The following is a 144179-nucleotide window of genomic DNA, read 5'->3' on the forward strand; positions in this document are numbered from 1 at the left end:
TGGGACATCCCACTGACTTTCAGCACAGGAAGTCACTCAACAGCCTGTGCACCCATTCTGTAAATTTCTGGGTTCAGTCATTAGCAGCAAAGTACTGACTGTGGAAATTACACATCAGAATGTTATTCGGGACTCAGAGCCCAGCAGCACTTCGGCCCTTCTAGTCAATGCCGACTTCTTTGTGTTTTTACTGACTAGTTCCATTCACCTTACTATATCCTTCACACACTCTCAGCCACGTCCTCATCCAAATTTCTCTTTAGTGTCCCAAATCAAACCCACATCCTCTACTTCCACTGCAGCTCAATCTACACTCTCACCAACCTCTGAGTGAAGAATTCCCCTTCAGATGTCCCCAAGAATATTTCACCTTCGCTCCGTGGGTGTGAGAGGGAAGACGGAGCGGAGAGAGATTGCGTTAAGGGGAGGGGGAGGCCAATTACAGAGAAGGAAACACAGAAGTCATCGAACAGAGAAGCAAAGATACAAACCCTGCGGCTCAACTTGTCCGTGCCAAACGGATATTTCTTCCTAGACCCACCTACCTGCATATTATCCTCTCCCCGTACATCTCCCGTTCTGTACTTCTCCAACTTTCTTTCAAATGTCAAAAGCGAACCCACATCCACCACTTCCACAGGCAGCTCGTTCCACGCCCCCAACAACCTCTGAGTGAAGAAATTCACCCTCAGGTTCCCCTAAAACTTTCACTTTTCAACCTTGAACTATGACTCCTGGGGGATTTGGGTGAATAGCGGGTAGGTGCGGGAGGAGGGCGAAGATGGTGGACTGGGAGAAGCTGAGCGGGAGAGTGAATTAGAGAGGTGTTTATACTTACTGTTGCTCAGAGAAAAGGTAATTGTTTGAACTTACTTGCTGTAAACTTACCTACCCATACCCTGCACATTCTCAACCAAATTATTGATACAGGTGACAGGTAACACGAAGCTCACACCTGTGAGCTGCCTTAATGACTATCGTCCAGTGACACTCGCATCTCTGGTGATGAATACTTCGAGAATTTGGTCATGGCTAGAATCAATTTCTGCCTCAGCAAGGAACTGGACCCACTGCAATTTGCCTATCACCAAAATAGCTCTACAGCAGATGCGATCTCAATGGACTTCACACGGCTTTAGATCACCTGGACAGTATAATCATGAAAACAGTTCTGCTAAACAACGGAAAATTGCATCTCCACAAAGTCCTTACTTGAGGCGACTTACCTATAGCCGTGACACAGGAAATCACATCATCACTCTCCTAATACCGTGTATGATAATCTAAAACAACAGCGAAAATGGACTATTCCATAGCTCCTGTTTCCTACACACCTGAGACCATGCTTCCTAGGTAAAACCTTCTCTCCCCTCACCCCTTCCCTGCCCCTTTGTCACGTTCCGATTGGCCACTACATACGATTGCACTCTCCCATTATATCCTCCCACGAGGCTGTACAAACCCGTTTCCATCTCTGATGCAGAGGTCACATCGACAACCCCCCCCCCCCCCCCCCCACCTTCCCAATGTGCACTCGCAGCCTATGACGGTGACAGCCTCCCCAGATTCTGGGGCTTTGTAGCAAACACAATGTTAGCAGCAAGATTAGACAGTAACTAATATGAACAGAGAATTGTTGCTTTCTGAAAGAACACACGAGCTGAACTGTGTGATGCATTGGACAGGTTCCTCCTTTGTTATGCAAATTAATTTGTCCCGTGTCCATCCTTCCCGGGTCACGGAATGTCCAATCATCCTCCATCAGCATCTGCACCGCTGCCCTCCTCGGACTGCGGCTCCAAACCTTTGCCACCACTCACCCCACATATATACGCCCACCAATCACCTCTTACCACAAACACAAACCGATCCCCTTCACCCACACCCTTTTCCAGCTTTGGGAACCACAACTAACTCATCACACAGACGAGGCTCGGGCCTAAAGCTAAACGTGCGCCGCGGGGACCGGAGAGCCCGGGCACTCCAAGCGTCCGGCAGAACTCGGTTCCCAGGCTTTTCCAACTGCAAACGCCCCCGGATTTACAGAACCAGGATTAGCCCCTTCTTCACCGTCGCCCAACAGGAGAACCGCCAGCAAATCCTGAGCTCGGCACTGCGCTTGCAGTGGTCGGAGGACCCCGCTGCACCCCTATGCGTTGGAGGAGGTTACCGCAAAAACCATCAGTGCCTCGAGGTTCTCGCAGCGCCCCTGCGCGTCGCAGGAGTTGACAGCGCCACCAGCGTCTGAGATTCCAGCAGCGTCCCAGCCCGTCGCCGAAGGTACTACAGCACCAACAGTGGCTGGAGGCGGACACGCGAAGTGTACAGCTATCGGTCGGTCCTGTCACTGGGAGACGACCAGCCTCTGCATCAAATCCATCCAAACGAATCAGGGCGAAATTTGATGACAAACAAACATAATTCCTCTCAGCAATTAGCAGTCTGAACAATTCTTTGAATTTTAATGGAAGGGGTACCTATGGTTTACATTGTCAGACTGACCAGTTTACCAGTGACAAAGATTGTAGCAACGAGAGATCTGTTGACTAATACACTCAGTGTAGAGCCCACTGAGAATTCTGGGTTTGCACGAGTAAAACAGTTGTTTTATCAAATACGAGATAGTTCACTGACGGAAGCCTCCCCAAACCACATCATCCTGAGAAGGTCCTCCCCACTAGATTTGGGGTTTTATAACCTAAGTTGAGAGGAACACCACGCTGCCCGCTCCAACAACAACACCTGCAACAGCCGGACACATAACAGGGGACTTTACATCCCACAACAGTGGATTCAGTGATGAAACCCGTGATTAATGTTGTTGTCCCACTGAAATCATGAGAAACGTCCATTAAGGTGTTTTAAATACAAGCGCTTCCCACAGTTGACGTCACACTAGCGGCCCCACGCGCCTGGCGTCATGCTTGGGTCTCCTCTTCGGGATCTGGCGTCACGCGCACGGTGCCTTACGTCACACACGCGCTGCTGTGCTCGCGCTTGCTCGGTGTAACGGCTGAGTAAAAAATCACGCCTCCTCAGTCGCAAACAAACAGTCAACAGAGGATTCAGAGGGTCCGCTATTCTCGTTGGTGTGAAGCGGTGTCATTCACTGGTTACGTCCAAAAGCAGAGGTGAACCTGTCGAGAAGGCGTTACCTCCGCTGATTCCGCCTTCCGCTCCGTCGCTGAACTCCCCGTCAAAGCAGAATAAATCCCAAAGTAAATGTCCTGCTTTTTCCTACGAGGGAAGTTGGGGGCGTTGGTGAAGCTTTTCTTGCGGCTGAAGTCTAATGTATCACTGAGAGGTAGAAGGAGAGCGCTCAGCGTTTCGGCCTGATGCCCTCTCTCTGGGGAGGAACAAATCCCGGCAGAAGAAAGGAGGAAATTTTATTGAGAGGGTAAAGATGATGTGAGAGGGGGCCGGACAGGTTGTTCATGGTAGCCACGTCAGAGGAATCATCCTACCTACCTAAATACACTCTCGTCCTTACAACATTCGATATCTTTCAATGCGACCCCCACACATTTCTCTGAATTCCAGTGAGTACAAGCCCAGACTCACCAAACGCTCATCATATGTTAAGCCCTGCATTCCCGGAATCATCCTCGTGAACCTCCTCTGGATTTTCTCCAATGACGGCACATCCTTTCTGCGATATGGGGTCCACAACTGTAGACAATACTCCAAATGCAGCCTGACTAGCGTCTTAGAAAGGCGCAACAATACCTCTTTGCATTTATATTCAATTCCCTATGAAGTAAACACTAACATTGCACTTTGCTTCTTAACCATAGAAACAACCTGTAAATTAACCTTCTGGAAGACTTGCACGAGCACTCCTGTGTCATCTGCACCTCTGTTGTTTGGACCTTCTCGCCATTTAGATAATAGTCCGCTATTGTTCCTTCTACCAAAATGCATTTTCTTACATTTCCCAACAGTGTATTCCATCTGCCACTTTTTTGCCCAATCTTCCAATTGGTCCTAGTCCTGCAGCAATTTCATTGCTTCCCCAGCACTGCCGACCCCTTCACCTATTCGTAGCATCCGCAGACTTTGCCACAAAGCCATCAACTCCACTATCTGAATCATCGACAAACACTGTGAAAAGAAGCGGTCCCAATACTGACCGCTGAGGATCACTAATAGTCACACCAGACCACCAGAAAAGACCCGTCTATTCCCACTGGCTGCCTACTACCTACAAGACGTTCCGCTATCTATGCCAGTATCGTTCCTGTAACGCCATAGGATTTTATCTTGTTGAGCAGTGTCACGTGTGGCACCTTATCAAATGTCTTCTGACAAGTAAATGAACTCACTGCATCTCCTTTGTCCGCCCTGCTTGTTACTTTAAAGAACTCGAACAGATCTGTCAGGGAAAATTTTGACTTTGCTGACTTTGACTTATTTTATCAGTCGTGCACATACACCCCGAAACCTCATCCATAATAATAGATTCCAAGACTTTCCCAGCCACTGGGGTTAAACTAACTGGCCTATAATTTCCTTTCTTTTGCCTTTCTCCCTTCCTAAAGAGTGGAGAGACATTTTTTCAATCTTTCAGTCCTCCTGGACCATGCCAGAATGAAGTGATTCTTGGAAGATCATGAACCAGTTAACTTTTCAGCAACAGCTCTCAGGATGTAGTCCATCTGGCCCAGGTGACATGGCCCCAGGATTATGTGATGGGACGGCCTGAAGGGAGATGTACGCTGTGTCTGAGCCCATGTCTGTATAACGGGAAGGTGCGGAGGGGGATTCACTCTGTCTGACCCTGGTAGTGTTTCAAGGGACGGTGAGGAACGAGCTTAACTCTGTGTCTGACCCACAGAACGTGTGGTGTTGTGTGCCGGAGTGACGGGAGCTGTACTCTGTGTCTGAGCCCATGTTTGTATAACGGGAAGGTGCGGAGGGAGATTCACTCTGTCTGACCCTGGTAGTGTTTGAAGGGACGATGAGGAACGAGCTTAACTCTGTGTCTGACCCACAGAACATGTGATGTGCCGGAGTGACGGGAGCAGTACCCTGTGTCTGAGCCCATGTCTGTATAACGGGAAGGTGCGGAGGGGGATTCACTCTGTCTGACCCTGGTAGTGTTTCAAGGGACGGTGAAGAACGAGCTTAACTCTGTGTCTGACCCACAGAACGTGTGGTGTGGTGTGCGGTGTGACGGGAGCAGTACCCTGTGTCTGAGCCCATGTCTGTATAACGGGAAGGTGCGGAGGGAGATTCACTCTGTCTGACCCTGGTAGTGTTTGAAGGGACGGTGAGGAACGAGCTTAACTCTGTGTCTGACCCACAGAACGTGTGGTGTGCCGGAGTGACGGGAGCAGTACTCTGTGTCTGAGCCCATGTCTGTATAACGGGAAGGTGCGGAGGGAGATTCACTCTGCCTGACCCTGGTAGTGTTTGAAAGGACGGTGAGGAACGAGCTTAACTGTGTGTCTGACCCACAGAACGTGTGGTGTTGTGTGCCGGAGTGACGGCAGCTGTACTCTGTGTCTGAACCCATGTCTGTATAGCGGGAAGGTGCGGAGGGAGATTCACTCTGTCTGACCCTGGTAGTGTTCGAAGGGACGGTGAGGAACGAGCTTAACTCTGTGTCTGACCCACAGAACGTGTGGTGTGCCGGAGTGACGGCAGCTGTACTCTGTGTCTGAACCCATGTCTGTATAACGGGAAGGTGCGGAGGGGGATTCACTCTGTCTGACCCTGGTAGTGTTTCAAGGGACGGTGAAGAACGAGCTTAACTCTGTGTCTGACCCACAGAACGTGTGGTGTTGTGTGCCGGGAGCAGTACCCTGTGTCTGAGCCCATGTCTGTATAACGGGAGGGTGCGGAGGGAGATTCACTCTGTCTGACCCTGGTAGTGTTTGAAGGGACGGTGAGGAACGAGCTTAACTCTGTGTCTGACCCACAGAACGTGTGGTGTGCCGGAGTGACGGGAGCAGTACTCTTGTGTCTGAGCCCATGTCTGTATAACGGGAAGGTGCGGAGGGAGATTCACTCTGCCTGACCCTGGTAGTGTTTGAAAGGACGGTGAGGAACGAGCTTAACTGTGTGTCTGACCCACAGAACGTGTGGTGTTGTGTGCCGGAGTGACGGGAGCTGTACTCTGTGTCTGAGCCCATGTCTGTATAACGGGAAGGTGCGGAGGGAGATTCACTCTGTCTGACCCTGGTAGTGTTCGAAGGGACGGTGAGGAACGAGCTTAACTCTGTGTCTGACCCACAGAACGTGTGGTGTGCCGGAGTGACGGGAGCAGTACCCTCTGTCTGAGCCCATGTCTGTATAACGGGAAGGTGCGGAGGGGGATTCACTCTGTCTGACCCTGGTAGTGTTTGAAAGGACGGTGAGGAACGAGCTTAACTGTGTGTCTGACCCACAGAACGTGTGGTGTTGTGTGCCGGAGTGACGGGAGCTGTACTCTGTGTCTGAGCCCATGTCTGTATAACGGGAAGGTGCGGAGGGAGATTCACTCTGTCTGACCCTGGTAGTGTTCGAAGGGACGGTGAGGAACGAGCTTAACTCTGTGTCTGACCCACAGAACGTGTGGTGTGCCGGAGTGACGGGAGCAGTACCCTCTGTCTGAGCCCATGTCTGTATAACGGGAAGGTGCGGAGGGGGATTCACTCTGTCTGACCCTGGTAGTGTTTCAAGGGACGGTGAGGAACGAGCTTAACTCTGTGTCTGACCCACAGAACGTGTGGTGTGCCGGAGTGACGGGAGCAGTATCTGTGTCTGAGCCCATGTCTGTATAACGGGAAGGTGCGGAGGGAGATTCACTCTGTCTGACCCTGGTAGTGTTCGAAGGGACGGTGAGGAACGAGCTTAACTCTATGTCTGACCCACAGAACGTGTGATGTGGTGTGCCGGAGTGACGGGAGCTGTACTCTGTGTCTGAGCCCATGTCTGTATAACGGGAAGGTGCGGAGGGAGATTCACTCTGTCTGACCCTGGTAGTGTTTGAAGGGACGGTGAGGAACGAGCTTAACTCTGTGTCTGACCCACAGAACGTGTGATGTGCCGGAGTGACGGGAGCGGTACTCCGTGTCTGAGCCGAGCAGTACAATTTGTTTTCGGACGGTACGGAGGGACCTTCACTCTTGGTGTGACCTCGGGGGTCTGTGATGGGAGGGTGTTGGGGAGCTTCACTCTGTGTCTCATCCGGGGAGTGTGATGGGGCGGTGTGGTTAGAGCTTCACCGCATGCCTGACACCCGCAGTGTGTGAAGGAATGTTGGCGAGGGACCTTCACAGCATGTCTGACTGCTGAACCTTGCAAAGGGACGGTGAATGTCGCAAGGAGCTTCACCCAGTTTCCGACACTTCTTTTCATACAAAATATCTTTATTACAAATTCAGGACAAATAGACAAAACACGTTAAACCAAAATGTTCCCACCTCTATCAATAATGGCAATTGCACCCCGCGGAGCCCAACGGCCCCGGAACGCCTCCATGCTCGCCGCGGAATGCGCTTGTTCCTTCTCAATATTTACCCTGGCAAGAACCCCTAAATATTGCCAGGCCGTCTACCCGGGCAGATCCACCCGCAACACTTTTCCAAGACCCACCGATGACTGTTGTCGCCAGCCCAAGCAGCAAATTGACAAGGAAATCCTCATCCCTCCATGCCCCCTTCCTTACTGGATGACCATATATAAACAGGCTGGGGCTAAAATGCAACTAGAAGGCGAGAAGCAGCCCACGCAAATACGCAAAAAGCGGCTACAGCCTCGCACACTCCGGGTTCATGTGGTACACTGTCTCATCCAGCCCGCAGAAATGACACGCGGGTGGGTGATCCGTGTACAAACTAAAAAACGTATTGCAGCGCACCGTTCTATGCAGCATCCTCCAGCCGAGATCCCCCAGGTGCATGGGAAGAACCCCTTCGTAATGTGGCTTCCAGTGGGGACCCTCCTCACCTCCAGTTGGAAAGACCGACCGCCATGGTGTGTCAGGACGGTGGACAAGGGCAAGGAAGTGGAGGGTGTGGAACAGCAGCCCATACAAATACCTCCTACTTGCATTCCTGAATGGGATTGTGGGTGTCGATGCGAGACGGCTCAAGTTGTGTGGACACGGGTCCCGGAGAAGATTGAGAGGCCTGGGCCCGACTAGCAGATCGGCCTGAGTCGGTCCACACACCTGCGCCTCACCAACATCCACTGAGGTAGGACAAGGGTCGGTCTGGACTCCGCCCTCCGCCAGAGGAGGAGATACCCGGCCTGAGGTGACCATGTTCCAGACTCTCAGTAAGTCCTGATAGAAGCCGAGCAGACTCCGCAAAGCAGTACGGCTGACGCCCACTGGTAGTAGCCGCACGTCTTCGTGAAGACAGCAGCCCCTCCGGAGGAAGAAAGTCGCCAATGCGTGCCACCTGGGAGGGTGCTCGGCGTCCAGGAATCTCTGCAGAGTCCTGAGGCGGAGAGCCGCCAGTCGCGTTCGAACGCACACCAGCGACTGTCCGCCCTCTCCCACTGGGAGACTCAAGACCGCTGCAGAGACCCAGTGTTTCCTGTTGCCCCAGAAGAGGTCCACTAACCTCCTCTGCATTCTCGCAACCAGCGGGGCAGGAGGGGCCAAGGTGACCATCCGATACCACACCATGGCCACCAGCTGGTTTATGACCACCACCCTGTCTCGATAGGAAAGCACCCTGAGAAGGCCTGACCAGCGCCCCAGCCGGCCATAACTTTCGTCTCCAGGTCCTGCCAGTTCGCCAGCCAGGTCTCCCCAGAAGGACTCAGGTAGACTCCCAGATAGAGGAGACGTCTAGTGCTCCACTCAAAAGCTCTCATCTCCTCCGGCAGGGAGTCCACCAGCCACAAACCCACGAAAATTTCGCCCAGTTGATCCTAGCGGAGGATGCTGCCGAGAAAACTTCCTGGCACTCGCGCATCCTCCGCAGGTCATTGGGATCTGTCATCATGAGGAGTACATCATCGGCGTAGGCCGACAGGACGACCTCCATGTCCGGTTCACGCAGAACCAGACCTGTCAGCCTTCGCCGTAGGAGGCTCAGGAATGGCTCGACACAGATCGCGTACAATTGACCAGACATGGGGCATCCCTGACGTACTCCTCTCCTGAAGGGAATGGGCGCTGCCAGTGATCCATTGACCTTAACAAGGCACACCGCGGCAGAGTATAGGAGACGAACTCGGGCTACAGAATGTGGTCCGAGCCCAAAGGCCTGCAGAGTGCCCACCAGGAAACTGTGGTCTACCCGGTCAAACGCCTTCTTCTGGTCAAGAGAGAGAAACGCTACCCGGGACCCAGTCTCCTGCTGCAGGTGGATCAGGTCCCGTACTAGGTGGACATTGTCGTGAATGGAGCCACCCGGGACCGTGTAAGATTGGTCAGGGTGAATCACCTGTCTCAGTACTGAACCAAGACGGTTGGCCATTGCCCGGGCGAAGATCTTGTAGTCCGCGCACAAGAGGGAGACCGGGCGCCAGTTCCTTAGCAGGCGAAGGTCTCCCTTCTTGGGCAGCAAGACCACAACAGCTCTCCGCCTTGAGAGGAGCATTCCCCCGGTGGCTAGGCTCTCCCCTAGAACAAGGCTGTAATCGACCCCCAGGACATCCCAAAAAGCCTGATAAAACTCTACACTCAGACCATCTAAGCCAGGGGATTTACCCCTCCGGAGTTGCCGAAGGGCAGTAGACAGCTCCTCCCGAGTTAGGGGAGCGTCCAGACGCGCTGCGTCTTCTGGGCTGACCTTTGCTAAATCTTCCCAGACCTTACTGCACGCCCCCGCATTTGACGGATCTGGTGAGAATAAGGACCCATAGAAAGTGCGGACTTCTTTGATAATTTCGTCAGGATCCATGATGGAGGAGCCATCAGCAGCCAGTAGCTCCACCAGTCCGCTTTTGAACTCCCCGCCACTTCTCCAACGAGTAGAAGAAGGGTGAGTCGCGGTCCAAATCTTGCAGCATTTGGATCCGCGACCTCACATATGCACCTCGGGACTGCTGAAGCTGCAGATTCCTTAGTGCGTCCTTCTTCTCCTGGTATTCCACATTTGTTGGTCTCCACCGGTCGGACCAAGACGGGACTCTAGATCAAGCAACGCTCTCTCAAGCCGCTCAATCTCAGAGCCCCGCCTCTTTGTCGACCCCCTAATGTACTCCCGACATAAAAACCGGATGTGGGCCTTGCTCACATCCCACCACAGCCGTAAGGAGCAGAACTCTCTCCGTCTCTCTCTCCAGGTGGCCCAGAACGCTCGGAATGAATCCCGGAATCGGCTGTCCTCCAGCAGCCTGTTGTTAAACTGCCAATACCCGGATCCCACCCGAAGGTGCAGAGGAATAAATTCCATCCACACAAGGTGATGATCCGAGCACGACACCGGCCGCATGGAGGACGCCGACACGCGGGAGACATAAGCCCGAGAGATCGAGAGATATACAGCCGGTCTATCCGGGAACCCCCCTCTCTAGATCTTCTGGAGAAGGCGCTAGAGTCGGGGTAAAGATTCCGCCAGCTGTCCACCAAGTCAAAGGAGCCGACTAGCTCCTTTAACTTTTTCGCCGATGCCGGGTCCCGTTGGAGGCAGTTGAAGTCTCCCCCGAGGATGACGCAGTCCCCAGGATCGATGGAACTCAGCAAGGTGGACCGCTGACAGAATAGGCTCGTCTGCATCACCCCGCGCCTCAGAGCATACACGTTGACAAAATGCAGCGGTACTCCATCGAGGCGCACAGCCAGGTGGAGCAGACGGCCGGGCACATCTTGGACTCCTACGATTTCTGGCCGGAAGGTTGGGGCCAACAGGATCGCCACCCCGCTAGAGTTGGAGCTAAGGTGACTCATGTAGACCCCGCCCTGCCACTCCAGGAGCCAAGCGGACTCGTCTCCCGGGGTGGTATGGGTTTCCTGCAGGAAACTCACCGCGTATCTCCCATCCCTGAGGACTGAGAGATTGTTATATCTGCGGAGAGAGCCCCTGCTACCGTATACATTCAAACTAGCTATGGTAAGTTTCATGTCGGGAGCACACTAGGCCTCAGCACCAGTCCCCTTCCCACTGAGAGCGGTGGCGCCCTCAGCCGCACTATCCCGAAGAAAACCAAGAACATTCTTTGCTTTCCGGGCCCGACTGCTACCATCGCTACCCTGTGACCCACCATCTCCCGAAGGAGCGAGGCTCCTTTCCACCCTGATGTCCCTCACCAGGTCATCCAGGAAGGATTTCAGCTGCCGTCTGTCATTCCCTGACACAACATTCCCCTTCCCCTTTCCCTTCCGTCCGAGGATGACTCGCAGGGACTTCACCAGCCTCGGCATGCTAGGCCAGAGAAGCGAGGCTAGTTTAGGCCGATGCTTTGCACCCTCAGAGGACTGAATGAACTCTCTGATCTCCTCCACAGGTATCAATGGGAATTTCTCAGGAGGGGTGAGGATGTCCATTGTCTCACTATCAATAGAATCTCCCTCCAACCCCTCACTGCAGACAGATCCCCCATCTTCCTCCTCATGTGGTGTATAAGTTGGCTGCACTTGTGACCCACACTGCACAGCGGGTACCTCCCTCATACCTTCCCGCTCCACCGTCGCATCAGTCTTATCCACAGTTGCGACGATGGAGGGAAAGTCCCCAGGGACTCCCTGCAGGCCATTAGTTGATGGGGTCGGCATGCAGGGTATATCACCCTCCCCAGGAGACAGACATGAAGGGGACCCCAGCAGCTCTGGTCCAATGGATTCACCGGCTGCCTGATGCTGACAGTGAGAGAGCTTGGTCTCCTCTCCGCTTGTCCTACTTAATACATTTGCCTCCAGGGAGGCGCATACTGCTAAGTCCTGGGTGGATTGCTCCAGGTCTGTTTTAGTTGTGCAAACAGGCCCAGCACTAGCTTCCTGCACAACCACACCACCCACCACAGGACTGGTGGCTACATCCGGGGATTCAGGGTTAGACACAACTTCCACCCGGATTCCCACCCCTTTCTGGGATTCCCCCTCATCTACACTCTCTGCCCTCTTGGGGGAAAATTCCCTTCTCCTCTTTAAGCCGGAGGAGCACACAGGTGCGGGATTCACCGATGGAGCGTTACTCTCCGCTTCCATCACCCCGTCCGACTGTGCACTTCCCCGAGCCTCCCGCTCCAGGTTAGGGCAAATGGGCGTGAGCTCTGCGGTCTCGGGGGCCGACTTCTTCATGTGTTTCGATTTCTTCCTCACTTTCCTTCCCCGCACAGGCTCCACCCCGTCCCTCGCCTGAACCTCCCTGCACGTAGCCTCAGGAACTCTCGCCTGAACCATAGGGGTAGGAGCAGAGACTGGTACAGACGTAGGAACAGGGACAGAGTTAGAGACAGGGTCAGGGGCAGGAGCAGGGACCGGCACAGGTGTAGGAGCAGGAATGGGATCAGGGGCAGAGGTAGCTGGGGCACTAGTTCCCAAAGTGGACTCCCTGGGTTTTCGGGTGTTCGGACAATCCCTCCGAAAGTGCCCCACCTCCCCGCACGCATGGCACCGTGGGCGCTCAGAGCTCCAATACACCTGATAATCTACCCCCTCGTGCCGGACAGTAAACCGACCCTCAGCTTCGTCCTCCCTTTCCACCTGTCGTCGGAAAGAGATTACGGTACGGAGGGTGCGTCTCCTGAATTTGTGCCTGATGGCAGTTATTTCTGACCGTACATGCCCCAAGCGTGCTAGTGCGGGAAGCAGGTCCTCGTTGGGGATGAAAGGCTTTACGTGACCGAGGACGATGCGTTGTGTGGGAGCTGTCACTAGCTCCATCTGTAAAAAGATGTTCTCCACCGTGATCCCTCTACTGAGGGCCCGATGCACCAACTCATCATTCCTCAGATAAAACACTGCCTTCCCGAACTCTTTCTCAGTGGCCAAAACACCATCTCTCCCCAACAAGTCCTCCATAGCCTCCGCGCAGTTTTCCAGGGTAGTTCCAGTTCGCAAAATACATTGCACCCCGCGTTCAACTTTCACCGACCGAAACAGGGTGTTGTCCGAGGCTGGAGAGGCAGCTGCCTTTGCATAACTCCCCGAAGGCCTGCGACTCCCTGTAGACCGGTCCGGCATCTTGCTTCTGTGTCCGAATCGAGAAAGATACGGTGGTGGTGCAGCTTATAAAGTGCTGGAGCGAGTTGATTAACTGGCCGGAAAAGTTTGTACTCGACAGTACCTTACTGGCTCACTGCCAGAAATTCCAACGCCAGGAAAGGCTCCGTTAGTCCTGCAGAACTTCCAGGCCGTGAGAGGTCGAGACGTCTCAAACGACGATAGAGATGGAAGGAGGTTGTCCCGATGTCAGTGGGGGAACAACGACGTTTGTCTCCGGTTTTTGCAGCGACCCGGCTTCCTGGCAAGTTGCCAGCGGCCACAGCAGGGAGCTACGCAGTTCGCAGCCGTCAACGAACCCCGTCCAAACTGGCAGAAAAACTCCAAACGAAGCTTCCACACTAAACCAGCCGCTCACTTAGATGTCCAAGAGACATTTCAAACCAATTCCAAGTAACTTACGACCTTCATACAGCAGTTTTTCATCGATTTCTCCCAGCGCATTCACTCTGTGTCTGACCCCGGGAGTGTGTGACGGGACAGTGTGGAGGGAGATGTACTTTGTGACTGACCCCAGGAGTGTGTGATGGGACAGTGTGGAGGGAGATTCACTCTATGTCTCACCCCGGGAGTGTGTGATGGGACAGTGTGGAGGGAGATGTACTTTGTGACTGACCCCAGGAGTGTGTGATGGGACAGTGTGGAGGGAGATTCACTCTATGTCTCACCCCGGGAGTGTGTGATGGGACAGTGTGGAGGGAGATGTACTTTGTGACTGACCCCAGGAGTGTGTGATGGGACAGTGTGGAGGGAGATTCACTCTATGTCTCACCCCGGGAGTGTGTGTTGGGACGGTGTGGAGGGAGATTCAATCTGTGTGTGACCCCGGGAGTGTGTGATGTGACGGTGCGGAGGGAGTTTCACCATGTGCTAGCGTCAGTTTTCCATACCCCGTCCCTCTCGCACACAGGACCTGGGTGGAATCACGTCTGATATTAACCATTTGCTGTGTGGAATCACATCGATATTTACCGTTTGCAGGGGGCAGGAGGGGGACAGTTAGCTGGGAAGGGATTTGCGGGGAGATGAGATACTGGGCACCCAGACTCTGCCAGTCCGACCTCCCTCAGCCTGGAGCTGAGACGCTACTGTGTCAGTGTGAGGAGCTCCGACCCACTGTTGCAGTGCACAGGGTGCGGGGGACAGCAGAAACCTCAAATAAAACTCGAGTCCGGCACCAGGACAGGAAGTTACAACGGTTTATTGATTTCATCATGACAAATGTAAATGAAACAATGTGTGAGCTGCTGACGTGCGGGAATAAATAAGCTGCTCCCGACTCACTCACAGTCACACACAATGAACTGACCGGCGACAACGAGTGACCGGTTGAATAATCAGTCCCGTTTCTCACCGTCACTCTGCATCGGGGAACTGATGATTATAAAATCACACTTCAGGGCCGTGTCCGGGATCGCTGCAGATCCAGGGTCACTGCCGAGGGATTTGTCAATTTAACATCATTATATCGGCCAGACTGCGGAATGCACCGCCCGCAGTAAAGGAATAAAAGGATTCTGTACCGGGATAATCCGTTGTCTCAGACTGCGCCTCAGCCCCAGGGCTCTTCCTATCTGTGTAGCGCCGGGTCTCATGTGGGGGAGTGTTCATGTCTCGAACACGCAGATCCGGCGGAAATTGCACCGCTGGTCAACAGGCGAAATGTGTCACTGCGGGACCGCTTCCGATGTCACAGAGCGCGAGACTGGAGCTGGTTCCGTTAGAACAGTTGGGAATTAAACCTGGCGCGCGGCCATTAAAGATAAGGGCGGGGAATCGAGCAAAATGTTCTCATCCTGCAGGAGGGGTTGTTCACACTTTCCGATGTTCACGATCACTCTCAGTCCGGGTCTGGGTTCCTGCAGAGATCTCAGTTCTTTCTCCCCAGTCTCACTGAAGTGATTTCCCACCAGCCTGAAACAGATGGGAGAATAAAGATGAAATAAACAGATTACACAACACTGTCAGTAACAGGGGACTGGGGTTAATGTTTCAACAATACTCACAGACAAATGTCACCAGAAAACCCACGGATCCGCCGATATTTTATCACATTGAACATTAACACAAACACTCACCTGATCAGCTTCAGACTCGGGATTGTCAGTATGAGGCGGCGGAGAGCGGAGACAGATCGGTCTGTCAGCGAATTGTGACCCAGGTCCAGCACCACCAGTGATGGGTTTGTACTGAGTGCGGAGGCGAGATCCTCGGCACCAGAATCTGTGAGACCGACGTCCCTCAGCCTTGAGATGAGAGAGCGTGAGGGTAAAGGACACAGAGAGACAGGAGATGGTACAATCCCCAGTGTTTATCAGTAACACAATTACAGATCACATTAATGTTCAGTGTCAGACACTCAGTTACTATAAACACAATCTCCCACAGTCTTGTACTTACTCCAGTTTCCGTATTTTACACTCCGGGTTCCTCAGAGCCGCAGACACCAGCTTTACTCCTGAATCTCCCAGTTTGTTAAAACCCAGGATCAGCTCCGTCAGTGATGGGTTTGTACTGAGAGCGGAAGCGAGATCCTCGGCACCAGAATCCGTGACCGACATCCCACAGCCTGGAGATGAGAGTGAGTGAGGGTGAAGGACACAGACAGACAGGAGACGATACAAATCCCCAGTGTTTATTAGTAACACAATTACTGATCACATTAATGTTCAGTGTCAGACACCCAGTGACTGTAAACACAATCTCCCACAGTCTCGTACTTACCACAGTTCTTGTATTTTACACTCCGGGTTCCTCAGAGCCGCAGACACCAGTTTCACTCCTGATTCTCCCAGTTCATTCCCCCCAAGTCTAAACACAAACAGACAAATTGATGAACAAAGTGATTCAAACCGTGGGTCTGGGGGAATTTCTCTCACTCGGATATTTCAGGAAACATTAAACCCTTCAGTAAATCACTGATCGGAGTTCCCATCACTGTCAATGTCCCTCACTGCCCAGCTCCAGGGTATTCACCGAATGTCAGTAATTTCGCCTGTCGGTGTGACCCTGTAAGCTCCACATATTCTGTCCCATTCCCGAATGGCTAGAAAAGTGTTCCTGATGTGAGAGGGTCGGGAGGAGCAGGGATGAAGGATGGGAGAAAGTCCCACAGTGAGGAAAATTTGTGAAATGGGAGGTGTCGATAGGAGATAGTGGAAGAGACCCCACCTGAGGAAGGGGGAAGGGGACGACAACACCCCTTCACAGGGAACCACAGAACCATCCCATCCTTGGGGATTTACTGACCGAACCCTTGGCCATTTGACAGAGTTCTTCACAATCTGATGTACTGCAGTTTTACCCAAATTTCTTTACAATGAAACAACACAACGGAACAGTTTCACAGTTCAGAGTGAGAGATAAGTCGTTACCTCAACTCCTGGCACTTGTGTAGCCTGGGTCCCAGCCGCTGGATTTCTTCACACTGAATGTGGCAGCTCTCCAGGTCGAGGTGTTCTATTGTATCACAGAGTCCGATGACATGAGACAGGACCACGCAGTCAATCGGGGTCAGTGTCATTCCACTGAATGAAAGAGTTCCCATTGATCCCAGTGCGGCCTGAGCCAGTCCACGATTCTGAGACTCAAACAGGTAGTTCAATGTGTTCAGGAGGCTCCTTTTACCAGCTTCACTCCATGTGTTTCCACTCTGGCGTTTAACCTCCTCCTTCACCCAGTCAATAACCAGGCAGGTTGTTTCATGTGCAAATGGACCCAGAAACTCCTCCAGGCCCCGAGCTGTCATTGGGGAGGAAAGACCAGCAACAAAACGGAGAAATACCTCAAATCGCCCATCTGTCGTGTTGTGGGCTTCAGTGAGGAATTTCAGGATATCCCTGGGATGTGGATTCAGGAATTGTGCGACTGCAGCTACAAACTCTTGGATGGTGAGGTGCGGGAATGTGTACACCACATACCGGACAGAATCCTCTCTCTCCAAAAGCTCCATCAGGAACCCGGACAGGAACTGGGAAGGCTGCAGATTGTACTTGATCAAATCTCCATCTGTAAACACAATCTTCCTCTCGTACACTCCTCTGAAGGCCATCTGACCAACCCTGAGTAACACATCACGGGGGTTCTCAATCTCACGGCCGTGATTTTTCAGGGTGTTGTAAACGTAGTAGGAATAGAGATGGGTGATGGTCTTGGGAACTCGCTGTGGGTCCGTGACTCTTTGTGTGAAGAAGGGGCCCAGTGCCAGAGCGAGGATCCAGCAGTAGGAGGGGTTGTAGCTCATGGTGTACAGGATCTCGTTCTCCTTCACGTGTTTGAAAACAGCTTCCGCCACTGTCTGATCTTCAAAATGTCTGCTGAAATATTCCTTCCGTTCCTCACCAACAAATCCCAGGATTTCAGCCCAGACACTGATCTCTGCCTTTTGCAATAAATGTAACGCAGTTGGACGGGTGGTCACCAGCACTGAACACCCTGGGAGCAGCTTGCCCTGGATTAAACTGTACACAATGTCAGACACCTTGCACCGGAATTCCGGATCTATGCACGTGTTTCTCCGACTGTCAGAAAAATCAATTTTGTCATTGAATTCATCCAAACCATCGAATATAAATAGCAGCCCCTCTGGGTTTTTCCACAGTGATTCCAGAACACTCCTCAGGTAAGGAAAGAAAAACAGCACCAGGTTCGAGAAGTTTATTAAACAATTAATGGTGTTTAGATCTCGGAATTTGAAACTGAATAGAATCTGGAACTGTTGGTATATTTTCCCTGTGGCCCAGTCATAAACAATCTTTTGTACCATTGTTGTTTTCCCGATCCCCGGGACACCAGCAACTGCTGCCGAACTCCCAGATTTGGATTTACTCCGGGAAAAGCTGCTCTGGAACAATTGTTCAGTCCGGATTTTTTCTAGCTCTCCACCGATTTGCTTCTCTCTCCACTCCTCATGGTCTCTGCCTCTTGCCAGCAGCTCATGTTCCACCAGTCTCCGATCTCGAACAGTAGAAATGACCGTGAGCTCAGCGTATCGATCAACCAGCTGGAAAACCTTCTCCTTCTCCCTCATCAGGATCGTGTTCACTCTCAGTGTTTCAGTTTGTGCCCGCAGAGTCTCCTTGTGTTTCTGTTGAACATCTTCCATGGGAACAGACAGTGGACAAACTGTTAGATGCCTCAACTCAGAACTCAGTATTTAAGTACACAAGAGTTGGCTCAAAGCTACTGCATTAATTGAACTTGTCTACCGATGTTCGTACAGTGAAGTAAATTCGATTAACAGACCCCAAACGGGACAGCAGGCATGGTCTAGATAAACATCAGTTGATTACATTTCCACATTAATTGTGCTGTGAAGGTGAGTATTTCCCTGGTCGTTTACTGACCCCCAACTGTCCCGTACTGGGCAGCCTCCCACTACACCACAGCCTTTCTGTATTTACGTCCCTGATGGAAGGTAGGTTGGGGGTGCCGGTGATGCGTTGGGCAGTTTTGACTACCGTTGTAGAGCTTTCCAGTCCACCACAGCTATGCAGCATGTTGGCCTGCGCTCTGCAGCACAGCTGTAGAGGGACGGGAGGGTAGAAGTGAGTACAGGTCAGACAACGTCTGTGGAAAGGGGAGAAAGGGGATATACAACTGGTCTCTAACTTGCAATACAAGTTAGAAAACCATGCTGATTTCACTTCGGGTGGTGAAGAAGAGAGCAGAGACCGATGAATTTCAGTGGCAGGTGGATCAGGATTTCAGTGGTCACAGGACCTGCATAGGACACAGAACAGCACAGGAATAGGCCCTTCGGCCCATAACGGTGGTGCCAGTATGATGCCACATTAACTTCGGATATTTAAACATTGTCCCTATTTAGATAACAGTCCACACCATTGTTTCTTTTACCAAAGTGCATTACCATACATTTTCTAACACTGTATTCCATCTGCCACATTTCTAATTTCTCTAAGACATTCTTCAATCACATTGCTTCTTCAGCACGACCTACCGCAATCTTTGGCACAAAGCCATCAATTCCATTTTCTAAATCATTGACAAACAATGTGAAAAGTAGCGGTCCCAATACTGACCCTGTCACCTGTCACCAGCAGCCAAACAGAAAAGGTACCTTTTATTCTCACTCCTGCCTGTCGGCCATTCCGCTATCAATGCCAATATTGTTCCCTGTAATGCCATCGGATTTTATCTTGTTAAGCAGCCTGATGTGTAGCAACTTATCAAATACCTTGTGAAAATCCATGTAAATAACATCCACTGCATCTCCTATGTCCACACTGCTTAGTGATTCCTCAGAAAACTCGATCAGATACATCAGGTAAGATTTCCCCTCACAGAACCCATGCTGACTTTGACATATTTTATTATTTGGTTCCAAATATCACGATACCTCATCTTTAATAATAAACTCCAACATTTTCCCAACCACTGAGGTTAGATTAACTGGCCTATAATTTCATTTGCTTTGCCTTCTTCCCTTCTTTAAGATTCGTCATTGCCTTTTGTTAGATTTTTAAAGCTTCCCAATCAACCAAATTCACACTCACTTTTGTTACCGTATATTGTGTTTCCTTGGTTTTTATGTGGTCCCTAATTTCCCCTTAAGTGTTCCTTTACATTAAGCTCCCTAATATGGGTTCCGGTGACGTCATCATCGAGAATAGCAGCTTAAGTCAGTAGCTCCTCCGGAAAAACGCGTATTAAGCCCCGCTATCCCATCAAATATAATAATTTTCGAAAAATATTTGAACTGAAAAAGAGGGGCAAGAATGGGGAAAAGGAATGGAAATTTAAAAAAGTGACACTGCAGAGCCTGAGGCTGAGAGGAGTGCAGCGAGCGGCTGTCCTATCCGACCACGTGCGAACGAGGCAGCTGCTGGGCCTCGCTCAGGCGAAGCGGCGAATATGTTCGAAATCCTGAAAGAAATAATGGAGGTCCAGAAAGAAATAAAGCAGCAGCTCTGTGATATTAAGACAGAGCTCGCCAGCGTCAATCAAAAAATAGAGGTGGCAGAGACTCGAATAGAGAAGGTGGAAGACCGCGTTCAAAACGTGGAACGGATACTGAGTAAGACAATAAAAATATTACATCACCAAGAAGGTAAACTGTTTGACCTGGAGGGAAGATCACGGCGGAAAAGTATCAGAATCTACAACGTTCCCGAAGGAGCGGAGGGCTCGTCTATGATGGAGTTTGTCGGAAAGTTATTGCGGGACGCGCTGGATCTTCCCTCGGCTATGAAGCTGGAAGTCGAAAGAGCCCACTGCGTGCTCGTCCCGAAACCTACCCGGGATAGAAAGCCACGGTCAATAATAATTAAATTCCTTCAGTACAGCACCAAGGCGGTGATTCTGCGAAGGGCCTGGGGTAAGAAGAGAGTGTTTTTCGACGATAAATTAATATATTTCGACCAAGATTATGCCCCCGCAGTCCTGCAGTAATGCAAGGAATACTCTGAAGTAAAGCGAGTACTAAAACAAAAAAAAAGATAAGGTTTCAAACTCTGTACCCTGCTAAACTTCAAGTGTTTTATGACAACGGGACGCGGTTGTACCAGACAGTGGAAGAGGCCACTACAGACATGAATGCCAGAGGGTTGCCTGTCAGCATGACCAAAACGAAAGAAAGCCTGACTGAGGAATTATCCCACTCTGCTTGGGAAACAGTGCGAGAATTGAGAAGGCAGGAGAGGGGAGGAGGCTGAGAGAAATATATCAGGAAGAGACCAGGAGTTTCCCAAAGACAGTCCTCACCCCATTCAGAAGAGCCATAAGGTTTGGCTAACTTTAAAAATGTTGAGAAGCTAAACGGAAGCAAAAGTACACGGTCATATACCTAGCTTGAGAAATACTTATTATAATATGGATTTTATATTACTTAGTTGTTATTCTTTATTCGCTCACTTACTCCTTTTTCCCCACCAAAATGAGAAAAAAATATATATATATGTATGTATGTAATATATATATATATATATATTTGTGTGTGTGTTTTTATACACACACACACACACACACACACACACACACACACACACACACACACACACACACACACACACACACACACACACATATATATAGGAGTACAAAGGGAAATCTTTTCTGTGTAATGGATTTGTTCACTGAATTTTATGAATAATGCAATGGGGGCCCTCAACTCACAAGTAGGAGGGGTTATCCCCCACATCTAGACATTTCCTCTAGCTCAACGCAGGGTCATCTACTAGAGACCTCAGCCTTGGAATCACACGTTCGTTGTCATTTTTGTTATTATTTGCGTTTCTTGGTTCTTATTTGTTCAGGGAGTAGATCGATTAAATTTTATTCTAATTTCAATGATACATTGACAGATAAATACAGATGGCTAAGGACAGGGTAAAATTCATTGCTTTTAATGTCAATGGGCTATTAAATCCAATCAAACGTAAGAGAATGTTATCCAATTTTGAACAATTTGATTCATACTGGGAAAAATGGTTTAACTACATAATGCATCATAGGCCTGATTTTATTCTCACAAATCAATGAATCTGTTGTTAAAAAAAGATCACTCCCTACTTGTATATAGTTCTTTCCTTTTGCTTCTTTTTTTTCTTTTCACTCATTTCTATAAGTGTATACCTCAGATAAATTGTGGAGATTTGTGATATATATATGATTATATGATATATATGTACAATGTCTGAAATACATCTTATGGAAATGTTTGGTTGATGATGAACTTCAATTAAAAAAATAAATTTCAAAAAAAAGCTCCCTGATATGATCTGGATCTCACAGTGCATCAGGACCCTGACAAGGATCTGTGGGCTCTCAGAGTATGTACGAATCCTGTCATGGGTGTGCTGGATCTCACAGTGTGTCTGGAATCTGCATGCGGTGTGTGGGGTATCACAATGTGTCTGGACCTTGCCAGGGATGTGTGGAGATCGCACAGTGTGTCAGAACACTGCCAGGAGTGTGTGGGGTCACACAGTGTGTCAGGATGCTGTCGGAGTGTCTGGATTCTCACAGATGTCTGGACCATGGTAGATATGTGTAGGGTCTCATAGTAAGTCAGAATCCTTTTGGGGTGTGTGGGATCTCACAGTGTATCAGGACCCGGCCAGGGGTATGTGGATTTTCATAGTGTGTCAGGAACCGTCCTGGGTTGTGTGGGGTCTCATTGTGTGTCAGGATGCTGCCAGGGGTGTGTGGGATCTCCCAGTATGTCAGCATCCTGTCTGGGGTGTGTGGTGTCTCACAGTCTGTTTGGAACCTGCCAGGTTTGTGTGGGGGTCTCACAAAGTGTCGAGACCCTGTCCGGGGCGTGCGGCGCTCTCGCAGTGTCGGGACCTTGTTAGGGACATGTTGGATCTCACAGTGTGTCAGGACACTCCCAGAGGTGTATGGGTCTCACAATGTGTCAGGACCCTTTCAGGGAGTGTGTGGTTCTCCAATCAACATATCAAACACCTTCTGAAAATCCAAATAAATGACTTCCACTGCCTCTCGTTTCCCATCATCAAAACTATACTGACTCTGACTTATTTTATCATTAGTCTCCAAATATCTCAAAACTTCAACCTTAATAATAGACTCCAACACTTTCCAGCCACTGAGTTTAGGGGAACTGGCCTATAATTTTACAAAGAAGAGAAAATCTGTAAATGCTGGAAATCCGAACAACACGCACAAAATGCTGGAGTGAGGCAATGGACAGTCAAGGAGATAACATAAGAGAGGAAGTAGGGCATGGGGAAAGATGAAGGGTGAGGGAAAGCTTTACTGGAAGTTTGAGAAATCGATGTTCATGCCATCAGGTTGGAGGCTACTCAAACAGAATACAAGGTGTTGTTCCTCCAACCTGAGTGTGGCCTTATCCCGACATTGCAGAAACCCATGGATGAACATATCAGAATGGGAATTAGAAATAAACTGGGTGGCCACTGGGAGATTCCACTTGTTCTGGCAAACGGAGTGTGGATGCTCAGCAAAACTGTATCCCAATCTATGTTGGATCTTACTGATATACCAGTGGTCACACTGGCTGCATCTGCGCCTCCCCCTGGTACCCGTTTTTCATTCTTCCATGGCCTTCTGTCTCTTTCACCAATCAACTTCCTAGCTCTTTGCTTCATACCCCCACCGCGCCCCTGTCTCACCCTCCGCTTGAGATTCTTTACAACCCCTCCCCCACCTTTCAAATTTACTCCTCAGGGTTTTTTTCTGCAGTCCTTTCGAAGCATTTTGGCTCGGAACGTCGACTCTACTTTCTCCATTGATGCTACCTGGCCTGCTGAGTTCCTCCAGCATTTTGTGCGTGTTAGCTTATAAATTCCATTTCTATTGGCTTCCCCTTTTTTATGCTTTATTTAATGTCTTTTGTTAGATTTTAAAAGCTTCCCAATCAACCAACTTCCCAGGTACTTCTGTTTACTCTCAGGGGTGTGTGGGGTCTCACAGTGTGTTAGGACCCTGTCAGGGGTGTGTGGGGTCTCACAGTGTGTCAGTACCCTGTCAGGGCTGTGTGGTGTCTCACAGTGTGTCAGGACCCTGTCAGGGGTGTGTGGGGTCTCACAGTGTGTCGGGATCCTGTCAGGGGTGTGTGGGGTCTCACAGTGTGTCAGGACCCTGTCAGGGGTGTGTGGGGTCTCACAGTGTGTCAGGACCCTGTCAGGGGTGTGTGGGGTCTCTCAGTGTGTCAGGACCCTGTCAGGGGTGTGTGGGATCTCACAGTGTGTCAGGACCTTGTCAGGGGTGTGTGGGGTCTCACAGTGTGTCAGGATGCTGCCGGGAAGTGTATGGGGTCTTCAATGAACGTATTCAGGTTAGATAGGGAGTGTAGGAAAATATTGATTGTGGAAATATTTAAGTTAGAGAACGTGACAGTGGTAGAAATAATGTTCTTCAATAATCAGGGAGAGAATCTGTTTTGTATTCAGAAATTGTTGTGGGAATTTCACTGCTGTGTCGGTTCCCTTGGCAAACAGCACAAAGAAAAGTGAAGAACGAGTTTGCAGGCAAATTGTACAGAATTACCAAATCCTTAGTGCAAAGAAACGGAGGGGTATTATTGTCTGAATGTGGGCTATAAAAGCATTAACAGAGGTGACAGAAATATGAGCAGTTCAAAAACTTCCTCTGGTACCATGTGAAAATTAACATCTTTGGAATTTGTTCTTGGAAACGAGAAAGGCCGAATGAGGTTTGTAGCTGAGATTCGTTATGCTTCTGTTCAAGAGCAGCGATTAGTCATGGGCAACTGTAAGATTAAGGAACACACACAAAATGCTGATGGAACGCAGCAGGCCAGGCAGCTTCTATAGAGAGAAGCGCTGTCGACGTTTCGGGCTTGAATTTCCAGCATCTGCAGATTTCCTCGTGTTTGCCGACTGTAAGTTTAATAATTTTTATGATATCAGTCTTTCCTTCGCTCTCTCTTCTGTTAAATGTAGAGTTGAATAATCAAACTCAGTCTGCGATGATGAAGCCTTACAATCGCTTGAGTCCATGCGCTGCCAGGGGCTCCATTTTCACAGACACAATGTGCTTACAGATGTAGTGAGCTTCCTATCCAGATGATCACAAATTAATTAATTACAATATTATTTATAGACATTTTCAATCCTTTCCACCTGTCTTGCTGCAATCCCACAAAACTCGGTTTCCCTGACCTGATTCCCATCTCTCACCCTTCCACAGTGTCCATCACACAACACCGGCAGACAGGAATTTCAGCTTCTGTGGACTGAGCTGAGGATTTTGTCCCGAATCTCACACTCACTAGTCAAGTCAAGTCAAGTAAAGTCAAGTAACTTTAATTGTCATTTCGACCATAACTGCTGGTACAATGCATAGTAAAAGTGAGACAATGTTTTTCAGGACCATGGTTTACATGACACAGTACAAAAAACTAGACTGAACTACTTAATAAAAAAAAAAACAGAGAAAGCTATTATAGACCAGAGACCTACATTGGACTGCATAAAGTGCACAAAAACAGTACCGGCATTACAATAAATAATAAACAGGACAATAGGGCAAGGTGTCAGTCCAGGCTTTGGGTATTGAGGAGTCTGATAGCTTGGGGGTAGAAACTGTTACATAGTCTGGTCGTGAGAGCCCGAATGCTTCGGAGCCTTTTCCCAGAAGGCAGGAGGGAGAAGAGATTGTATGAGGGGTGCATGGGGTCCTTCATAATGGTTTCCTTTGCGGATGCAGCATGTAGTGTAAATGACCGTGTTGGCGGGAGGAGAGACCCCGCTGATCTTCCCAGCTGACCTCACTATCCGCTGCAGGATCTTGCGATCCGAGATGGTGCAATTTCCGAACCAGGCAGTGATGCAGCTGCTCAGGATGCTCTCAATACAGCCCCTGTAGAAGGTGATGATGGGGGATTGGAGATGGACTTTCCTCAGCCTTCGCAAAAAGTAGAGATGCTGCTGGGCTTTCTTTGCTATGGAGCTGGTGTTGAGGGACCAGGTGAGATTCTCCATCAGGTGAACACCAAGAAATTTGGTGCTCTTTACGATCTCTGCCGAGGATCCGTTGATGTTCAGCGGGGAGTGATTGCTCCGTGCCCTCCTGACGTCAACTAATGCTGTCGCCTGATGGAATTCCCAGGATTATTGAGTGGGAAATTAAACTGGATAACTGTAGCAGTGTTTGCACTAAGGGAGTGCAGATATGAACAGAATGTGGTTCATATGCTGCATTGGGGTTGAACAGACTAGTTGGAGTGTTACCTGCTTTTCTCATTAAATAGTTGCTGTCATTGTTGTTCTGTGACGAGAACTTCAATGGACTCCTGGTTCTAAAAATGATGACCTGTATATTCTGAGGAAATTTAGAAAAGTGATCTTGGATGAGTGCTATGCCGGGGGTTGGGTGGTTGTAGGAAAATAATTTCACCTTTCGCTCCTCAGATCGCTCTCTTCTCCATTCTGATCCCTGGTGGAGGGATCTGTAGTTGCATGACCCGTGAAAGAGTGATCCCTTTCAGCAAACTACCCAACTCTCTGCGTTTTATTTTATTTTCTAATTATGATTTATAATTTAAATTTTTCTTATTTTTACTTCGATTTATACTTCAGGGAGTGCGAAACGCAGAAACAAATATCACTGTGATGATTGTATGCTCTAGTATCAATTGTTTGGTGGGAATTGTACTGTCTTGTATTGTTCCTCATGCTGTCCTGTAAAAACTCTTCCTCTAGCAAACATTTTTCCATGTGTCTCACTGTGCGCTGTGTCACGGTGGAACATTTACCTGATCAAATCCCCATGGCTCAACAACGACATGACCCTACATAATATCAACCTTCGGTGGAAACAGCGGTTTCTTCACTTACCTTTCAGCTCACTGGGAATCTCCGGTACGGGTCGATGGATCGGAACACAACCTGTTCAGATTTAAAATAATGTGACACGTTTCAGTTCCTCAAATTTTAGGTATCATCTGTTTGAATCCAAAATTAAATTAATCTCTGATGCTATCTCACCATGTTCCTGTATTTCTTTCAGTATTTTGTCAAACTTTGGGACTCCAATCCTCATTTTCACAAAGGTTTCCCACATCACCCTCCGGGCGCGGGAGCCTTTCTCCATCACCAGGCTCAGGAGGAGTTTAGAACTGTCCGCCCGCTCTCCCTTATCAGCGATATCAGAGATTTTCTGTGAAGAGTAACAGTGAACATATTGGGGACTGACAGATTCACACAGAGAATGAGAAGTAAATGATGTGCTCTGTAACGGGATCACACTGAGCAGTCACCCGGACGGGTGCTGATCCTGTCTGGACATGAACTGTACATTCTGAGTGCAGAGCACACAGAGGGACATTCACCGTGAACCTGGTCCACCAGTCAATGAGATCCTGGCTGGTCTGTGACCGCTTCAATGACGTGGCTCCAAATCCATAAATAATTCCTCACTGGATTTGATGGTGTAAAACAGAAATCAGAAAATAACGATCACAGATGAAGAAATAAGTCAGGAGGGTTTTTATAACAGAGTGAGCAGTCTCGGAGAAGTTGCAGAAAAGATGATTCATCTCCTCAGTCCGCCAGTGTCCAACATGACAGAGGATTACCGGCTGACACCTGATGCCTTTCCTTTGCCTTTTCCAGTGGAGGTTTATTCCGTGATTACACATTACAACACGGCAGTATTCCCAGATCCACACTGTTTGCAATTACAGATTGTAACGGAATCATCTCCATCCAGAACAGAACACACTCGAGCTCCTGTGGCATTCACTGATGATGGCCCTGGTTCTCACTGACATCCTGCCATCACACCACATGGTCTTCCCAAACCGAAACCTCCTGCTATATTTCCATTTAATGCTGTAAGCCCACAGAACTGTTAGTTCTTCAACTCACTCGGAACATTGAGCAGCCACCCACCAGTATGCAGGATCTTTTCATTCCTTTCTATCACTGGTTCAGATTCATATTTTTCAGATTGCAATGACAGTATTTATTTCCCAGTTGTTCAATTATCTATTTTATTATCCGATGAGTCAGAGTTCCGACACCCATCGGTCCTGTGATGTGTGAAAATTCAACCCCATTCTCCCTCCCACTCACCCGATGTTCCTCTCCGCAGAACTGATTCTCGGCCGTTAACGCCAGGCTCACTCCGTGCACCCCTCCTTCCATCGCCTGCTCCAGCCTGTCCCGGTAGAAGTCCGTCAACTGCAGCAGCTGGAAATCGTCCCAGCTCGCCAGGAGCTCGGTGATCACTGAGCTCGGACCTGTGAAGGAAAATGGGGGAAATTAAAGAAATGAGCAACGGTCCATTGGACTGCAACTTTCTCTCAGAAAACTAAAGATGGTGCATGAGGTCATGGAGCATAATCCGAGATGTATATGGCGAGGGTGGCAGGGGGCCGGGGGTGGTCGGGAAAGAGACAGGCATGGGATTCCGGATGGGAGAACATGGATGCGGCCTGGGGAGATGGGTCACCGATCCGGGAGGGTAGGGAAGGGAGTATAGGTTCATCTGTTGTAGGTTATTCTTTGTTTCCCAGGAGTATAGCTCTTTGTCTGGAAAGCAATCTGTTTATTCTTAAGAATATAGTAACCCATCAGCATCACTCTCCTGGTACTGCTCATCACCACCACTTTGCTCTGGGTTACTGTCTGCCTGCCTGGTCAACCCCTTCCTCGGAAAATCTCTGGAATATCTTTCAAAATGCTGGAGGTACTCAGCATGTCAGGCAGCATCTATGGAGGAGAATAAACAATCAACGTTTTGAGACAAGGACCTTCATCGGACTGGAAATGAGGGGACAGAAATTCTAGATATTGCTACATTACTTTCTCTTCCTTGTGGTCCTGATCCAAAACGTCAAATGTTTATTCCTCTCCATGGATGCTGCCTGACCTGCTGAGTTCTGCCAATATTTTGTGTGTCTTTGTGTTGCCCAAAACTTTCAGCATCTGCAGAATGTCTTGTCTTCTGGAGTAACTCGCTATTTTAATGTGCATCACAATGTGTTAGAGGGGCAGGAGCAGACCGTAACTGTACTCCTTCCACGTGTGACTGTGTTTCCCCCAGAGATGTTAACACTCTCTCTCATCTCTCTGCTCAGTTTTCACAGATATTTTGTTAATTGCCGATATTGAATTAAACCCAGACGCAGAATCAGCAGAGTATTTATAAATAAAAATAATTTACCAACATACCCGTGTCCTTTCCCGATGTTACTGTCACTGGAGCTCCTCCACTGGTTCTACCTTGAGCCATTTTGAGGACAGGTGTGATCAGTTCTTGCTGCTCTGTAACAAAATAAATAACAGGAGGGTCAAACATTCATTGGTAACATTAGTTGGCAAAAAATCATTAAAATAAATAAAACATAATACCGGAATTATTCAACAAGACAGTCAGTATGTTAATATCTCTGCTGGGAGACAATGTATCAGAGCTGAGACTGTGTGTAGGAGCCATGTATATGTTCTCTATCAGCATTGTATCCTGCGTTGCTTAATCATGACGATTTTATGGTAACTGGTAGCATCAGTTGGGGTTCAGTAAACGTGAAGGGAATTAGTTACATATTTGTGCTTTGTTCCGTGTGGTACACAACTGGGGACTGACGGATGTCTTGTCTTATGCGCTGAACTGACATTTGGCTCACTTCAGTTTCATCGCTTCATGATTGTCTGTTTGCTAATTGCTAATAAAGGATCGAATACATATCACCGACATTTGTAACAATTATCATTGGAGCTGAGGGAACGCCACGCAAGTATAACAAATCATTGGGGGTCACCAGAAATGGCAACTTGATTTTGTTAGAATTCACGTTACATTCTCAACAGATGTTTCTCAATATTCTGAGGTACTTGAGTATATCAACATTAAGAAAGAGGATGTGCTGGAGCTTTTGAAAGAGATTAAGTTAGATATGTCTCCAGGGCTGTAGGAGATATATCCCAGGCTACCATGGGAAGTGAGGGAGGAGATTACTGAGCCGCTGACGATGATCTTTGCATCATCAATATGGTTGGGAGAAGTACTAGAAAATTGGAGGGTTGCAAATCTTGTTCCCTTGTGCAAGAAATGGACTAGAGATAACCCAGTAAATTATAGAGCAGTAAATCTTACTTCAGTGATGGGAAAGTTGGGAAAGAAGATTCTGAGAGGCAGGATTTATGAGCATTTGGAAACACTTAATCTGATTAGCGTTAGTCAACATCGCTTTGTCAAGGGCAGGTCATGCCTTACGGAGCTGCTCGAAATATTTGAGGATGCAACAAATCACATTGATGAAGGTAGAGTTGTGGATGTGGTGTATATGGATTTCAGTAAGACATTTGATAAGGTTCCCCAGGCAAGGCTCATTCAGAAACTTATGAGGCATGGGATTCAATAGACGTTGCTTTGTGGATCCAGAATTGGCTTGCTAACAGAAGGCAAAAGATAGTTGTAGATGGTTTGAGTTCTGCATTCAGGACGGTGACCAGTGGTATCAAATTTGAAGACAGAATATAATATTAATGGTAAGACTCTTGGCAGTGTGGAGGATCAGTGGGATCTTGGGATTTGTGTCCATAAGACACTCAAAGCTGCTGCGCAGGTTGACAGTGTTTTTATGAGTATGGTGTGTTAGCCTTCATCAACTGTGGGATTGAGTTCAAGACCTGTGAGACATAGAAACACTGAAACACAGAAACACAGAAAGCCTACAGCACAATACAGGTCCTTCGGCCGAGAATGCTGTGCCATACATATATTTATTTTAAGAGTTACCTAGTGTTACGCATAGTCCTCTATTTTTCTAAGCTTCATATTCCTATACAGGAGACTCTTAAAAGACCCTAGCATATCCGCCTCTAACACCGTCGCTAGCAGCCTATTTCACGCACTTATCACTTCGCGTAAATAAACTTACCCCTGATATCTCCACTGTACCTACATCCAAGAACCTTGGAACTGTGCCCTCTCATGTTAGCCATTTCAGCGCTGGGAAAAAAGCCTCCGACTATCCACACGATTTTAAAGCTACATAAGACCTTAGAACTCACTTGGAGGACTGTGTTCAGTTTTGGTCATCTCACCACATGAAGGATGTGGATACCATGTTAACAATGCAGAGGGGATTTACAAGGATGTTACCTGGATTGGAGAGCATGCTGTATGAGAATATAGTGAGTGAACTTGACCTTTTCACCTTGGAGTGACGGAGGATGAGATGTGACCTGATAGAGGTGTATGACATCATGAGAGGCATTGATATTGTGAATAGACAGAGGCTTTTTCCAAGTGCTGAAATGGTTAACACAAGGGGCCATATTTCAAGGTGCTTGGAATTAGGTACAGAGGGATGTCATGCAGATACTGGTGCGTGCATGGAGTGCATTGCCAGCAAGATGGCAGAGGCGGACACAAGAGGGTCCTTTCAGAAACTGTTATACACGTATATGGAGCTTAGAGAAATAGAGGGTTATGATGTTGGGCAATACTGGACATCTTCTAGAGAAGGTTACATGGTCGGTACAACATTGTGGGCCGAAGGACCTGTAATGTGCTGTAGATTTCTATGTTCTCTCTTTTCATGTTTGATTGTTTCACAACGTTCAATCACATTTGATTTCACGTGTCTTTTCTGACAATAATCAACAAAAAATAGATGTTGCCTGGATTAGGGAGCATGCCTTATGAGAAAAGATTGAGTGAACTTGGTCTTTTCTCCTCGGAGCTACGGAGGATGAGAGGTGACATGATAAAGGTGTAAAGATGATTAAAGGCATTGATCGTGTGGATAGTCAGAGGTTTTTTTCCCAGGGCTGAAGGGGCTGCCACAAGAGGACACAGGTTTAAGGTGCTGGGGAGTGGGTACAGAGGCTTGTTAAATGTCAAAAGTGGGCCACTTCATCTGGCAGCTCATTCCACACTCCCACCACTCTCTGCCCCCCCCCCAATGTTTCCTTTAAACTTTTCCCCTTCAGCCTTAACCCATGTCCTCTGTTTTTTTTTCTCCCCTGGCCTCAGTGGAAAAAGCCTGCATTCACTCTATCTATAATCTTCATAATTTTATACACCTCTATCAAATCACCCGTCATTCTCCTACACTCCAGGGAATAAAGTCCTAACCTATTCAACCTTTCTCTGTAACTCTGTTTATCAAATCCCGGCAACATCCCTGTAAACATTGTCTGCACTCTTTCAACCTTATTAAAATCCTTCCTGTAATTAGGTGACCAAAACTGCACACAATACTCCCGAGTGTGGACGGACCGGCTTCCTGTAACTGCAAGCAGTATCCCGGGGATAGTTTCAAGATGCGGGAAGCTCGCACCTCCCGAGCCTTTGCTGATGATTCAGAGCTGGGTTGAAAGTTGCGGCGTTTCCGATAACACCTCCAACTAACCCAGCTAACCCTGGGCCCTGCACAGGAAGTTGATGTATTCAATTAGCTGAAGGGAATTATTAGTTGTTTCAAAAGCGATTGTCTACAGTTCAATTGTTGAACAACCGAATAAATTCTCAGTCTCATTTAAGTGGCCGACTGCCTTTGTGATGTTTATATTTCAGTAAAAAGAGCTTCTTACCTCGTACAGCGGCTCCAGGTTCTGTTACCACCCTGTCCCAGTGAGGCTGCGTTACGGGTTCTGTAAGTAATGAACACACCCTGGTTAATGTTCACTCAGCTCCTGGTGATAATCATTAACTAAACTCAGAGCTTTATCAGCGGGTCTCTCCGCGTCCTGTTCCTTAGCACAGGGTACGTTCTGTCTCCAAACAAACATCACCATGGAGATGAAATGTGATCTCAGTGATTTTGAGAGTGGAATGTTTGCCGGTGCCAGAGGGTGCAGTTTGAATATCGCAGGAACTGCTGAACTCCTGGGATTGTCCCGTTCAACAGTCTCAGTTTGCGGAGAATGGCGCGGAAAGAGATCAGTGAGCGGCAGTTCTGAGAGCGAAAACGCCTTGTTAGTGAGAGAGATCGAATGAGAAAAGCGAGATTGGTTCAATCTGCCGGGAAGACGACAGTAACTCAAATAACCACGCTGCAAATGCATTGTGCAGAGAGGCGTCATTGGATGTGTAACATGTCAAACATTGAAATGGACGGGCTACAGACGTCGAAAACCACGGACATACAATCAGTGACCGCAGTATTAGGTACGGGACGTGCACAGTACAATGCCCATTGATATGTGTTTTTGTCAGCCAGAAATTGCTGATGGGAGATTTAATTACATCGGCATCCCGCATTGGCTGTGACCAAAGCAGATCTGACTGAGATCTCAGCTCATCAATCCTGCCTCTCACCTGTAACATCTCACTCATTTGTGTATCAAGGGCCACCACACTGCAGGATTACAATATTAACTGAAAAACTCTCCTTCTCCTGAATATTGAGGACGGTCATTCCCATGACACACTAGACCCACAGAGAGAGAGAGAGAAAACATCTCAACTGTCTTCAACTGGCGGTGCCTGGTTTCAGATCCACACACAACAGGAACTATTTTGTCCACGTCCCTGTCAAACTCCGCGGCATACTTTATGTCTCATCGAAGTTCCCACTCATTTTACCAAATTTCCGCGGATGCAATCAAGTACATTGTTATTAAAAAACTGTAATATATACAAGCAGGTCACCCCTGTTTTATGTAACACCACAAGTCAAGATGACAACAGATTCCTCATAGAAAAACTCACAGGGGCAGATATCTGTCTGGTAAACCTTCTTTTAATCTCCCACCTACCCACTCTTATCAGACATAAGGGAAACAACACTGCAGACGGTGATCCACAACAGGTCTCACCAACCGACTATATAATGGAACCATCAACTCCTTACACCGCCTTCCCCCACGACTACCCCCCGCCCCGGCTGTAATCTCCAATGTGGGTGGTTCCATGCTTTTGACCACCAACCGAAGTGCCGTCTAGGATGGACAGATAGTGTCGATCCCGCCAGTGAGGAAATAAGCAAAGCGAATCCTCAGTTCCCTCAGTCAGGGATCAGTAAATCCCCGAATGTGGATGGATTGGCTTCCTGCCGTTGCAAGCAGTAGCCCAGGGACAGTTCCGAGATGCGGGAAGCTCGCACATCCCGAGTCTTTGCTGATGATTCGGAGCTGGGTTGAAAGTGCGGCGTTTCCGATAACACCTCCAACTGCCCCGGTTTCGCGTGGAACATGCACAGGAAGCCGATGCATTCAATCAGATGAAGGGAATTATTAATTCATTTAAAAGCGATTTGCTACAGTTCTAATATCGATCAACACAATACGTTATCAATCTCATTCAACTGTTCATAAAGGTGGCTAAGTATCTTTATGATGTTTATATTTCAGTATGTACTGCTTCTTACCTTGTACCGCGGCTCCAGGTTCTGTTACCACCCTGTCCCAGTGGGGATGTGTTACGGGTTCTGTAAGTAATGAACACACCCTGGTTAATGTTCAGTCAGCTCCTGGTGATAATCATTAACTAAACCCACAGCGTTACCAGCAGGTCTCTCCGCGTCCTGTTCCTTAGCACAGGGTACGTTCTGTCTCCAAACAAACATCACCATGGAGATGAAATGTGATCTTACTGATTTTCAGAGTGGAATGTTTGTTGGTGCCAGACGGTGCAGTTTTATAGACAATAGACAATAGGTTCAGGAGTAGGCCATTCGGCCCTTCGAGCCAGCACCACCATTCAATGTGATCGTGGCCGATCATCCAGAGTCAGGACCCTGTTCCTGCCTTCTCCCCATATCCCTTGACTCTGCTGTCTTTAAGAACTCTATCTAACTCTTTCTTGAAAGCATCCAGAGAACTGGCCTCCACTGCCTTCTGAAGCAGAGCATTCCACAGATCTACAACTCTCTGGGTGAAAAAGTTTTTCCTCAACTCTGTTCTAAATGGCCTACCCCTCATTCTTAAATTGTGACCTCTGGCTCTGGACTTCCCCAACATCGGGAACATGTTTCCTGTCTCAAGCATGTCCAATCCCTTAATAATCTTATATGGTTCAATCAGATCCCCTCTCATCTTTCTAAATTCCCGTGTTCCAGTGAAAACACTGTCATTCAAGCGCTAAGAAAGTTTAACTCTTTGTGGTACAGTGAAGAGCGATAGAACCAATGACGCGATGTAAAATACATTAGCTGGGGTCTCGAAGGTCGACTGTTCTTTTCTCCATAGACGCTGCCCGGCCTGCAGAGTTCCTCCAGCATTTTGTGTGTGTTGCTCGGGTTTCCAGCATCTGCTGACTTCTCTTGTTACAGAGAGATCGGTGACGGGTCACTGCCCCGTGGGATATTTCACATGTCACCACCGGGGTGAAAGATGCTTTCTGCTCACACTCAGTAGAAATCACCCAGGAGAGTATTTCTGGTTGACGGCAAAGACATTGTTTCTCTTAAACCATTTGGACAGTAACTGACTCGTTAACATGAACATGTCAGGACTCCGTTCTCCCACTAAATTCACTCCCGATCTCGACCAAAGCCGAGTCTTGCTCTAAACGCTCAATAGTTGTGCAGAGTCATAGACAACACTTACCTCTGATGATGTAACCGGACGGCGTTCATTGTGGTCCCGGGAAATCACAGTCTGACTTCCCGGGTGATCGACAATGGTCCTGCACCGGTGTGCTCACCCTGTACGGAGAGTTGAGTCTGAGCTGCTGCTCCCGAGGCCACTCGGCTGTGATGTGTCCGTCGCTCATTACAGATGGACAGTGCCGGTTGAGCCGGGGTGGAGCGGGACTGCCGCAGTCCGGGTCACACTAACTCTCACCGGCTCAGGACGGGTCTGACAGCGGGAGGAGGCGGGAGTGGGATCAATGTAGCAACCCTAAAGAGGTAAACAAACAGGCTGCGTTAACCTTTCTGTCCGGATTTCCGTGTGGATTTCTCCTTTTCTTTCATCGCAACCAGTGGGGCGGAGTTTCTCTGTTTAACTCAGCCAGTCCCAGGCTGCGAATTTGATCCAGTCCGGGTTCTGGGAGGGTCTGAGCTCCGCCCTCTGTGTAATAGAGACTGCCTGACATGGATAGAGTTTCAGCTCAAACGTCCCTCGCCTGTTCAGGTACAGGTTGCCGCATTTCTGCTGAAATTAAATCAAACACGTTCGACTATATATTTCCACTAACTGGAAAAAATACTGGTAAAAATTATTGCATTTCCACCCGGACAACTATTGTCACAAGAACCCTCCTCGCCCACGGATTCATTCCACACCCCGCCGGAAATACTTGTTGAATTATTTCTCTTAAAAGTCATCTATTCCAAATGGCCAGAAGTTTTACCGAGGGAGTGAGTGACGCATTCACTGAGAATTGTCACATACGTTAAAATGGCCGACAGGGAGGGAAGGACGCACTGATTGACATGAGCCTGGGGGTGGGGGGGTGAGTTGTTTGCCGATTAAAAATGGTAGCCTCACTCCCTTCTATCCCCTGACCTAACCATTACTATCCTCATCCCTCTACCCCATCTATACCCCTCATGATTTTGTCGACCTCCATCAAATCTCTCCCAAATCTTCTGCATTCCAAGGAACAAAGTCGTAACCTATTCAATCTTCCCTTATAACTCAGGTCCTCCAATCGCAGCAACATCCTTGTAAATTTTCGTTGTACTCTGTCAACCTTATTTACATCTTTCCTGTGGGCAGGTGACGTAAACTGCAAACATGCTCCAAATTAGGCCTCATAACTGTCTTATATCATGCAGTCTCCAGTACTGAATACTTTAATTTATGAAGGTCAATGTGCCAAAGATTTCTTTACTACCTTATCTAGGTGTGCTGCCACTTTCAATGAATTATGGACCTGTATTCCCGGATGCCTTTGTCCTACCGCACCCTTCAGTGCCGAACCCTCCATTGTGTAAGTCCCACCCTGGTTGATCCTACTGAAGCGTAACAGCTCACAAGCCTGCATTAAACTCCATCTGCCTTTATCAGCCAGTTTAACACCCGATGCAGATCCCGCTGCAAGCTCCGATAGTCTTCCTTGCTGTCAAATACACCCCGAACCTTGGTGTCATCCGCAAATTTGCTGATCCGGATAATCCAATTGTCATCGAGATCATTGATATAGATGACAAACAACAACGGATATCAGCACCGATCCCTGTGGAATTCCACAAGTCACAGGTCTCCAGTCAGACAGGCAACCATCTGCTACCAGTATCTGCCTTCCTCCTCTATGCTAATGTCTACTCCCATTTACTAACTCAACTTGAATGCCAAGAGAATGAACTGTATTGGTCAGCACCCTATGCGAGACCTTGTCAAATGCCTTGCTAAAGTCCATGTAGACAATATCTGGAGCCTTGCCTTCATCAACTTTCCTGGTAACATTCATTGTAACCTCTTCGAAAAACCCAATAGATTGTCTAGAACACACAAAGTCACGTTAGATGTCCCTAATCAGTCCTGTTTATTTAAATACTCCTATATCCGGTCCTTCCAATGTCTTCAGACAACTGATGTCAAGTGCACCGGCCTATAATTTCCTGGTTTAATTTTGGAGCCTTTTTTAAACAGTTGATCAAAATTAGCTATCCTCCAATCCTTTGGTAGCTCTCCTGTCTTTGAGCATAATTTAAACATAACGGTTACATCTTTGCAATTTCTGCATCCGCCTACATCGGGGTCCAAGGACTGAACTTCTCAGTCACTGGGGATTTATACACTCAAAGTTGCCCAATTTGCCCAAAGTACTTACTCATCCGTAATTTGTATAACATCCGTGGCCTCACTTCTCCTTTGTCTCACTTATATAGATTATTTACACGAGTGAACACAGAAGCAAAAATCCACTTAAGAACTCCTCTATCTGTTTTGGCTACATGCATACATTGGCATTCTGATAATCCAGACAATCAATTGTGTCCCCTGAAATCTTTTTGTTTTTAAAACATCTGTATGATCCCTCACCTTGTCTGTTAGGGCAACCTTATGCCACCCTATAGCCTTCCTGGTTTCTTTCCTCAATGTTATCTTGCATTTTCTCAACTCCAAAAGTACCTCAATTTTTTCCTACCTGCCTACACCTGTTATGCATCTATTTTTTGTTCTAAACACAAAATACACTGCTGATGCTGTGGTCAAATCAAGACGTACAAAAAAGCTGGATGAACTCAGCAGGTCGGGCATCATCCGTTGAAAGGAGCAGTCAACATTTTGGGTCGAGACCCTTTGTCAGGACTAAAGAAGGAGGGGGCAGGGGCCCTATAAAGAAGGTGGGGGGAGGGTGGAAAACCAATCAGAGGAAAGATCAAAGGGTGGGGGAGGGGAAGCAGGGAGGGGATAGGCAGGAGAGGTGAAGAAGGGATCTAAGGGGAACGCACTATGGGTAGTAGAAGAAGGCAGAGTCATGATAGGTGACAGGCAGCTAGAAGAGGAGACAGAGTGAAGGTGGGGTGGGGAAAGGGATAGAGAGGGAATTACTGGAAGTTGGCGATTTTGATGTTCAAGAATATTTTTCCTCTGATTGGTTTTCCACCCTCCCCCCACCTTCTTTATAGAGCCCCTGCCCCGTCCTTCTTTAGTCCTGACGAAGGGTCTCAACCCGAAACGTTGACTGCTCCTTTCAACAGATGATGCCTGACCTGCTGAGTTCATCCAGCTTTTCTGTACATATTTTTTTCTATACCAGGACCTCAATACCACGGAGCAGAGCTATCGTTCGCCATACTTCCTTTGAACCTGATGGCATTGTGATCACCGAATGCAAACAGTTTCCCTACACAGACTTCTGTTACGTTTGTCCTGTCTCAGTCCCTAATGGGAGATCAAGTATCACACTTGAGTCTTTGGGATGTACTGATTAATGAAACTTTCCTGAAGACATTTGTCAACTACATGAGTACATCTACAGCATGAGGGTTCCAGTCCGTATGTGGACGGTTAAAATCAAATTATAACAAATTATGTTTTTTGCAATATTCTCTGACGTCTACTAATTTGTTCCTCTAAATCCTACAGACTCTTGGGCAGTCTATAAGACAGACCCATTAGCATGTTCAAACAAATTTTATTTCTCCGATCTACCCATAAAGACTCACTGGATGAGTTCTCCCATCTGCCCTTACTGCACACTGCCGTGACATTCTCCCTGAGTGAAACCACCCCTACCCTTTAACCCCCCACGCTCTGTCAACTCTAAAACAACAGAATCCCAGAATACTGAGCTGCCAGTTCTCAATAATGGTGACAATGTCATAATGCCATGTGTTGATCCATGCCTAAGCTCATCTGCCTTTCCTTCAATACAATACATTGTGGGAATTTTTTTTGTGTTTCTATCGATTTACGGAGAGTGAGGAAGTGGTGGGTGCTGTCGTCGCACATATTTACAAGGGATTTCAGCCACCCCAGAACAACAGGAGTTGTATTCTGTGAATGCTTCAGAGGTGGGGTCATTTTTGCTGCAGTTGGAAGTCTCCACATCCCTTAAAAGGCTAACAATTACACTTGTGCCCAAGAAGAGCAGTGTGAGTTGCATTAATGACTATCGTCTATAGCAATAACAGTTACTGTGAGGAAATGCTTTGAGAGGTTTGCGATGGCTAGAATTAGCTCTTCTCTCAGCAAGGACCTGGGCCCACTGTAATTTACCTGTATCCACAATAGGACACAATGCACTCTCATCGGCTCCTCACGCGGCTTTGGATTACCGTGACAATATGAATACTTACATCAGAATGCTGTTTCTCCACCAGAGCTCAGCGTGTAATGCAATTATTCCTACAGTTCTGATCAAAAGGCTCGAACCGCTGGGCCTTTCTACCTCCCTCTGCAACCGGATCCTCAATTTCCTCAACAGAAAACCACAACCTGTGTGGTTTGGATGTAACGCCTGCACATCACCATCCATACTGGTGCACCTCAAGGATATGTGCTTTGCCCACTGCCCTACTCTCTCTGCACCCATGGCTGTGCGGCTTGGCACAGCTCAAATGCCAGTGACAAATTCGCTAATGACACCACTATTGTTGGCAGATTTTAAGATGGCGAGAAGAAGGCAAACAGGAGCGAGATATATCACCTGGATGAGTGGTGTTGCAGCAACAAACTTGCACTCAACATCGGTAAGACCAATGGTCTAATTGTGGACTTCCGAATGGGTAAAATGAGGTCACACACACACCAGTCGTCATTGATCAGTCAGCAGTGGAAAGAGTGAGCAACTTCATGTTCCTGTGTGTCAGCATCTCTGAGGATCTATCCAGGGCCCAGCATATCAATGCAGTTACAAAGAATGCACGGCAGCCATTATACTTCATTAGGAGTTTGATAAGATTTGGGATGTGACCAAAGACTAGCGGATTTCTACAGTTGTACCATAAAAATTGTTCTAACTGTCTGCACATTGCTTCATACTGTAGGGTGGGGGAAGTGATGAAGCTACTGCACAGGATCGAAATACTCTCAGCAAAGTTGTCAATTCAGTCAGCTCCATCATGGGTGGTAGCCTCCGTAGCATCCAGGACATCGTCATGGAGCGATGCCTCAAAACGGTGGCATCGGTCATTAGGAATCTGCTTCACCAAGGGGATGCCCTCTTCTCATTGGTATCACCAGGAAGGTGGTACAGGAGATAGAGGGCACACACTCAACTAGTCAGGAACCGCTTCTTTCCCTCTGCCATCCAATTTCTGAATTGACATGGAAACCATGAACCTACTTCACTGAATTCATTTTTGCAATAATTATTTAACTTTCAGTAACAGATATTTACTGTAATGCAGTTTTTTCTCTACTATTATATATTGCATTGTACTGCTGCCACAAAGCCAACAACATTCACTACATATGCCTGTGATATGACACATCCTCCTGATGACTCTTCGGGGATTAATTCCGATTGAGTCCATCGGGCTGAAGATCCACTTCCCATGTTCTTCTCTGTTCCCCAATAACAAACTGTGCAGCTGGACGGCCAAAGATCACATCCTCATCCCTGGGACTCAATCACAGCCGTCGTGGGGCAGTAATGCCGCTGCTCCACTTGTCAGCGATGGGAAACCATCTTTATCGTTTCACTTTCCAGAGAGCCGGACTCTGGGCATTGCCGGTTTGGGACTGTGTTCACAGGGATACCTGAGGCTTTTTGAAACAGACTTGCTCCACTGCCCTGAGAGGACACTTGCAGTGTGGACGGTCCTGCAGCAGCCCTGGGGTCATAAGGTCCTGGACTCAGACACTGGGCAACAGCAGAGCTCTGCAAAGTCTCCCCCATAACTTTCATGGTTAGTTTCTCCCCAGAGCCGTGAAAGTCTGCTGTGCAAGAATGTTGTTGGTCAGTTATCAAACTGGAACAACGTGACACTTACTGCTCTGGGAGAGAGAACAGTTAATTTACTGAATTAAAAATATATAGTTCACTACAATATAGCAAGACATTTGGCAGAGTCCCCACCTGGGAGATTAGACAAGAAGGTTTGGCATTCAGAATGAGGTGGTAAATTGGTTTGGACATTGGTTTTGTGGGAGAAGCCAGTAAGTGGTGGAAGATGGTTTGACTCTCTGACTGGAGACCAGTGACTCGTGGGGTGCAGTGGGGGTCGGTGCTAGGTTCATTGTTGCTTATCATCTCGGTCAACGTTCTGGATGATTTAATTACTGCAATAGTTATTTTTTGTTCAACAGTAGGTTATTTGCCGTGGACCGTACTTATTAACTTAATTTACAGTAACTCTGTAGTCAGAGCTTTTCTTGTGCACAGACCAGGCAGAAATTGGCCACTCAGCCCATCGTGCCTGTGAAATCACGGTGTTTGCTCCGAAATGCCGCCTGTCGCTTTCTGTAACTGGTCACCCCACCCCCACTGTTTGTTATGTATCGAGACTTTGAACAGAATCAACGTCTTTTTCTTTTAAAGGACGTTGAGGAAATCAGCTCGAAACACCAACAATAAACACAGTCACGAGAAAAACGACTACACTTGCTTTGGAATTGTAACCCCTGATTCAGGAACTGTTTTGAACCTTGACATGAATTGTGGAGAATCTCAACCGTGCAGACAGGATAATGCAAGAACACAAATACCACGACCGCCAGAAGAGACAAAATAGTGCGAATAACTTCTTCTAATACACACAAAATGCCGGAAGAGGTCAGCAGGCCAGGCAGCATCTGGGAAAGGAGTCTTGCCGAAGGGTTTCGGCCCAAAACATCATCTGTTCACTCTTTTCTCCAACATTTCGTGTGTGTTGCTCCGGCATCTGCAAATGTTCTCTTGTTTGCGAGTAACTTCTTGATCACTGATCCAAAACACGGGTAACATGTCGACTGGAAGTAAAGATCAGAAATAAAGAACAGAAGCTGAATTCACCTTAATTCACTAAGAATGTTCAGCCTCCCTGTGGGTATATTTTCAAGTCGTTTCCTTCTAACTTTACACCAGACCATCAGACGAGGGTCATTTAGTAACTATGGGGGAGGGGCCGGTGTTGCTGCTCTGTGAGACTCACAGTGCAATTTTCTGTGTGCAAGCTGCTGCCTGTCTGCAGGGCAAATTCTGACACGCAGACATTCCTTGGAGCAGGGAGCGGCTTCTCTGCTGAAAACGGACAAACTACTTCAACATTTCACGCTCACCTTCAACTGTGAACAAAGCTAATTTAACACTGAATTTAAATATTTCTGTAACAGGAAAAAACATTAAAACACCGATGATATAGAAAAGAAAGTTCACCAGTGTCTGCAATCTGAATGTCTACTTATTACAATTGCTATTAGACTTTGAGAGTTTCCAGTAGTTTATTTTACTTCAAACACCCAATATCTGTAGTTTTAATATATATATATTTGCGACTTAATTAAATGAATCGATCTGTGGCATAGTCCACGAGGATGTTCCGAATGCCAATATCTTACAGTAGCTCTGTATTCTCAATAGTTTTTCCTGTGTATGTGAGTGAGTGTGTGTCAGGGAGGGCGAAGAGGGAGAGAGACTCTTTCACTGCCCTGTGGGGACATTTCGCATATCACTGCAGAAAGGTTTTTCTACAGCGTCTCAGTAGAAACCAACTGGAGAATGTTTGTAGTTGAAGGTAATTGTTTCTTTTAATCCATTTGGTCAATAATTAATTTGTTAATTTGAAGATTTCAGAGTTCCCTTCGCCCACTGACTTCCCTCCCAAGCCCGACAAAAGCCAAACCCCAGTGTAAACGCTCCCTGGTTCTGAAGAATCGGAGACAACACTTACTGTGATGTTGAAACCGGACGGAGTTCAGTAAGGTGCTGGGTGAGCGGTGTGCTCACCATACACAGAGATGTCAGTCTGAGCCGCTACACCCGAGGTTATTCGGTTATATAGTGTCTGTCGCTCATTACAAAACACTCGCTATCCTTCCCGCGCTGTCCTCCCACTTGCCCCCCTCCCCGCTGCGCTCTTCTCCCACTCCCTGTCCACTTTTCCTCCCACCCTCTCCTTCCCCACCTACCCCGAGCTCTCTCTCCCTCCCCTCCCATGCTCAACTCCCCTTCCTCTTTCCCCACACCCTTCCCCGCTCTCTCATGCCTTCATCCCTCTCCATCTCTCCTTTTTCCTGCCCAGCTAATGCCTCTCTATCCCTGTCTAATAATGTAGACTGTCATCTAAACGGGAGAATGTTCAAACATCAGAGGTGCAGAGGGAATCAGGTGTACTCGGGTCTGACTCCTGGAAGGTTAATTTATAGGTTGAGTCTGTGATAAAGAAGGCAAGTGCAATGTTGTCATTTATTTTAAGGGGAATAGAATATAAAAGCAAGGAGAAAATTCTGAGTCTTTATGAGATATTAATCAGGCCATATTTCAAGTGTCATCAACAGTTTTGGGCCCAATATCTCAGAAACCATGTGTTGTCATCGTTGAGTGACCGCAGGAGGTTCATGAGGATGATTCCTGCAATGAAGGGGTTCACATATGAGGAGGATGTGGCAGCTTTGGGCCTGTACTGACTGGAATTAGAAGAATGCTGGGGAATCTCATTGAAACCTACTGACTGTTAGAAGGACTGGCTGGGGCGAATGTGGAGAGGATGCTCCTGTGGTGAAGGTATCCAAATCTGGGGGTTGCAGCCTTAAAATTGAGGGGCGACCGTTTAGAAAAGATTAAAGAAGGATTTGTTTTAGCCAGAGAGTAGTGAATCTATCACAGACTGTAGTGGAGGACAATCCGTGGGTGTATTTAAGGCAAAAGTTGATTGTCTCCTGATCATTCAGAACATCAAAGGATATGGCAAGAAGGCAGATGTATAGGGTTGAGTGGGATCGGGGATCAGCCATGATGGAATGTCGGAGCTGAATTCTGCTCCTGTGTCTCATGGTCCGGTGACTGTCACAAACTGAGTTTTTATGGAATCATGAAAAGAATGTTTTAGAAACAAATATAGACAATGTGAGTCTGAAGGAAAAAATTATAAAATTCCAGAAACTCGCAGCAAGCAGAGCATCATCTGTAATTGGTAATGTTGTGGTTTCGAAATCATCGGTAGTGTTCTTTATATTAGTTTTCACATTCATTGACCCTCCCTGCAACAGAAATAGTCAAACAGACTAATAATGTGAATGTTTTAACACCCGAATGAGAGTTGGATATGGTTTTAGCAGAATGGCCTAAAGTTCTGCTTTAAGAAGAACTGCCTGTAGTTCTGTGGAATATGTGGGGCCAAACAGCTGCTTACATCAGACCCTAAGCTCAGAATCTCACAGAAAAGCATTTTCCCAGTACTCTTTCAAATTTATTTACTTGTCTTCTATAGATAGATGACCAAAACTGCAGTCAATACTCCAAATTCAAACTCACCAATGTCTTTTACAACCTCAAAACAACATCCCATCTCCAGGATTCAGTACATTAATTTACACAGGCAATCTGGAAAAGGCTCTTTTTTATGACCCAATCTACCTGTGACGCTACTTTCAATGAATTATGGACCTGTATGCCCAGATCCCTTTATTCCACCGCACTCTTTAGTGCGCAATTGTTTACTGTGTAAGACCTACATAGTGCAACACTTTGCACTTGTCTACATTAAATTCCATCTGCCATTTTCAGCTCAGAATTTGCAGCTGCGCCAGATCCCACTGTAACCTGCCTCTCTGCCACTACACCCCTGATATTCCTGTCATATGCAAATGTGCTTATCAAGTTAAACACGTTATCATAGATGACAAACAGCAACGGCCCAACTACTGTTTCTGTGGCCCTCCACCGGTCATAAACCCCCAATCAGGGAGACAACCATCTATCATCACTGTCGGCCTTCACCCAAAACACCACTGTCTACTCTAATTTATTTCCTTACATTGAACTTGGAGCAAATGAATTTTCTTTACCAAACCCCCACACGGGATAGTTAAATGCCTTGCAAAAGTTCATGCTGCCAACGTCCACTGCATTGACTTTACTTACTTCCCTTGTAATATTCCCCCTAACCTCATCGAAAAAAATTCTGTCATTGCCAAGCACAGAGGAAGTCATGCTGATCATAACAAATCAGTCCTGTCTTTTCAAATAGTTATATAATGTGGTGCTTTCAATACCATTCACACTACTGGTGTCAGAATCTGCTGAACAGATCCTGACCCGGATCTGGGCCGTACCTTCCAAATAACTGAACCTAACTTGCACTACCTTACTTTCCCTTTTCTATTTTCTAATTATGATTTATAATTTCAATTTTTATTATACTTAATTCAATTTGTACTTTAGGGAGTGCGAAGCACAGAATCAAATATCGCTGTAACGATTGTACGCTCTAGTATTAATTGTTTGGTGACAATAAAGTATTAAGTATGAGGAATCACTGGCCTATAGTTTTCTGGTTTAATTTTTCAGCATTTCTTAAACAGAACAACGTTAGCTATCCTCCAACCCTCTATTACCTCACATGTCAGCAAGTATAATTTAAATATACCTGCCACGACAACTCAGTCACCCCTCGCTCCTCACTGAACATCCAGCTCCGCTCCCTCCTCACGGCCTATCTCACTCGTCCCTCTCTCACAAATCCCCAGTCACTCACCCCTGCTTGCTTGCAGCTGCTCTCGCTCACCCATCCTCCTCGCCCCCTCGTCCACACCTCTCCTTCCTCATCTCCATCCTCCACTCCCGAAACCCCACTCACACTATCACTCCCGCTCTACTCCCTCATCCTCTCTACAAATTACTCACTCCACTCTGTCCATCAGCCTCTCCACCTTTCTCTCCTATTCCACCAACACTCTACTCTTCTCATTATCTCCCTCACTCCCTTTCTCACAGTCCTTCCCTCTCTCACCCTGTATCTCCTACTCCCTCTTACCATTTTCACTCTTCTTTCCCTTCCCACCTCTCTCTCCCCTTTCTACCCATCTTTCAAACCCCTCACTCACCCACTCTCTCACCCTCCGCCCTCCCTGTCCCTTTCTCTCTAATTATATCTCCTCCTGCTGTCTACCCATTCTGTCCCAAGGTCTACCCCCCCATCTACCTACTCCACTGACTCACCCTCATGTTAGCTGCTCCCTGTCCACCTTGTAGACCTTCGCCCTGACCGTTTCCCTTCTCCCTGCTCAACCTCTCTCTCTCCACCTCATTCCACCCCTCACCTTTACCCTTACATCAACAATATTTCAAGGGTTATTGGCAACTTTGACTGAGAAAGATGCATGGTTCATACACTGTGTAATGTCATTATATTAAGGAATGTCACAGTTGGGAATGTCATGGATCCATTTTTTTTAAATGTATTGGGGAAAAAAAGTTTAAAAATAACTGCAGATAATGTGAGTCTGAAGTAAAAATAATTAAATACTGCAAACTCACAGCTGTAATTGGTAACATAGCTGGTTCGAGCCCATCAGCAGTGTCGTTTACGACATGCTACAGGTTCATTGCAAACTATTAACAGCTTAGCATATTTGCATATGCAGAAATAGTTAAATAGAATACTGAAGTGACTTTGTTTACAGGATTGAGAGTGAAATGTCGAACTAGTTTCAGCAGAAATGCCGCTCCCTGTTCTGAGGAATGTGCAGGCAGCTGCTTAAACACAAACCCTGAGCTCCGAGTCTCACAGAAGAGCAACCTGCACAATCCAAATCAATCAATGATATTGCCTCTTCCCCCTTCCTTTCCAGTTCCTCTGAAGGATCTCAGCCCAAAACGCTCCCTTTGTATTCAGTTCCAAACACACTGCCCGGACCTGCTGCGTTACTCCAGCATTTTGTCTTTCCCTGGTTATGAAAGATCCGCAACTGGGAGCGTGTGGGCAGTTTGACATCATATCAAAACATATCCATGCTGTTGAATATTTTTGGGGAATTAAGGTGTGAATCATTCAAGTCTGATATTAATTTTGGATTTTTACTCAATCAAACCTTTGTCTGTGATCAAGCAGTCAGAGTCATAGTTAGAGAGTCATATCAAAACAGAACACAGTACAGGCGCTTTGTCTCAGTCATTTGAACCACTTGTTCCCACCCACCTGCACAGTAGCCATATTCACCCATCCATATTTTCAAAGGCGAAATCATGCTCGCATGTACCACTTCTGTTCAACATTCTCTCAACCCTCTGATTGAAGACTTATCCACTCATGTCCCCATAAAACTTTTCATCTTTCACCCACAATGCATGATCTCTGGTTGTCGTTCCACCCAACTTCAGTGGAAAAGGCCTGCTTGCATTTACCAATCTCTACCCATCTTCATGTTGCACTGCTCTATCAAGTCTCCTCTCAATTTTTAGCATTTCAAGGATTAAAGTCCAAAGCCATTCATCCTTTCCTTATCACCCAGGTCCTCCGGAAACATCCTTGAAATTTTTCCCAGTACTCTTTCAAACTTACTTCCATCTTTCCTGTGGGTAGGTGACCAAAACTACACACAATACTCCAAATTCGGACTCACCAATGTCTTATACAACTTCAAAATAACATCCCATCTCCTGCAGTCAATAATTTAATTGATGAAGGTCACTATGCCAAAAGCATTTATTAACCACCCTATCTACCTGTGGTGCTGCTTTCAATGAATTATGGACCTCTATTCCCAGATCCTTTTGTTCCACCGCAACGTTAGTGCTCTACTGTTTACTGTGTAAGACCTACCATAGCACAACACTTCGCACTTGCCTGCATTAAATTCCATCTGCCATTTTCAGCTCAGTATTTCCAGCTGTTCCAGATCCCTGTAACCTATGATAGATAATTTGCCTCTCTGTCAACTACACACCTAACCTTGGTGTCACATGTAAATGTGCTTATCAAGTTAAAAACATTACCATCCCAATCATTGATATAGATGACAAACAGCAACGGACCCAACGATTAATGGAGACAATCATCTACCATCACAGACCACCTTCTAATGGAGACAATCATCTACCATCACAGTCCACCTTCTAATGGAGACAATCATCTACCATCACAGTCCACCTTCTCCCAAAATGCGATTGTCTACTCAAATTTACTTCCTTACGTTGAACGTGATCCAAATGAATTTTCTTGACCAACCTCCCACGCAGGATTGTTAAATGCTTGCAAAAGACCATGTAAAAAACATTCGCTTCATTGTCTTTATCTACTTTCCTGGTAACATTCCCCATAACCTCATCAAAAAAAAAATTGTGTGTGTTGCCAAGAGCAAACAAAGCCATGCTGACTGTTCCAAGTCAGTCTTGTCTTTTCAAATACTTATATATGCAGTGCTTCTAATACTGATGTCAGAAGCACTGGTCTATAGTTTGCTCGTTTATTTTTTTAAGCCTTTCTTCAACAGCAGGCCTATATAACCCATGTCAATATGGGGAGCGGGATTTTACACCATATTCCAGGTACAATCTCAACAAAACGCAAGTAATTGTTAAAATCATTTCACTCTTACACCCAATAACTCTTACAATAAATACAATGTACCTTTCACCTCCCTCTCTACCCACTGCACTTAAACTCTCCATTTTAACACACCCAGGATTTCAGTTTCTGCTACAGAACTGGGTGATCTCACATTTCCCACACTGGGCTCCAGTGACCTGTTGTTCCCACTCACTCTTTTTGCCTCCATTACCCCAAAACCTCTCAACAAGAGACACAGAACATAGAACAGTACAGCACAGTGCTCAGTCTATTCAATTAATGAAATGGCCATCTAAACTAATCCCATCTGCCAGAACAATGTCCATATCCTTCCATTTTCCTCACATTCATGTGCTGATCTAAATATCTCTTAAAAGTCCCAATGTATCTGCCACTACCATCACCCCAGGCAGCACAGACTGGATGGAGGTTGAAGAAGATTGTTGATATACATCATCGAGATGATGGGATACAGACTCGACAGAGATTGAACAAGATGGTTGATATATATCATTGAGATGATGGGATACAGGCTGGACAGAGGTTGAACAAGATGTTGATATATATCATTGAGGTGGTGGGATATAGACTGGACAGAGGTTGAACAAGATGGTTGATATATATCATTGAGGTGGTGGGATACAGGCTGGACAGAGGTTGAACAAGATGTTGATATATATCGTTCAGGTGGTGGGATACAGGCTGGACAGCGGTTGAACAAGATGGGTGAGGAATGAGCAGATGGAATCAGCTGAGAGAAGGGATCAAGGACGATCACTGATGGTCCTCAGGAGGAGGGGTTGGTCAACAGCCCACCCCCTACATTTCTAATGAGCAGCACTGTTTATTGCTCTTGTGTTAAAATGCTTTTGTGGGATTATGATGGGATGTTCCGGTTCATTTATTGTTACCTTTTAGCTTGGATTATACAGTTACTTGCTTGAGTATTTCTGGGTCACACTTACTGTAACCAGGGTGTGTGATGGTCGCCTGCACTGTCTGTATAGACTGGTTGGGTTCACTCTCCGGGTCGAGCTGGCCGGTCTATTTTGTGTTTATCACGATAAAACTGTTATTAAGTTTAATGAGCTGCCTCATCTGTCATTATGGACCAAATGCTCACCACAATACTACTGTATAAATGATCTGAAAATAACAAAGCTAGAACAAACCATGAGAACTTTGGAATATACGCTTTGCCCATCAGCAAATTTTATCAATGCACCATAAAAAGTTTCCCATCTGGATACCCCACACATTGGTATGGCGACTGCTTTGCCCATGGCTGCAAGGAAGTGCAGAGTTACGGATACAGATCAGCTCATCACAGAAACCAGTCTCCCCTACGTGAACCCCTTCTGGACTTCCCGCTCCCTCGGTAAAATCAAAGACCCCCACAACCTGGGCATTCCCTTTACTCACCCACCTCCATTAGGGAGAAGGTACATATCACCAGGCTTAAAAGCGGCTTATCTGAAGTGAAAAAAGTTTTTGAGAAGTTCCAGGAAGCGAGGCGAAGTCGACAGTTTGGGACGTTAACGGGACTCATTGGCCAATATTAGATTTCTCCAACAAATCCACGTCAGCACAAAACGGTCACTTGGACTCCGCCGGCCAAAAATCACTGCATTCCGCAGACTGTGAGCATGCGCGATGCGATTTTTACATGGACAGAGCCGGTGGGGGGCCTCGGGAAAAATCCGCAGTCTGCAAATCTGCAGCAGAATAAGAGCAGAAAACAGGATACCGTGACCGGTGGGCGGGTCTCCTCGACAGCAAACCGGCTCCATAGGACATAGGAGCAGAATTAGGCCGTTTGGCCCATCGAGTCTACTCCGGCATTCAATCAAGCTAACCTTTTTCCCCCTCCTCAGCCCCACTCTACGGCCTTCTCATCGTAACCACTCAAGAACCTAGTAAATACCCCCACAGCTCCCTCTGCTAATTCCACACATTCACCACACTCTGGCTACAGAAATGTCTCCGAATCTCTGTTTTAAATAGGCGCCCCTTTGCCCTGAGGCTGATTCGCCATTTTAATTGTGTGGAGATTGACCGCCTGGGTTGTTGGTTCGCAGGGAGAGATCAGTGAAGTGTGTCTGTCTTTGAGCGCAGATAGTTGGAAAATGAGTAAATGGCCGACAGTTCGGGAAGTTACCGGGATTCACTACCCAACATCAGAGCTGCCGACTCGGCACTGGCCTCAGTACTCACCGATGGGAAACTGATTTCTCCCCCGGGGGGGGGGGGGGGAGGGGGCGAGGACCCTCTCCCTGCCACTCCCGATCCCCCAGACGATCCGCTTCAACAACGAATGGGATAAAAACAAACCACCCCCCATCCGGGGGCTGTGAGTATGCGCGGGGTGATTACTGCGTCAGAGCGGAGGGTCACCCCAGGGAGCAAAGTCCAGCGACCGACCCAGCAGACTTGGTGAGGAAAAACATACGCGCCCCTCATATCTCCATTAACCTACACCCTCTCACCTCAAATGGATGGCCTCTTATCTTAGATACTTCAACCCTGGGAAAAATATACCGTCTGTCCACTCATGTATTTCTCTTGTAATCTGAAAACCGTCCATCCAGTCTCACCCCAGCCTGCGCCGCTCTGGAGAAAACAACACAAGTTTGTCCAGCCTCTCGTTATAGCTCATGCCCTCTAATCCAGGCAGTATCTTGGTAAACCTCTTCTGAGCCCTGTCAAAAGCCCCGACATCCTTCCAAGAATGGGGGCGACCAGAACTATATGAAACACTCCAGATGTGGTCTAACTAGGTTTATAAAGCTCCAACAGAAAATCCCGACTTTTGAACTCAGTGCTTCAACTAATAAAGACAACCACGCCATTTGCCTTCTTAACCACCCGATCAATTTGTGCAGTCTCTTTCAGGGAGCGATGAACTTGGAGTCTAAGATCCCTCTGATCATCAACACTGTTCAGGGTTTTGCATTTAACAGTGTACTGTCTCATACATTCGACCTACCGAGCTGCCAAGATGATCATCACTAATCAAATCTCACTGAGATTTCTCAGATCCTGTTGAATTTATTGCCAAGTGCACAAGTAGGGGAAGGTACAGGTACAGAGAAACACTGACTTGTGGCAGCATCACAGGCAAGTACATTCAGATAACACACGGAACACAAGTTATACGATTCTCTGTCAGTAACAAGATAGAAACATGTTTTACTTCATCCTGCTTATAGGACCAGAACAACGGGCTGAGCGGCGGCTTATCTCAGACAGTTCGGTGTGAAGGTCTCACAACCTTCACTTACGGTCAATTATGGAAAACCCTGAACATCCTCTACATAGCACCATACAGAGACAGAGAAGCAGTTTCAGCGACAGGTTACTATCGATGCAATGCTCCTCAGACAGGATGAAGAGGTCAATACTCCCCAATGCCATTAGGCTTTACAATTCAACCGGCAGGACTTAAGAACTTTTTAAAAAGCTATTATTAATGCTTTTTGAGATAGTGATTTAGATGCATATCATATTTTTACTGAGTTAAGTATTGTATGTAATTAGTTTTGCTACAACAAGTGTATGGGACATTGGAAAAAAGGTTGAATTTCCCCATGGGGATGAATAAAGTATCTACCTACCAATCAACCAACCAACCAACCAACCAACCAACCAACCAACCAACCAACCAACCAACCAACCTCGTTACTTAACGCACAGATGGTGCAGAAGAGGTTTACCAGGATATTGCCTGGATTAGAGGGCATGAGCTATAATGAGAGGTTGGACAAACTTGGGTTATTTTCTCTGGAGCCCTGCAGGCTGGGGTGAGACGGTGGAGGTGTATAACATTATGAGAGGCAGAGATAGAGAAGACAGACAATATTTTTTATCCTGGTTAGACATGTCTAATAGAAGAGGCCATGTATTTAAAGTGAGAGCGAGTAGTTTGAAATGAGATGTGAGGGGCAAGTGTTATTAACAGAGAGAGTGGCGGGTTGCTAGGATGTGTTGCCCGGGGTGCTGGTTCTGGCAGACACAGCGGTGACTTTTAAGAGATATTTAAATCAGCACATGAGTGTGAGGGACGTGTGGACATTGTGTTGGCAGAAGGGATTAGTTAGCCATTTGATTCCTAATTTAATTAGCTGAGCAAAACGTTTTGGGCCGAAGATCCTGTTCTGGTACTGTACTGTTCAATGTTCTGTGTCTCTTGTCAAGAGGTTTCAGGGAAACTGAGGTAAAAGGAGTGAGTTGGAGAAACAGGTCAGCTGGAGCCCAATGTGGGAACTGTGAGATCACCCACTTCTGTAGCAGAAACAAATATTGAATTTATTGCCAAGTGCACAATATGGGAAGGTACAGGTACAGCGAAACACTGACTTGTAGCAACATCACAGGCAAGTACATTCAGATGACAGATTATACAATTCTGCGCCATTATCAATATAGAAATACAAATTTTATGTCATTAACAATATACAAATATATATGTTGTGTCAATAATCATAAATACAGATTTTCTGTCATTAACCATGTACAAATATACATTTTTTTCAAGAGCAGTCTTGAAAATGTTAAATTTGTTCCCTCAGCCAAGTTGTTTACACAGTTTGGAAACAACTGAGCTCCAAGCACCGGTCCCTACAACACCCACTGGAACATCATGCAGACCCAAGAAGGGTCTGGTTATTCATTCTCTTTTAACACCAAGACACCAGAAACAGGAGCAGGCCACTCAGCCCGTTCAGTGCTTTCTGTCATTCAACAAGACTCAAGACCAGTTCATTCTTGCCCCCCAACACGACTCCAATCCACTTTGCCCGGACCATCAGCCACACTTGCAGATCAGCAGTGTGCCGGTGTTTGCCTCCCAATGTGGAGAATCCCTCTGCTCGCCTCTGTATCCTGTCCGACCCCTCTCACACCATCTTCATCCTTTCAATAATATACCCCCCTTCCCCACTGTCAATGGGCTCCTTCCCCATCCTGCTCCTTGATCCCCCACTGAGACAAACAACCTCTCAGACTCGATGCTGTTCACACCCCTCTCACACCATCTTTATCATCTCAGTAAAATCCCTCACCCTCGTCATTCTGCCAGATCACTCTCTCTGCGAGCAGCCTGCATCAAACCAATGGGCCGAGCGGTCTCCTCCTCTCTGTCAGCAATACATTATAATCCGGTCACAGAAGTCACTTCACGAACGCACCCAACTTCACGTGGAGGGAAATGTAAATAAATAAAAAGGCTGGACATTTACTTTGAGATTTGTTCTGTTTTGAATGGGAGTTTGGGGACGGGAGCGGAAGTCGGTATCAACAAGGGTAACGCCCTCTCGGCCGGTCCATCTCCGTTATTGGGTGTAAGCAGTGATTGACATCACTTCTCACCAATGTAAAGAGGGTAACGCCTCTGTTGACTGTCGGGTGGGGTGGGTGGGTCAGGTAGCTGTTACCTTAGCCGGTAAAATTCAACCGTCTCAGCACCAGTGTGACGTAAGGAAGTGCACACGTGACGTCAGATCCTAGTGTGGGGGAACTCACGTGATGTCAGGCATGAGGGGACGCAGAGTGATATCAAATCCTAGTGTGGGGAACCCACACCTGACATCAGGCATGAGGGGGTGCAGAGTGACGTCACATGTGGGTGAGAAGTTGTTTTCAAAAGATGTTCAATTGACATTTTTAATGATATCAGGAGAACAATGACGGAAACTTAACAGATTTCATCACTGAATCAGGAGAGTCCCCTGCTATGTGCCCGGCTTTCCCATGTTGTTGACGGAGTGGGCATTGGCACTTTTCACGAACTGGGTCACAAAACCCAAATGTTTCTGGAGAGGACTTTTCAGGGTGATCTGGTTTGGACTGGGCCAGTCAATGCAGTATCCTGTTGTTTACTGATTTCATAAACAATAAACATAAAATGGATTTGACAGCAGTGTAAACACAGATTTATATCAGTTAACAGAAGACCTCTCATCACTGCAGTGTATGTCTCCTGACAAACTAAACACTGACAATGTGGACCACAGATACCCCTTCCTCTAAGTCAGTGTATCATTCAAACAGCTGATCGCTGAGATACACTATATTTGCTGGTCAGTGAAGTTTGCCCAGATTTGGTTGGATGGAGTTGATGTGGAGTTCAGGGGTGTGAAATTGAAAGGACAGGTCAGTCAAACCCTCTGTGTTGTCCATTCGCCCTCCAGTGGTGCCATAGGGACGTTCTGCAAAGTGCAGCACAGTGCCAATTCCAGCTGATGCAAGTGGTTCTCCTGTTTAGGCGACGGTGAGGATGGGGCTGATCACAGGTTTGTGTAAATCGAGCATCGGCTGCAGTGGAAGTGGGCTGGGACCGAGTCGGATGGCTGGAAAGTCCAGGCTGTCTGGTCTTGAAGATCTGATTTTAGTTTCATGTCTGAGCCGAGACTGTGGGATCAATTAGTTGTGGTTCCCCTCGCTGGGAGGGAGGATGTGGGTGATGTGGATCAGTCTATGTGTGGGGGTGTGGGGTAAATGGGGAAAGGGCGTGGGGCCATTGGCGGGGAGAAAGGAGGTTGGGAATGTGGGTTATCAGACGCAGCGTGACCCAGAAGGATAGGACCCAGGATAAATTAAGTCATAAACAAGGGAGGAGTTGGTCCATTGAATCAGACAGGATACGTGACCTTTCAGGAAGCAACAATTCCCTTTTCGCTTTAATTATTGACTAATCTTCCTGAACATTGTGTTTGCTACAGAGCCCCAGAGTCTGGGAACAGCTGAATGGCAGGAATTAGATGGTGATGGTGAGAGGCTGTTTATTGGACTCGAGGCCAGTGCCTAGTGATGATCCCCATGGTTACACCTATTGTTACTTGTCATCTATATCAATCATTTGGTTAGGAATATATAGGGTATAGGTAGTAAGTTTGAATATGGAGCATAGAAACCAACAGCACACTACAGGCCCTTTGGCCCACAACGTTCTGCCGACCATGTAACCTACTCTAGAAACTGTCTAGAATTACCCAACTGCACAGACCTATTTTTCTGAGCTCCATTTACCTATCTAAAAGTCTATTTACCTAATTAGCTCCATTTACCTATCTAAAACCCTATTTTATCCGCTTCCACAAGCCTCGCCAGCAATGAATTCCACACCCACCACTCTCTGCGGAAAAACTCACCTGACATCCCCCCTCTACCTACCTCCAAGCACCTTAAAGCTGTACCCCCTCATATCAATCATTTCAGCCCTGGGAAAAAAGCCTCTGGCTATCCACATGATCAATGCCTCTCATCATTTTATACTCCTCTATCAGGTCACCCCTCATTCTCCGTCACTCCAAGTAGAAAAGGTCAAGCAAGTTTGCAGCAAGTAAGTTCAAAGAATTACTTGTTTTTAAAGATTTTAAGTATAAACTCACCCCTTTGTCTACCTCTCCCCACTCAGAAGTGACCAAAAGCTTTTTCACAAGATGCAAGATATTGAAATGAGCAAAAACTGAGGGAATGTGAGTGACTTTAAAGAGCTGGGATACTGAGAGCACATTACCAGACCTGGAGTGATTGTAACTGGTCTGACAGAGGCATAACTGGTACTTCTGGGCACTTTCAGTCTCATCCCAACTATTTACTACCTTCCTTTGTGCAGGTATGTAATGTCTAAAGGACCAGTGTTTGAGTAAATGAGACTCACGAGACTTTCTCCTGACTGAATCACAGGAAACTCTGAGTCAGATGGGTTCTCTCCAGTTGATGCTCTCAGTCCTCGGGCAGGTTAACTTGCTGCTGTTCCCTCGTCTTCACTCGTGGTTTGCTTCCATTTGGGACATTTCTTCCAATAAATCTCTCACCTCAGGTCTAACTTTAACACAACGGGTTCGACGGACTTGGAGTCCGCTGCGGTCGGGGCGCTTTCACGGTCTGCTGCGTCTGGGAGGCTGGGTCTGACGGAGTTTTCATTGTCTGTGAAGCTGAGTCCACAGGCGCCTTGGAAGTCCATAGCGGGAGTAATCCCTTCTGCCGACTGCGTGGGATGACGAGTCTATCGGGACCCTGAGGACTTGTGGAAACTGTGTCATGGTTTCTTTCGAATTTAGAAACTTTTAGCATCTTTGGACTATTTTTTACTGTGCCTATGGTTTTTTAAAAATCAATTATGGTATTGGCTGCACTGTTGTAACTATACGTTAACTGTAACTATATGTAACTATGTTGTTTTGTGTAGGTCTTGTAACTTTAGTTTTTGGTTTGTTGGGTGGTAGAGTTGGTCTCTTGACTTGATGTGTCTGGGTAGTCTTGCTTTGTCTGGTGGGTTTGGAGCTCCTTTCCGGGGAAACACATTAAGATCGTAGCACATTCCGGTTCACAGTCCGGTCCATGTTCCTTATTCCAGGTTTTCCCCAGTTTCTGTTGAGGAAGCTGATTCTTGTTTGGGCTGGATTGTTCTTGTCCATACCCCCTGTCTGTATCCCTTCCCTTCACCTTCCTCCTGGAGCCTGCGTCGCCTGGAGCCTTGCCTTGCCTTGAGCCTTGCCTTCACCGCTGTCAAGTCCAACCACCGGAGCAAGATAAGGAACTGTCTTACATTGTTTTCAGCTGGAGTTCCAAGGGTTTGCCCACCCCGATGTAACACTCACTGGTCTATAATCCCCAGGATTAAACCCATTGGGTTTATTTATTTATTTTTTTAATTTTATTTAATTGAATTTTTAAATGATTACAAGTGTAGAAAAAAAAAGTGTGTGACCCTTCCCCCCTCCCCTTAATCCCTCCCCCCTAACTTCCCTATATGAAAAAAATTAAGAAAGAAAGAAAAGAAAGAAAGAAAGAGTGCCTGGTTGTTGGAAGGTCTCCACATGCTCCATGGAGTTCTTAATAACTTTAGTATATGTATTTATTTCTTTCCCCAAGTAACCATTAATTTTCTCTTCAGAGCACCTATATATTTAATCCTGTCTTTTGTAAATAAGGGCCCCAGATTTTCAAAAATGTTTCATATTTATCTCTTAAGTTATAAGTAATTTTTTCTAATGGAATACAGCCATAGATTTCTTTTTTCCAACAATCTATACTTAAATATGTATCTGATTTCCAAGTAATTGCAATAGCCTTTTTGGCTACAGCCAGCGCAATTTTTATAAATTCTTTCTGATATTTATTAAGTTTGAGTTTCGGTTTTGTCCCTTCAATATCACCTAGTAAAAGTAATATTGGATTATGAGGAAGTTTTATTCCCGTAATTTGTTCCAATAAAAGTCTTAAATTTGTCCAAAAAGGTTGAATTTTAGAACAAGACCATGTAGAATGTAAAAATGTACCAGTTTCTTGTTTACATCGGAAACACTGATCAGATAAACTTGGATTTAATTTATTTATGTTTTGTGGTGTAATATATAATTGATGTAAAAAGTTATATTGCACTAATCTTAACCGAACATTTATTGTATTTGTCATACTGTCAAGACACAAGGAGTCTTGACTGTCAACTAAACAAGGAGTCCATAAGTCAAGACAAAAATGGGAAAGTGATCCCATTGGGTTTATTGATGTCGCACAGAGCGACTGAGCAGAACCCAAGTGCAGGACACCGGCGTGGAGATTGAGTTGGGGATGCGGGCGCAGGCGTGAACGTTGGACAATAAACCGGAGGAATCTTGACACGGAGCTCTGACATGGAGTCTTGACACGGTGACGGGGTTTTCATGGAATATCTTGAGACTGGAGTTGAACTTAGAACAAACAGTTCTAAGCAGTCGAGAAACAAAGTATCACATGGGAATAGACCAACAAACTGGCAACCTGTGATCGTGTCGCCATCGGATTAATTTCACAGTCTCTGATGAAAACCAGGTGTATGGTAATTGAGTAAACTAGCAGCAATGGAGATCTAATGACTGAAATTAGGGCATAATTAGGGAGAAAGGAGCGTTAAAGGGGAACAGCCAACCGGAACCATGACAATTGCATTATGGAACAACATTTGACAGCCTCCAATCATGTATTACTATCCCTGTGGTTAGAGAGGATACAATCATCATTGTCAATGCCCCGTAACCTCCCCTCTCACTTCCTGTAGTAATGTGGTGTATATTGGTAGATTGAACATCTGTTTCTTAATATTGCCATGCTGCTATGCTATCATCACAATCACTGTCCACCTCATTGGTAACTGAAGCAAAGCATTCATTAAGCACCTCACCTATCACCGCATCCTCCAGGCACGTTTCCACCTTTGTTCCTGAGTAGTCCTAGTTCTACTCTCAATCTATTCACCCTCCTCTTCCTCACCCACATGTAGAATGTCTTTGGTTTCCCGTCGTCCTACTTCCCAAGAACTTCTCAATTTGCCTTCGATCTCCAAGTCGCTTCTTAAGTTCCTTCCAGGGTACCATATAATTCTCTAGAGCCTCGCTTGAATGTTGCTTACTGTACCTAAATAATGCTTCCTTTTCCCTCTTGCTTAAATGTTCTCATCCCTTGTGAACCACGGTTCGTTTATATAAACATTCTTACACTGTGTGTGGAACAAATCTACCCCGAATCGCATTCAAGTGTTCCTGAAACAAACTTCACAGTTCCATCTGGCATTTCCCTTTGAGAATGTTTTCCCAATATACACCCCCAAGATGCTTCGAATACCATTGTAACTATCCAAACACTGGTTAAATACTGCCTCGTATCGTCTGCTACTATCCTTGTCCATGACAATGATAAAAGTTGGGGTGTTGTGGTCTCTATCTCAAAAAGGTCACCCATCGTGACATCTATCACCTGACCTGCATCATTGCCTCATACTAGATACAGTATGGCAAATCCTCCAGTTAGCCCATCCACATACCATGTCAAGAATCCTTCCTGGACCCACAACACATTCTGCCCCATTGACACATTTTGGAACAAGGAGGTGCAATCAACGTCAGGAAAGTTGAGATCAATAATGATAATAACCTTGTTGTTTTTGCACCTTTCCCAAAACTGCCAAGTTATCTGCTCTCATTATCCCAGTGGCTTTGGGGGAGGCCTATAGAATACTCACAGAATGATAGCTCCCTTCCCTTTTCTGATTTCCACCCACATTGATGTCCTCTGCTTATGTAACTGTCATATGATTCCTAATTAGTAAAGACAATTCTCCGCTTTTCACCTCCTCCCCCCATATGTATTATGAAACAAGTAAAACCTGGAGCATCAAACACCAATCCTGCCCTTGTAACAGCCCGGTCTGTGTAATGGTGATAACATGTACCATCCATGTTCTAAGTTACTCGTACTCTTAATACATATTGTATTGAATTAAAGACATTTCCAACTGACTACATGATGCCCTGTCGACATCCGATCGTTCCACAGTCTCTGTGAACTTCGCATCTACCTTTATATCAACTCTTCTATTATCTGGTTCCCATCCCGCAACGACTGAGTTTAAACTAACCCTGGCAGCTCCAGCAGTCCTGGCTGCAGGGACATTTATTCATCTCAAGTACAGATATAACCCATGCCTTTGGTACAGGGCCAAATGGGAACATAACTTCATTATAAAACCTAAATATACTTAATCACAGGTTCGTAGTTTCTGACAATTTATTAGTAGAAAAGCACTTGATGGCGACAGGGTATACAAATGTAAATTATTGGTTGGCATTTGCTAGTTAAGACTGAAATGTGGTGCTGGGACATTTGGCTTCAAGAGGGTTTGCGGAGGCTTGTGCGACAACATACTCGAGGGCAAGTATATCGTTGCAGTTTGCAATAGACAGAGGAGTCAATGGCATGTTGCTGTAGTTCATGGTAATTCCACATTTCTGCAATCACTAGAGCAGGAGAAAACTGCGGCCTCTTATAAAGGGAGGAAATTCTCAACGCATTTTGAGATTATTGTGACCTAACACAGCCAAACAAGGAAACAGCAGAACTGATAAGAGTTTGAAATGAGCAAACAATATGAGGGAATGTGCGTGGCTTCCCAGAGTAATTAGCAAATCTGCAGTGAGTGCAAATGGGTCTGACAGATGCATACTGGTAATCCGAGGCTTATTCAGTCCCACTCCAGCTATTTCCTACCTTCCTTGATACAGAAATGTAATGTCTAAAGGACCAGTGTTTGGGTACATAAGACTCACCAAACTCTCTCCTGACTGAATCAATGGAGACGCCAAGTCAGATGGGTTATCTCCATTTGCTGCTCTCCGTCTTCGGGCTGGTTCATTGTTGCTGTTCACTCGTCTTCAGTTGTGATTTTCTTCCTGTCGTGGCCTTTCTTCCAATAAATCTCGCAGGTCAGGTCTACCTTTAACCAGAGAGATAATGAAGCATGTTACTCATACAAAGTAGAACGAAGAAGTAAACTTATTGGAACTTAAACTTGAACTCATATATAATGATGCGAGTGAAGAAATCTGTAACTGCCCCTCACACTTACCAAAGCCTGACATGGGATACAAAGAAACACAAACAAAATTGCTGCAGGACCTCATCAGACCAGGCAGCATCTGTATGTCGACTCTACTCTCTTCCATAGATGCTGACTGGCCTACTGAATTCCTCCAGCATTTTATGTGTGTTGCTTGGCAGCATCTGAAGATTTTCTCTTGTTTGTGATGGGACACAAAGAAGTTATTACTCAGTCATGGTATAAGATACAAATCATAATGCACAGGAGTAGAATTAGGTGATTCGGTCATTCTAGTCTGCTCCATAATCAATCATGGAGGATTTTTTTTCCAACACCGTATTCTTGCTTCCCTGCTATAGCACGCAACCTATTTAGCAATCCAGAACATGAATATACCCAACGACAGCCTCCACCAAATTCCACAGATCAACCAACATTTGGCTAAAGTAATTACTCTCATCTCAGTTTTAAATTGAAGCTTCTTTATTCTGAGGCGGTACTCTTAGATCCCAGACTCTCCGTCTAATCAAGACACCCTCTCCATTCTCACTGCAACCAAACCTCTTGTCATTCAGTCGGTGTAAATAATCACCCCTGTCCTAACCCGCCAACCATCTGAACTCCACTGAACACAGGCCCAGGGCCATCAAATGCTCCACATGCATAATGCTTATCATTCCTCGGATTATTCTGTGAACCTTGTTATCAACAACTGTACTGAATACATTTCCGGGGTAAAAATACAGGACAATTGGTACCAGGATAATGCACTGGGAAAAGCTGTGTGGTTTCTTCGCTCTTCTATCAACTGTCACAAAACCAGCGCTGGTGCGCTGATCCATTCGCAGGAGATTTAAAATGTTCCAGGTGAATGTAATAAAGAGAAACGAGAATCACAAGAAACGCTCAGCAGGTAAGGAGCAGCTGTTGGGAGAGGGAAAATGTTACCGATTCGGTTTCCTGACCTTTCGTCAGAATGGATTCATCCAGGTTTTAGTGGAAAATCTCGGGTTGTTCTCCATGGAGCGGTAGGGACTGAGGGGAGATCTGATAGAGGTTTATAAGATTACGAAAGACGTAGGTAGAGTAGACAGGGAGTATCGTTTCCCTCTTTGAAATGTCTAATACCAGAAGACATGCAATGAATGTGTGAGGGAGTAGATGCAATGGAAATGTGAGGGTAAGTTGTTTTACTCAGGGAATTGTGGATGCCTGGAATCTGCTGTCTGTTATGGTGGTGGAAGCAAATAGATCGGAGGCGTTTAAGAGACGTTTAGATAGGCACATGTGTGTGAGGAAGATTGAGCGGATACGGACATTGTGTAGGTAGGAGTCATTAGTTTTTTTTGGGGGGGGGGTTTGATTTACTTTTCAGCTGGTTTGGCACACCATTGTGGCCGAAGGGCCTGTTCCTGTGATGTACTGTTCCATGTTCTGATCTATCTTCAGCATCTAGTGTTTCTCTTTGACTCCCACTGGCAGATAGACAGGTGAGAGTGAGGGGGAATTTCCAAATGTGAATTCAGTTCTGAAACCCCGGTCTATTTCTACCGGTGCAAACACAAAACAGGGTATTTAATCACAGCCTCTCCCTGTGAGGGATGGAATGGGAACTCATTTTCTGCCTAGCTTCCAAAGGAACTTCAGAAACAAACATCTGAGCACAGAACAGAAATACTCGCTCAACATCTCATAAACGGGGACAACTTGATTCCCTGATTCATTTTATCTGAGTCAAAACAAGTGAGGTATCCCTGGATGCAACCCCAGAGGGTCACAGCCCACACCGAGAGCCTCGCACATTTTTTCCACATCTCACACTGAGAGATTCACGCTACCAATATCCAGCCCCCGGAGACGTCTGCTTCGTTGCGGAAGGAGGAACATCCAGCCGCATCTGTAAAATCACCAACGTAGAACGAAGCCCAAACACTGACAGTTCCATATTCCTGGAGCCCCCATCCCAAGATTGTATCTCAAGCACCAGCTCTCCCAGGGCACTTTGTTGCCGGAAATATGCGGCAGTGTCTCAGCTAATCCCAGTTCAAACATTTACACTCCCACACCAACCCGTGACAGAACTGGAGCCTGATGATCCTTTGTCTGGACAGGGATCAGCCGGGAGACATGGGCACTGGGTCACAAAGAGGGTGCTGATACATTTCAACTTGTCTCCACAGTTACACTGAACATACTTGTTCATTATTTTATTGTTGAGTGCGGTGTAGCCCAGGTCAATTAGCAGCCACTTTCCCCGTCGCACAACAGGAACAAAATGTTGTAAATATAAATTTGAAAATATAGCACAGGAAAATATGTACAGGAGATATTTTTGTTCTTTTGATGCACAATACACTGACTGACTGGAAGATGTTTGACACAGTGAACAGAATTGCATAAATGCAATCTCTACAATCATTAGTTGTTTCTTTATTCCAACACAGCCATCATCCATCCCGCCCAGTGAAAGCTCAAAGTATCCTCGTATCAACCGCGGCTGCTGCGGCCCCTGTCTCTCCTCCGAGAGTCAATAACCGGAGAGCGATAAACATGTTCAACTCTCCTTCCAGCTCTGGTGAGCGGTTGCCCTGGCGACGGAGGAAGTGGCTCGCAAAGATAACCGAAAAAGGAAATAACACACTCAAAGTGACATTTTCTGAATTTCATTAATGCAAAGATGAACTGAACATTCAGCCATTTTGTGATGGTGATCCTAAAATTCCAGCGGTTGTATTTACCCTGTCGAGGTGCATTCAGCCAATCTCACGGTGGTTCCAGCTCTACAGAACTCTCAGCACTGCAGACGCTGGTCCAAAAAAAAAACACATTGTTGGATAACACCTGTCGGCAACGAATGTCGAATATGTGTCGAACGACCAAATTAAATTCACAGAGCCCTCAGAGCGCAGACATAGGTCTATTAGCCCATCCAGTCCGTGTCATGTTCGGTGTGGTCCCATCCCCCTGCACCCAGACCACAGCCCTCTATACCTCCCTCATCCATTTACCTACCCAAACATCTCTCAAATACTACAATTGAACCTTCATCTCTTACTTCCCCCTCAGAAAACCTTTAAATGTGTCACATTCTCAATTTCTCGATCTTACCCAACCTGAGTGGAAAATGCCTACCTGCATTCATCCTTTCTATGTTTCTATGTTTCTAGCGGGGCTTGGAACCTAGGGTCCATGGACCCTTTCTTTAATTGTAGGGGCAAATGGCATAGAAAAGTTGGAACCCTGCTCGGATACCGCCTCATTCCCCTGTATTCCAGGTAATCAAGTCCTAACCTGTTCAACCTATCACTATAATTATTTCCTGAAACACCAGCAATGTCCGCGGAATTTTCCATGCACACTTTCACTCATCGATATCTTTCCTCGAAGTTCGGACCAGAGCTGCACACAATTCTGCGTATTTTGGAATCACTGTGACTTTTACAACTTTAGCATTAATATCCCGACCCTTCTTCCTAATGGTCAATATGCCCAAAAATCTCTTTACGACTCTTTACGACAAAGGAATTGTGGATCTGTAACATCCACACAAGGACAAGCTGTCTCAAAACGGTTATTTTCCACAAGCAGTAAGCCTGATCAACACCTCTACTCACTAACCACACCCTCCACACCCCACCCACTACTAGGTTAACATTCCCTGACAGCTCTAGACACTCCTGTGCCTAACGTTACTTTATGGACAGACAATCAATGTCACAGACCAGACAATTGTGCAATATTGCAAAGGAAGAATGGCTGAATCAAAAATGCAATGGAGTAGAAGGTCATATTAACAACAGCAAAGAAATGCACAGAAAATTAAGGAAATTACAGCAATTTAGAAAATCTCCTCTACAGGATGCATAGGATCAGCAGACGGATCCATCCTAAGATATCCAGCTAAAGTATGTGAGAGTTGAATTCAGTATATAGATCAGCTTTTTGAAGATTAATAGAGGGGAACCCCATAAAATAAACATCCAAATTCTGGCCCACCTATTACCAAAGAAGAAAGAACTAAAGCAATGAAAAGCATGAAACAAGGTCATGTCTCTGGACCTGATGAAATTTCAGTGGAAATGATACAAGCCCCAGAAGATCTGGGTATGGATATTCATTTTGAAGAGTTTAATGGCATATATGAGTCTGGTGTATTGCCTGACGATCTCTTGAAATCAGTATTTATAATTCTGCCTGAAATTCCTGGAACTATTGACTGCGAAAATTATAGAACAATCAGTCTCATGAGTCACATAACAAAGATTTTGTTGATAATTGTTCTGAGTCAAATTAAAAACAATTTAAGGCCAGAAACTTCTGAACTGCAATATGGGCTTATGGAGGATAGAGGAACAAGGAACGCAATTTCATACTACGAATTCTTTCAGAAAGGGCAATTGAGTGTCAAAATGATGTCTTTTTATTTTTTATTGATTTCACTAAAGCATTCGACAAAGTGTAACATGAAAAACTATTTCAAATTCTCACTTAACTAAACATTGACGGAAGGGACCAGTAACTTATTCAAAATTTATATTGGAATCAAACAGTGGCTGTAAAAATTGATGATAATATAAGCAGTTAGACTAAAATTCAAAGGGGAGTTAGAGATGCGTTGCCTCACCGGAATTATTTAATATCTAAACTGAAATAATTCTCAGAGAAATAGAAGACCTAGATGGGGTAAAAATTGGAGGGGTTTGCAGCAACAATATAAGATATGCAGACGATACCCCCCTAATAGCAAGTGCTGCAGAAAACTTACAAATCCTCCTAGACAAATTAGTACAAACAAGTGCAGATTTTGGTCTAACAATCAACGGTAAAAAAAAACACATGTATGGAAATATAAAAAGGGCAGGATATTCCCTACTGCCAATTGTCCATCGGTAACAAAGAGATTGAACAAAAGATTGGCTTTAATTACCTTGGTAGCTTTATATCACAAGATGCTAGAAATAAAGTAGAAATAAAAAGAAGAATTGCTATTGCCAAAACCAACGTCCAAAAAATGAATAAAAACACAAAATGCTTGCAGAACTCAGCAGGCCAGACAGCATCTATGGGAGGAGGTAGTGACAACGATTCGGGCCGAAACCCTTCATCATTCTACCTCCTCCCATAGATGCTGTCTGGTCTGCTGAGTTCTGCCAGCATTTTGCGTTTTTATTTATTTCCAGCATCTGCAAATTCACTCCTGTTTCCAAAAAATGAAACTCATTTTTACCAACAGACACATTTCTATGACAACAAGGCTTAGGCTACTAACGTGATACATCTGGTCAATCTTGCTGTATGTTTCCGAAACATGGGCTGTAACACCTGAACTCCAAAAAAAAACTTAGAAGCAACAGAAATGTGTTTTTTTTAGAAGAATGCTGAAAATATCATACAGAGATAAGGTAACTAATGAGACGGTACTCCAACGCGCACATGCAAAAAGATCTTTAATGAGAACATTAAATGAGAGGAAGCTTAAATTCCTGGACCATGTCATCAGAAAGGGAGAAATAGAATGCCTTACATTGCAAGGCCCTATGCCTGGGAAACGCGGAAGAGGAAGACAAGAAGAAAATATATGGACACTGTGAAAGAACTAACAGATCTAAGTGTGCGACGGATCATTGACGCTGTGAGGAGTCATCGGATGTGGAGAGCCATGATCGCCCAAGCGTGTAACATGCAAGGCACATGCAGAAGAAGAACCAATGTTAGTCTCATATGTCCAGACACTCCTGTGAATAACGTCACTTTATGGACAGACAATCAATCGTTTTAAACTATCATACATTATGTATTGTGTTTTGTTTATTATTGTGGTCTCTATCATTATTTTTTTTTCTGTCTTGCTTTGGATCCAAAGTATGATTTATTTTGTTCTCTTTTACACTTGTGTACTAGAATGACACCAAATATTTTTGAATCTTGAATCCTGGGGAAAATGCCACGACCAACCTCATTATTTATATTCCATCTTGATTTCATGAACTCCTACAATGTCACCCTCATTCCCATCTGGACTAAAGATCCAGCTCAGCCAAAAGCTTCCTATGACTCGGCCCTCTAGTCCAGGCAACATCTTCAGCAATCTCTTTTGCACCCTCTCCAGCTTGATAATATATTTACTACAGTAGGGTGAACACAACGGGACATAATACTCTGTGTAGCCATGTACATTCAGATACATATCAATGGCATGAATAGTAAATTACAGAGATCTCAACACTGACACTCACATCCTACTCGTCATAGGCCTCCATTCGTTAGAACCATCTACATTCATTCCCCTCTCCTTCTTGTTCTCGAGCCCGGTGTGAATCCACCTCGCCAGCTCCCTGTGAATCCCACGTGACCGAACCTTCCCGATCAGCTGCCATGCGGGATCTTGTTAGAGACTTTACCAAAGTTCAGATGAACATCACTGCCCAACTTCACCTAACGCCCTAGTTCATTCTTAAATAATCTCAAAAATACTTGACAGATATGATATCCTATTGGACAGTGTAGACGGTGATTTCCCCATAACCAATGCCCAACCACACGAGACTTCAGCTTAACTGCAGACTGAGAAAATTCCGATCCCAGCTGCAGAATTACCAACCTGGACTGTAGCCCGCATACTGCCAGTTCCATATCCTCAGAGTCACCAGCCCAATATTATCACCCAATACAAAGACGCCTTGGTGCCGGCAATTTGCCGTGAAGTTCCTGCCATTTCCGATTCACAAACTAAGGTGGAATTGGAACCTAATGACCCTCTGCCGGGGCCGGTGCTCAGGCTGGTTCCCCGGTCTGTATAGAGGATGCGGATACACTTCAGCCTGACTCCAGCTGCTAAACCGAGCACATTTGATCTCTATGTCATCGCTGTGTGGGATCTTGCACAGCAGAGCAGGCTGCCATGTTTCCTGCAGTGTAGCAGGAACAAAATGTAAAATTATAAAGTAGAAAATGCTGGGAGCTCAGTACATCAACTATGTCTCTGAAAGGACAAATGGTGGAAGACCCAGTTCCAGAACTGAGAATGTCCAAAATGCTGCCGATCTGCTGAGCGTCTCCAGTATTTTCCCTTCCTTACTTTAAATTTCCTGCAACTGTAGTATTTTCTCCCTCTTCATTTTAATGCACAGATAGCAACTGATTGCCACCCTGAACTGTAAATGCCACCCCACCCCAAACAATTTGTTAGTTCTGAGTTTATTCTGACCCTGGTGTAACACATCCCATACAGTCAATGCTCACAGCATCCTTTCCTCCCACTATCACTCTGTTACATTTGCTCCCGAGGCCACTGTCTCTACACTGAGAGGCGGTGACCACAGAGCGCTAAAAAAAATGTGCAACTCTTCTTGCAGCTCTGGTGGGCCGTTACCCTGGAAACAGAGGAAGTGGCTCACCGAAAATAACCGAAAAGGGAAATAACAAACTCAACATCAGATGCTATGAGTTCCATCATGACAAAGATTAACACTGCAGCCATTTTGTAACAGTGAATCTAAAATTGAAATGGTTGTTTTTACCCTGCCACGTGTTGTGGCCAACTAAACCTCTGGTATTCCTAGCGAACAATAACTTACTAACTAACTAACTAACTAACTAACTAAATAAATAACTAAACAAACAAACAGACAGGCACACAAATAAATAAATAAATTAATTAATAAATAGAAAGGTGCAATACTAAAATCACAATGAAGACAAAGTTTAGAAGAGAGATTGCTGAAATATATCACTGAGGGATTGGGATACAGGCTGGACAAACATTGAGCAAGCAGGTTGATATATATCATTGAGATAGTGGGATACCGGCTGGACAGAGGTGGAACAAGATGGTTGATGTATATCATTGAGCTGGTGGGATACAGGCTGGACAAACATGGAGGAAGGCTTTATATATATATAATTGAGCTGGTGGCATACAGGCAGGACAGAGATTGAACAAGATGGTTGTGATATATCATTGAGGTGGTGGGATACAGATTGGACAGAGGTGGAACAGGATGGTTGATATATATATAATTGAGGTGGTGGGATACAGGGTGGACAGAGGTTGAACAAGATGGTTGATATATATCATTGAGTTGATGGGATGCAGACTGGACAGAGAGTGAAAAAGATGGTTGATATATATCATTGAGGTACTGGGATACAGGCTGGACAGAGGTGGAACAAGATGGTTGATATATATCATTGAGGTGGTGGGATACAGACTGGACAGAGGTTGAAGAAGATGGTTGATATATATCATTGAGGTGGTGGGATACAGGCTGGACAGAGGTTGAACAAGATGGTTGATATATATCATTGAGTTGATGGGATGCAGACTGGACAGTGGTTGAACAAGATGGTTGATATATAGCATTGAGGTACTGGGATGCAGGCTGGACAGAGGTGGAACAAGATGGTTGATATATATCATTGAGGTGGTGGGATACAGGCTGGACGGAGGTTGAACAAGATGATTGATATATATCATTGAGTTGGTGGGATACAGGCTGGACAGAGGTTGAACAAGATGGTTGATATATATCATTGAGTTGGTGGGATACTGGCTGGACAGAGGTTGAACAAGATGGTTGATATATATCATTGAGGTGATGGGATACAGGCTGGACAGAGGTTGAACTAGATGGTTGATATATATCAAAGATTTGATGGGATGCAGAATAGACAGAGGTTGAACAAGAAGGTTGATATATATCATTGAGGTGGTGGGATACAGGCTGGACAGAGGTGGAACAAGATGGTTGATATATATCATTGAGGTAGTGGGATACAGGCTGGACAGAGGTGGAACAAGATGGTTGATATATATCATTGAGTTGGTGGGATACGGGCTGGACAGAGGTTGAACAAGATGGTTGATATATATCATTGAGTTAATGGGATGCAGAATGGACAGTGGTTGAACAAGATGGTTGATATATAGCATTGAGGTGGTGGGATACAGACTGGACAGAGGATGAACAAGATGGTTGATATATATCATTAAGGTGGAGGAATACAGGCTGGGCAGAGGTTGAACAGGATGGGCAGGAATGAGATGATGGAACCAGGTAGTAGTCCGGTAATACAATGATACTGAAATAGTAATACACATTACTAGATAACAAATTCCAATATAACAAAGCCAGAACAAACAATAAGAGCTTTGATTTTTGTCCTTTTCAGCTTTACACACTTTATCAATGCACCGCAGAAAGTATCCTATCCCGATACTTCACATCTTCATACGGCTACTGCTCTTCCTGTAACTGAATGTAATATCGGAGAAACGTGGACACAGCTGAGTACATCATAGAAACCAACCTCCCCTCCATGGACTCTGTCTGCACTTCCCACTGACTCAGTAAAGCAGCCTACATAATGAAAGATCCCCACAACCCTGAACATTCCCATTCCCACTTCTCACCCTCCCATCGGGTCGAAGTTAGAATAGAACAGAAACATGCCAGCGGGCTCAAGGACGGTGTCCATTCTGCTGTTAGAAGCGAACAGCGTGATGAGTGGACTCCTGACCTCACAGTCTAAATCGATGTGACCTTGCACCACATATCGACCTGCACTGCACTTTCTCTGTAACCAGAATGATTTGTTTTACCTCAATGTACTGCTGCAATGTATTGATCTGTGTGGAGAATACCGGAGACACGATTTTCACTTTACCTCTGTACAAAATAAAGATTCCCCATTTCAATCGTGTGGGAATATTAGACAGCCTGGGTTGCTCCTTTGGAAATCCTGGGGGGAGTGTACACATTTCCGAGAAACCCAGATAAATGAACAAGACTTAATTCTCGCGTTAATGGGGCCAGATATCGGGAAACACTGTCAGCATTTCGGCAAGTCGAAGCAATGGACAGAAGATGTAAATAAACTTCCCAATCCCCCGAGAGGACGTGAGAGATCTGGATCTCACTGTCCTGTCTGAACGGGGAAAGATGAAACTTCTCATACACGTGGAGCAGTGTCCCGAGGGTGCGATTGCTTAATTTATCCCTCTGTCTGCAAGAACACAACAGGCCGAAGGGCCGCTTCCAGTGTGCTGGAAATATGCAAAACAATTATCGACCCCAGGCGTCGATCCAGGTAGAGTTTGGATCCGATACCGGGCCGGGTGATGGAGGTAAAGTTCACCAGGTACATCTTAATGGGTGGGTTCAGTCTCGGCATCACCACCTCATCCCGCTCCTGGGACCAGAACACCAGGGGCTGAGCGGCGGCTCATCTCAGGCGGTTCGGTGTGAAGGTCCCATAACCCGGACCGACCACGACAGGTTGTGTTCAGGAAGTCGGACGAGGCCGCCAGTTCAGGGAAGTTAACGGGACTCTCTGCCCAACATGAGGTTCCCCGCCCCCGGGATCGACTTCAGTACTCACCGATGGGAAATTGTCGGTTGCGTTCAACCCCAGTGACCGGCCTCAATACTGACCGATCAGAACTTCATCAATTTGTCCGGAGAGCAGCGAGATCCGTCCACCGGCTCCCCACAGACGATCAGCTTCAACAGAGAACGGAAAGAAAACCCCCGCCCATCCGGAGACTGTGAGACCGGGGGCGGGGCCTCGGAAGCGAAAACCTGAGATACTGCAGATCTGCGTTTGAAATGGGAGCGAGAAACCAGTGACTCTGCTCCTCGCCCCTCACACGCTGCCCGACCTACCTGCCGCATTCCCCACATTATTCTATATTTACACCAGTTCCATTTTTAATGTTTCCCTCTGTATCTTCCCCGTCCCTATGGCTCCATCTCCCGGTTCTCAGAGTTAAGGGTTCGATTCCCATCCCGGTCCGACATACAATTCCCACCCGAAAAGGAATTGTGCAGGATTCATTGAAATCACTTCTATGTTTATAAACACTTTTTTTCTATTGACATTCCTCCGGAGCCTCACTGGACAGGAACACTGAAACACCAAGTGAGAAACAGCAGGAGGCCATTCAGCCCCTCTAACCATCAGCAAGATGACGGCTGCTCTCCCATCTCAGCCACATGTTTCTGTCCAATCCGCATTCCCTCGATCCCTTCTGTCTCCACACATCTGCCGGCCTTTGTGTTTGTTTTATGCGAAGACGATCACTAAGGTGTTGTTCCGCCACCCTGAGGGCGGTCTCATCTTAGCACAGGAGGAGGCCGTTGATCGAAACGTCGGAATGGGAATCAGAATTAAAACGTCCCCCTTCTGGCAGATGATACAGAGATGCTGGACAAAACGGTCTCCCAATTGATGGTGGGTCTCACCAATGTAAAGGAGGCCGCATCGGAAGCATGGGACACAATAGATGACCCCAGCAATAGATTCGCAGATGAAGCGTTGCCTCATCGGGAAGGACTGTTTTGTGTCTCTGAATGGAGGTGAGGGAGGAGAGGTACCCCAGGTGCAGCACTTAGGCTTATGCAGGGATAAGTATCCGGAAGATTAGTGAGGAGAGATGAATGAATAAGGGAATTGTGGAGGGAGTGATCCCTGTTGAACCCTGTTTGTGACATCCTAAACAGATTTGCATGAATGCAATCCCTACATTCATTGGTTATCTCTTTCCTGCGATAGAAACGTTATATATTCCATACAATGAATGCTCAAGGTATCCGGGCCTCCACACCGGCTCCTGAGGTCACTGAGGGGCGGTGACCAGAGAGCGATAAATATGTTCAGCACTCTGTAGGTTTGGTGGGCTGTTACCCTGGTGATGGAGGAAGTGGCTCAGCAGAACTAACTGAAAATAGGAAATAAGGAATTCAACTTCACATGCTCTGTTTCATGAATTTATGAACATTTGGAGAGGCATAAAATTGCTACGAATAGTCAGCTTGGCTTTGTCAAAGGCAGCTCGTGACTTACCGGCCTGATTGAATTTTCTGAGGATGTGACTAAACACATTTATGGAGGTAGAGCAGTAGATGTAGATGTAGTGGATTTCAGCAAGGCACTTGATGAGGTACCCATGCAAGGCTTATTCAGAAAGTAAGGACGCATGGGATCCAAGCGGAAATTGCTTTGTGGATTCAGAAATGTCTTGCTCACAGAACGCAAAATTGTTTGTAGATGGGTCATATTCTGCCTGGACGTCGCTGACTAGTGCTGTTCCTCAGGGATCTGTTCTGGCACCACTTCTCTTCGTCAGTTTTATAAAGGACCTGGATGAGGAAGTGCCGGGATAGGTTAGTACATTTGCTGGTGACACAAAGGTTAGGGGTATTGTTGATAGTGTGGAGGGTTGTCGAGGTTATAGCAAGACCCCGATTGGAAGCGAAACTGGGCTGAGAAGTGGAAGATGGAGTTCGACCCAGATAAGTGTGAGGTGGTTCACTTCAGAATATGATGGCAGAATATAGTATGAATGGTAAGACTCTTGGCAGTGTGGAGGATCAGAGGGATCTTGGGGTCTGAGACCACAGGACGCTCAAAAATGCTGCGCAGCCTGACTGTGTGGCTCAGAAGGCATACGGTGTACTGGCCTTCATCAACCTTGTGATTGAGTTCAAGTGCCAAGAGGTAATGTTACTGTTATATAAGACCCTGGTTAGACCCCACTTGGAGTACGGTGCTTGGAGTGCAGTTCTGGTCGCCTCACTACAGGAAGGATGTGGAAGCCATAGAAAGGGTGCAGAGGAGATTTACAAGGATTTTTCTGGATTGAGGAGCATGCCTTATGAGAATAGGTTGAGTGAACTTGGCCTTTTCTTCTTGGACAGATGGAGGATGAGAGGTGACCTAATAGAGGTGTATAAGCTGATCAGGGGCATAGATCGTATGGATAGTCAGAGGCTTTTTCTCAGGGCTGAAATGGCTAACATGAGAGCGCACAGTTTTAAGATGCTTGGGAGAAGGTACAGAGGTGATGTCAGGGGTAAGTTCTTTTACGCAGAGAGTGGTGAGTGCGTGGAATGGGCTGCCGGCGACGGTGGTGGAGGCGGATACAACAGGGCCTTTTGAAAGACTTTTGGATAGGTACATGGAGATAAAAAGAAGAGGCCTGATGGTTAACCCTAGGAAATCTCTAACGTATGATCATGTTTGGGAGAGCACTGTTGGACGAAGGGCCAGTGTATTATGCTGTAGGTTCTCTATGTTTCTCTACTTCTTTGTTCTCAGTCAATGCTCACAGCATCCTCTCCTCCCACTATCATACTGTTGCATTTGCTCCTGAGGCCACTGTCTCTACCCTGAGAGGCGGTGAACACAGAGCGATAAAAAGATGTGCAATTTTTCTTGCAGCTCTAGTGGGCCGTTACCCTGGAAACAGAGGAAGTGGCTCACCAAAAATAACCGAAAAGGGAAATAACAAACTCAACATCGTATGCTGTGAGTTTAATTATGATAAAGTTTAACACTGCAGCCACTTTGAATCGAAGAATCTAAAATTGTAAAGTCTGCTTTTAACGTGCTGTTTTCAATAATACTCTAATAGTTCTGGTTAACAAAAAATGACAATAGTTAGCAATCAATAATATATTAACATCTGCCGGAAATACACCCAGTGACAGCCCCAATCACCATCTGTTGCAACAAACTCCACAGATCGACCACTCTTTGGCTGGAGATGTTTCTCTCAGTTTTAAAGGGAAGCTTGATTATTCCGAGGCTGTCCTCTCAGACCCCAGACTCTCCGTCTGATGGAAACATCCTCCACGTGTCCACTGTCTGCAAGCTGTTCAGTATTCTGTGGGTTTAAATAAGATCCCGTCCACCTCTATACTTCTGAACTCAATAGGTTACAAGCACAGAGTCATCAAATGCTTGTCATACAAGCGGTGGTTGATAAGTTCGTGGCCCAAGGTCGAAGGAGTCAAGTTTAGAAAACCCAGCACATTTATTTTTCAACATAGTCCCCGCCTACATTTACACGCTTAGTTCAGCGGTCGTGGAACAAACGGATCCCTTCTTTGCAGAATTCGACATCTTGGACCTCCAGAGTTCGTCGACAGTAAGAGTGATTGATAAGTTCATGGCCTAAGATAGAGGGAGACGAGTTATACAGTTCTCGTTACATGCACATTCAGATCAACTCTTTGAGTGATTATCCATAAAGTTTGAAGTTAATAACTCATCTCCCACCTCAGGCCACAGACTTATCAATCACCCCTCGTACAGAAACCCTCTCATTCCTGAGATTACTCTTGTGAACCACGTGCGCTGTTCAGTATTCAGTTGTACTGAACACATGTGCTTCATTTCCAACGATTGACAGACAGGAGACAATGAGGGGTGATTTCCAAACACAGTTTGAAAACCAAACTCACGGGTCTATTTCTACTGTTGCAAACACGGTACAGCCCAGTTACTCACAGCCTCTCATTGTGAGGGATGGGATGGTAACTCATCCTCTCCTCGGTATGGCAGTCATTTCTTCCAAAGAAACTCCCGAAACAAACATCTGAGCCCAGAACAGAAATACTGGCTCAACACCTCATAAACCTGGACAGCTTGAACCCCGGGTCCATTGTACTTGGATCTAAAACTGTGATATCCCAGGACCCAACCTCACAGTGTTACACTGCTGAATCTGCCACTCAGCGACCCCCGAATCCTCACACATCGTCCCCACATCTCACAGCGAGTGGTCTAATCAGAAATTTCCCCAGAGCCAATGCCCAGCACCCCAAGGCTTTTGATTCACTGTGAAAGGAGGAACATCCAGACCCCATCTGTGGAAGTACTGACCTGTGCTAAATCCCCGATACCGACAGCTCCATAGGACCAGTATTTCCCAGGATTCCAGCTCAATCAGCAACTCGCCCAGGAGTCCTTGTCGCCAGTAATGTGCTGTCGTGTCTCGGTCATTCAGGGTTCAAAGACTAACACTCCGATATCAACCTGTGGCAGAACGGGAACCTGACTGGGTCAGAGAGCGTGCTGGAAAACCTGTGTGCGGGGCTTAACACCTCATAAGCCGGAGCAGCTCGAGCCCCGGGTCCATTTTACCTGGATCAAAATCTGTGATAGGGTCACACGTGCCACTGACCGAACCCAGAATTCTCACACTTCGTCCCCACATCAGGGATTTCCCCACAACCAATGTCCAGCAACCCGAGACTTGTGATTCATTGTGGAAGGAGGAACATTCATCCCCATCTACAGAAGTACTGACCTGGTCAAATCTCAAAAGCTGACAATTCCATATTCCCGGAGTCTGCATCCCAGGATCACAGCCCAAGAACCAATTTTCCCAGGACTCCCTTGCTGCCGGTAACGTGCTGCAGTGTGTAGACCATTCAGATTTCAAAGGCTCACACTCCTGCATCAACCTATGGCAGAATGGGAAACTGATAATCCTCTGACTGGGCCAGATATTGGGTTGGAAAACCTGGGCGCGGGTCACCAGCAGGCAGGGATACGTTTCACATCGTCTCCAACAGCTAAGCTGAAAGCATTTTATCATTATCTTATTGTTAAATGAGATCTTGCCCAGCACAATTGGACATCACATTTCCTGCAGGCTAACAGGAATAAAACACGCTTAATATAAAATTGAAAGTAAAGTGCTGGAAACTCGGTACATCAGATTGGATGTGTGTAAAGAGAAACTGTTGAAAACCCAGCATCAGACCCGATCTGCTGAACGGTTCCAGCATTTTCTCTTTTTTACTTTAAATGATGCACAACTATTGACTGATTACAAGACGTTTGTAACGGCCTGAACAAAGTTGCACAAATGAATGTCCCACATTCATTAGTTTTCTTTTCATTCCAACACAGGGTTAGTACAGTCGACACAGTCAAAGCTCACAACATCTTCCCCACCTCACTATCAATCTGTTACATCGGCTCCCGAGGCCACTGACTCTCCCGGAGGGATATTGACCAGAGCGATAAAGATGTACGCCAATCCCTGCAGGTCATAAGGGCTGTTACCCTGGCAACGGACAATGTGACTCTTCAAAAATGACTGACAAAGATTTTCCTCATGACAAATGTTGAATGTTGAAAATAATATTGTAATGGCTGTCTTTTCTCCCGCTCATGCTACATTCAATAAATCCTCTGGTAGTTCAGATAACAAAAAAGCGATTTCAGAAATAACCCAGTGAGGCAAAATACTTCACAATGAAAACAATGTAGGAGAAAGATTGTTGATATATCATCATTGGTGAGATACAGACAGGACAGAGATTGGACTAGATGGTTGATCTTTATCATTGAGGTGGCGGGATACACTGTGGACTAAGATTGAACTAGATGGTTGATATAAATCTTTCAGGTGGTGAGATGCAGGCTGGGCAGAAGTTGACCCAGATGGGCAGGAAATTGCATTGAATTGAATTGACTTTGTACATGAGGAATAAAAATATTTACGTTTCGTCTCCGTCTAAATGTGTAATGCGCAATTTATAGTAATTTATAATAAATTGTTTATACTATTTACTATAACTAATTTATACTATTTACAACAGGACAGTCAATATAAAATAGAAATATAATTGTATCAGCTTGAATTAATCGTTCTGATGGCCTGGTGGAAGAAGCTATCCCGGAGCCTGTTGGTTCTGACTTTTATGCTGTGATACCATTTCCCAGATGGCAGCAGCTGGAACAGTTTGTGGTTGGTGTGACTCGGCCCTTTTTACACATCAGTCTCCGCAAAAGTCCAAATAGTGGGAGCTTTATATGTACTGATACGCTGGGCTGTCCGCACCACTTTCTGCAGAGTACTGGGGTAGAGGGAATTACAGTTCTCATACCAGTGATGCAGCCAGTCAGGATGCTGTCAATTGTGCAACTGTAGAAGTTTCTGAGAATTTGAGGTGCCCTACCAATTTCTTCAGCCATCTGAGGTGAAAGAGGTGCTGCTGTGCTCTTTTCACAACACAGCCGGTACGTACAGACAATGTGAGATCATCGGTGATATTTATGCCGTGGAACTTAAAGCTGTTCAACCTCTCAACCCCAGATCCATTGATGTCAATAGGGGTTAGCCTGTCTCCATTCCTTCTGTAGTACAGAACCACTTCCCTTGTTTTTGTGACAATGAGGGGGAGGTTGTTTTCTTGACACTTCTTTCAATTCTTGTTGGGGGATTTTCGCCCATTCTTCCATGCAAAAAGCTTCTATTTCTGTGAGATTCTTGAGCCGTCTGGCATGTACTGTTCTATTGAGCTCTCTACACAGATTTCCGATGATCGGGGGATTTTGAGGGTCATGGCAAAACCTTCAGCTTATGCCTCTTGACGTAGACTATTGTGGATTTTGAGGTGTGCTTAGGATCATTATCCTGTTGTAGAAGCCATCCTCTTTTCATCTTCAGCTTTTTTACAGACAGTGTGATGTTTGGCAATAATATAACTGTAGCTCATTTCGTGATAATTATAAACAAATCCCCGATTTTAATTGCCTGGAATTATTAGACACGACTGAGCCTCTGCTTTGGAACTTCAGATGGAAATTTGACTGACTGGGTTGTTGATTTGGAAATTCTGAAGGAAAACTGAACTGAACTGTACAAGAGAAGCTCAGATAAATGGACAAATCTAAATTCTTACATAAGTAAGTAATCTACCTATGCAATATTGGCTGCACTTTGGCAGTGGAATGAAACATACTGCCATATTGCAGAAAAAAAACCATATTGTCCATCCACAACGAGAGGACGTGACAGATCTGGATCTCACTGCCTGTCTGGAAGGCCGAAAGGTGAAGCTACACGTTCACGTGGAGCAGTGGCTTGCAGGTCTGCAGAAAATTGAGAACAGCCGTTATTTCATATCTACAGCAGCTACAGATTTAGTTTTTCTCTCGCAGGGAAATGGAAATGAACCAACAACCGGGATATTCACTTTCTGATTTGTTCCGCTTTGACGGGTGTTCGGGGCGCGACCGGGAGTATCGGACTCTTGGTTGTTCCGCCTCGAATATTGGGTGGTGCAACCTGTGATTGATATCGCTGCGCACCAATGGTATTAATGCAGCTCATAAGTCCTCTATTGACTGTTGGGGTTCACGTGAATAGTAGCTCAGCCGTTAAACCGACCAAACGAGCACAGTAGTGCGTGGGTGACGTAAGGCACCGCGTACGTGAGGGCAGATCCGCATGTGGGGAACCCATTTGTGACGTCAGGCGCGTGGGGGCGCCAGTGTTACGTCACATGTGGGGTGCGCTCGCATTTAAAAACAACTCTATTGATGTTTCTTAAGATTTCAGTGGGACAACAGCATTAAGCCTGGGTTTCATCACTGAATCCACTGGCAAGTGTGTTTACAGACATTTTTCAACTCTACTGCTCCCAGTGTAGAGTGGCATCCTGCTTCAAAACATTCTCCAAGGTAACATGTCTGAACGACTGGCGTCCTGTCGCACTCACCTCAATGATAAGCAAATGCTTTGAGAGGTTGGTCATTACTACATCCGCAGCATGCTACCACCCACACAAGACTCCTCAACCATTTCCCTACCGACACAACCGACTGTTCTTGCACTGCAGCATTTAACACCATAATTCCCTCCAGGCTCGACAGGAAGCTCAGAGACCTCGGCCTTGACCCTGCCTTGCGTAGCTGGATCCTGGACTTACTGTCAGATCGCCGGCAGGTGGTAACAGTGGGCTCCCCTCAACACCGGTGCTCCTCAGGGCTGTGTTCTAATCCTCCTCCATTACCCCCTGTATACCCATGACTGTGTTGCCACCCACAGTTCTAATCTGCTAATTAAATTTGCTGACGACACTACATTGATTGGCCTAATCTCAAACAATAACGAAGTGGCCTACAGGGAAGAAGTTATCACCCTGAAACAGTGGTGCAAGAAAACAAGCTCTCCCTCAGTGTCACAAAAACAAAGGAGCTGGTTGTGGATTACAGGAGAAATGGATACAGGCTAACTCCTATTGATATCATTGGATCTGGGGTTGAGAGGGTAAGAGCCTCATGTACCTCGGTATAAACATCACTGAGGATCTCAAATGGTCTGTACATACTGGCTGTGTGGTGACAAAAGCACAACAGTGGCTCTTCCAGTTCAGACCATTGAAAAGTTTGAAATGGGGACCTATATTCTAAGGATTTTCTACAGGGCTACAACTGAGAGCATCCTGACTGGCTGCCTCACTGCCTGGTATGGGAACTGTACCTCCCTCAATTCGCAGGAGTCTGCAGACAGTGGTGCGGACAGCCAAGTGAATCTGTAGTTGTGAACTTCCCACTGTTTAGGACATTTACAAAAACAGGTGTGTTAAAAAGGGCCCCAAGGATCATTGGGGACCCGGTTCACCATGACCACAAACCTTTCCATCTGCTACCATCTTGAAATGGTACTGCAGCATAAAATCCGGGACCAAAATGCTCCGGAACAGCTTCTTCCACGAGGCCATCAGACTGCTTAATTTATGCTGACTCAAATGTATTTTTATGTTGTGTTGTATATACCATTTATTATAAATTACTTTAAATTGCAGATTGCTCATTTCGACGGAAACGTAACGTAAAGATTTTTAGTCCTCATATCCATGTAAGTAATATGTAAGTAATAAAGCCAATTCATTTCAATTCTCCCGGATACGCTGAAAATCATCTAGGTGCTGCTCCAGATCCCTCACACAGTCTTCAAGGAGCTGCAGCTGGATCCCAGGACTCCAACAACCGGCATGAAGAACACACAATCAGCATTTCCTACACAAGGTACAGTGAGAGAGAAAACGTACCAGAGCCAATGACTTGTTTGAGCTGAAGGCTCTTTAGAGCCATTAATACCCCTCATAATTTTGTTTACCTCTATCAATCTCCCCTCATTCTTCTATGTTCTGAAGAATATAGTCCTCACTTGTTCATCCAGCCCCTGCAACATCCTTGTCCATTTTCCCTATCCTCTTTAAACCTTATTTGCATCTATCTTGAAGGTAGATGAAAAAAAAAACTGCAGATAATATTATTACCAAGGCCTTACCAATGTCTTACAACTTCAGCATAACATCCGTCTACTGTACTTAGTAAATTGATTTATGAAGGCCAATATGACTAAAGCTTTCTGTACGACCCTATCTGCTTCTGCCGCCACTTTCCATGAATTAACCATATAAAACCATATAACAATTACAGCACGGAAATATGCCATCTCAGCACTTCTAGTCCGTGCCGAACGCTTACTCTCACCTAGTCTCACTGGTCCGCACTCAGCCCATAACCACCACAACCCCCCCCCCCCCCATTCATTTCCTGTCCATATACCTGTCCAATTTTACTTTAAATGACAATACCGAACCTGCCTGTACCACGTCTACTGGAAGCTCATTCCACACTGGTACCACTCTCTGAGTAAAGAAATCCCTCTCGTGTTACCCTTAAACTTTTGCCCCCTAACTGTCAAATCATGTCCTCTTGTTTGAATCTCGCCTACTCTAAATGGAAAAAGCCTATCAACGTCAACTCGATCTATCACCTCATAATTTTAAATACCTCTATCAAGTCCCCCCTCAACCTTCTACGCTCCAAAGAATAAAGACCTAACTTGTTCAACATTTCCCTGTAACTTAGGTGCTGAAACCCAAGTAACATTCTAGTAAATCTGTAAAGTAGTAATTATGGAGCATTGCTGCTCCCATATCCCATTATAGTGCTATATTCCTCAGTGCCCTGCCATTCACTGTGGAAGAACTACAATGCGCATTTTCTGCATTAAATTCCATTGGCCATTTTGTTAGCTTTTTTTTTTTTGCAGCAGAAGCAGATCCGTTTGCAAGCCATGATAGCCTTCTTCACTGTCCACTGCACCACAAACTCGGTTACATTCACGGATTTGCTGATCCAGTTAACCACATTATCATCCAAACCACCGAGATACATGGAAAACAACAAAAGACCCAGCATCGATCTCTGTGGCCCACTACTAGTTACAGGCCAACACGTACAAACAAGCAGGATGAACTCAGCAGGTCGGGCAGCGTCCGTTGTAATGTACAGTCAACGTTTTGGGCCGAGACCCTTCGTCGGGATTGAAGAAGGAGGGGGCAGGGGCCCCATAAAGAAGGTGGGGACAGGGTGGAAAACCAATCAGAGGAAAGATCAAGGGGTGTGGGAGGGGAAGCAGGAGGGGATAGGCAGGAGAGGTGAAGCAGGAATGTAAGGGGAAAGCACTATGGGTAGTAGCAGAAGGCAGAATCATGAGAGAGGTGATAGGCAGCTAGAAGAGGAGACAGAGTGAAAGTGGGATGGTGGAAGGGAGAGGGAGGGAATTACCGGAAGTTGGAGAATTCGATGTTCATACCAATGGGAGAGGTTCCTCCCTCCTCCGATCACCTCTCTCCCCCAACTTTCTTTATGGGGCCCCTGCCCCCTCCTTCTTCAGTCCCGACGAAGGGTCTTGGCCCAAAACGTTGACTGCTCATTTCAACGGATGCTGCCCGACCTGTTGAGTTCATCCAGCTTGTTTGTACGTGTTGATTTGACCACAGCAACTGAAGTATACTTTCTGTTTACTAGTTACAGACCTCCAGTTAGTGAGGCAACCCTCTACTACCACTCTCTGGCTTCTCCACAAAGCCAATGTCTAATCCAATTTAATACCTCATCCTGAATGCGAGTTATTCACCCTACTTGATCAGTCTCCCATGCGCGACCTTTCCAAATCCCTTAGTAAAACCCATGTAAACAATATACATTGCCTTGCCTTCATCGACTTTCCTGTTGTTTTGGATAGCAGTAACAGGATCAGTCCGAGTCAGCATGGATGTACGAAGGGGAAATCATGCTTGACTAATCTTCTGTAATTTTCTGAGGATGTAACTATGAAAATGAACAAGCGAGAGCCAGTGGATGTACTGTACCTGGACATTCAGAAAACCATTGATAAGGTCAAACATTTGAGATTAGTGGGCAAAATTAGAGCACATGGTATTTGGGGTAGGGTACTAACATGGATAGAAAATTGGTTGGCAGACAGGAAACAAAGAGTAGGGATTAAAGAGTCCTTTTCAGATTGGCAGGCAGTGACTAGTGGGGTACCGCAAGGCTCGGTGCTGGGACTGCAGCTATTTACAATATACATTAATGATTTAGATGAAGGGATTAAAAGTAACATTAGCAAATTTGCAGATGACACAAAATTGGGTTACAATGTGAAATATGAGCAGGATGTTGGGAGAATGCAGGGTGACTTGGACAGGTTTGGTGAGTGGGCAGATGTATGGCAGATGCAGGTTAATGTGGATAAATGTGAGGCTATCCATTTTGGTGGCAAGAACAGGAAGGCAGATTGCTATCTGAATGGTGTCAAGTTAGGAAAAGGGGAAGTACAACAAGATCTAGGCGTCCTTCTTCATCAGAATGCCAATGAAAGTAAGCATGCAGGTACAGCAGGCAGTCAAGAAAGCTAATGGCATGTTAGCCTTCATAACAAGGAGAGTTGAGTATAGGAGTAAAGAGGTCATTATGCAGTTGTATAGGGCCCTGGTGAGACCACACCTGGAGTATTCTGTTAATTTTTGGTCTCCAAATTTGAGGAAGGACATTCTTGCTATTGAGGTAGTGCAGCGTAGGTTCACGAGGTTGACTACCGGGATGGCGGGACTGTCATATGTTGAAAGAATGGAGCGACTGGACTTGAAAACACTGGAAATTAGAAGGATGAGAGGGGATCTGATTGAAACATATAAGATTATTAAGGGATTGGACATGCTAGAGGCAGGAAACATGTTTCTGATGTTGGGGGAGTCCAGAACCAGAGGCCACAGTTTAAGAATAAGGGGAAGGCCCTTTCGAACAGAGTTGAGGAAAAACTTTTTCACCCAGAGAGTTGTGGATCTATGGAATGCTCTGCCTCAGAAGGCAGCGGAGGCCAATTCTCTGGATGCTTTCAAGAAAGAGTTAGATAGAGCTCTTAAAGTTAGCGGAGTCAAGGGATATGGGGAGAAGGCAGGAACGGGGTACTGATTGTGGATGATCAGCCATGATCACATTGAATGGAGGTGCCCGCTCGAAGGGCCAAATAGCCTACTCCTGCACTTATTTTCTATTGTCTATAGCTTCAGCAAAATCTCTGTAGTTAGACATGACCTACCATTCACAAAGCCATAATCAGTGCATGTTTATCAAAATAATTGTACATCCAGTCCTTTAGAATACCTTCCAATAACTTTCTGAATACTAATGACAGGCTCATCAGGTTATAATTTCGTGGTTTATGTTTAAATAGAAGAACAAGTTTGCCTATCCTTCAATCCTCTGGTAACACTCCTGTCTCTATGGATGTTGTAAATATCTGCCGGGGCGCTGGCAATTTATCCACTTACCTCCTGAAGGGTTCAATAGAGCGCGTTGTCAGGCTGTGGGGATTGATTTTCCACAGGGTAGCAAGCATCTCCTCCTTTGTAATCTGTCCTGTTGATGGCTCCAGAGACGGTGCACGAGAGGTTCACTAAGATATTGCTTGGGTTAGATCTATAACTAGAGGCTGGACAAACTTTGGTTGTTTTCTATGGAGCGGTGCAGGCTGGGCTGAGAGTTGCAGGAAGTTTATAAGATTATGTGAGGCACATGGGTCGCTGGACTGTGCTACCTGGGCCATTGTTAGAGGCAGATACATCGGGGTCTTTTAAGAGACGTTTCGGTCTGAGGAAAAAGGAAGGATATGGACATTCTACAGGCAGAAGGGATTAGTTTGGCTATTTGATTGGTAACTTAATGGTGGAGCAAAACATTGTGGGCTGAAAGGCCTGTTCCTGTGCTGTACAGTTCTATTTTCTGTGTCTCTTGTCACGAAGTTTCGGAGTAACGGAGGCAAATGGGGTGCGTGCGAACAACACACCAGCTGGAGCCCAATATGCGAAATGTGAGATCATCCGCTTCTGTACAAGAAACAGAAATACTAGGTGTGTCTACTTGGTGGAGGACTGGGGTGCGGTGGGTAGAGAGTAAAGTCAAATGTACATTGTCTTTATGGTAAGAGTTATTGGCTATACGACTGAAATTACTGTATGAATTATTTTTGCTTCAGTGGAGTCATAAAAAAGTGCAGCTCAGAACATGGCGTTCGACCCATCTAGTCTGTGTCCAAACGTTTGACCTGCCTACTTCCACCGACCTGCGCCAGGTCCATAGCCCTACTTACCCCTACCGTCCATTTACTAACCCAAACTTCTCGTGAAAGTGGAAATTGCGCTCGCGTGCGTAAGTTGCACTGGCATGTCTTTGCACACTCTCGCGACGCTGGGAGTGAAGGAGATTCCCTCATCTTCCCCTTAAACTTTTCAATCTTATCACGTAACCTCTAGTTGTTGTCCCACCAAGCCTCAATGGAAAAAGCTTGCTTGCATTTACCCAAGTAATACCCCGCATCATTTTGAATACCTCTATCAAATCTCCTCTCAATCTTCCACGTTCCAAGGAATATGAAAGTCCTAACGAATTCGGTCCTTCCTTATAACTCAGGTCGTCCCGGCAGCATTCCTGTGAATCTTCTCGGTACTCTTTTATAGAAGTGATGTCAATGAAAGCTGCATATTTACAGATGGGCTGTGAATTGTCTGCTCGACTGGGATGGGGATGGGATCCGTAACTCTGTGACCCGTGAGTGGGGAATGGGGAGAATTGTAGGCAATAAAAGTATGAAAGAATGGGAAAATACGGAAGGAAGGGTCGGAGGCCTGTGAGCGGCGAGGAGCAGAGTCACCGGTTTACGTGGGAGACCCTCCACCTGTCACGTGATTCAGTTACGAACTCCCAATTTACCGCAGATCTGTAGCATCTGCGGGACAATGCTCCACGTACAAGTGCTAGTTCATCATTCGTCCGCTCAGACAAGACTGTGAGATCCAGATCTCACGTTCTCTCGATATGGGTGGGAGTTTCTTTTTACCCAATTCACCTGTTATAACCTGCCAAAGTGTAGCCAATGTGTCCCGATATGTAACCGCAATTAATGGAGAATTAAGCCTTTTCCATTTATCTGGTCTTCTCAAAAACGATTGCACTTCGGTTAAACCTGCCTAGTTTGTTTTTTATTGTTTAGTTTTATTTTGCACTACAGTGAATGAACCTACATAATGTATATAGTTATTGTAATTCATTGTGTTTTTTTTCTGTTTATTATTGTACCGCAGCCGTGAAGGCAACAAATTTTATTACGCCTGTCGGTGATGTTAAACCTGACTGAAATTGACCAACCCATCGATCACGTGATCATATTTTACCGCAGATCTGCAGCATCCCCCGGTTTATTCCCGCGGCCCCGCCCCCGCTGTATCGACGAGGCAATTGTACTGCGCATGCTCAGCCTCCGGATGGGCGGTATTTTCTTTCCGTTCTGTGCAGAAGCGGATCGTCGGCGGGAGCCGGGAGACGGATATCTGCCTGCGCGCAAAGATATCAAGTTCCCTCCGGTGAGTATTGAATCCGGTCCCGAATGCGGAGTTCTGATGTCGGGCAGAGAGTCTCGCTGACTTACCCGAACAGGCTGCCTCGCCTCGCTGCCTTCGCACCGAACCGCCTGAGATAGCCGCCTCTCAGCTCCTGGTGTTCTGGTCCGAGGAGCGGGAGGAGCTGCTGATGCCGCGAATACACCCACCCGTTCAGTTGTACCCAGGGGATTTTACCTCCATCACCTGGTCCTTAAGATTTGAAATTATTGGCTTAAAATCTTCACTTGGATCGATGCCTGGGGTCGATAATTGTTTTACATAATTCCAGTACACCGGAAGCGGCAATTCGGCCTGTTGTTTTCTTGCAGACTCGAGGGTTAAACAGAGTAATCGCACCCTCGGGAGACTCCTCCACGTGTATAGGTAGTTTCACCTTTCCTCCGTTCACACAGGACAGTGAGATCCAGATCTCTCACGTCCTCACGCTGTGGATGGACAATTGTTCGCTTGACTCCATTACACTGTTACGACTTGTCGAAGTGCAGGCAATGTTTCCGAGTTAATGCGAGAATTAAGCCTTTTCCATTTATCACGAATCCTCGCTTATTTGTGCAACTCAGCGACGTCTCCCTCCAGAAGTTTCAAAGCAGAAGTTCAGTCTGCCTAATAATTCCAACACAATTAAAGAGGGGTATCGTTTATTATCGCCATAAACCGAGGTTTAGTGAAAATCCTGTCTTCAGTACCATCCATGAATATCAATACATTACAACAGTACGTTGAGGTGAAAATGTGGTGCAGGTAGACATATGATGCAATGTACATTGTGAGGTCAGAGGTCCATCTCAGCACACTGGAGAGCATGCAACTTGGTTCATTCTGCTCATTCCGTGTTATTTTCATCAACCTCTGTCCAGTCTGTATCCCATCTCCTCAATGCTATCTATCAGCAATGCTTCTTCTAACATTTCTCTTTTTTGTGTGGTATTGTCTTGCACCTTTCAGCTCATTGAGTTATCGAGGAATCGTTTTAGTGAGCTGGAACTACCAGAGATTTAATTGAATACAACACAAGGCAGATTAAATCCAGCCATTACAATTTTAGTTTCACTGTTACAAAATGGTTGCAGTGTTAATCTTTGTTCTGATGAAACTCATAGCACGTGATGTTGAACCTGTTATTTCCGTTGTTCGGTTATGTTCAGTGAGCCACTTCCTCCGTTTCCAGGGTAACTGGAAGTTAGCTCTGGAAGTCAGAGCTGCAGCAAGTGTTGCACATTTTATCGCTCTGTGGTCACCGCCTCTCGGAGTAGAGACAGTGGCCTCGGGAACAAATGTAACAGAATGATAGTGGGAGGAAAGGATGCTGTGAGCATTGACTGTGTGGGATGTTCCACCAGGGTCAGAATGAACTCTGAACTAACAAATTGATGTTGGTGGGAATGGCATTTACAAATTTTCGGATGTTCCAGACATTCTGCAATCATTTACTGTCTGTGCATTAACATGAAAAAGGGGAAAACTGCTGTTGCAGGATATTTAAAGTAAAAAGAGAAAATTCTGGAATCATCAGCAGATCGGTAACATCTTGGACAGTCTCAGTTCCGGAACTGGGTCTTCCACCATTTCTCCTTTCAGAGATGTAGTCTGATGTACTGAGATCCCAGCATTTTCTACTTTATAATTTTACACTGTGGGAAGCATGGCAGCCAGTGATCCCACAACAGTGATCAAATATGATCAGTTTAGCTGCTGAAGACTAGCTGAACTGTATCCGCATCCTCTCACAATATACGGACTGATGAGTCCCGGCCAAGGCAGAGGGTCATTAGGTTTGCCTTAGTTTGTGAATCGGAAATGGCAGGAATTCCACAACCCACGACTAATACGTCCCAGGGGACTCAGTGTGTGTGTGTTATAATATTGCGATGGAGTCTCTGAGAATATAGAACTGGCAGGAAACGGGCTACAGTGCAGATTGGTAATCCTACAAACACCAAAGCGTCCCAGGGGAGTCTGTGTGTGGGTTATAATATTAGGAAGACGTCTCTAAGAATATGGAACTGGCACTATATGGGCTTCAGTCCAGGTTGGTAATTCTGCAGTGAGGCGTCGGGTTGTGGAGAAACACTGTCCACACCGCGTAATTCTACTTGCAGTATTTCACGGTTATTGAGATTGTACCTCAAAGTAGAACAGAACTGCACAAAATTCTAAAAATTTGGATTCTCTGTGTCTTTTACAACTGTAGCATTCACTCCCAAATCCGCTTCTCAATACCTTAATTTATTAAGGCCAATAGGCCCAAACCGCACGTTACAACCCTTTCTAACTCTGGTGCCACCTTCACGGGAATATGGATCTGTGTTCCTATGTCAGTTTGTTTTGACACACATCACAGACCCTTACCAATCATTGCCAATATTTTTTTTTACTGCGAAATTGCTTCACGTCACTCTGGTCTGCATTAAATTCGCTCTTCAAATTGTCAAGACAATTTCTCAGCTATTTGTAATTTTCGTAGATTTTCACACGTTCTACTGCACCCGCAAATTTTCAAATTTAGTATAATATGCAAAGATGGTGTTCCAGTTTCACCACCTTTTCATGTATAATCTAAATTGTTAATATCATAAACAATAAAACACTAAACCCTTTTCTCCGCAGCGCACCGCGAGTCACAAACACCCAGTCAGAGAGACAAACATCTACAACCACTCACTGCCTTCGCCCATTGATTCATCCTGAAAGTTAAGCACCAGCTGAAGATAAACAAAAATCCAACATGTGTGTAACGAATAAAATACTCCTGCACTGAGCTTGCACTGCTTCATTTTCAATTCTATATTAAAACATTTTTTTTTTGCTTTCGCACTACGGGAAATATGGCAGCTAATTGCGCTGCTCCAGATCCCACTCAATAGTAAGATAATGATCACGTGTTCTCAATTTAACTGCTGGAGACGCGTTGAAATATATTCCCACCCTCTGGTGACCCACAGCCCGGCATCCCACCCAGTCAAATAATTATCAGTTTCCAGGTCTGTCCTGGGTATACGGGATTCTCAGATTTAGAACTGGGAATAGCCGAGACACTGCGGCACATTACCGATTGTAAGGAGTCCTGGGAGATTTGGAGCTCGGTTTATAGTTCTGAAAAGTTCCCGCATGGGAGGCTCATCTAGAAAATTGGGCACAAGGATTCCGAGTTGGCTTGTCCTTAGAAGACAGGGAGTACTGGTCCAAGGTGTATATGTTAGCTGGAGGTCTGTAATTAGTCGGGCTCCGTAGGCTGCAAGCCCCAGAAGAGTCCATTGGTCACGAATGACGGGAAAGCAGTAGATTATGTTTTCATTTTGTTCAATTGCAAGATGCAAAAGCGTTTTCATTGCGATACATTCATCTTTTCTATTACCATCTCTGCCACACAAAAAATAGGTTATTTTTGGAATTCACAAGTTGAAAGTGAGGCTACACCTGATTCAGAACTTGCCTGTGTCAGAGATCAGGTGTAGGGATGATATTGGGCACAGTGTAAGTGCATTTTATCGCAAATTGAACTAATCTATACCAGCAAACACGAGGAAATCTGCAGATGCTGGAAATTCAAACAACACATACAAAATGTAAAATGCTGGAAATTCAAACAACACACATCAGATCCTGACGAAGGGTCCCGGCCCGAAACGTCGACAGTGCTTCTCCCTCTAGATGCTACCTGGCCTGCTGTGTTCCACCAGCATTTTGTGTGTGCTGTTTGATCTATACCAGGGTGTGTTTTCTCACGGTCAAAATCGATACTGACCGACTTGATCTGTTGGGACAGGAATTGTCTCCGCAACCCAAATAAAGGATACAAACAAGGGAGAATTTGCGGATGTTGGAAATACAAGCTACACACGTAAAATGCTGGAGGAATTCAGCAGGCGAGGATTCATCTATGAGAAAAAATACAGTCGACTTTTCGGGCCGCGAACATTCGGCAGGATGAGAGAGAAAAAGGGGATGAGAATTAGATTTAAAAGATGTCGGAGGGAAGAGAGAACCACAGCGTGACAGGTGACAGGCGATGGGGTGGTGAGTAAATAGTTCGGAAGCTTATTGTCCGGTTTTATGGTGTTTCCTTCAGTCAAGTTATTCACTTTGTACTTTCGATTGCAAGCACATAAATTCTAATTTTACCAGCATTAGCATTTGGAATTCCTGACAATACCCTATAAAATCTGATTAGTATGATGCCATAAACAAAAATTCAGTATTAGGAGTCACCGTGGCATTGTCTAAAATTGTAAATGAAGTTAGGACAGTGGATGTTGAACTTCGAGCTTTAGCAAAGCCTTTGGCGAGGTGCCAGGCGGCAGCTTGGTGTGAAAGAGTGGGTCCGATTCAGTCCAGGGAGACAGACTTACTTGGATTCAAAATTAACTTGAAGGTGGGAAGCAAAGAGTGGTAAGTTTTTGGAACTTCGACATTCGCTGCTTTATAACATTGATTTTGATACGACTGCACAACGAATGGCCAGTAGGCTTGCAGTTTACAATTAATTCAGAGTTACTGCGCGGAATGAAGATAATCGTACATTATAACGGATCTTGAACAGTTCGGGAAATGGGCAGTGGAGCAGTATATAGATTGCAATACAAATACCTACTGGATGTTTTGGAAATAAAGCTATCATCGGAGATGATATGTGTGGTGGGGCATTAGGTAATGGAACAGAGGTCGCAGCAGTACAGGGTGGGGAGTTCACTGGCCTTCATCGGTCAGGATATTGAGTACAGAGGGCAGGACATCCTTTGCCGTTGCATTTGGTGAGGCGGTGCTTGGAGTACCTCCTGTAGATGACATCGTTCTGTTATAGAAAAGGAGTGGCTGAACTGGGAAGAGTGTAGAAAAAAAATTATATTGATGTTGCCAAAACTAAATGCCTGAGTTACAATGAAAGGATGTTCAGGCTACATTCTTTACTCTTTGGAATGAAGGAGAATGAGCAGCGTCTTTATAGAAATATTTAAAATTATGAGAGTCTGAGATAAGGTCACTGTTTATTATTTATTGTAATGTTGTTCTGTGCACTTTATGCAGTCCAGTGCAGGTCTGTAATCTAGTATAGCTTTCTCTGTGTTTTTTGTTTTGATTACGTAGTTCAATCTAGTTTTTTGGACTGTGTCATGTAAACCACGGTCCTGTAAAACGTTATCTCATTTTTACTATGCACTGTACCAGCAGTTATGGTCGAAATGACAATAAAAGTTGACTTGACTTCACCTGACTTGTTAACAGTCTTTTCCCGACGTCACTGGTGATGGAAACTAGGGAAGCAGTTTGGATGTGAGGGAAAAATTTCAAACGGAGATCAGCAGCGTTTTCATGCAGAGGTTGGTGATTATGTGGACTGAACTGCCAGAGTGGATGAGGCAGGTACAATAGTATCATGAAAAGAGAAGATGGGATGGATAGATGATGTGAAGGAGTCTGGAGAGATATGGGCCCATCGCAGGATATTGGACCATCTTGGTGTTCACAGTAGTTTGCATGATCTTGTTGCACTGAACGGTCTCTATCCCTGGTCTATTACTGTGTGACTCCATCAGGAGGATCACAGGATATCATGTGCAAACATACAGATATGATGTGAAAGTTAATGTTAACTGGGGATGCTTGGTCGTTTGGTCCACTGCTGCTCTGATATAAGAGATGGAGATACTGTCATATTTGCAAATGAATCATACTCTGTCGAACTCACTGTTTGTATCTTTGTAATACAGATCATCTCCAGCAGGTGGAAGTTCCGTGCACCGGGGCCTAAGTGTTCAAGAAGACGACAATCAACAACCATCAGTCACAGTCAGAATGGACAGAGGTATGGTCACGGGGATATTTATTATTAAAATCCTTCTATGTTGGTGCCTAATAGTTCAGATGGAGAAAAACACACTGGGCAGAGAAAAAAATGCCACCAAACAGGATAACTGACCCCACGGGTAAAGAGGCCTTGATTAACGGATCGATCCAACAATTACAGCGCAGGGACCTGACGCCGGTAATGGTGGAATCACTCCGCTCACCATGCAAAGCTTCACTTGAATGAAAGGAACAGGAGGTTCAAATTCACGTGGTTGTGAAACACAGACATGAATGTGACGGCGGTCGTATGAGTGATGTAACAGTTCAGGGAAAAGTCAGGGTCTGTTTCACCTCTATACAGTTCCTGAGGTGGAAGTGACCTCAAGCGTTCATTGATAAAAGTTTCTGAGCATTATTATATTTCATAGATTGCGTGATAGCACAGCATTTCATGTTTTGGAAGGGCAACTTCGTAAAAGTAAACCAGGACAGGACATGCATATAATTAGTAGAGCCCGGAAAAGTGTTGTCGAACAGGGGGAACCAGGGTTACAGACGCACGGTGCCCTGAAACTGTTTGCACACGGTACATATGACACGGGAGCGGGTCCATTAAGTTGGGAAGCGTACAGAAAACATTCATGAGGATATCGCCAAAAGTGGAGAGCTTGAGCTCTAAGGAGAGGACGGGAAGGCTGGGAATTTTCTCCCAGCAGCAGAGTCAAACGACCACCTTCCCTGTGCTGAAGCCTCGATCTGTCTGTTACTATCTTGGGAAAGGAACAGTAAAGTTTAGTTCACCTTCGAAATTCCCATCACCGGCGATAGAGGGTATTGGTAGTGTTTGCTGTCTTGGTGGTTGAAACAAGCGTATGAGCAAGTGAAGGCATAATGTGTGCCCGTGGTGACAAACTTCTAAAGCGGCACAGCAGAGAGTATCCTGACAGGTGACATCAGGTCTGGTATGGGAACACCAATGCCCATGAATTGAAAAGCAGACAAGAAGTGTTGGATACAGCTCAGTCCATGAAAGGAAAAGCTTTCTCCACCATTCGGTCCATAAGTTCTCCTCAATGCTGCCATCTGGAAGGAGGTATAGGGACGTTTGGTCTCACACTGTCAGGATCAGGAACAGCTCTAACCATTTATCCAACTGGATCCTGAAACAGTGTGGATAACTTCACTCACCTCAACACTAAACTGAACATTGAACACAACTGACCAGGCATCAACGACCGTTGTTCTCACTTCCGTTATTTATTGATTTATCTGCCTATTCTTCTGTTTGATTAGTTGCTCTATTTGCAAAGTTGTCATTTGAGTACTGATTGCCTGTCAGTCTTTTCCCATAATCTTTCATGGATTTGATTGTGTATCTTTGTTCTATTGTGAATAAGCACATATTGCACGACCATTCGTAATAAGTCTACTTTTAACCCTGACGATGGTAGTGGAGAAATGATTGCAGCTGTCTGCCCTCAATAGTAATGCACGGTGGACTTTAAAACAGAAACGCAGTGGAGGAAAGCAGAGTAAATTTTACAAATCCCTATTATGTTGCAGTGTGAGTGTTTGCACCTGACGATGTAAAAATGAGTAGGATTTGTAATTTGTTGACAAGATGAGAGTGCCTCCTTGAGGAGGATGAAGTAGGTTTTGAGAGTATGGTGCCATAATTCTGGACACTGCAGGTATCAAAATTTTCCCAAGATTTCGCTATTGAGCTGATCTGCTACATGACTTTAAATTCCAAGGAGCTCTGATGAGAAACCTGGTATAATCAGTGACCATCTGTCTCTGCCTCTTGTCGGCATTGTGATTGTGTTCAACTCCGTGTTTCCCGCTGGAATAAAACAGAAATGATAGCATGGAAACGGGCGCTTCGGCCCACCAAATTCATACTGACCTGCTTATCTTTGAGCTTGCTCCATTTCTCTGTTGCTTTGTCCAACTTTCCCTTGTAGCCTACTGCCATCTTCTTCCCAGCACACAGCTTCTCAACATTGAAACTTTATTTGTGTTGCACAGAAATTATACCCATCACCTTCCACGTGAAGAAATGTACTGTCTGTCGCTCGAGTTTTTAGACTCCCTCACCCTGCAAAGTATCTAACCTATATACCTTCCTGTTTATTTTATGTACATGTGTACGGTCACACATCAAGCTGCAATGGTCTATGGCAAACGATCCAAGCCTATCTATATAACACAAAACCCAACATGCCCCGTCCAGTGACAGTCATCATTATCCACTGGACTCTTTCGACCTAAATACATCCTTCGAATAGTTTAGTAACTGGAACTTCACGAAGTTCTCTAAAGTTCTCTAAAACTCTCTAAGCACGATTTGCCAATGACTCTTATAGCAGTTACATGACGATCATCATTCAGGGGACGGAACGGGACCCAGGTGACTGGGCACCATCGATCTCAAGGTAATGGACTGATTGTGACCCAGGGGACTCGACAGTGTGCGCCTCAACGCAGTGGTCAGTGTGTGACCCAGAGATAGTTTATGCCACAGCTGGCGGAGAAAGTGTGACCTAGGGAATGGAATAGGGTATAATACAATATCTGATCTATGTGACGCAGTGGAATGGGGAATTTGTGTCACAGGAGATTTTTGCTTGTGGGAGATAATCCCAGTGATATCTCCCGGTATCACCCGACACTGTTCCATTAAGATACCCTGGTCATCAGTGTTCAACTACTGTGTAGCCAGTGATCAGTATTACGGTGTTTATTTTCTGTTCTTTTTCTGGGAGTGGATGCGCCCAACCACCGGCTTATCGGGATGGTCACCCAGCAGGAAATGTGGTTCATATTCACTAGCACAGTCCCACTTCAAATCTCTTCAGACGCAGTCTCGACTCCTTTATAATCACCCATTGTGAATCCTTGTTCTGATCAGCTGTAAATCATTCTGTTATAATCTGCAATTCATCTTTTTTTTCAGGAAAGTTCTTTAAGTGGGTGCCAAATGCACTCAAGAGACTTTTTCCAGGCAGGGTTTCGAGGGAAGATGATCGGGTTACGGGAAGCAAGGTACCAAGGCAGGCACCAATAGAAAGCGGTCCGGCCGCAGTGAAGGAGGAGCAAAGTCAGCCCAGAGACAGTGACGTCAGAGACACCGATCAGGACCCTGGAACCGGCACAAGTGAGGCGACTGTCTGTCAGCTCGGAAACTCATCAAACATGGAATGGTCAAGTCCCCAAGAAAGAGCGGGTGGGTAAAATATGAGGATGATTTGTTCGCAGAATCCGGTAGCGAGGAGGGAAAATACAAGGCCTTGTTGTGGGGTTTGGTCAGAGGACAGGAGTGAATTGTGTATTTGTGTTACATGTGTTGTAATCGGGCACTTGTTACCCAGTACAGGAAATGTATTACCTGCTCCGATGACTTCCAGTGTGTGCATTAAAAGGAAATGCAGCTGTATGGGTGAAGAGAGCATTTCCAGAGGAGAGATAAAGGAAATGTATTTACCTGGGAGAGAGTCTCTGGGAAGAGCGTATCATTGACAGCCCCAGCATTAGCTGTCCATCCTAAATTGAAGTGGGTGGAGCGCTGGGGTGGGGTGAGCTCGTTTTAGATAATGTAATGATGAGAGCACTGTTGGGTAGGTTTTTAAGGCTCCTGCTGGAGCTTGGGACGAAATATGTGTTTGCAGCTGAATGCAGGTGAACTCTGAGACTGGAGACATGATGAGACATAACGGCTTGAGAGCACTGAGACGAGGGATGCTTGAGTTGTTGTCTACCTTCTCCTTTTTATATTCGTAGAGCCAGAGACTACAATCTCTGACCGCCTGGCGCAGGGGGACGAATATCAACTGTACCAACTGACAAAGTTCTACAGGGACAGACTGGAACAAGCGATTGAAGAAAGGGTTGAAAGACTCAGCAGGATGTTGGAAATGGAGGGACATTTCAGTGCACAAGAAAATGAGGTGAGTGTATCTAGTGTATTGTCACAGAACTGCAGCTTTCTTAGGGAATTGTGAACAAAATTAATCTCCTACATATTTTAGGAGCTCAATTTGGTAATGGAGACACTCATATCTGAATTGTCTCCAGGATATCGGGCTACTGCTGTAAAAGATTGTTCAGGTGGGAAGCACTGGGAAATATAGGCTGAACGTCGGCTTTCCTATTTACACCTGCTGTATTTGTGTGATATAAGAGCAGTGACTGCATGTCTGGGCTGTTGAACAGGGATAAAATCTAAAATGAATTTTTCATCTTATCGGAACAGTCGGTCAAACTCATCTGATGAATATCTCAGATTGTAAACTGGGCCAATTGGCAACACTGCAATTACTGAGGGAGCGAAACTTGTTAAACACACCTGCTCTGGTTTCCAAATGAGATCCTAAACAAATGCCTGGCTGAATGTTCTCGTGTTATAGGAAAGTACAGCATAGAAATAAGCTCTTTGGCCCATCTAGTTCACGCTGGACAATTTAAACAGCCTGCTTTCTTCGGACTGTACAAGGACTGTAGCCCTCTGATTCCCTGCCTTTCATGTATCTATCGAAACCTTTCTCAACAATTGTAATCGAACTTGCTTGCCGTACTTGCACTGTAGGCTTTTTCCACATACTTACAAATCCCACAATAAAGAACATACCCTTCATGTTCTCCTTAAGCTTTTCACTTTTCACTTTAAACGATGACTTATTGTTGTAGTGCCCCCAATCTAAGTGAAGAAAAACTGCAAGTGTTTACCCGATCTCTCCCCTTCATGATTTTGCGTGCCTCTATCAAATCTCCAATCAATCTTCTACGTACCAAGGAATAAAGTCGTAATCTATTCAATCTTTCCTTATAACTCAGATCACGGTGCCACCAAGCAAAGTCCTTGTAAATTGTTTCTGTACTCTTTCAACCATACTTACACCTTTCCTGTCGGTAAGTCATCACAACTGCACACAAAATCCCATACTAGGCGTCACCAACTTCTTACACAACTTCAAGTTGACATCCCAGCTACTGCACACAATATTTTCATTTATGGAGGCTAATGTGCCAAAAACATTCTTATCGATTCTTTATGAGCTGCCACTTTCAATGAATTATGGAGATGTATTCATAATTTCCTTTGTACCATTACACTCTTCGTAGTCCAACCAGTCACTGTGCAAGACCTAGCACAGATGGTTCTCCCGAAGTGCAACACATCGCAAGTTTGCCATTAATTTGCATCTGCCCATTTTCAGAACATATCCCGCTGCAAGCAATGATAGAATTCCTCGCAGTCCACTGCACCCACCCCCAATCAATGTGTCATCCTCAAAGTCGCTCATTCAGGTAACCACATTATTATCCAGTTCGTTGATACAGTTGAGAAACAACAGACCAAGCACCGATCCCTGCGGCACACCACTAGTCAGAGGCCGCCAGTCGGAGATGTAACCATATGCTGCCACTCGCTGGCTTCTAAAATGCCGTGCTAAGGTCCATGAAGACAAGATCCACTGTCTCGTCTTCAGCAGCCTTCCTGATAACTGCCTCGAAATACTGTATGGCGTTGGTTAGACACGAGCTACCACGCAGAAAGATGAAATTTCATGACCGCAGGAATCACGATTCTTTCTTTCCTAAAAGGGCAGAAAACGGAAAAAAGGGGAAATAGAAATCTGCTGACAAGCTGAATATCTAATTACAGAGAGACTGGCGCACACCATTTCAGGTCCCTCTCCATGGACCTCACAAGTAGTGATGGTAAAGTCCTAGATCTGACCTATACAGCCAAAAGTCGCATGAGATAATTATATGTGTTACGCACGCCAGTCACACGGCTCTCAATGAGATTCATTGGCGCTGTCTGTAATATCTCACACTGGCATTATCCAGAGGCCTTTGCTCCGGCAAGAGAAGTAATACGTAAATATAAATAAGACCGAAAGATATATGGGCAGAATTAGGCCACTTGGCCCATCAAGACTGCTACTCCTTTTCATCATGGCTGATCTAATTTTACTCCACCCCAGTCTCCAGCCATCTTTATCATTATTAGCTAGATTATTTACTTATTCCATCTTTACCGACCGAGACGTATCTTACAACCGGTTCTCTCCAGGGTCTTCTGTCTTCCTCTCACGCCGAAGAAAGGACCCAGATCACATTCCAAAGCATCTTTCATCTCTCTCCATAACCATAACTCTGCTTCTACCGAAAGGCCAGTACGTTAGCAGTGAATCCTTTCCCAGGGTGTTACATATTTCTGAAGAAACTTTCTGTTAATCTCCTTTACATTATTAGTTAGCTTACCTTCATATTTCATATTCCTGTCCTTACAGCTTTGTAGTTGTCTTCTGATGGTTTGTAAAAGCTTCGCAGTTCTCTAGTTTTCCTCTGGTTCTCCTTTGCTTTAGAGTTTGCTTTGGCTTCCACGTCAGCTTATCCTCCGTTTAAATTAATTCTTCATCTTTGGGATAATCTATCCTGTGCTTCTGAGGCGATCTCAGAAACTCCAGCCATTCCACCTCTGCTGCCATCCCTTCTGGTTTCCTCTTCCAATTTAACTTTTGTCAGATCCTCTCTCATGCCTTTGTATTTCCATTCATTCCACTGTAAAACCGATGCATCTATCTCTACCGTCTCCCCTTCAATCTGCACGATGAGATCTATCATATTATGATCAATGACACTTCAGGGTTCCTTTAACTTAAACTCCAAAGTCAAATCTGTCCCAATACACAACTTATTTCCGATACAGGGCTCAACCGCATGCTGCTGTCAAAAGCCACCTCGTAGGCATTCTACAAATTTTCTCTATTGGGATACAGCACCAACCTGATTTTCAAAACTACCTGCATAATGAAATACTTCATAATTATTTTAAAACTGATTTTTTATTTGCATGTCATTTCTATCTCCCATTGTAATTTGTAGCTCACATCTTATCTACTGTTCGGACCACAGTACATAATTTCCATCAGGATCGTTTTACCTTTCCCGTTTCATAACTCTACTCACAGGGTTCTACATCATCCTATTCAATGTCACCTCTTTCTAGGATTTGTTTACCAACGGAGTCCAACTTATCGCTCCGCCTAACTAGCTGTTCTTTTGATACAATATTCATCCTTGGATGTATGCACCCAAATATGATCTTCTTTCAGTGATGCCCGCCGTCCAGATTTTTCTCTCTCGGTCTACCCAACCTTCTGTCCTGGTTCTCACATCTTGTTGATGTATTATTGCACATTGACAGTCGAGGAAATTAATCAAGTTGCATCTACTGCTGGGTGTCATTTAATCCTAATTCATACACAATATTGATTTAGAATTTCCTTCAGTTTCTGTTTCCCTGTTAATGACAATCCAGAGATTTACTGAGAGGATGCGGCGTCAGCCCAGTAACTGCGGCTGTTCTAAAGCCACCGGGGCAATGACCACATATTTTGCTCCACATTCCCCATGTTTTTTCTGTCTGCCACGCAATAAAGCCATTGTTTCTATATTATAGAATGTCACTGAACTGACAGAGAAGGGAAAGCGGGCGGAGAGTTCCGCACTCTTCCTCAGTTTGGTGATGGGCAAAGGATGTCGAATCCAGAGGGCGATGTGGGACTCCTTTGTGAAAATGAGGACCGAGTTACCGAAGTTGGACAAAATACTAAAGGAAATACAGAAGTTCGGTATGTTAAATTCACGCACTGAGCACAAAGTCTCATTGAAAGAAAGAGTTTTTCTTATGTTAGCATAGTTCTCATTTTTCTTTTGATTTAACCAGGGCTTGATCCGCAGAAATACATGGACATCACCCAAGGGTTACCTGAGTTACCTCCTCAACTGAGAGGTGAGTGATAAATGCACAGTTCAAACCACATCTCAAAAGTTTGACTGTGCCTTGGCAGAAATTACAACCGTAGAACCATAGAACACTACAGCACAGTACAGGCCCTTCAGCCCTCCATGTTGTGCCGACCCGCATAATCCTTAAAAAAGTACTAAATCCACACTACCCGATAACTCTCCATTTTCTTTCATCCATGTGCTGTCCAAGAGACTATTAAATATCCCTAATATTTTAGACTCCGCCACCATCCCTGGCAAGTCATTCCAGGCACTCACAACCCTCTGTGTAAAAAACTTACCCCTGATGTCTCCCCTAAACTTCCCTCCCTTAATTTTGTTCATATGTCCTCTGCTGTTTGCTATTGGTGCCCTAGGAAACAGTACTGACTATCCACCCTATCTATGCCTGTCATAATCTTGTAGACCTCTACCAAGTCCCCTCTCATTCTTCTACGCTCCAAATAGAAAAGTCCCAGCTCTGCTAACCTTGCGTCATAAGACTTGTTCTCCAAACCAGGCATCATCCTGGTAAATCTCCTCTGCACCCTCTCCATAGCTTCCTAAAACGAGGTGACCAGAATTAAACACAATATTCTAAGATGGTTTCACCAGTGATTTGTAGAGTTGTAACATGACCCCTCTACTCTTGAACTCAGTCCCCCTGTTAATGAAGCCTAGCATCGCATAGGTCTTCTTAACTACCCTAGCAACCTGTGCAACGACCTTGAGGGATGTATGGATTTGAACCCCAAGGTCCCTTTGGTCATCCACACTCTTAAGTAACTGACCATTAATCCTGTACTCAGTCTTCTGGTTTGTTCTTCCAAAATGCATCACCTCACACTTGTCCGGATTGAACTCCATCTGGCAATCCATCTGGAACTCCAATTTGGTAATCAAAATTCGGCATAAATTATTTGCGGGTCTCTGCATACAGTTACAATTCAGAGAATCTCTCGTTGGAGCCAAAATGTTGCAATCTATTTTTCCACTAATCCAGTTGTTCGAGTTCGTGAAGCCATTCCTCCTGATCCAACGCACTGGGAATCCCCACACTCCCAAGGCGGCTCTTGGTAGATTGGATCATCCAATGCAGGTGACTTACCTGACGGTAGACCTTTTAGATTCGAAAACACCATGTCTTCATAATAGCACTCAATTCTGCACCTGATATGCTTGATAATTAGGCATACTGCTGGACTCTTCCATGTTAACACCGACAGAAATTATCTGTTGAGTTTGCCCACATTTTCGTTCGTTCCTGTTACTACATCTCCTTTATCACTTTCCAGGAGACTGATATCCATCGTCTCCTTATTTTACTATTCATATAACTTTTGGTGTTTTCTTTGATATTATTGAACATATCCTTCTATTTCCTGCGCATTTATGTGTACATCTTGGAGCATAGTTAATAGGCCTATCACAGTAGCCTCCAGACAGTATATTCGAGGCACGAGTCTGTGGTTTGAAAAATAACCCCACCCACATTTTCTATGAATTTACCCCTTCTCAACTTATCTAAGTGAACTCTGGTATTAGATATTTCAGTCCTGGGTAAAAACATACTGACTGTCTACTCTAAGTTGGCCGCCATAAACTTTATACTCCTCCATTGTATCTCTCCTCAACGTCCAGAGTAAACAGGATACTTGAATACAGCAGCATCCTGATGAATCAATCCTGCGCCCTCTCCAACCCTTTCAAAGGTCCGATTAAAGGACTGAATGCAAGACTCCAGATGCGGGATAAGAACTTAAGACCCAGTAGCGGGATCAGCCCAAGCGGCTCATCAAAATTGTTCCGCAAATCTTCTAATACCCACTGTCCTGCCCTCTCCCAGTACATTTGAAGCCTTCACCAGTTAGGAACTATCAAACTTCATTTTAAATATAACCAAACGACTTGTTCTTCAGAGGCGCTCTATGAGAATAATTTCACACAAATTCACCTCCTCTTCTCTCATAAAAAGGGACAAGGAGGTGGATCTGTGAAATTCTGCGGCTTTCTCCTTTGGCCCCAGACTCCTCCACTATAGGACACACCCTCTGCATACCCACTCTATATGGGCCTTTAAGATTCGATCGGTTTCAATGAGAACCACTTCATTCCAAACCCCACCATTTCCCAACTCCCACCCTACCTTAGTCTGCTAAACTCCAGCAAAAAAACGCTCTTCATACGATAAGACTTTCATTCCCTGGATAATTTTTGTGAACCTCCGCTCCAATAGCAGTACAGCATTCTTTAAAAAATCTGAACTTGATCCCAGTTTTTTAAATAGTTTACACCTCATTCCTTTTACCAAATTGCATGACTGTACACCTTCCTATGCTGTATTTCACCTGCCACTTCCTTGTCCATTCTCTGAATCGGTCTAATTCCTCCTACAGTCTGAACTACAAACTGGACCGCAAGGGCCTGACATTGAAAGGCGGATTCTCTGCTTGACATGAGTTTTGTACAGCTGCAAAACAACTTCCCAACTGAGATCCTGAACTAATACAGACAAGCACGTGACTTGTCTTCATATCCACTCTATCTGTCTATCCATATCGATACAGGTGCGTGTATGCGTGTGCGCATGCGTACATGCATTAGATCCCACAGTGGATTGCCGTGGAACATCACTGGTCAAGGAACAAGGAATCCTGCCAGAATAAATTATAATTAACATTAGTATCTGTCTTCCACAGAGAAGACAATAATGAATCCAATAAGTCTATTCTACACAGTTCCCAAGCGTGTTATTTTCTGAATGAGACTCCCAGGCTTGACATTCTCAAACGCACTAACAAAATCGCAATAGACAATACCGACGTTGTCGCCTCATAGAAGAACTCGAACAAGTTACCAAGACCCTGCATTCACCCCGCCTGAAACAGTGCTATTTAATCCAAACGCAGATCAAACATTCGCTTTCCACGTACTCTCATGAGTCTAAAAATAGAAAAGTCTGAAAATATGTACACCAGTCTCAAGAGCAGCTTTTATTCTGCATTCCTTACACTAATGAATAGCCACATATTATTTTATAATGGGCTTTTCAATATAATAAATTTATGTTATATATAAAATTATAATATCATGCATCTCGGCAATAAATAACACTCACTAGATAACTGCAATATACCTACAGATTGAGCAGTAAGGATGCTGAAAGGGTATGAAAGGATTTAAAGAACATCTGACAATAGATGCTATAACTGTAAATTAATCTCAGAGGAGAAGCACAAAAATTCATGTTGTTATATTGACTAGGAAAAAAATTGGTTCTATCTCACATTTAAGCTTAATGGGATATGTGTAATGTAGAGATAATACGTGTGAAATTTCGATCCTATCGGCTGAGGCATTGGCGTACTGTAATCACGTTATCAATTAAGACAGAACAAACACCGGCGTCAAAATACACCAAAATATGTTCCAAGGCGACCAACTAAACCCACAATAGTTTTGTCTAACTTTAATCCCGCTCTCTTTACTGAGCAGGACAAAAATAGGGTCTCAAGTTAAAAAATAAATAGATAAGTTACCCCTTGGCAAACGTGCCAGGCATGGCTGATTTGAAATTATACGCTCCTTCTTCAGTAAAGCTGAAAGAATTAATTCCAATAATAGCAGCACCCACAAAATGTTGCAGGAACCCAATAGGCCAGACATCATCTATGGAAGCGAGTAAACAGTTGGCTTTTCGGCCGAGACCCTTCATCAGGACTAGAAAAGAAGTGAGAAAAGTAGGATACGAAGTTGGGAGAACCGGAGGAAGAAGTTGAAGTTGGCAGATGGTAGATGAAAATGGGAAAGGAAGAGATGATGAAGTGAGAAGCTAGGAACTTGTGTTTGTGGACTGGAAAAGGGAAAACCTAATGGGAGAGGGCAGAAGAAAGGGAATAGGGAGGAGCACCAGAGGGATATGATGGACGGGTCATGAGATACGGTGAGATAGGGAAACAGGACTGGGGAATAGTGAAGGAGAGGAGGGAGGCAATTACCGGAAGTTTGAGAAATAAGTATTCATGCCTTCAGGACGAACGCCAGCCGACGTAAACTAAGGTTTTGCTCCTCCACCATAAGGCATGGCTTCAGCGTAGCAGTAGTGGAGGACGGGAATGGGAAGCGGAACTGAAATGGTTGGCTACAGGGAGATCCCGCTTTTTCTAGTGGACGGACTTAGGTGCTTGGGGAAACGGTGCATAAAAGGCCACACCAGGAGCATTGGATACCCCAAAAGACTCGCAGCAAAGGGGCGCCTCACCTGGAAGATCAAGTTGGGACCCAGAATGTTAATGAGAGAGGAGATGCGGCAGTAGGTGTGTCACTTGTTCCATTGTAAGGTTAATTACCGGGAGGTTAATCAGTGAGGAAGGACGAGTGGAACACGAAGTCGCATAGGGCACAATCTCTGCAGAAAGTGGAAACTGGGGGCGGGGCCTTGTGTAGGGAAAAACGTGCTTAGTGGTGGTAACACGTTCGAGACAGCGGATCTTACAGAGAATTATGTGATGGATGTGAAGACTGCTGAGGTGGTAGGTGAGGACAAGAAGACGTCTATCCCTGATGTGGCAGTGTCAGGATGGAGTGAGGCCAGTTGAGCGCGACTTGGTAGAGATGCGGGTTAGGGCCCCGTTAAATGGGAGGAAGGAAAGCCCCTTTCTTTAATGAAGGATCCTCGTGTTCGGCACTGTAAATAGTAGAACTATTTTCCGAAGATACAAACATAAACTTCGGACTAGATAGGTGGAGAATATTAAACATAAGGGAAGGTGCAACTGACCTGTTAGAACATAATACCGAGCTTCAGGATGCAACAAAACCGATTGGTGAATATGAAATATGTAAATATTTGGGATATCAACAAGCAGAGATTGTCGTGTGGCAAAGGGAAATCTTGCGACATAATTTACTTCAACACTGAAGAAAATCTGTCAAAGAGAGTTCAATGGTGAAAATATAACGAATCCAGTAAACACTTCAGCTGTACCCTTATTAACGCATTGTGTTAATAGTGCGGGTCTGAGGTGGCCAGTACTGTCATGTTTGCTGTTGTGTGCTGGGACAGCAGACTGAGGGTAGCAGACATCAACAGAATCAACACGCTCATTCGTAAGGCCAGTGATGTTGTGGGGGTGGAACTGGACTCTCTGACGGTGGTGTCTGAAAAGAGGATTCTGTTTTAGGCACAGGAGTACATTCAGACAGAGACTCATTCCACCGAGATGTAACACTGAGCGTCATAGGAGGTCATTGCTGCCTGTGGCCATCAAACTTTACAACTCCTCCCTCGGAGTGTCAGACACCCTGAGCCAATAGGCTGGTCATGGACTTAATTCCACTTGGCATAATTTAGCTATTATTATTTAATTATTTATGGTTTTATATTGCTATAATTCTACACTATTCTTGGTTGGTGCGACTGTAACGAAACCCAATTTCCCTCGGGATCAATAAAGTATGTCTGTCTGTCTGTCTGTCTGTCTGTCTATGTAGACAGAATATCCATGTCCAAAATCGATCTGGAACATTTCCGAAGTAAGATAAGAACAGAAGTAACACAATTTAGAAACCACCATGCGCACACGTACTAACGTAGATTAACACGGGCTAGGACAGTATGAGGCAGAAGAGGAACCGACAGAAAAACACAGTTAGATAAAAAAAAATTGAGAATCAGAATCCGGTTCAATATCATCAGCATATTTTGTGAAGCACTCCATACAAGTGCGTGCAATTCTGTTAAGAAGTACACATCACTGATCGTAAATGAAAGCACACCCATAAAAGTGAAAAAATTACCTCTATCGAAGTGAGAGTTAATCAATGAATCTCCATGGAAACATTCCCACGATCTGAACATGCGAGTTATCGACTAGGAAGCACTGAAGGCCCGTCTCAGAGTTGGAGGCATTTTCTGAGAAACAGAGGGGATCGCTGTTGGCAATACAGAACCAGGTGGTTAACACAAATAAGTTTCATAAGTAATTGATAAAAGACCATCAAGTTCAAAATGATAAATGTCGGAAATTCCAGAAAAAAACAGAAACAATCCAACAGATTACACTATGCTGCAGCAGTATTACTAACAACAACAACAACAACAACAACAACAAATTATAGTGATAATAATAATGACAATAATAACAAAACAGAAACGGAAATCAATGAGTGAGAAACACCATAAATGTGCTGAGTTAAAAGGAGAAATTGAAAGACTATGGAACATGAACAGTGTATACAGAGTCCAGATGCCAATAACTTTATCTAGTATCGTCCAAAGTCACGACAACATAGTTTTAAACAATCAGGCATGCATAGCAATAACTATGTATATCTCCAGAAAGCGCCAATAGTAAACATCACTAAAATAGTCCAAAGGTTCTTTGCGATTGATAAGTGAGCCTAATTGGCTATGCCCACACCCCAGATTTTACTAGGTTGAGCCACGAAAATAAAAATTATATTAACAGCAATGATAACAATAATGATATAAATAATAATAATGTTATTATTATAATCATTATTATTAATTATAAGCACTTTTCAGACACACTTTGTAGTTGAAACTGAATTACAATGGAATAAACTACAAACAAGAAAATAAAAGGAAAAATTTTGTTAGTGTGAAAAATAAACGTTTGGAGCTGGTGTTTAAAAGTGACAGCTGAGTCAGCATCCCTCACACATCAAGTGCAAATGTTTTAGGTGCTCGAGTTGTATACATGCTTTCAAGTGTTTTCCACAATACTACTTTTAAGTGTTGAATTCTACAGCTCAGGAGCTTAGTTCAAAAAAATGAAAACTGTCCTGTCGATTATTCTTCTGCTTTGTGCCTTATTGCACTGCATTGTATTGTCAACTGCAACACTGTTTCCCTGAACTTTTCCGTTTCGTTCTTCCTTGTACAGCCTCAATACACAGCTGTGATGAACTGATCGCTATGGATGACAGACAAAAATCTTTAATATTATATCTTGGTGCATGTGCCAATAATAAACCGATTTAGAGTTTGATAGTTGTCAATATAGACCGCCTCAGATGCCTATTGCCAGACCGATCAGTAGCAGTTGCCAAGACTTTACCGCAAACATGACGTACATCACTGAGATACTTGTTGACATTCCCATTTCCGCAGATTCTCTTCCATATTTCTTCTCTTCCTCCGTCTCTGCAAGTGAAAACGACTGATTTTCTGACTTGTAATTCAGATGGATTTTCGATTCAAAACTTCCCTGTGATTCTCTCCACAGATGCTGCCCTAAGAGTATTTCACGCATATTTTGCTCCTGTTTTAATGTAAGAGCGGTGAACACCTGTGACTCCCCAGTGTGCAACTTTGCTAAATATAGACTGTCCATACGACATCAACATTAACATCAGCTGTCAACATTGAATACAATGTTTTGCATTTTGTGAGATCTTACTGTAATGGTAAACGTGCTTGGAAGCTCAGTCAGGATTGCAAGAGCAAAATCAGGGGAATGTACACCTTCAGCAGTAATTGGTGCCAGGATATGAGCATTGGGTGTTCTCTGGGACATACAGTACTATCAGTTCCAGTGCCTGTGAACAGAATTCTACTTTCTGTCCTAAGAGCCATGGAAATATTGAATTAATTCATGTAATCTCAAACAATGAATTATGAAATGCAGTTATAAAGTTCTTTGTTGGTTAGGAAATTTAACATTTTGACGATGTTCTCTATTCCTATTAAAGATGTTCAACAGAAACACAAGGAGACCCTGCGGGAAGAAACTGAAACACTGCGAGTGAACACGATCTTGATGACAGAGAAAGTGAAGATTTTCCAGCTGGTTGATCGATACGCTGAGCTCACGGTCATTTCTACTGTTCGAGGTCGGAGACTGGTGGAACATGAGCTGCTGGCAAGAGGCAGAGACCATGAACAATTGAGAGATAAACATCTCCGCGGAGAGCTGGAAAAAATCCGGACTGATCAATTATTCCAGAGCAGCTTTTCCCGGAGTAACTCCAAATCTGGGAGCTCGGCAGCGGTGGCCGGAGTACCAGGGATCGGGAAAACAACAATGGTACAAAAGATTGTTTATGACTGGGCCATGGGGAAAATATACCAACAATTTCAATTTGTTTTCAGTTTCAAATTCCGGGATTTTAACTCCATTAACTGTAGAATAAACCTGAGGAAACTGATTCTGGATCAATATCCTTACTTTGGGAATTTGCTGAGAGAGGTCTGGAAGAACCCACAGGGATTGCTTTTTATATTTGATGGCTTGGATGAATTCAAACACAAAATTGATTTTACCGATAGTCGCGGATGTGCAGAATCTCAGGACTCATGCATAGATCCTAAATTCAAGTGCAAGGTGTCTGACATTGTGTGCAGTTTAATCCAGGGCAAGCTGCTCCCAGGGTGTTCAGTGCTGGTGACAACTCGTCCCACTGCGTTACATTTATTGGAAAAAGCAGACATCAGTGTCGCTGCTGAAATCCTGGGATTTGTTGGTGAGGAAAGGAAGGAATACTTCAATAGACATTTTGAAGATCAGACAGTGGCAGCAGCTGTTTTTAAACACGTGAAGGAGAACGAGATACTGTACACCATGAGCTACAACCCCTCCTACTGCTGGATCCTCGCTCTGGCACTGGGCCCCTTCTTCACACAAAGAGTCAGGGACCCGCAGCGAGTTCCCAAGACCATCACCCAACTGTACTCCTACTATATTTACAACATCCTGAAAAACCACGGCCGTGAGGTTGAGAACCCCCGTGATGTGTTACTCAGGGTTGGTCAGATGGCCTTCAGAGGAGTGTTTGAGAAGAAGATTGTGTTTACAGATAGAGATTTGACCAACTACAATCTGCAGCCTTCCCAGTTCCTGACTGGGTTTCTGATGGAGCTCTTGGAGAGAGAGGATTCTGCCCGGAGCGTGGTGTACACATTCCCACACCTCACCATCCAAGAGTTTGTAGCTGCACTTGCAAAATTCCTGAATCCACATCCCGGGGATATCCTGAAATTTCTCACTGAAGCCCACAACACGACAGATGGACGATTTGAGGTATTTCTCCGTTTTGTTGCTGGTCTCTCCTCCCCAATGACAGCTCGGTGCCTGCAGGATTTTCTGGGTCCATTTCCTCATGAAACAACCTGCCGGGTGATTGACTGGGTGAAGGAGGAGATTACACGCCAGAGTGGAAACACGAGGAGTGAAGCTGGTAAAAGGAGGCTCCTGAACACATTGCACTACCTGTTTGAGTCAAATAATCCTGGACTGGCTCAGGCCCCACTGGAATCTTTGGAAACTCTTTCACTTCGTGGAGTGACACTGACCCCGGTTGACTGCGCGGTCCTGTCTCATGTCATCGGATTTTGTGATACAATAAAACACCTCGACCTGGTTCGCTGCCATATTCAGTGTGAAGGAATCCAACGGCTGGGACCCGGGCTGCACAAATGCCAGAACTTGGAGTAACTTGATTTATCTCTCATTCCCAACTGGGAAACTGATCTATTGTGTTGTTTGAATCTGAAAGTATTTGTGGTTATATTTACAGATGAGGTTTTAGTCAACTGCGATCTGAAGCCTTCCCAGATCCTCTCCGGGTTCCTGTTGGACAGATTAGGAGAATGGGCAAGAAAGTGGCAAATGGAATACAATATAGGAAACTGTATGGCCGTGCATTTCCGAAGTAGAAATAAATATGCGCACTATTTTCTAAACGGGGAGAACATCCAGGAACCTGAGAGGCAGAGGGACTTGGGAGTTCTAGTGCAGAACACCCTGAAGTGTAACTTGCAGGTTAAGTCGGTGGTCAGAAAGGCAAATGCCATGTTTGCATTAATTTCAAGATGTCTAGAATACAATAACAAAGATGTGATGCTGAGGCTTTAAGGCACTGGCGTGGTCTCACTTTGAGTATAGTGAACAGGTTTCGTCCCCTCATCTGAGAAAAGGAGAAGGTCCAGAAGAGGTTCACAACGATGATTCCAGGAATGAAAGGGTTATACTGAGAACGTTTAATCGCTCTGGGTTTGTACTCTCTGGAACTGAGAAGGATGAGCAGGAATCTCATTGAAACCTTTTGAATGTTGAGAGGCCTAGACGGACTAGATGTTTCTCATAGCTGGAGAGTCTAGAAAAGAGGGCGCCATTTCAGAACAGAGATGCGGCGAAATTTCTGTAGCCGAAGGGTGGTGAATTTGTGCAATTTGTTGCCACAGGCAGCTTTGAAGAGCAGGTTGTTGGGGGTATTTAAGGCAAAGGTTGATAGGTTATTGATTGGGCATGGCATCAAAGGTTGCAGGGAGAAGGCCGGGAACTGGGGTTGAGGAGGTTATGAGCCAGAGGGCCTAATTCTGCTCCCATGTTCTTATAGTCTTATAGTGTTAAACTGTAGTGAATCCGATTGTGGAGAATTGTCGCAAATAACCAGGACATCGGCCAATAATTTCCCAAGGACAAGAGGGTTCCATAGTTCCTTGTAAATCGATGTTGGAGACTTCATCAGATCCATTAACAACAGCTATTGGTTTGATTGTAGTAAATCACTGTCTGTTTCTCGCTGTCATTTTCCATTGACAGTATTCTTTCTCATTGTTACTGACACCCAGACCGAGACTGACTGCAGCTGGTGGATCAGAGCCTCACACCTCCTTCCCAGTGAGGGCCAAGAGACCTTCAGCAGAATGACAGCTATAGAGATACCTCTGAGACTGTCCTTCACCTGCCCTAGCCCTATCTCACTGCCATTTATGCAGCCCCCATGTGGGCATGTTTTCTCCTGACAGCGGGACTCAGTTCAGATTAACTCTTCCCACCCAATCGACCTCTTCAACCCCTTGCACCTATGGGGATCTTTTTCCCTATCCCTATTTCCACTGTGAGATCTTTCTTCCCCAAACTTCTTCCACCCTTCGGGATCATTCTTCCCCATCCCGCTTCCCTCAATAGGGCCTCGCTTACACATTCCCTCTTCATCCTTTGGGATCTCTGTCCCCCAGACCCATTCCTCATGTCGGATCACCACTCTCCATCTCCCTTCCTCATAGAAATATATAAAACCTGCGGCACAATACAGGCCCCTCCGCCCTTCAAAGTTTTGCCGAACACGTCCCCGCCTTAGAAATTGTTAGGCTTACCTATAGCCCTCTATTTTCATATGCTCCACGTAGCTATCCAAAAGCCTCTCAAAAGCCCCTATCGTATCTGCCTCCACCACCGTTGCCGGCGGCCCATTTCACGCACTTGCCACTCCGAGTAAAAAAAAACTTACACCGATATCTCCTCTCGTGGCAACAATTTCAGCCCGGAGGAAAAAACTGACTATTCTCACGATCAATGTCTCTTACCATCTGTATACCTCTATCAGGTCACCTCGCATCCTCCTTCGCTTTAAGGAGAAAAGGCCGAGTTCACTCAAACTATTCTCATACGGCATGCTCCCAATCCAGGCAACAACCTTGTCAATCGCCTCTGCACCCTTTCTATGGTTTCCACGTACTTCCTGTATTGAGGTAGCCAGAACTGACCGCAGTAATCCCAGTGGGATCTGACAAGCATCCTATATAAATGCAACATTACCTCTCGGCTCCTAAATTCAATTCCATGATTGATGAAGGCCAATACACCATACGCCTTCTTTACTGCAGAGTCAACCTGCGCAGCTGCTTTGAGCGTCCTATGGACTCGGACCCCAAGATCTCTCCGATTTTCCACACTACCAAGAGTCTTACCATGAATACTATATTCTGTCATCTTATTTGACCTACCAAAATGAACAACTTCACACTTATCGGGGTTGAACTCCATCTGCCTTTTCTCAGCCCAGTTCTGCATCCTATCAATGTCCCGCTGTAACCTCTGACAGCGCTCCATACTGTCCACAACACCTCCAACCTTTGTGTCATCAGCAAACTTACTAACGCATCCCTCCACTTCCTCCTCCAGGTCACTTATAAAAATCACGAAGAGTAAGGGTCCTAGAACTGATTCCTAAGGCACTCCACTGGTGACTGACCTCCATGCAGAATATGACCCGTCAACAACCAATCTTTTCCTTCTGTGGGCAAGCCAGTTCTGGATCCACAAAGCAATGTCCCCTTGGATCCCATGTCTCCTTACTTTCTAAATAAGCCTTGCATGGAGTACCTTATCAAATGCCTTACTGAAATCCATATACACCATATCTACTGCTCTACCTTCTTCAAAGTGTTCAGTCACATCCTCAAAAAATTCAGTCAGGCTGGTAAGGCACGACCTGCCCTTTACAAAGCCATGCTGACTATTCCTAATCATGTTAAACATCTCCAATTGTTCATAAATCCTCAGGTGGGATCTTTTTCCTGTCTCGCTTTTCCTCTGTTCCGCAATCTCCCGTGGTCATTTTCCCATCCACAACTCCTCCACACTTGTCTATCTTTCACCCCTGTCCTTCCGACGCTGTTTCTTCAGGAACTCAATTTCTCACCGTCAGTGAATGAGAGAATTTGGGATGTTTACAAGATCACACCGATAATCTCAATTACCGACAGGGATCTTACCCTGGAGCTGGGCAGTGAGGGACATTGTCAGTGATGGGAATTCCGATCTGTGATTTACTGAAGGATTTAATGTTTCCTGAAATATCCGAGTGAGAGAAACTCCCACAGACCCACGGTTTGAATCATTTTGTTCGTCAATTTTATTCATAAATTTTTCTGTTTGTGTTTAGACTTGGAACGAATGAACTGGGCGATTCAGGAATGAAACTGGTTTCTGCGGCTCTGAGGAACCCGAAATGTAAAATACAGAAACTGTGGTAAGTACCAGACTGTGGGAGATTGTTTATAGTCACGGGCTCTCTGTTACTGAACAATAATGTGATCAGTAATTGTGTCACTGATAAACACTGGGGATTTGTACCGTCTCCTGTCTCTCTGTGTCCTTCACCGTCACTCTCTCTCATCTCCAGGCTGTGGGATGTCGGTCTTACAGATTCTGGTGCCAAGGATTTTGCCTCCGCACTCGGTATAAACCGGTCAGTGACGGTGCTGAACCTGAATGATAATAAACTGGGAGATTCAGGAGTGAAACTGGTGTCTGCGGCTCTGAGGAAACGGGCGTGTAAAATACAGAAACTGTGGTAAGTACCAGACTGTGGGAGATTGTGCTTCCAGTCACTGGGTGTCTGACACTGAACATTAATGTGATCAGTAATTGTGTTACTGATAAACACTGGGGATTTGTCCTGTGTCCTGTCTCTCTGTGTCCTTCACCCTCACGCTCTCTCATCTCCAGGTTGGACAATGCAGGTCTCACAGATTCTGGTGCCAAGGATGTCGTCTCCGCTCTCAGTACAATCCCATCACTGACGGAGCTGTATCTGGCATTAAATTCGCTCACAGACCGTTCTGTACCCGCTCTCCGCCGCCTCATACTAAGCCTCCCGAGTCTGAAGCGATTCCGGTGAGTATTTGTGTTAATATCCAATGTGATAAAATATCACCCGTTTCGGGGGTTTTCTGGTGATAGCTGTCTGTGAGTGTTGTTGAAACATTAACCCCGGTCCCCTGTTACTGACACTGTTGTGTAATCTGTTTAATTCATCTTTATTCTTCCATCTCTTTCAGTCTGTGGAGCAATGATTTCAGTCCGACCGGGGAGAAAGAACTGAGATCTCTGCAGGAACCCAGACCCGAACTGAGAGTGTTCCTGACTGAGAGCGAAGAGTGAACATCTGAAAGCGTCAGCATTTCCACCCGCGGGATGGGGACAATTTGACTGATTTCCCGCCCTCCCACTTAACGGCCTCCGTCCCCAGTAATGGCCAGGCGCGAGGTTTAATTCTGACGGACCGGGTAGCGGCCATGAGCTGTGTAACGTCAGAGGCGATCCCGCAGCCTCTTGTCCAGCAGCGCTGCTTCCGCTGAATGTCCGGGTCCAAGTGTCTCCAGAGGGACCCTGGGGAATTGCACAGACAGGAAGAGCCCGGTGTCGGGACTTGTCTGAGACACTAGATTCCAGCGGTGATTATCCAGGGAGGGAATCCTTCTGCTGACTTTGCAGAGGACGGTGCATACTGCCGGCTAGCCGATGTCAAATTGATAAATACCTCTGCAGTGACACTGGATCTGCAACGATCTCGGACACGGCTCTGAAGTGTGATTTTAAAACGATTGGTTTTTCGATTCAGGTGACGGTGAGAACGGGACCGATTACTGAATCTGATAATCGTGGTCAGTTAATTGTGTGTGGCTGTGGGTGAATCGGGAGCAGCTCATTTATTCCAGCACGTGGGTGGTCACATGCTATTTAAATTATATTTGTCATGATGTAACCAATAAACGGCTGCAAGTTCTGTCTGGTTGTCAGAGTTGATTCTTATATGAGGTTAATATGGCCCCACGCACCCTGTGCACTGCAACTGTGGGTCTAAGATCCTCACACTGACACAGCAGCTTCTCACCACCAGGCAGAGGGATGTCAGTTTCACACAGGCTGGTGCCCACGATCTCGCTCCCCACCCAGGACCAACGCCGACACAGCGCTATTCTTGCTCCCCACACATGGGAATTTCCACCAGGTACGGTTTTCTCCTGCCTCGTCCACATGCGCACTTTTTTGACCCAGCAGAACTGAGTTAAAAGAAGACAAAAGAGATTAGAAGTGTGTCGACTAATGTCCCGAGTACGAGAGGAATGCGGGATAGAACACCGGCATTAAACAAGGGGTGACTCTCCCTCTGCACCGCCTTATCGGTGACTCCCGGGGTCAGACACAAGGTGAAGCTCCTTCGAACCTTTCCGTCAAACAATCCCTGGATCAAACACAAAGTGAAACTTTTTACCACACTATCTCATCAAACATTCCTGGGGCAGACAAAGATCGAAGCTCCCTTCATACCTCTCATCTCTACCATTGGGACCCCATTCTTGCCCCCTCGCGTAGTCTTTGCACTGTCCCGCGCGCTCTCCTTGCCCCGCCCCACTCCCCCCACCCGGCGCTCTTCTTAGTATTCGACCAGAAACCTATTAGAAAAGAGACTCTCATTGCATTCGGCAATTTAGCTTGAAACTAATGCTCAGGGATACGCCCCCCACCCCCACGCACACAGACGGAATGAATCTCTGTAGGAGAAGTCACAGCGACGGGGAGAGAATTAGAGAGCGAAGCTACTGCACAGACGACGTGGGAGGAATGGCGGGATCGGAATGTCGTAGGAGAGAGGGTGGGCACGGAGAATGTGAGGGTCGCAGGTGACCCAGAACGAGGGAGAGAGTGAGGGGAGGGGCAGGGGTGAAAAGGGGCGCTCAGGTGGAAATGAAAACCATAGCTACTAACTATCACTTTTAATTTCTAGGATCGACAAGTGGCCCAAAATGAAATCAAAGATGGGGATACTGTTGCAATATAGACCCCCATCCCTTCCAGTCCTCCACCACTCTTCCCCATTCGTTTATAAGATCCGCACTGAAAACAACACCACATTCTTACCATTCGCCCCCGTTGTCCGAAATACAATTGGGACAGGACCCGTTCCCAATTAATTCCGCCGTCTGCCTCCCAATGACGCCCATCCCTTCCCATTCACTGCTATCATCTGATCCCCCAATGGATCCGACACTTTCCCATTTACTGCGATCCTCTGCATTCCCAATGAGGCCAAGCCTGTCACCATACTGAGAGTTTTAACGTGCAACGTCTCCGGGGGGCGGGGGAGGGGTGGTTGGGGTGGAGGAAGAGAGAGAGAGAGAGAGAGAGAGAGAGAGAGAGAGAGAGAGAGAGAGAGAGAGAGAGAGAGAGAGAGAGAGAGAGAGAGAGAGAGAGAGAGAGAGAGAGAGAGAGAGAGAGAGAGAGAGAGAGAGAGAGAGAGAGAGAGAGAGAGAGAGAGAGAGAGAGAGGGAGAGAGAGAAATGTGATTTAAAATGGCCTATTCTTGATAGGAAATAGCTGCTGGGTAGTGATGCTTGGTAGAAGTGGGCACAGGAGAGGGTGTATATATATCTTTATGTATAGTTTATCTATACAGACACACACATAATGCATATAAAAATTATTCACCACCCTTGGAATTTTTCATGTTTTGTTAATTTACAACAATGATTCACAGTGGATATTTGGGCACTGTTCAACAGAAAAGACCCTTCAGTATCAAATTGGAAAATATGTACACATTTATCTAGGCTTATTACAATTAATAAACGCAAAATAGTAGGTTGCATAATTATTAATTTCCCTAAACACACTGGGAAAACTGCGAAAAGAAAGTTCGAGTCTTTTACGGTCTGTAGATTTCAGGGAGGAGATATGTTGGGAATTATGAACAATCTAACTTTGCTTCCAACTTATTTCTGGAACCCGTGCATGCTAGGGGAAAGGATACGGTACTCGGCAGTAGAAGCAAGGGCGTGTTTGGGAACGAAGCTTGTAAACTCATCGCCGAGAGTGCTCTGGAAAAATTAATATAAATCGCCCACCATCAAGCCTGGAACTCTTCTCAGCGATGGTGATTGTCGCATTCACGTCACCTATTTTCTGGCACTCTCTCCATACAGCGAAGCTCTGCTCACTCGGCCTTTGTCCATTTAAGCGCATGCATTTGTTTCCTTCTCGACTTCCCGGTTGTCACCCACCCACAGGGAACTCGCTTGCCTCACACCTTTTAAATGCTACGTCTACTCTTGGCCAGGGTGCTTCACACTATATCAAAGTATCGGATTAAAAGTTCCAATTATCCCTTTAAATATTTTGACTGACCCGCTGAACGATTTATGTATTTTGCACATTAGTGTAAAGGGCAGACAGTATAGGTATTTCAAAACTTCTGTATCTCCAAATGACCGCAGCATTATTCTAAATGCTACTGTGGCGATTGTTCCAGAGCGGAGTATGGTAGGAACTTTACCCCGTCTGACCTCCAACTGACACCGCTGGGTTTTCTATTAAATCCCGCTTCATTTCATGGATAATAGGACGTAGAAATAAACCCTGGTGCACCTAAACGCACGGAACAACCCTTATTTGAATTGTCCAAACGCCCGATGGTTCGGAGTTCAACTACCGTCCTGCCCTCAGTCTCGCTTTCAGCGTTCCACTAAAACTTGCAGCAATTTCTTTTCTTTTTTTTAAAAAAAAAGGCGCGATATCTTTAAATCGGAATGCAATACATGTTACGCTGTTGATGCGGAATAACACCCAGTATCCCGTAAAGATACCGAGCACTGGAATATGGGAGTTTACTTTGACAGCAGGTTTCTATGGATAAATCAAACCGCCTGTCATGAATTCACAAAATGAATCCATCTCCCCGATCCTGCACTATACATCTGTTTCGGACTGCAGCTGATAAGTTGGACCAACAGAAGCTGTGGCCGCTGGTGTAGGCTGCTAGAAAAGTTGGGAAGCGTGCTGATAGCGGGGTCAAGGGACATGGGGAGAGGGCAGGAACGGGGTACTGATTGTGTATGATCAGCCATGATCACAGTGAATGGCGGTGCTGGCTAGAAGGGCCGAATGGCCTACTCCTGCACCTACTGTCTATTGTCTATTGTCTTTGCTGGGATTCGAGCTTTCATTGATGGGAAAAAAGATACGAGCAGAACGGCAACATGTTGGTGTGGCAACTGGTCTAATACCTCTACTAATATTCGTGTCTGGCCTTTGTTTATGTAGGACTGGGGTAGATTTTTTTAACTTTTATTATTAAGAGATTAAGAATTATTTTTCTGTATACATATAGTCTCTCATAAGGCTGTCTTTTCACTTCTTTTCTTTTAATGCCAGGGGTCTTAGACACATGTTAAACGAAAGGCTTTATTCTTGTTTTTAAAGCAGCATAAACATGTGGATTTCTTTTTAATCCAAGAGTCACACTCTGTGACTGAAAACATTAAACTATGGAAATCCCAGTGGGGGAACAATGTTTGGTTTTCATATGGTTCTGAACATTCTTCAGGTGTTCTTAGTCTCATGTTTAACTTTAAAGGAGATGTTTTGCACTCTGAGGCGGATACGAATGAACATTTTTGGTTCATATTGTGTAATATTGTTGTAAAATGTTTCTTATTGCTAATATTTATGGTTATAATATTAGAATGATAATGATAGATTACTTGAGATTTTGGAAAAACGTTTCCATTATTGACTCTCTAAATTTCCTGATCTCTTTATTGTTATGGGAGGAGGCTTTAATATGTTATTAGATGAAAATATTGATCGATGTCCAACAAGGCAACACTCTACTTATAATAACGTTACTAGCTTTATTCAGAAAATTAATATCACAGATATTTGGAGAGAGCACTTTCCTGGAGTTAGAAATTATACTTGGACTAATAAATCTATTACATGCATGTCTAGGCTAGATTACTGGTTACTATCCAATACCTTAAGAAATAATAATGTTACTTTTATTTTTTTCCCTCACCTTTAACATATCATAAAGCTATCCATATACAAATTGCAGTACCTTCAGATGAATCCAATTTTAAATATTATTGGAAATTAAATAATTCCAGTTTGGGGCATGATGTTGTCTCTTTTCACATTGAAAAGCTGGCAACCTGCTTTTTGCATAAAGCGATGGGAGAGAATAATTTCTCTACAAATTGGGAACATTTAAAATTTGAATCTGCCAATTTCTTTTAGAAATACAGTAGTGATGTAGTAAAAACAACTGGAAGAACAATCATTGATACCAAAGATAGATAGATAGATAGATAGATAGATACTTTATTCATCCCCATGGGGAAATTCAACATTTTTTCCAATGTCCCATACACTTGTTGTAGCAAAAACTCATTACATACAATACTTAACTCAGTAATAATATGATATGCATCTAAATCACTAATTTATGTTTATGTGAATTGTATCATAATTACCTTTCAGGGAAAGATAAAGAGGAGCTGGCTTTGATAAAGGATAAGTTAAACCATCTTTATCTTATAAAGGCAGAAGGTGCATATGTGAGATCTAGAAAACAGTGGTTGGAAGAGGATGAAGAGAGTACAGCTTATTTCTTTTGTTTAGAAAAGCAGCGTGCCAAATTCAATTCCATTCATCAGCTTAATATTGATGGTGTGATTACAGAGAACTCTAAAAACAGCAAAATATTGTTCTGCTTTTTATAGTAAGCTGTATAAGTCAAAACATTGTGAAGCATCTACACTACATTTCATGAATGATATTAATATTGTTAGGAACCTGTCCAATGATCAGAAAAACCTGTGTGATGCTCTTATTACCTTGGGAGAGGTAAAGGCTGGAATTTCAAATTTTGAAAAATAATAAGAACGCCGGGTGTCGACGGCCTGACTGCAGAATTCCGTAAGATGTTTTCTGACACCCGAGCTGCTTTTTTACTAAAATTGTTTTTAGAATGTATTGAATTTCTTCCCACTTCTTTAACACAGGGCCTTAATACTTTAATTCCGAAACCATGAAAAGAAAAAATATTTATCGACAATGGGCGTCCTATTTGCCTTCTCAATAGTGATTATAAAATTCTGGCCCAAATCTTTGCTAACAGAGTGTAAGTAGTTTTACCATTTATTATTGATGAAACAGTCAGATTTCATGGTCTTCATATTTCTAATAATGTCAGATTAGCTTTAGATCTTATTGATTATTCTCATCCTGTTCAAAATGATAGTTTCATACTGCTTTTATATTTCTTCAAAGCTTTTGATACTACTGATCATCAGTTCATCTTCTCTGCTGTTGGTAAATTTGGATTTGGTCCATTATCTTGTAAGGCTGTTAAGGCTTTGTACACAAACGCTAATAGTTCTGTAAAGTTGAAGTTGGGGACTTCACGGAAGTTTGATATGAATGGGGGGGGGGGCGGTGATACAAGGTTGTCCTATCTCACCTTCTTTATTCCTTTTATGTGCTCGGCTGCTCACCTATTCCATCAAGTCTAGTCCTCTAAAAGGGATTTCCTGTGCAGATTACAATACTCAGATTAGTCAGGTTGCAGATGATACGATTCTTTTCTTAAATGATGTTTCGGAAATCTCATTGGCTTTAAACTGTATTCCAGTTTTTTTTTCCAAAGCCTCGGGCCTCCGTCTGAATATTCACAAATGTGAATTGTTTCCTCTTAAAGGTTGCACTCAATCTATAATTAATAATATTCCAGTAAAAGACAAAATTACATATTTGGGGATAGCTGTTGCTAAAAACGAACACTTAAAGTTTGTGAATAATTTTCAAACTCTTATAGACAAAACCAAAAACAGAAAAAAATTAAACAAGTGGCTTCAAAGGGACATCATTGAAAGGCTGGGTTTTGCTTTGTAAAGTAGAAGGTCTTTCTAGGAGTATATATGTAGCTCTCCCCTTATACGTCAATAAAAAATCTATAAATTGATAGACGCTATGTTGTTTAACTTTTTATGGAAAAACAAATTTCATTATATAAAAATATCTGCTGTCATGAATAGTTATGACAAGGGGGTCTAAATTTTATTGATTTTGACAGTCATAATAATACTTCGAAAATCAATTGCATTAAACAATGTTTACGTAATCCTACTTCTATATGGAATTGCATTCCTTCTTTCGTCTTCTCCAACCAATGTTTATTTGAGAAGGTGTAATTCTGGTATTGAAACTGAGGAAGAAAGGCTCTTTCATCAAGTAAACCGACATTAAAGCAGACTTCCTGCGGATGATATTTGGACCTTCTGGAGACAGTCAAATGCAGGTAAAGATATCACAGACCAAAACACTGGACACGGGTGCACTCAGATCTATGTACACGCGGGAGTTGTCCGCTCAACGCCTGTTGAATGCGATCAGCAAAATCTTTTACTTGCGTTGCCTGATCTCTCAAAGCATGGACCATACCCGATCTGATCCCTGGGGAGCTCAGTGTGAATTCCTGATCACTCAGACCATGGACCATACCCGATCTGATCCCGGGGGTGCTCAGTGTGAATTCCTGATCTCTCAGAGCATGGACCATACCCGATCTGACCCCGGGGTGCTCAGTGTGAATTCCTGATCTCTTGGAGCATGGACCAGACCCGATCTGATCCCGGGGTGCTCAATGTGAATTCCTGGTCACTCAGACCATGGACCATACCCGATCTGACCCCGGGGTGCTCAGTGTGAATTCCTGATCACTCAGACCATGGACCATACCCGATCTGATCCCCGGGGTGCTCAGTGTGAATTCCTGATCACTCAGACCATGGACCACACCCGATCTGACCCCGGGGTGCGCAGTGTGAATTCCTGACCTCTCAGTGCATCGACCATACCCGATCTGATCCCCGGGGTGCTCAGTGTGAATTCCTGATCACTCAGAGCATGTACCATACCCGATCTGACCCCGGGGTGCTCAGTGTGAATTCCTGATCTCCCAGTGCATGGACCATACCCGATCTGATCCCCGGGCTGCTCACTGTGAATTCCTGATCACTCAGACCATGGACCACACCCGATCTGATCCCCGGGGTGCTCAGTGTGAATTCCTGATCTCCCAGTGCATGGACCATACCCGATCTGATCCCCGGGCTGCTCACTGTGAATTCCTGATCACTCAGACCATGGACCATACCCGATCTGACCCCGGGGTGCTCATTGATAATTCCTGATCACTCAGAGCATGGACCAGACCCGATCTGACCCCGGGGTGCTCAGTGTGAATTCCTGATCACTCAGAGCATGGACCATACCCGATCTGATCCCGGGCTGCTCAGTGTGAATTCCTGATCTCTCAGTGCATGGACCATACCCGATCTGATCCCCGGGGTGCTCAGTGTGAATTCCTGATCTCTCAGTGCATGGACCATACCCGATCTGATCCCCGGGGTGCTCAGTGTGAATTCCTGATCTCCCAGTGCATGGACCATACCCGATCTGATCCCCGGGGTGCTCACTGTGAATTCCTGATCACTCAGACCATGGACCACACCCGATCTGATCCCCGGGGTGCTCAGTGTGAATTCCTGATCTCCCAGTGCATGGACCATACCCGATCTGATCCCCGGGCTGCTCACTGTGAATTCCTGATCACTCAGACCATGGACCATACCCGATCTGACCCCGGGGTGCTCATTGATAATTCCTGATCACTCAGAGCATGGACCAGACCCGATCTGACCCCGGGGTGCTCAGTGTGAATTCCTGATCACTCAGAGCATGGACCATACCCGATCTGATCCCGGGCTGCTCAGTGTGAATTCCTGATCTCTCAGTGCATGGACCATACCCGATCTGATCCCCGGGGTGCTCAGTGTGAATTCCTGATCTCTCAGTGCATGGACCATACCCGATCTGATCCCCGGGGTGCTCAGTGTGAATTCCTGATCACTCAGAGCATGGACCATACCCGATCTGATCCCACGGGTGCTCAGTGTGAATTCCTGATCACTCAGAGCATGGACCATACCCGATCTGATCCCCGTGGTGCTCAGTGTGAATTCCTGATCACTCAGACCATGGACCAGACCCGATATGATCCCGGGCTGCTCAGTGTGAATTCCTGATCGCTCTGAGCATGGACCATACCCGATCTGGTCCCGGGCTGCTCTGTGTGAATTCCTGATCTTTCAGTGCATGGACCATACCCGATCTGACCCCGGGGTGCTCAGTGTGAATTCCTGATCACTCAGAGCATGGACCATACCCGATCTGATCCCCGGGGTGCTCAGTGTGAATTCCTGATCACTCAGTGCATGGACCATACCCGATCTGACCCCCGGGTGCTCAGTATGAATTCCTGATCTCTCAGTGCATGTGCCATACCCGATCAGACCCCGGGGTGCTCAGTGTGAATTCCACTCGTTCTGCTAGTGACGACATTATTTCCGCTCGGTGCTCCAATTTTTTCTCCGTCACGGAGAGGGAACGGAATTTTAGGTCACTTAAATGGTTGGGATTTACGCTGGAGTGCAAGATTTATGACCGAAAAGGGTGCGGCTGTGACGAGAGTTGCAATATGGTGAACGATATTAAGTATGAAAGGTAAGGTGAGCTTAATAATTGGTCGGTGGTGGTTGTCGCGAGCTTCCGCTGCCGAGCTGTTCCGGAGCGGTGCCTCTCTCGGACACTAAACCGAGTTTATTCTACCCGCTGCCACGTTCAACGATGACCGCAGTTCTGTAATGTCAAAATAAATGCGACCGCCTCCGAGCAGAGCTTAAATATTTTGTTTATTAGTTATATATTTTTAAAAACTGTCCCGAAAGGAAACTTCGCTGCGCTGATGAACTGCTCTCTGAACTTGGACTGAGTTACCCCATAAATAAACGTGTTTGTGCAGCAGCTTAATATCACTAGCATGTCTGCAGTGTGTCCAAATATGTATTCCGAATAGTTGTAATTATTTTGGTTCAATCCGGCAATGGTGTAATAAACAAATTTAGCAACATTCACCGACCACAGGATGATGAAGCTCCCGGAGATGGAGAGAAGTAAGATCACAGACCTCCTTCTGCTCTCCATCTCCGGGTCACTGCGGTTCTCCGCCTTGTTCTGTCCTCTCAGCCCCTTACGAACGCGACTGGTCACTAAAATGTGTCTGACTGTCAGAGCGTTGAAGAATAATATTAGCACGAACGGGAGTAATGGCGTTAGGAACGTGGAAAACCATCTGTATCCCACCCACCCGGGATCCGTGTAGTAGCTTGGGTTTCGAATACAGTCCCAGGGTATATTGTCGATCACTTTAGCAGGATGATATATGAAAAAGCAGGGCACATTTTTAAAACAGAGCAGAACGCCAGTTGTATTCAGAACTACAGCTGCAGTTTTTCCGGTACAATAACTTGTTTTCAGTTTGTGACAACAGATGGCAACGGACCGATCAAATGTAAAAGTGACAGTGAACCAGACAGAACAGTCTGTAGCTGCCAGTCCCAGTGCAGAGATCACACTACACACGGGGGTGATGTCTATGAAAGTCCCGGGGAAGTAGTAATAACTGAGCCGCCACAATATGACTTGAAGGATGATGGTTAGTAGATCCGCCGTTGCCATGGCCACCAGGTAGCGAGTCGTGCAGGTGGAGAGGCCGCACTTTCCCCGGGATAGGATCGCAATCGCCGCTAAATTCACTGGGGAGAAAGCAAAAAGAATGAGGGAATTAGTCTCTCGCCGCTCCCTGGATCTCAGGGAAGAGATAAGCTGGAAATTGAGAACAATTATGCTTGGCAAACAAATTATTTCTGGAATTGCAAACGGTGTAAAACGGCACGGTGCTCGGCACTGGAAGAGGAGCAGGATTTGGAAAGGAGGCATTGTCAGCTGATCACTGACAGTACCTTGGAGAAGTCTTCCACAATCAGGTCTTCGTCTCAAGTGTAATCCTTGGTAGCGTCAGTGATGCTCTCAGCCATGATAATTGCTGCGTTCACCTATTATCCGCATACCTCTAATGCCGATCTCCCTACTACCGCCTATTTACAAATTTCAAAGCAAATCTATTTCTCTCGTTAGGTTATCTTCGTCTCCTCCTCGGCTCCCATTTGTAACTCGCCAACAGGGGCCTTGACTGTCTCGTTTCTTTTGAATTCTGCAACTACTCTTCGTCGGGGACCTTTCACACTACGTTAATTTACTGGATCAGAAAGGTCCTATTCTTCCATTAACATATTCTCACTGACTCGATGAACGTTGCAGATATTTTGAACGACAGTGCTGAAAAAATCTGATTTTCAAAAGCTGTACTTCAGAACATCAGCCGCTTTGAGAGATTGTGCAAATTACTGTAGCGTTACTCTAAATGCTCCTTGATCTAGAGCGGGAAATCAAATGTACTTTACCTCTTCTCAACTCCAACGGAAACCGCTGTGATATATCTTAACTCCAGCTTCACTTATCTGATAACGGAACGTGGAAACAAAAGCTGGATCACTGAAACGCCCACAGACACTGATTGAATTTTCGGAACTCCCGATGGTGTGAAGTCCAACTTATAATGATGTCCACAGCTCTCACTGGAATCTCACCGGCTATTCCCTTGACGACTTCCCTTCAAACTTGCAACAACGTCTTTAAACACATTGAAATACCTTTAAATTTAACTATGAAGCATATTACGCTATTGATGCAGAATAACATCAACCCACAGAGCTCTGTATTATCGGATTCACTTTAACAGCGGTTTTGCATTGATAAATCAAAACTGCTTGCCATTAATCAGGGAAATTAATCCTTGTCTCCGATCTGCCACTCTACCCGTGTTTGAACTGCCGATTTATGTTCAGTCGAGGTCACGGTTAAAACTGCAAGGGAACTTCTGAACGAACACAGAGTATTGACACCACGTCTGCACCGCACTCACTGATACACCGCCATCACAATGCTGTCGGTAACAGAATGAGTCCGAAGACCGCGCACATAAAACTGCAAACGTTAGTTCGCCGATGCTCTTACCAGGAACACCGATAGCGGCAATGATCAAGTAACATATCTTTCTCACACGGTAAAACGTTTCAAGCATGCTGTGCGAGATGCTGCCTGTCTTCCAGCTTCCCGCGATCTCGCTGAGGAAACTCTGAGCTGGTGAATCTCCACGGTCATTCATTTATACTCGCTCCAGCACGCTGAATATTCAATACTACGCAAGGCTGACGTGTCTTCCAACAGCTGGAGTAAAAATAAACAAGATGTCATTCAGGTTAAATCCCAGTTGTGATGTGGTATGGTTAATTTGACAAGAAATTGCAAAATCTCAAAGACAAAGAACTGACGTTGCGAGAATTCAGTGAGTGTTGTTGCGAAATATTTTCAGGTTCATCTCTGAGTTTCGTGATCGTTATTGATGAAACATCCGCCATGAAGTTTCAAACAAGTTTGAAACAATGTAATTCAATTACCGTACACATGACCATCAAATTGGTGCAAATGCTTAAACCGACAGAGCATCAGCATTCATTATATTTGTACCGACAATAGCAATTGTTTTGCAGATGCACTGGATTGGTAGCGTTGCTGTCACTGAGGCAGAGAGTCGTATTTACTTGTGTGAGAATCTGAACAGCACTTCCGTTGTAAATATAACACAACGTTGTATATCCTGATTACTCTGTTTCCTGACGTGCTACCTCGATGTAATGGTGTATTGAATGGACTGAAATGAATGGCTCATAAGAAGAACCTTTCGCTGTGTCCAAATACTCGGTTGTCAGTTTTGAGATGAAATTGGTCAGTTTGTGAGATGGACGGCGAAGGGCAGGTCGGAGTGAATATTGATGTACGTGCTGGTTACCTTACATGGACGAGTAGGGCTTGGATATTCAGAAAGAGTGACGGGTTTCTCGACGGTGCTGATGTAGAGACGGAGAAGGAAATAGAAGTTCAAATATCAGTGGAGTTCTGAATGTGGATTGATAATGTGGTGTTGAATACATTCCGAATACCTGCCTCCATTGACGGGAAAGATCATGATGCAATAATATATAATATCGGTCAGATCAGAGTATCGTAACCTTTTTGATCCCCATCAGTAAACGATGTGATGGTTGTGGAGCTCCTGCAGACGGAATTCACCAGGACTTGCTGAAAATGCAACATTTCAGATATCAACGGAAAATGTGTCATTCTCGCCTTAAAGCGGAGGTGGAGGTGTTTCACAAAGAAGTTTAAGCGCTATTGCAGTCAAATATGTGTTTCGTCATGCAGCAAGTGGCGTTCATTCACCAAAATCCTGCATTACAATATAGAGCCCTATGATTATATTATAACCAGTCTGTTGTTACAGATAGGACAATCTATAATAAACGTCCGTATATAATATTATAGGATAAACAAGCAAGAACAGCTCGCTTAATAGATACAACAATTCCAAACACGCATAACATACAGAAATCAGTAAATGAAAAACATCAGAAATAGGCCGAATTAAAAGAGGAAATTGAACGACGATGGAACATAAACAATGTATACATTATTCCAATAGTAATATCTACAACTGGTATCGTCCCAGAGGCGCCACACAATAGCATTAATCAATTGGAACCGCACAGCCATATGAATGCAAATAATTAGAAAACCACAATACTATACACTACTAGAAAAGTCCGAAAGCTCCCGGCAGTTGACAAATGAGTGTGTTTCGTTATGCCCGTGCTTCATTGATAAATGAGCACACTCACAACAATAGAAGTCCCTCGGTTCATGCTGCGGTTGGCTGTATCAAAATTGGTGATGAATCGACAAACAGGAGGGAGATTGAACATTTGTCTGAGTGGTGTTAGATCGACAAGCTCTCTCTCAAGAGTGCTGAGTTCCTCCAGAATTTTGTGCGTGTTGCTTGGATTTAGATAGATAGATATTTCCAGCATCTGCATGTTTTCTCTTCTTCGTGATGGGAGCTCTCAGTCAATGCCAGCAAATCCAAGGAGCTATGAGCCTGTTCTCATCGGAGGATCAGACGTAGAGTGTATTAGCAAATATAAATTCATGGGTGTTACGATTTCAGAGAAGCTGTCATGGACACGTCACGTAAATGCAATTGCGAGGAGAGCACGACAGCGCCTTCATTTCCTTAGGCGTCCGCAGAGATTTTGGAAGGCAAGAAAACCTTTGACAAATTTCTGCAGATGTACACTAGATAGTGTATTGACTGGTTGCATCACGGCGTGCTAGGTAAACACCAATGCACTCGAATGTGTTGTGGTTTCGGCCCAGTGTATCATAGGTAATGCCCTCCCAAACATTGAGTACATCGACATGAAACGCTGTCGCCTGAAAACAGCATTCATCATCAGGGATTTCCACCACACAGGTCACGCTCCTTAGTCGCTGCTGCCATTCTAGACTTCCTGACTGGGAGACCTCATGCAGTCCGGATCAGGAGCAGCTTCTCCAACACCATCACACAGAGCAGCCCCGCCCCCAGTCCACTGCTGTTCACTCTGCTGACCCACGACTGTGCTGCAACACACAGCTCGAACCACATCATCAAGTTCGCCGATGACACGACCGTGGTGGGTCTCATCATCAAGAACAATGAGTCAGCTTACAAGAGGAGGTGCAGTGGCTAACAGACTGGTGCAGAACCAAAAACCTGTTTTGAATGTGAACAAAACAAAAAAGATGGTTGTTGACTTCAGGAACACACTCCACTGAACATTGACGGCTCCTCCGTTGAGATCGTTAAGAGCACCAAATTTCTTGTCGTTCATCGGGACGAGAATCTCACCCGCACCAGAGGACTCGCACCATCAGGTTCAAGAACAATTACTACCCATCAAACATCAGACTCTTGCAAATAAAGGGATAACCACACCTGCTCATCGATTGAGATGTTCCCACTACCGACCTTCTCACTTTAAAGATGTTTTTGTTAGTTATTGCTATTTATTTACATTTGCACCTGCACAGTTTGTGGTCCTCTAGCTGATCCTGCTATAAGTTACTGCTTTTTATATTGGCTGAGTATGTTCTCAGAACAATGGATCTCAGGGTTATGTCCTCTGGTAATAAAATTTACTTTAAACTTTGAAATTCTGTACTTGGAGCTGGCAAAACCGGAGGTTCAGACTCACCTATGCATCCCGTTTGTAAATTTCCGGGAGCTTTTGGACTATTCTAGTGGTTTAGTATCGTAGCGTTCTGCGGATTTACATAATTATTGCTGTGTAAGCGGAATAGTTTAATGCTGTTGCATGGTGACTTTAGGATAACACCATTTGTAGATATCACTATTGGAAATAGCAATTTCTGGTCACCTCACTGCAGGAAGGATGTGGGTCATATAGAGAGAGAGTGCAGAGGAGATTTACAAGAATGTTGCCTGGATTTGAGGGTGTACCTTATGAGAATAGGTTTGGTGTACTTGGCCTTTTCTCCTTGGAAAGACAGAGAATGAGACGCGATCAGATAAAGGTTTATAAGATGATTCAGGGCTTTGATCGTTTGGATAGCCAGAGGCTATTTTTCCCCAGGGTTGAAAGTCTACCAGAGGGGTCATAGTCTTAAGGTGCTTGGACATAGGTACAGGGTAGATGTCAGGGGTAAGTTTTTCACCCAGAGAATGGTGGGTTCATGGAATGCTCTGACGGCGGCGGTGGTGGAAGCGGATGCAATAGAATCATTTAAGAGCCTCAGAGATTGACTTAGAAGAATAATTGTGGGTCGAAGAGCTTATAATGGGATACATTTCCTGTTATGTTCTATGTTCTATGAAATATGTATATCCTGTTCATGCTCTATATTTTTTCTATGCCCTTTTTAAATTTCTGATAATTTTCACTTATTGAGTTCCGTATATTCTCAGATTTTAGAATGGTTATATCTGTTAAATAAGTTGTTCTCCCTTGTTTATCCTGTAATATTAAAGGTTTAAAAAAGAGAGGAATTTTTCAACAGTCTTTTAAATCGAAGCAAGAGGTGGAGAGGGAAGAGGTAAAGGCAGCTCGGAGAGAAGCCTTTTTTTAAACAGATCGGGGCAAAGAGGTTAGACTGCGCAGGCGTGTGACGTAGCGCGCAAAAGGTTTTAAAAAAGACCACCATGTACAGCGGCTATCGTTGGAATGGACCGAGGCAGAGTGGGACGGCTTTGGCTCAATCAGGATGCGGCGAGAACAGGCAGAGGCGAGGTCTGAACGGGGCACGTCTGTGCAAGCGCGTGAAAGTCGGCCTCTGAGATCAGCGGAAGAATTAAAAAAGCGAGCAGAGGCTGAGGACGAGCTTCACTCCAGGTGAGGTCAGGCCAGGTAAGCTCCTTTAATTAATCTAATTAGTTTTAGAGTAGGTAATGGGGGCTGCAGTTAGGGCAGTTGAGTGCTCCGTTTGCAGTATGTGGGAAGTCAGGGCGAGCACAATTATCCCTGATGACTACACCTGTAAAAGGTGCATCCAGGTGCAGCTCCTGACAAACCATGTTAGGAAACTGGAGCTGGAGCTGGAGCTGGATGAACTTCGGATGGTTTCCACGGATGCTGCAAGACCTGATGAGCTCCTCCAGCGTGTTGTACGTATTGCTTTGACCCCAGCATCTGCAGTGTATTTTGTGTAATAATAACAGGGTTGATGTGGCGGGAGGTTTTCATTTCCCACATATTCATTGGCATCTCCCCAGAATGAGGCGTTTAGATCAGGTGGAGTTTGCTAGGTGTGTTCAGGAAGGTTTCCTGACATAATATGTAGATAACCCTACAAGGGGAAAGGCTATACTTCATCTGGTATTCGGAAATGAACCAGGTCAGGTGTTAGATCTCGCAGGGGGAGAACATTTTGGAGCTAGTGATCATAATTTTATCCCCTTTACAATGGCATTGGAGAGGGATAGGAACGGACAAGATAGGGAAATGTTTAATTAGAGTAAGGGGAAATATAAGGCTCTCAGGCAGGAACTTGGAACCATAAACTGGAAACAAATCTTCTTAGGGAAACGTACAGAAGAAATGTAGCAAGTGTTCAGGCGATATTTGTGTGGGGTTCTCCGTAGATATGTTCCAAAGAAACGTGGTAAGGATGGTAGGGTACAGGAACCATGGTGAAAAAAGGCTGTTGGAAATCTAGTCAAGAAGAAAAGAAGAGCTTTAACAAGGTGAATAACTAGATAATGATAGAAATCTAGAAAATTAAAAGGATAGCAGGAATAAACATAAGAATGAAATTAGGAAGGGGCGGGCAGGATTAAGGAAAACCTCGAGGCATTTCACAAGTATGTGAAGAGCAAGAGGATAACACGTAAGCGATTAGGATCAATGAAGTGTGACAGTGGAAAATTGTGTATAGCACCGCAGGAGACAGCAGACGTACTAATGAATACATTGCTTCAGTATTCACTACGGAAAAGGATCTTGCCCATTTTACGAATGACTTGCAACGGACTGAAAAGCTTCAGCATGCAGATATTAAGGAAGAAAATGTGCTGGAGCGTTTGGAAAGCGTCAAGTTGGATAAGTTGCCAGGACCGGGAGGGATGTACCACAGGCTACAGTGGGAAGTGAGCGAGGAAATTGCTGAGCCTCTGGCTATAAACTTTGATTCATCAATGAGGACGGCAGATGTTCCGGAAAATTGGAAGATTGCAGATGTTGTTCCATTATTCAAGAAAGGGATTAGGAATAGCCCAGGAAATTATAGTCCAGAGAGTCTTTTTCAGAGTTTGGTAAGTTGATGGGGAAGATCCCGAGAGGTAGGATTTATGAACATTTGGAGAGACATAATATGATTAGTAATGATCAGCATGGTTTTGTCAAAGACAGGTCGTGCCTTACGAGCCTGATTGAATTTTTTGAAGATGTGATTGAACAGATTGTTCAAGATGGACCTGTAGATGTAGCTTATAAGAATTTTAGTAAAGTTAGGAGGCATGGGATTCAAATGGACATTAGAAACATAGAAACATAGAGAACCTACAGCACAATACTGGTCCTTCGGCCCCCAAAGTAAGAACATGTCCGTACCTTAGAAATTACTAGGCTTACCTGTAGCCCTCTATTTTATTAAGCTCCATGTACCTACCTAAAAGCCTCCTAAAAGACCCTATCGTATCCGCCTCCACCACCGTTGTCGGCAGCCCATTCCATGCATTCGCCACTCTCTGAGTAAAAACTTACCCCTAACATCTCCTCTCTACCTACTTCCCAGCACCTTAAATCTGTGTCCTCTTGCAGCAACCATTTCAGCCCTGGGAAAAAGCGTCTGACCATCCACACAATCAATGCCTCTCATCATCTTATACACCTCTATCAGGTCACCTCTCATACTTCTTCGCTCCAAGGAGAAAAGGCGAGTTCACTCATCCTATTCTCATAAGGCATGCTCCCAAATCCAGGCAGCATCTTGTAAATCCGTTCTGCACCATTTCTATGGCTTCCACGTCCATCCTGTAGTGAGGCGACCAGAACTGAGCACAATACTCAAAGTGGGGTCTGACCGGGGTCCTATATAGCTTGCAACATTACGTCTCGGTTCCTAAATTCAAATCTACGATTTATAAAGGCCATTACACAGTACACCTTGTTAACCTTAGAGTCAACCTGCGCAGCTGCTTCGAGCGTCCTATGGTCCAGGACCTCAAGATCCCTCTGATCTTCCACACTGCCAAGAGTCTTACCATTGATACTATATTCTGCCATCATATTTGACCTACCAAAATGAGCCACTTCACACTTATCTGGGTTGAACTCCATCTGCCACTTCTCAGTCCAGTTTTGCATCCTATCAATGTCCCGCTGTAAACTCTGTTAGCCCTCCATACTCTCCACAACACCTCCAACCTTTGTGTCATCAGCAAATTTACTAACGCATCCCTCCACTTCCTCATCCGGTCATTTATAAAAATCACGAAGAGTAAAGGTCCCAGAATAGATCCCTGAGGCACTCCACTGGTCACCGGCCTCCATGCAGAATATGACCCATCGACAAACTCTCTTTACTTTCTGTGTGCAAGGCAGTTCTGGATCCACAAAGCAAAGCCCCCTTGGATCCCATGCTTCCTTACTTTCCCAATAAGCCTTGCGTGGTGTACCTTATTACTTTGTGCATTCAGAATTGATTTGCCCACAGAAGCAATGAGTGGTTGTAGGCGGGTCATATGATGCATGGAGGTCGGTGATCAGTGGTGTTGCTCACCGATCTGTTCTAAGAACCCTTCTCTTCGAGATGTTTATGAACGACCTGGATGAGGAAGTGGACGGATGGATTAGTTGACTTACTGATGACACAAAGATTGGGGGTGCTGTGGAGGCTGTCAGAGTTTACAGCGGGACATCGATAGGATGCAAAACAGGGCTGAGAAGTGGCAGATGGAGTTCAACCCAGATAAGTGTGAGGTGATTTATTTTGGTAGGTCAGATAGGATGGCATAATATAGCATTAATGGGAAGACTCTTGGCAGTGTTGAGAATGGAGGGATATTGGCGTTCCAGTCCATAGGACACTCAAGAGCTGCTACGCAGGTTGACTCTGCGGTTAAGAGGGCCATCATCAAGCGTGGGATTGGGTTTAAGATCCGAGAGGTAATGTTGCAGCTATATAGCATCCTGGTGAGGCCCCACTTGGAGAACTGTGCTCAATTATGTTCGTCTCACTGAAGTAAGGACGTGGAATCCATAGAAAGGGTGCAGAAGAGATTTACAAGGATGTTGCTTCGATTGGGGAGCACGCCTTAAGAGAATAGGTTGAATGAATTCGGCCTTTTCTCCTTGGAGCGACGAAGGATGAGAGGTGACTTGGTAGAGGTGTACAAGATAATGAGAGTCATTGGTCGTGTGGATAGTCAGAGGCTTTTCCCCAGGTCTGAAATGTCTAGCACGAGAGGGCATAGTTTTAAGGTGCTTGGAAGTAGGTACAGAGGAGAAGTCAGCTGGAAGCTTTATTTTTTATGCAGAGAGTGGTGAGTGCGTGGAATGGGCTGCCGCTGGCGGTCGTGGAGATGGAAACGATATGGTCTTTTATGAGATGCCTAGATGGATACATGGAGCTTAGAAATATAGAGGGCAATGGGTAAAGCTTAAGTAGTTCTAAGGTAGGGACATGTTCGGTACAGATTTGTGGGCCGAAGGGCCTGTACTGAGCTATAGGTTTTCAATGTTTCTACCATCAATCGCAGAGAGTAGTGCAGGACAGCCCAGCGCATCTGTGGATGTGAACCTTCCTCTCTGCAGGATATGTACATCAGCAGATGCGCAAAATGGACCCGAAAGATCAACAAGGACTTCAGCCAGGCCAACCATGAACTGTTTCAGATACTTCCGTCTGGCAAACGGTACCGCGGCATGAAGGCCAGGATTAACAGGCTCCTGGAAATCCCTTTCACCAGGCCATCAGATTGATCAATACACGTTGATCTGATTGCATGTCTGACCGTACATTTTATGTGAATGTACATGCATGTACCCAAAACAATTCCGTATACAATCTTTGTGTTTGGGCAATATCGTATCACGGGCATGATAAAGAACAGCGGACCTAACAACAATCCCTGGAGCAGACTCGTCACAGTCAAAGAAGCAACCATCATCTCTCTGGTCTTTTACGCTAAAAACGTGTTGGATTCACGTCGTTTTAGTTTGATGTGTCTGACTGAAAACTGGAAGACAACATACGAAACAAAACCACAACTGACGAAACAAAAGAACGTGGTGACGTCAGTGTTTCATGGGGACGTAATCGGCACTTTGGATTTTCGGTTTCAGTGCCGATTTAATGCATTGTATTCTGTGGTGTTTAATTCAGTCTTCGTGACAAATAATAGACCAGCTTGGGAACGTGCTGACAGATCACATATTTTAGTTTCTACTTTTGGTCAAACCGAATATGGTACACAGAGGAGTGGGTGAGAGTGTGCTGACCTTTTGCATCACAACCTGGTACTCCAGCTGCAGTGCTGTTGACCAAAAAAAGCCTTTCGGAGGGTGATTAGGGGAGCAGAGAAGGTTATCGGGGTCTCCCTACGTTCTGTCCAAGACCTCTTTCAGAGTCGATGCCTCCAGAAGGCACGGTACATCTTTAAAGACCCCTCACACCCTTCCGTAAACTGTTTGTTCTGCCATCAAGCAAACGTTACGGGAGCATCAAAACTAAAACCACAACGTTACTAAACAGCTTCCTCCCACAGGCAATCAGACTGCTAAATAGCTGCTCTACCTGACTCTGCTTTGGACACTTTTAACTTGCACTGGACACTTATAACTTGATTTTAACCGACATGTGGCTGTTGTGTTTAACTATTTATTGTTGTGTTTATTATTTATTGTTGCGTTTGTTATGTTATGATTACACTTGCCCCTGGAAAACGCTGTCTCATTCTGCCCTGCAGAGCTGATGTATGGTTGGAATGACAATAAAGTTTTTGAATCTTGAATCTTGAATCTTGTATCTTGAGAAATGGTGGTGGAATTGTGGCAGCTCTGGCTAATGTCTATAAAGTTAAATAGACTGCACCACACGTCACGGCAATGGAGTAAAGTGATCAAGTCATTCACGAGTTGATGTTCTGTGCTTCATACGGAACGGCCGATATCCCATTTCAGCAGCTGAAGCCTGGTGTCTCGGAAATTATACTGCTAACGTTCATATTACTTTTTGTTGTAAGGTGAATAACCTGTAACATCTCTTGGGAGACGAATTTATGGCACGGTTTCGGAGTGGAAAAAAAAACATTTTAATATCAGTGTTTTGTAGCTGGTTGTCCCTTATGTGACTGATGTCATAACCACACTAATTGTCTCGGCGGAATTACTCAGAATTGCATATAACTCTGTACAACCGATCTCCGGTCCATATGAACAGTTAGAACGTTCCGTACAACTGAACGCTGCTTCTGACGAAATATGGGATATCCGGCGATTTACTACATCGCGAGCATTTTCTATCCTGCAATTGTAGCGATCGGTGTCCCCGGTAAGATACTGGAGCTGGTCACTATATGTACGGTGCCGTCGTCTTGCTTTTGTTCCGCTGCGCTGTTCGGACTTTTACTCAGCACAAATGCTACCCTCGCTTTCAGTTTCCATATCTTCCCGACATGATGACTTTTTTTTCTCTTTTGTCAAATACGCTGTTGCCGATATTTCATAGTTTGATCCTGTTCGGTTTTCTTAAGCGGCAGCGGTTCTTCTTGCAAATCGGAATCTTTTCCAAATGACCGTCCAGTCAAATATCGACACGCAGGTCGGTTCTTCTATAATCACTAAAGTATAAGTTATGCTTTGAACCTCATTAATTTCACTACAAATAAACCCTTCCGCTTTTGCACCTCTAATAATTGAAATTTTGTTATTTATTGAGCGATCGACCGTTCAGCGGTACGTACACCGTGGAAATCAGATCCTCACTCTGAGCTGTCGGACGGTCGCCAGCCACTGCCACTCCAGTCCATCATTGTCCTCCAGCCGGAGTGCACCGACAGAGTCCGCACCGGTGGATTTCTGCTTTTGATTTCCAAAATAATACTATGCCCTGTATAGAATTGGAAGAGTGGTGAGCATTCAGACGGTTGCAGCTAACAATAATTCTGTGGTGTTTTTTTTTTCTGCAAATGTCTTGTAGTTAATTTAACGGCGATTACTATCCTATCTCGGGGAAAGTGCGGACTCTCCAAATGTATCTCCCGTTACCTGGTTGGAATGGCAACAGCTGATATGATGGTGGTTATAGTTTACGCTTTAGTGGAGCAGACTAACAACATCTACATGTATTCGAGATCTCTGCTCATCACTCCTGTGTGCGCTCTGACACTTGTATTTAGGGTTGTAACGATGGACTGTTCTGTTTGGTTCACGGTCAGTTTTACCTTCGATCGCTTCATCGCAATATGTTGCCAAAAGCTGCGGGAGCGATACTGCACCGAGAGAACAGCAACGGTGGTTATCGTGACCGTGGTTATAGTGAGCTGCGGGAGAAGTGTCCCGTTTTACTTTATTTTTGAACCTTACGTCATCATTGACAACATACCGTGGCGTTGCGCCCTCACATATGAATACACTACTTCACCCGTGTGGAGAGGATACGAATTGCTGGATAGCATTTTAACACCATTGCTACCAATCGGCTTAATTCTAGTGTTCAATGGGTTAACAGTAAGACATATCATTGCCGCAAATAGAGTCCGCAGAGGACTTCGGAAAAGCAGTGAAAATCAGCAGGATACCGAGATAGAAACCCGCAGAAAATCAATGATTTTGTTGTTTGCTATATCAGCTAATTTCATTTTATTTTGGATGCCCTATGTAGCCCATTCCCTGAAATGGCAACCGGAAAACTATATGTATCAGGACAGGTATTTGAGTTCCCCGGTATATATACTACAAGAATTTGGGTTCATGTTTCAAATTCTGAGTATGTGCACCAATACTTGTGTCTATACACTGACACAGAGGAAATTCAGAAAAGAGCTGAAGAATGGAATGAAGAACGTGATTACATTAAATGGCCGTCTGTGTAAATAATCTATACGTCCAATTGCAATTCAACGGAGTTTTCTAATAAAACATTTTTACAAATGAGTAGGTCACGAATTCAAACAATAGTTTGCCTGGACATCCTGAAATGGCAAAATCACGGAAGGTTGTATACTTCGTGCAGATAAGGTAGGAAACTGGCCGAAAGTTCAATTGGCTGGCGTGATTGTTACATTGGTTGATTTACTCCACACTATCGCAGAAACTTGACAAACACAAGGGCAGGAAAGGCTTCCGATAATGCCCGGGTTCAGATGTTTCAAAACTGACAGAGTCGGGTAAAAGAGAGCAAAGTGAGTGCCATTGAAAGACACGAAGAGTATGATAGTAACACTGCTGAAGAAAGGGAAGAAACAGAGGAGAGACTGTCTGTTGCTAGACTGTGATTAGAACTCAGAAGTAGTTAGGGAGCATTCACTTGTTTGGGAGTATCCTGTAGAGACCACACACTGCGCACACTATCTCCAAAACTAAACAAAGAGAAAACTCACAGACAGCAAGACCTGATCGGGAGATAGATGTTGGACAGGTGCCATATTAACAAGGTTGTTGTCACAGCAACTTAAACCTCCCTCATAGTCATTGGCATTTCCTCAGGTTAAAATGTTCAGACATGACAGAATTTCTCAATAAGCGGGCAGGTGGACTCGAGAACAGTACATTCAGGGTCTAGTTCCAGAAAATGACACAGATCTCCTCGCGGGATCAACTATTCGACATTTACCATAACCTTACATTAGAGTAGGGGCTGACAGTATGGAATTTATTTTATTGGTACTATTAGGTAAGCACTTGGAGTCGAATTTGGGAAGTGGTGTCTCCTTGAAATAAGCAACAAGTGATTGTTAATGAAACAGTTGATTGGGGTTCAGAATAGACTTGTCTTATTGAGGCGAGCAACGGAATGTAGTGCATAGTAACCCTGGTTGACAAAAGATATAGAACACCTCGTCAAGAAGAAGAAAGAAAGATACTTAAGATACAGGAAAAAAAGATTAGGCAAGGCTATGGAAAGTCACAAAGTAGCCAGGAAGGAAATTAACTAAAGTTAGATTAGATAGGGACATGAGAATGCCAGGGAGAGTCGCATTAAGGTACATAAAGAACAGAAGGGTGACGTGCGAGAGGGTGGGACAAATCAGAGATAAAAAATGTAATCATGTGTCTGGCTTGCAAAGAGACAGTGAAGGTCTTCAATGACACTTTGCTTCGGTATTCACCAGTGAGCGCGACCTTGATGAATGTGGATCCAGCGTAAAAAGACGCGTACATGCCTACGTTAAGAATTCTGCGTTGGGAACTTGTAGAACATTAAAAAATAAGCCATTCACCAGTGATATAAGGTATCCCTAGGCAATTAGAGACAGCGGGCCGAGACATTATTGCACTTTTGGACATGATACTTGAGTCTCTGCTTGCCACAGCAGTACTGCCAGGGAATTGGAGGATGGTAAATGTTAATTCATTGTTCAAGAAGTGCAATAGGTATATTCCTGAGAATTACAGGACAGTGAGTCTTCCGTCAGTAGTGGGCAAGCAATTGGAGAGGATGATTAGAGAGGGGATTTATGAATATCTGGAGAAACGCATTCTGGATGGGAACAGACAGCATGGATTTGTGGGAGCAGGTCGTCTCTAATGAGACTGATTGAATTCCTTGAAAAAAAGAAAAAAATATACAGATGAAGACAGAACAGTTGATGCAGTGTGTATTAATTTTGTAAAGTGTTTGACTGGGTAATGCATGGTCGGCACATTCAGAAACTGAGACGGAATTGGATCGAGCGAAACCTGGTTGCGTACACTCAGAATTGGCTTATTAACAGAAGGCAGATTAGATAATAAAAGTAGAGAATTCTGCCTGGCCGACAATGGCCAGTGATGTTCCGCAAGGAAGGTATACACTTCAATACACTTTACAACTATGTCTCCACTCCGCTATTACAGTTTTCTGAAAGACCGACTGTAATTTGACCATTCTGCAGCACATTGATATTTTATTGAATTACTGTTGACGAATTACTGCTGAATTTCAGAATGGAACTTCACGCTATATAATCCAACCTCCCGTTTGCATGTTACAGGGCTGATGCTTGAATTATATTGGAGCAAATTTTTCCAATGGAACCCTCTCAGTTAATATTTCAAAGTCTTCAGCAGCATCTGCTTTGCTCTCCAAATCAACCAATCTCCAAAAATGCGAATTTCAAATTCCAATTTCAAGTATACATGAATTTGTCTTTAAAATAACTCATCCTTGAACAGTGGGATTGTCGTACCCGGACTAGAAACATTCATATTGCGATCCCTTTAATCCTGATTCCACCTCGCCGGTGTGAAATCCGCGTCTCCCTCTTCAAATCAATAAAAAAACAGACAAATAATAGAATATAATCTAAATACGCGGGTAAAGAAAATTAAAAATACAAAGTTTCACTTCTCTATCTTCAAAATAGTTGCAGTTAACTGGCGTATGGAGAATAAACAGTTAATTGCCAAGGTGAAATTCCTTATCAAATGCTCTAAAGAGCACAGAGAAGGTAGATGAGGGTGACAGTGGCCCAGATACAGTAAGAGTTTCGGAAAGAAACCCACCCTCTGAAATTCACATCTGTTCCTGGAAATGTATTTCAGTCAACGAAACAGACATTTTCAGGTAGTCATATCGTACTGTGAAATAGAGGATTAATTCAAACATTCTGTCAATAGAAACCTAACAAACACACGACTGTCTTCCGTTCATTCGCGTGCGAATTACCTCTCTTTATAACAAAAATGTCCAGTCCTTGCGCAATATTTCAGGTTCTCAATACATTTACAATTTAAACTATCGCAGAACATGGCATAAATTTAAGTGTTGAACAATTCACAGATCATCTATGTTAGAATCACACATTTAAGAAATCTTTTAGCGTCTAAAGCAAATGGACGCTGGAAGTTATGTATTGTCCGCAGATTAATATTCAACCTCTTTAAATATAACGTCACTGCGTCATGAAATCCCCAGCGGCGTCCATCTTCTCTCACCTCCAATCTCTGACCAAGTATAGGATTCAGAGTAAATGAACGTTTTGTTGCATAGTATCAGACTTAATAATCCCCACAACCATCGCTGAATGAATAGATTTTGGACACAGTACTGGGAACATTGCCCTAAAAAAATTCAGTCCGGAACTATCGCCTTTACCATCTTACTGATGGAGTGAAGGTATATTCCTTTAGTGCGTTCCCTCCCTTATAATCTCATACTTGCACTTTCTTATGCACACGCTAAAACTTTTTTTTACTAAGTCTCAATGCCTCACTGTGTGTAAGGACAGAAGGATCAAACGATATCAAAGAGTTTCTAGATTCGTTGGTGCTGCGAGATACAAAAAGTCGTCACCAAATATATCTGACTATTGGCTCTAAATAGTTTATTTAATGTGGCCTTTGGAACACCATTCATAGATCTGACGTTATCGTAGTTGAGCGCTTGCCGCTCATCTGGTTACATGTGGGTAGCACGTCTAACGAGATACTGTGTTCATACCCAGAGATAACTTAAGGGATTCTTTAATTCTTCAGTTGCAGCCTTATTCTTGTATTTTCCGCGAAGCCGAATGCAATTCTGCGACTTAAAAAGGCTGCTATGTGTTATGACCTACTGATATGTTTTTATAGAAACATGTTCAAATCAATTTCGTTTCCTCTGCGGTACCGAGACCGTGTACTGTTCTCCGGTGATCAGCTGTCTGTAACAGCTCAGTATGATCATCCGCAGGCACTAATGACCCATTTTCCTGAGCAATATCACTCAGATACTTAAACACAAAGGAAGTAGTGCATGTTATATTCTTGTTTCAGTTTCCTGGCTCGTTTCGTTACATTGCGATTTCTCTCTGGTCCCACATGTGGGAACCGCCAATAGTAGTGTCGAGTTCTTCGGTTTGTATGCTGGCAAAAGATGTTTGGAACGAGGCTGCCTATCATCGTCATAACCGTACGGAGCTGCGTCACTACGTCCCCTCCTATTTCAAAATCCCATATTATTTCTCTCTGAATGGGCAGGTTGGTCCTGCAGCTTTTCTATCTGTTTTGAAAATATCTTTTGATCTTTAGTGTTATGTTTCGTTTCTAATAATGATTTAGGAATTACATTCATAACGTGCTTAAAACAGTGCAATTTTTTCAAAATCCTTCCACTTTGCTACAAGATAAAATGCTTATCACTCACCCTTTTCTATAATAAGCTTTCTAAAACCGATTTAAATGCGTCATTATCCACGCTCCTCGCATCCACTCTCCTTGTAAATTATTCGGCTTCTCCTTAAGGTGAATATTTTCTCCTCAAGCCGCGCCACCACCTCATACAACGCATACCTGATTCTCCTGATCATTCCCGCTGTACTTTTGCTTCTCCCGACATTCTCCCCAATCCTCAATTAAACATCCTTCTGATCTTACTTCGTTTAAATACCACACGTCACATCCTCCCGTAGGGATCATCCATATTTTTATCACATTATTCATTGATTGATTGATTGATTGATTATTTTCATTCATACCTCCATGACCAGCGTAGTCTACACAATGAGGGCAATTCCTCGTTACATATTTCTCGATCCAAATATTTTTTTTAAAAATCATGCTGTGATGGTGCGTTGCAGTTATTGGTGACATTAATTTCAGAAATGCTGAGTGGGAAAACCCAGTGACTAATGGATTGCAAAAAGGTGAGTTCATTGAAACGTTAAATAATTGTTTTTTAACCCAATATGTTAAAGCACCAACAAGAGGAGAAACCTGTCTAGATTCTGTAACAATCAGGGCAGAATTTTGAGTACGGAAGTAGTTGAACCTTTAGGAACAAGTGATCATAACATTGTTCGTCTCTAAGTTTTTTTTTTGTGAGAGTTTATCAGTAAAAAGCAAAACAAGTAAATTTAATTTGGGAAAGATAAAGTTTGTGAAGATGCGGCTAAAACTTTCGAAAGTGAACCGGAAGGGGCTGCTTGACATTGAGTCAGTTAAGCAGCAATGGGGCCGATTTTAACAGGTAATACTCGCAGTGCAGGAAAAGTTCATACCTAAGATCGGGAAAAAATAAAAACAATATATCAATGTTCAAAGTAAAATTTATTATCAGAGTACACATATGACACCGCACACAAACCTATGGTTATACACAGCAAATCTATCAAGTTGACATGGATGAATGAAGATATACATAAAACTTTGAAGAAAAGATCGCTAGATAAGGAATACAGAAGCATATTGAAGATGTTAACCGTAGGACATATGGAAATATGAGAGCTTGTGAAGAGGGAAATTCATATTGACAAAAGTCAGGCTGAGAAGCATTTTGCCGAAGATAAACCCAAAGACATTTTTTCAATAATTTAGGCATTCACCCGTGAAGATAACTGCGATATGCCAGCAGGTGTAGAGAAAAAAATATTTTAAGTGACCTAGAGACCTTAGCAAGTGAAGTCATCGTCATTTGAAAAAACTGGAAGTTAATAAATCTCCATGACCAGACAACAGATATCCAAGGGTACTTATACAGGTCTGTGGTTCTATATAGAACCCGCAACTATGTATTTTTCAGAAGTTTTTGACGACTGGGCAAGACCCTACGTAGTGGAAATTGACGAAAGTTGTCCCTGTATATAAGAATGAGAAACAGAAGCAGATGATAAGATCCGCAATGTTCGTAGAATGTCAGCATTGCCTCAGAAAGCGGAAATCATGTTTTACTAAAATGCTGAAGTTCTATGATAAATAAAAATTATGAAAACATTAGAGCGTTTTACATCATTTACCAAGACTTTCAGATTATGGTAATTATCAAACCACAGGAGGTAGGAAGTCAGTGAAAGGTATGCGAATGGGTGGAGAATTGGCTCAAAAGCAGAAAACAGCGAGAGGATAATTTTCACACATAGAAGATGTTAAAAACGGGGTTCCGCAGGGATCGGTTTTGGGACGTCTGCTGTTTTTACAAGATTACTATTTTGATTAAGAACATGACAAATAAACGAGCAGTGTTAGCCGATCACACAAAATTAGGGCGACTGGCTGATAACATTCAGGCAGCAGAATCAATAAAAATATAAACAAAATCCAGATTTGAGTAGATAAATATTAGAACATTTAATAAAAGTCAATATAAAGTATTACATTTAGGAAGAGAAATATTTGACAAAAATATAAAATGGCGGGTCTTCAGTTATAGAGTTAATAGTATATGAAGGATTTGGCAGTCGTGTTCGACAGCACTATCAACATCTAGATAATGGACAGAAGCGGTTAAGAAGGCTAACAGAATGTTGGGCTATACGATGTGCTCAGTGGAGTTCATTTACCTGAATCTGTATAATGCACTTGTAAGGAAACACCAAGAGTACAGTGTACAATCTTGATCTCCATATTGAGTGAGGGATGTGAAGGCACTGGAGACAGCTCAGAGAAAGGAGACTAGCATTATTCCATGTCTATAGTATATGAGTTAATAACGATTGAAAAAACTAAATCTTTTAGCCTAGGTAGATATCCTTGTACTTCTTCGAGTACAAGAACGGCGAGACTGCGCAGGCGCGTGACGTAAACAGGACAGCACGGACAGTTTAAAAAGAAGTCCACCCTATACAGCGGGCAGCGGTCGGAGTGGGCAGTGGAGTGTAGGGCTTTGGCTCAACGGGATTAGGCGGTAACGGGAATAGACGAGAGCGAGAGACCAACTCTTCTTCCCCCTTGGCGAATCGGCCCTGACAGACGGAGGAACAACAGGGCTCACAAAACTAACGGTACGAGCAAACGGTTTAAAACGTTCGTGTGTTTGGCGAGGTAAGTGGTTGAGTAGACTTATTTCACTGTTTCATTCCTGTAGAAGTAGGTCGCATGTCTGCAGGGTCAGTGCTTTATTCAGGGTGTCAGATGTGGAAATCCTGCGAGACCTCCAGCCTCCCTGATAGCCACATCTGCGACAGGTGCACCGCGATGCAGCTCCTCGGAGACCGTGTTAGGGATCTGGAGCTGCAGCTTGATGACCGACTGCTTATTAGGGAAAGTGAAGAGGTGATGGACAGGAGCTACAGGGAGGTAGTCATCCCTAGGCTACTGGGGTCAGAAAAATGGGTGACTGTCAGAAGAGGGAAGCGAAATGCCCTGATAGTGGAGAGCACCCCTGTGGCTGCCCCCCTCAGCAAAAAGTATATCGTCCTGGATGCTTTTGAGGGGGATGACCTGACAGTGGACGGCCGCGGTGATGGGGTCTCTGGCACTAAGCCTAGCGCTGTTGTGCAGGAGGAAAGGAGGGAGAAGAGGAATGCGGTAATAATAGGGGATTCCATAGTCAGGGGAACAGACATGCGATTCTGTGAGCCTGGTAGAGTTACCCGCATGATATGTTGCCTCCCTGGTGCCAGGGCACGGAATGTCTCGGATCGGGTCCAGAATATTGACTCTGTTTGTGTGTGTGTGTGTGTGTGTGTGTGTGTGTGTGTGTGTGTGTGTGTGTGTGTGTGTGTGTGTGTGTGTGTGTGTGTGTGTGTGTGTGTGTGTGTGTGTGTGTCTATGTTTGACAATATTTGTGGCCAGGAGGGAGCTGAAGCGCTGAAGGAGAGTTCAATTTGGTAAACCGCAAGGACAGAAATTTGGGATGGAACGGTGTTGGTGAACTCCTTACAGATGAATGCATACCA

The 144179-nt window shown here is 45.0% G+C and overlaps 2 protein-coding genes across 2 annotated transcripts; one reads left to right on the top strand and one right to left on the bottom strand.

Annotated features, from left to right (window-relative positions):
* Positions 1–14289: 14289 nt before the first annotated feature.
* Positions 14290–71216, bottom strand: LOC140724168 (NACHT, LRR and PYD domains-containing protein 3-like). The gene is made up of 14 exons (XM_073038653.1): positions 71101–71216; positions 60449–60615; positions 35080–35373; positions 33900–33959; positions 32122–32181; positions 28750–28842; positions 27649–27815; positions 26560–26731; positions 26410–26460; positions 16480–18202; positions 15830–15916; positions 15506–15674; positions 15184–15351; positions 14290–15019 (listed from the first exon to the last, which is right to left on the bottom strand). Exons 6-12 carry the CDS (start codon positions 28808–28810, stop codon positions 15581–15583), a joined length of 2355 nt encoding a protein of 784 aa, XP_072894754.1. The 5' UTR covers positions 28811–28842; positions 32122–32181; positions 33900–33959; positions 35080–35373; positions 60449–60615; positions 71101–71216; the 3' UTR covers positions 14290–15019; positions 15184–15351; positions 15506–15580.
* Positions 66236–113975, top strand: LOC140724163 (NACHT, LRR and PYD domains-containing protein 3-like). The gene is made up of 12 exons (XM_073038647.1): positions 66236–66395; positions 85844–86027; positions 91775–91869; positions 94810–95079; positions 95634–95800; positions 99325–99496; positions 99592–99657; positions 107370–109107; positions 112350–112436; positions 112590–112760; positions 112916–113083; positions 113248–113975. Exons 1-12 carry the CDS (start codon positions 66236–66238, stop codon positions 113348–113350), a joined length of 3381 nt encoding a protein of 1126 aa, XP_072894748.1. The 3' UTR covers positions 113351–113975.
* Positions 113976–144179: the final 30204 nt, after the last annotated feature.

This window comes from Hemitrygon akajei, unplaced genomic scaffold, assembly GCF_048418815.1.
Source record: "Hemitrygon akajei unplaced genomic scaffold, sHemAka1.3 Scf000168, whole genome shotgun sequence".
In the NCBI taxonomy this organism is placed as follows: domain Eukaryota; kingdom Metazoa; phylum Chordata; class Chondrichthyes; order Myliobatiformes; family Dasyatidae; genus Hemitrygon; species Hemitrygon akajei.

What these genes read in the sequence shown, in the direction of transcription:
- LOC140724163 (XM_073038647.1), top strand. Translation starts at nt 66,236, where the DNA reads ATGCCTTACATTGCAAGGCCCTATGCCTGGGAAACGCGGAAGAGGAAG. An exon ending in AAAGGAAATACAGAAGTTCG is followed by an intron (nt 99,497 to 99,591) that starts GTATGTTAAATT and finishes TGATTTAACCAG; the next exon opens with GGCTTGATCCGCAGAAATAC. An exon ending in TGTAAAATACAGAAACTGTG is followed by an intron (nt 112,761 to 112,915) that starts GTAAGTACCAGA and finishes TCTCATCTCCAG; the next exon opens with GTTGGACAATGCAGGTCTCA.
- LOC140724168 (XM_073038653.1), bottom strand. Translation starts at nt 28,810, where the DNA reads ATGGCTCAAGGTAGAACCAGTGGAGGAGCTCCAGTGACAGTAACATCG. An exon ending in TCTGCGGAGAGGAACATCGG is followed by an intron (nt 26,732 to 27,648) that starts GTGAGTGGGAGG and finishes TACTCTTCACAG; the next exon opens with AAAATCTCTGATATCGCTGA. An exon ending in GATTCCCAGTGAGCTGAAAG is followed by an intron (nt 18,203 to 26,409) that starts GTAAGTGAAGAA and finishes TTCCCATGGAAG; the next exon opens with ATGTTCAACAGAAACACAAG.